The 136182-nt window shown below is 53.5% G+C and overlaps 6 protein-coding genes and 1 long non-coding RNA gene across 24 annotated transcripts; 2 read left to right on the top strand and 5 right to left on the bottom strand.

Moving 5' to 3' along the window:
* Positions 1-18534: 18534 nt before the first annotated feature.
* On the bottom strand, positions 18535-28475 carry FGD2 (FYVE, RhoGEF and PH domain containing 2). 7 transcript variants are annotated; one of them, XM_052815708.1, is made up of 18 exons: positions 28454-28475; positions 27984-28106; positions 27531-27802; positions 25149-25422; positions 24404-24484; positions 23748-23896; positions 23181-23337; positions 22913-23051; positions 22288-22346; positions 21746-21892; positions 21245-21337; positions 20863-20942; positions 20754-20784; positions 20554-20646; positions 20204-20329; positions 19854-20000; positions 19294-19437; positions 18535-19209 (listed from the first exon to the last, which is right to left on the bottom strand). In XM_052815708.1, exons 2-18 carry the CDS (start codon positions 28083-28085, stop codon positions 18979-18981), a joined length of 2325 nt encoding a protein of 774 aa, XP_052671668.1. In that variant the 5' UTR covers positions 28086-28106; positions 28454-28475; the 3' UTR covers positions 18535-18978. The 7 variants fall into 7 exon arrangements, with proteins under 7 accessions (XP_052671668.1, XP_052671669.1, XP_052671666.1 ...); XM_052815709.1 differs by having other exon boundaries at positions 27984-28103; positions 28454-28466; XM_052815706.1 differs by lacking the exon at positions 28454-28475 and having other exon boundaries at positions 27984-28250.
* A 60-nt stretch (positions 28476-28535) lies between these two features.
* Positions 28536-40330, top strand: MTCH1 (mitochondrial carrier 1). The gene is made up of 12 exons (XM_052814492.1): positions 28536-28739; positions 29514-29598; positions 30948-31054; positions 31501-31578; positions 31859-31916; positions 32365-32416; positions 33253-33312; positions 36575-36668; positions 37035-37082; positions 37276-37343; positions 38062-38137; positions 38581-40330. Exons 1-12 carry the CDS (start codon positions 28536-28538, stop codon positions 38653-38655), a joined length of 1005 nt encoding a protein of 334 aa, XP_052670452.1. The 3' UTR covers positions 38656-40330.
* A 3430-nt stretch (positions 40331-43760) lies between these two features.
* Positions 43761-66380, top strand: LOC128154258 (uncharacterized). Of its 8 annotated transcripts, none has more exons than XR_008239302.1 (4): positions 43761-44220; positions 59198-59291; positions 64317-64399; positions 65443-66380. It is a non-coding gene; the product is annotated as an uncharacterized LOC128154258 (long non-coding RNA). The 8 variants fall into 8 exon arrangements; XR_008239301.1 differs by having other exon boundaries at positions 59031-59291; XR_008239298.1 differs by lacking the exon at positions 43761-44220 and adding an exon at positions 57371-58431.
* A 5898-nt stretch (positions 66381-72278) lies between these two features.
* PI16 (peptidase inhibitor 16) lies at positions 72279-81176 on the bottom strand. The gene is given in 10 exon segments (XM_052814863.1): positions 72279-72416; positions 72419-72637; positions 73124-73411; positions 73866-73954; positions 74760-74869; positions 75422-75640; positions 78132-78241; positions 79444-79668; positions 80373-80526; positions 81092-81176. Coding segments are annotated over 8 exon segments (1140 nt in total). The 5' UTR covers positions 79523-79668; positions 80373-80526; positions 81092-81176; the 3' UTR covers positions 72279-72390.
* Positions 80775-106777, bottom strand: C19H6orf89 (chromosome 19 C6orf89 homolog). 2 transcript variants are annotated; one of them, XM_052814862.1, is made up of 8 exons: positions 106679-106777; positions 101570-101777; positions 100135-100300; positions 88524-88678; positions 88080-88201; positions 86679-86805; positions 85856-85979; positions 80775-85452 (listed from the first exon to the last, which is right to left on the bottom strand). In XM_052814862.1, the coding sequence occupies exons 2-8, from the start codon at positions 101756-101758 to the stop codon at positions 85367-85369; spliced, it is 969 nt and encodes a 322-aa protein (XP_052670822.1). In that variant the 5' UTR covers positions 101759-101777; positions 106679-106777; the 3' UTR covers positions 80775-85366. The 2 variants fall into 2 exon arrangements, with proteins under 2 accessions (XP_052670822.1, XP_052670821.1); XM_052814861.1 differs by lacking the exon at positions 106679-106777 and adding an exon at positions 105419-105496.
* Positions 106778-109806: 3029 nt separating this feature from the next.
* Positions 109807-123969, bottom strand: RAB44 (RAB44, member RAS oncogene family). Of its 4 annotated transcripts, none has more exons than XM_052815725.1 (17): positions 123720-123969; positions 122026-122251; positions 121815-121929; positions 121379-121550; positions 120929-121072; positions 120471-120561; positions 120253-120348; positions 119739-119926; positions 119295-119343; positions 118877-118971; positions 115275-118351; positions 113637-114848; positions 113061-113142; positions 112591-112705; positions 111718-111819; positions 110820-110896; positions 109807-110370 (listed from the first exon to the last, which is right to left on the bottom strand). In XM_052815725.1, exons 2-17 carry the CDS (start codon positions 122233-122235, stop codon positions 110286-110288), a joined length of 5910 nt encoding a protein of 1969 aa, XP_052671685.1. In that variant the 5' UTR covers positions 122236-122251; positions 123720-123969; the 3' UTR covers positions 109807-110285. The 4 variants fall into 4 exon arrangements, with proteins under 4 accessions (XP_052671685.1, XP_052671686.1, XP_052671684.1 ...); XM_052815726.1 differs by having other exon boundaries at positions 113637-114227; positions 116682-118351; XM_052815724.1 differs by having other exon boundaries at positions 113637-118351; positions 123715-123969.
* Positions 123970-126599: 2630 nt separating this feature from the next.
* CDKN1A (cyclin dependent kinase inhibitor 1A) lies at positions 126600-131433 on the bottom strand. Its single transcript, XM_052815531.1, has 3 exons — positions 131351-131433; positions 128591-129001; positions 126600-128072 (listed from the first exon to the last, which is right to left on the bottom strand). The coding sequence occupies exons 2-3, from the start codon at positions 128991-128993 to the stop codon at positions 128008-128010; spliced, it is 468 nt and encodes a 155-aa protein (XP_052671491.1). The 5' UTR covers positions 128994-129001; positions 131351-131433; the 3' UTR covers positions 126600-128007.
* Between the last annotated feature and the right edge of the window lie 4749 nt (positions 131434-136182).

Below are 136182 nucleotides of genomic sequence, written 5' to 3'. Positions count from 1 at the left end.
GCGCTGGGGCAGCCGGCGAGCCATGGCCACGATGGGTGTTCACGTGTTGCCCGGCCGCTTCACTGCCATCGGCTCTGCTCCTCTGCACTCATCCTGCACCCGTCCCGGCTGGGAAGAGGTGCCCGTAAGCAGTGAAGAGAACTGACCCACTCGTGTCATGTAACCTGGATGGCAATGAGATGGGATGGCTGGGGGTGGTAGGATGTGGCAAGATGCAGGGTTGTGCTGGGGGGGAGCACCCCGAGGGTCCCCAGGAGTGGATTCAAAGGGGTCAAGTTAAAAAGATGAAGGGAAATGTTTTGGGTGGGGGGAAACCTGAGCAGCAGACAGGATGGGATGTTCCCCAAAAGAGCTGCTAGGGAGACGCAACAGGAACCCTCTCGCCTCAGCGCATGGCATCGGAGGGGTCAGCACCGCTTCCCCTTGCCCCAACACAGGGAAACTGAGGCACAGAGCCGGGCAAGGCTTGGGGAGCGCTCGGGGCCAGGCCAGCAGCAGGGGTGTTTGTGGGATCCAGTTCCTCCTCGGGGTTCTGCAGAACTGGCAGAGGAGGAGGAAACCCGCAGATCACGGAGAGGCTGGTTTGCTGGCGTGAATACCCACAGGGGCTCTCTGTCACCCATGCTCGCCGGGGGGAACCCGCTGCCTCCCCCCCTGCCCGGCGCAGCTGCGGGGCCGAGGACCCCCGGCATCCGGCACGGGGGGAAGTTTGCTTTGCCAGCGGAGTTCAGGCAGAGGCCAGGGGCAGCGAGGGCTGTCGGGGTGTCCTCCGGCTGTCGCTGACCTGCGAGGAATGCTGTGAGTCACGGGGAAAGCATCCCCACGCCGCCAGCTCCTCGTCGTGCCTCCCAGCCGGCGGCACGGCGTGCTGGGGGACGGCAACTCGAGGCTTCGAGTCCTGCACCCTGGGTTTTGGGGTGAGCCGGGGGTGTGCAGTACCCCGGGACACCCCCGTTACATCCCACAGAGGTGCCCAGGGGAGACGCGGTACCCACCCGGGGCGTGAACCCAGCCGAGATGCTGGCGCTGCGGAGGTGGCCATCACCCCGGCGTCTGGGCACAGGATGGGGCGGGCAGGCCAGGCACAGTCCCCAGCTCCGGGGAGGCCAGACATGAACTCAGCCTCTCCGAGCAGGGAGAGATGACGTGATGCTGGGAGGTCACCCGGGGCCAGAAAGCCGTCCCAGCCCAGTGCTCGGGGCTCTCCCACTTGGCCACCTCCGTCCCCTCTGGCTGGTGGGAGGGAAGGGGGAGAGATGCTCCCCGAGGTGGCTCCCGCTCCCATCCTTCCCCCAGGGAAGCCGGTGTTTTCGGCTTTATCAGCTCACTGCAGCTTTGTGCCCTGCGTTGGAGAGGAGAGAAAGGTTTTTCCCAGCAGTGCCTTATGATGTGCTGAGTCCTGGATGCTGCTTTGTTTCAGGTCGTGTTGCAAAATTAAAGAGGGAAATGGCTTTTGGGGGAAGAATTGCAAATTTCTGGAAGATTATCTGAGCGCGGCACCCGCCCCTGGTGTGGGGCAGTGGGAGGTGGCACGGGATCAGGTGTGAGCATGGAGTGGGAATCTCAGGAGGAGACAAACCCCAAAACATCCCTCCGTAGGTGAGCACCCAGAGCTAGCCTGGCTGTGCCCTTGCAGCCTCCACGGCTCAATACATCCCGAACGGGGAGGAACGTGCTATGTTTTTGCAGATGTCTGAGTCCTGGGCTTCTCCTGGGCACTGGGAGGATGCTGGGAGGACACTGGCTGCAGGTGGGAACGGCTGCAGGGAGGAGCTGTGCTGCTGAGCAAGGCACCAGTGCCGGCCGCTTCCTCGAGAGCAGCTGCTGCTTTTGCTTTCGTACAATAAAACGCACCAGGTTATTGAAGGGCCAAGCGTGGGACAGCAGGAACCTGTTGCCACCTCCCGCCTGTCCCCAGCGCCAGGGCAGGAGACCCAGGAGGCGATGGGGAAGGGGAGAGCTGGGCAGCAGCTGGGTGCAGAAGGACGGTGACCTCCAGGGGTGACAGTGGCATCATGAGGGACATGCTGTCCCCTCCCAGCAGCTGGAGCTCATCTCCCTTGCCTGGAGCATCTCTGGCTCCGAGGTGCCACCCCAAGGGCCACTTCATCATCCCATCCCTCCGGTCCCACGCCACTGCTCGTCTTCCCAGGAAGAGCAAAGACCTGATGCTCTTGTGACACCTAATGGCAGTTACTGTTATCAGACCGAGCGCTCTCCCAGGAAGGCTCAGCTTGCCACGGAGCCACAGATGGAGGGATGCTCTGGTACCCAGCCCAGGCTGGTACTGCTGAGCCCGGACGGGGCTGCCAGAGGGGTTTGGGAGATGGACATAGCAGCCCTGGGAAAGACAAGCCCAGGAGCTGGCTTTTCTCCTCATTCTTTATGGAAATGCAGGCTGTGACTGTGCTGGTTGTCTGCTCGCCTCCTCCCAGGGACTTCTGAACCTGCTGGCCACCTCCAACCCCAAACCGAGTGGTGCCTGCAGAGCTGAGAACAACCGGGCAGGTGTACAGACAGGAGAAACTCCCACTTTTGCTCTTCAATCCTCCCCCCACATGAAGGGAGAGGCAGGAGCCTGCCCACAACCACAGCATCAGACATCAGAGAATCCACACCAAAGCACCATGAAGCAGCCCCGGCTCCCCAAATCCTGCTGCTGGGGGAACGCCCTGATAAACCCAGCCCCATCCCTCCGGAGGAGGACGTGTCCCCTCGCATCACGGCACCAAAACCTTCGCCGAGGTCTCGCCACAAGGTTGCATCACCCAGGTTGGAAAACTTCTGGACTGGCCCTGAATCCAGCACCGAAGGGGTCAAACCCTTTAAATTACCCGGGACCACCAACCCCAGACCCGCCAGCCTCCTGTGCTGGGACACATCCCTCATTTTCCTGTTTGCTGAGATCCCGCTGTCCGACGGCAGTTCTCCAGCTGCTTCCCAAATCCACCCGTAGGGACGGGCTCATCTTGCCACACGTGGGGACCGGACCCGCGGCCCCTCAGACCCCATCAGGGCGATGGAGGCTCCGGGACCTCCTTCCCGCTGATGGCAGAGCAGGATCCTGCCTGCCAGATGTTTTTCTTTTTTGCTTGGTGCATCCAGCTCAGCCCAGGGATCCGCATCCTAAGGGGCTGCAAGGCCCTTTGCCCCCCACCATGACCCCCGCTTCTGCCAACACAGGGCCATCGTGGGTGCAAGGAGCGTGGGTGGTGCAGGGGGAGGAGGTGGCAGACGATGGGCTTCGGAGAATTTATCTACCAGACTGCACACCATGCTCACCGCTACTTCTGTTCCTGGGAAGAGAGGTGACAGGGGACACGGGCACAGACACGAGCAGCGCCCATAGGTGGCCCCAGGCAGTGCTGCAGAAGGGATGGGGAAACTGAGGCAGGGAGCATGTACCTGGGCTACCCATGGGGGACACGGCCGGTGTCACCGCAGCTCTCTGAAGGAAACGCAGGTACCGAAGGAGGCAGCCAAGCCCAGCAGCTGACCCTGGAGCTGGGAAAGCATGGTCCTGGCTGGACCAGGCTCCGGGGGATGCAGCCCTGGGCCCTCCTCGCTGCCCCCCCGAGTTTCCAACCACCTTCAGACCATTTTCCCTTCCTGAAGTGGCTCTTTACAGGGTGGCTGGCAGAGGGGGGCACTGGCTTTAAGTGTATTTGATGGATAATTCCTCATTACTTTAATGCATTTGCAAGCTGGGATAATTGATGGATGTTTAACAGGATGCGTTTCCGACAGTCGGCTGGAGAAATGGACTCCCATTACTCCGCAAACGTTTCTTTTTACCATTGAACTCCTTTGTTTCAATTGATCCTCGCCTTTCCCATCACTCGCTGCTCATTAATAATCCCCAAAGCAGCTGCTTCTCCCCCTCCAGCTCCTCCCGGCCTCGCCGGCTCGACCTGCGATGCCAGAGGCTTTCGCAGGGGTTTGCAAACAGATCTGGGCATTGCTGCAGGTCTGTTTTAGAATAAGCAAGAATTTTTCCCCCAAAGCGTGGTCAAACCTGACTAAGAGCAGGGGAATTGCATGCCTGGGGTGTCACCTGGGTCAATCAGAGCGATGCAAGCTGCTTATCCGGAGGGGGGGGGGAGGAAATTTGGGGTGAAGTGGGGGAGGTGGCCAGTCCACTGGGCTGAGCCGAGCCCAAGGGAGAGGTCACCCTTTGGGGCTGGTATCAGCCCAAGCCAGGCCTGGAGCTGAGCCCCACTCTGCCCACAGCACTTTTATCTGCGGCTCCCTCTGCTCGAGAAGGGCAGCCCGGGGTGGGGGGGGTTATCAGCTCTGCCCGTCCCCTGGCAAGGCCCCCTTCCCCCCCAGTGAGGGGTCCCTGCGTCCCCACCCTGCCAAGCCACCCAGGGCTCTCCCACCCGCTGCGCTGCTGGCCTGGAGCAACCTGACATTTAATTCCCCTAGGGTTTCTGCAGTAAAGCCCTTGGCACGGCTGCAGCAAACAGGACTCCTTCCTCGGCCGGCGTCACCCCAGGCACGGCTGCACGCCTGCCCCAGAACTAGGGCAGCCTGAAGCCCCCCCCCCCGTGCCCCTTTTCCAGGCTGCCAGGAGGAACCAGCAGCACTGGGGGTGTCCCAAGGGGCTCTTTTCCCCATGACACTAAGCTGTTTCCATTCCCCATCCCAGTGCACCCCAAACTGAGGTGCTCCCTTGATGCTTCCCGCACACACTCATGCTAACGCTCCCGCCTGCATCCCTGCCGCAGCCCCATCCTTGGCCACTCTCACCCCCCAAACCTGGATTCGGAACTCACGCTTCCCCCCTGCCCTTTCCTCAGCAGACCTCAGGTCCTGCACGACTGTTACTCACACCCTCACTTCTCCTTTCCAGTTCCCCCCCTCGAGCTGCAGACAAACCTGCAGCCTCCTCATGAGCTTTTTTCTGCTCTCATCCCCCTTATAGCACACGGCCACGCACCTTGCCGGGGCAAAAGCCTCCACTGCCACTCACACCATTTACTTGCCGTGATCTGACCCTACCCTGCAGCATCCCTAATCCTTCCAGCCCTTTTCCCCACCTACATCTTGCCCAGGATGAAGCAGAAGAGCCTTGACGCAGGAGATGAGCAGCCACAGGCCTGGTTTAAAGCAGAATTAGAAAGAAAAAAAGCAAAGCCTAAAAAGGGGAATATCAGCTAGGGCTGCTCAGGGCTTATATAGCCCCGTGTGGGTGGGGTGAGGGGGATTGGGCCGGATCCAGGCCAGCTGGGGAGATGGGATGGGGCAGGGCTGTGAGATCCACAGCTGGGATGGAGGTGGATGGGATGGAGGGTTGGGGAGTAGGGAGCCTGGAGGAGATGTCCTCGCCTTGGGCTGCACTTGAGGGGCCCAAGGGACCAGGTCCCAGGGCATGGACTAACCTGATGGAGCCCCTGCTGCCGGGCTGTGCCAGCGAGAGCGGCAAAAACCTCAGTCCCAAATGTGTTGCTGCTGTGGCTGAAGCACGAGATTGAGCCCCACGTGCTCCCCAAAATGTGGGCTGCACCCCGCGCTCCAGAACAAATGGGTCTGAGGGATGCGGCTGGTCCCCACCAGATCCCTGTGCTGGCTGCAACCCCCCCATGCCCACTTGCACAGCCCCCTGGGGAGGGAATAACCTACATTTGGGGGGGTCTGCCTCTTGGGGTCTCACCTCGGGAGGACCTGGGGGTGAGAGAGGACCCCACAACCCATGTCCACCCTCCTCTATAGGATTAACACACTCACTGACAGTAAATAACCCTCTGAGAAGGGATGAGCTCCGTGGGCAGAGACGGATGAGACCCCTCTTGCTGCAGACAAGATGCTGAGCAGGAGCAGGAGAGAGGGGACAGCAAGGACCAGGGCTCATCACCGCTCCCATAAGGCACATCCCAGGGCAGATATTTAAACCAGGCTCGTGCCCCAGAGATGCTCCCATTGACTCTGTAGCTGCCCCACAACCACCCATGGTTGGTACCTGCCCATACGGGACATTTCCAAGCCAGAACCAGGCTTCACCCCAGGCAAACCTGGGGGGTCCCGCCGAGCTGCCAGCCGTGGCTCTGATCCTCTCCTGAACTGCAGAGCTGGTCTTAAATCATTGCGGGAAGGCTGGTAAAAGCCTCGGTGCCTTCAAGCATGAAATACAAAGCACTCACCGCCCCCTTTCAGCCTCTTCCCTGAGTGCCCGGCTCACCGCATGAAACCTTTTATATCCCCCCCCTCCCCGTTTTTCCCTGCCAGCCCCGAGAGCGCCGGCGCGCCGCCAGCCCCTCTGCGAGCAGCACAATCCCAAATTGCTCCCTGCCTTTATTATTAAAAAAAAAAAAAAAAAAGGAGGAAAACCAAGGCTGCGATTTCCTTTCTCACCTCTGAAATGGCACAGGGGGGTGAGGAGGAGGAGGGATGGGACACCAATTGCTCCCCCTTGCCCCATCCCTGGTGTTCACCCTGAACCCAAATGTGCCGAAGGGTTTGATTTTAACGGGAAGGGCTCAGGGAGGCATTTTGCAATGAGGGAGGGAGCGACTGCAGATGTGCGATGGGGATGTGGAAAGGTTCCCATTGCTTCATCGCTGGATCAGCCTCCGGCAGAGCCAGTACACCCACTGGGCACCGCGGCGAGGGGGCTGGTGGACTCTGGTGATGCTTCCCCCAAGCAGGGATTGTATCGGGATGTCGGTCCCACCGTGGTCCGATGGGGATGGAGGCAGCCAAGGGTGCTGCAGGGTGCTGGGGAGCATCATCCCCACGTTCTGGTGGCGGTGGTGGGGTGGGGACAGCTCCGTGGGGCGATGCCATGGTGGGCAGATGGGGCTGTGGGAGGGCTGGTGGCACGGGGCTGTCCCCGGGTGCCGGGGGAGGATGCAGATGGCGCGGGGTGGGATGCTGTTGTGCTGCTATCAATCAGCGGCGGCTTTACTGAGCGCGGCAGCGTCTCCAGGGTGTAAATCAGACCTGAACAAGGCTGAGGATTTCTCTGCGAGATCTGGCCTCGCCGTTGGCATTCGCTCCGGTGACAGCGTCGCGACGGGGAGACCTTGGGTCCCCGCCGGCTGCGTGAAGGGTGTGTGAGGACATCTGCGTGAGGATGCTGAGCGTGCCACTGCTCTGCTATTGGGGGAACATGGCCCGGGGGAGCCTGAACAGCAGCTCCTGGCGAGTCTGAACCCCTTTTCAGCATCTCCTCTGTTTTCCACCCTCCCATGTCCCGCTGATGGAGTCCCAGCCGAGCAGGCGTCTCCCCATCCACTGTGGCCTGCGGGTCTTTGTAGGGAGCAATAATGCACCTGCGGTTTTTGCACTGTACCGGCTCCCTTCCTGGGCTGGGGTTTCTCTGTGTAACACCAGCGTTTGCTCCCAAGCTGCCCCAAGGAGAGACCGGCATGGGGACAGGGGCTCCCTGAGGAGCCCTTGGGTGGCCAGAGGCAGTCTTGCCTCTGCAGGTGGCCTTGTCCCCATCCTGCCTGGGAGAAGCTGGGAGGTTTCCATTCCTCCCTGTTTTCCTTAGCATCCTTTCGGTGCAGCATAGCCCTGGGTAGCACAGCGTCCCCAGTCCCCACGGCAGCGAGGACAAACCCAGGAAGCTGCTTTCCTGCCCTAAGCCCCTCCTTTGGCCACTGAGACAGAGACCATTTCCATTTTCCCCTCATCAGGCAGTATTTCTCCAGCTGCAAGAATTTAAGGAATCAATTTTGACCACCTGGAGCCAGCCCTGGTCCGAGCTTGCTGCCATTTGTGCTCGAGCTTTTCCTTCCCCTGTGCTTTATTCCCCTCCCGATGCCATAGGTGCCCAGTGAGGCCAGTGCTGCCGAATTGCTTCATCTCTTTCCAAACATCGCCTGCCTGGAAGCAAGCCCAGCCCTTGAACTTGTGCTGCGCAGGTGTCCCCGTGCCGTGCCATGCCCGGTCTGAGCATCGCTGGATTCACCGCTCTTTGCCATCACGGTTTGCTCCGCAGGGTTTTACCTTCCTTCCCCTGCCACTTGTCCATTCTGCCCCAGGTTTCCCCCATCACCCCCATGCTCCCTCCTGTCTGTCCTTCAGCTGCTGCCCCAAAGCTGGGGCATTTTCCCTGCTCCCGATGAAAGCCGGCTGGATCTGCTCCTTCCCTGCCGCGGCGGCGGCTGGGGCACAGCCTTCGGCGGGGGGAGAGCGGGCGAGCTCCCTGCCTCTGCTCATGTGAGCATCTTTCATCCCTGCACAAACGTGCTCACATTTAAGGCGTAATTACTGCGTGAGTCAGCCGTTTCGGCAAACGCCCGACGGCTCCGTCCCCACGTGCCCCGATTCCTCCCCCCGTTACCCCCCCAGCCCTGGGGACGCGAGCTTGGGGCGTCACCACTAGCAGCAGCTCTTGGGCTGGGTTTTGGGGGAAGCAGGGTGGGGAATGCAGAGCATCGTGTCCCCCATGAGACGTTCAACCCCTGGGGACAGCGATGCTGGGAAAGGGGCCGTGGTCCAGCATCCACCCGATGCATCCCGGGCTGGGGCTGCCAGCGAGCGCCCGGGAGCAGGGGAGGGCTGGGCGGCTGTGATTATTCAATCTGGAGCAACCCTGACCTGCTGACAAAGGCAGAGTTATTTTTAAAAAACAACCACTCAGCGAAATTCGCCTCCGCCGCCCGTCCTGCTGCTGCTGCCCGCCGCCGGGGAGAAATCCGTCCCGGGAAACGCTGCTCTCGGATGCCTGAAACAAGGGGCAGGAGCGTGGTCCCTGCTCCACGCCCTCCTGGACCCCTTCCCCGGGTTCTGCTGGCTTTTTGGGCTGCCGAAACCTCCATGGAGCAATGGGAGCATTGCGACCTGCTTTCCTGCACTATTTCTAGCCCCACACATGCGGGGCTCAGGGGAGGGCACCCCACGTGCATCCCCCCTCCAGGGCTCCCCGAAGCATTGCCCTGCTCCCTCCACAAGCAGCAGGATGGATCCTGCCCAGCCCAGAGACCTTTTTTATGGCAGGATGATGCCCACCGCAGTGATGGCTGCAGTACCAGGACTGGACCAGCACGGCAGCGGGATCACCCGGTCCTGGTCCTTGCCCTTGCCCAGGGTGGGAGCGCAGGGTTCCCCCACCCTCGCTCTCCCCTGCTCGGTCTATGGGTCAGGAGCAGCCCCGGCCTCTGCCTGTGCTGGGAGGTTGCCCTCTCCATGCCAAGGCTGGCTGGCATCAGGGAGGGATGCTGTCAGAGGAGGGTTTGGCATTTGCAGGGGAAGAGCTAGACCCCCTCCAAATTTCCAGGGTGAGAAAGTCACCCTAAGCCATGCTCCAGCTCCAAACAAATGCTCGAGTCGAGGGGCTGGCGATGCTTCACCAGGGCAAGACCTCCATGCTCACACCTTCCAGCCCCCCTCCTTTCCATCCAAAACCACTCAAGGGGGGTTTAATGCCCAGTTATGGGGGGGGTCTGCTCCAAGATCGCCCGGCTGCTGCCCGGCGGAGGATGCGCTCCTCAGCCCCACTTGCCTTCGCTCCCCCGAGGTGGCCGCACTGCCCGGGAGCCCTTCTTCCCTTTTATTGCCATGATGTGAATTAATACCCATTTCCTGAAGCTTTTATGGTTTCCTCCCAAATGGCTCTTACATCAGGGGGATATTGGGTTACAGCAAATACCAGCAGCGAGGAACAAGCCCAGGCTCTGCCCACTCCTAAATCCACCGGTGCATTTGGGCACCGTCAGCCTCCGGTCCTGCTCCCCCCGACCAGTCCCTTCCCTGGAGCCGGATGGAAGCTCCCGGCAGCAAATGCCCCCGTTGGGATGGTGGAAAGCACCAAGGACCCTCTTGAACTTCTGCATGGAGAAAGCGGGGCTGGCTGAGCCCCTGGGATGTGGGGATTTGGGGGTGGCCCCTGGTTTTGGGGTGGTTTTGGGGTGCCTGGTTTGGCTGCCGGGGCTCCTGTCTCCATCTCGCTTGGAGCACACGCACACCTCTCGGGCTGGTTACTGTAGAAACGAAATTAGCACGGGGAGGGAATGCAATCCCAGAGCTAATTAAGGTAATTACAGCTTCACACCAGCTGCTCACGAGGTCCAAGGACCTTCTGTAACTTGTGGAGGGGATCAGCTGCTCGGGGGGACTTTGAACTCCAGCTCCCGGGGACCACGCGACTTCGGTGGCACTTGGGATGGGCTGTGTCACTTGCCACCAAGGGTGACACCGAGGCGGGGGGGACACACGGCCCCAGATGTGTCTCCCAGATGTGCTGGCCTCATTGCAGCAGTGGGGTCCAGGCTGGGTTTGCGGTCCGGGGTGGGTTTGGGGGTCCCTGGGGAGCTGATTTGGAGGGGGGGTTTGGTGCTGGGGTGCCGGTGGGAGGTGCTCCCCGAACCCAGGGCATCCTGCCAGCGGTTGCACTTTTGTCGCTTTGGCTCTTCAACTGAGGACGCGCTGACCCGGCGGGGAGGGAAACCACAGCTGGGTCAGGGTCCCCCTCCACCCCACAGGGACCGGCTGGCCGAGGCCGAAGGGTGCAGGATGGGTGCAGGGAGGTGGCAGGACCTAGGGCTGGTGGGTGTCAGGTGTGTTTAAGGGGGGACATAGGGCTGGAAAATGGGACAACTGCCCCAGGGTCGGATGAACTCACTGGAACCAGTTAGGCACACTGGGGGACAACGCAGGGACGGAGTGACCGTGGGGTCCAGCACGGGACCATCCCCAGCATCGGGGGGGGGCAGGAGCATCCCCCGGTCTCCCGCAGCCTCCCATCAGCTGGCGAAACGTTACTACCTAGCGGGTGCCTTCCCACAAAACATGTTTTTTGGAGCTGATTCCCAGCACCGGCCCGGGGCGGGAGCGGGAGCCAGGGGAATGCGGCCAAACATGTTTGCGCCGTGGCCGAAACTGCCCGGTGGCCTGGCTGCGGCGTGGAGCTGGGGACGGTGGGGGCTTCGCTGCCGGGGGACCCGGCAGGCTGGCGGGGGACCAGGGCTGGGGACAGAAAGTCCGTGTGCCACGGTGGCGTTTCAGCAGCACCGGGAGCGGGCGGTGATTCACCGCTTACCAGCACGCTGATATTTATTACCCAGCTTCGTTACGGGGCTGACATGAAATGTGGTGCAGGGAAGCGGGGGGAAATAAATACAGCGCCGGCGCGGGGGGCGGCAGCATCCCCCGTGAAATCCGATGGGTTTCCCCGTCCTCCCCGCCCCCCCCCCCGCCGCTGCTTTCTCCGGCTGGTGGATTTTGATGGAGGAAAATAAACGCTCGCAAAAATCACTCTCTCCTGGCTTGTCCCCGTTTGCCCTGTGCTTTGGCAGCTCCGCCGGGGTGGGCTGGGACACAGCGAGAACGGGAGCATGAAGGGAGGGATGGTGGGAGGGGGCTCCTCTGGGATGCTCGGCTCCAACAGGGTGATGAGACCAAACCGGGACCCCCCTCCTGCATGGCACCCCCCCCTCCTGCACCCCATTCCCTGTGGCCTTGGAGGAAGCTGGCCACGACGTGGAGCTGCCCGGAGCGCGTGGGCATGAGAACTGCCCCAGCTCGGTGCACGGATCAGAGGCAGGAGTGGGGCTCCATGGGATGGAGAGGGCTGAAGGAAGGGGGCAGATCCCCCAAGCTGGTCCCCAGAGCTCGTCCCCCACCCTGAGGAGGGTGGTGTGGAGAGAGAGAGAGGCAGTCCTGGTCTGGGACAGGATCCGATGGAGGGGGACGGATCCAAGGCAGAAAGATGGAGTTGGTGCGAAGGGCTGGATCCAGCGCAGAGGGATGGATCGGATGCGGGAGGCTGGTTCTGCTGCAGGGGGATGGAGCTGCTGCAAAGGGACGGGTCTGATGCAGAGGGATGTATCTGAGGCAGACGGATGTGACTCAGAGTGACACGAGCACAGGAGTTTGTGTCCGCCCCCCAGAACTGCCATCAGCACGGGGCTGATCCCCTCTCCCCTGGCATCGTGGGCAAACGGGCCCATAACCTCCCCTCGCCCCCCCCAGCAGAGCCCCACCTGTGCCTCAGTTTCCCGACATGGCCAAGGGGCAGAGGCTGCTCCGTCCCCATTTCCCCGCACGCCTCCATCTATCCATCCACCCCTCCAGCGGCACGGCGAGGACGGGGGCTCCGACCTCCTCCTGCAGCAGCGGGGAAGGGCCAGAGCGACGCGGGGCCAGCGTGAGCCGCCCCCCCCGGGTTATTTATAACCACCTCCAAGTGCCGGTGTGCGGCGGCAGCTCCTGGGGATATTTTTAGCCCGCTGCAGGGAATCACGGCGGCGAGCGCTCAGGAGCGGCGGGAGGGAGGGAGAGGTGCTGCAGCACGAAGCCCTGCCAGCATCCCTGCTCCAAAACCCCCCCCCCGGCCCCGCCGCCCTCCATTTTCAGGGAGGAATCCCCCCCCCCGCCTCGGATGGCTGCAGGGTCACGCCTGGCCTTGGCACCATTGCATCACTTAATGGCCTGCTGGGACCCAAGGGACCGCGTCCCCGTGCCACCCGCTGCCCTCCCCGCTCCGAAAAGCCGGACACAGGCAGAAGGGCTGCAGCCTGGCACGGAGCGCCCACCGAGGCGCGGGGCGTCGAGGGGAGGCTGGCGGCGGAGGGGCTGCTGCTGTCTTCTCGAGACGGGAAGACATTAGGCGAGCAGCACTGTCTGCATCTCTAATCGGCCTCGCTCCCGCCGGCTGCCGCCCGCTCCCCCTCCCAGTGCCGCTGCGGAGGCTGCGGGAAATCCGGGCGAGGGCACCCCCGGGTGTGCGGCTTTGCTCCCCCGCCATGGGTGCTGCCGCCCACCCCGCTGCCGTGGCCACCCTCGCACCGGCTGCGTGCCGGGTGGGTGCTCTGCACCCTGCGACATCCGCGTGGTGCTGCCACACGCACGCACCCCCGTGCACATGCGTGTGCATGCATGCACGCACGCACACAGGTGCATCACTGGCACAGCAAGGAAGGAGCACCCATCATGAGCTCGGGGGACAGCGGTGCCACCCAGGCCCTGCTGGGCGGGGAGGGACCCCTTGTGCCAGACGTCCCCCCCCCCAGCTCTGTGCACAGGGATGCCAAATGTGTTGCAGCTACACCCACTGGTGGCAACCCCCCCAAATTTTCCACACCCCAAAGCCAACTGCAGCCTGCGGGAGCTGCAGAGCACCTGCTGTTGGCTTCCCGGGCACCCCAGGATCCGGGCACCTGGGGATCTGGGCACCCACGACCAGAGCTGGGCACCCTGGGGTGCAGGGGTGGGTACCCAGCACCAGGGCTGGGGATCCAGGACCAGGGCTGGGCACCCGAGACCAGGGACAGACACCCGTCCCCGGCAGCGCCGGCGGGGCATGGGGCCGAGGTGTGAAGCGCCGCCCTCCTGTTCCAGGCAGTTTCCCAGTTTATTTTCTCCCCTATTAGATTCCAGCTGGCAGGACGGTGCCTATAAATATACATAAGGGCTCATTTACATGACGGTTTATTCGGGAGCAAATTCCACAGCTGCCTGGCAGACGGCTCGGTGCAGCGGGCGAGAGTCGTGCCCGAAAGCAGCCGTGCCTCAGTTTCCCCATCTGCAACCTGGGCCAGGGTGGGAATGGCTTTCCCTGCATTTTTGACGATCTATTCCTGGAAAGCCTAGGCTGTTATTATCAAGGCTATTTATAGCACGCTAAATGGGTTATTAATATGATTATTCGCAGTGTGGCAATGGGTAATCGCCCTGGGTGGGGATGACACCCTGCATGTGTGAGCTGCTGCATGGGGATGGTCTCAGCCCCAACCTGCCTCCAGCCCGGGGCAAAACTCACCCCAAAACCCCCGAGGGGCATCGGGCTGTGCCTGGCAGGCGATGGGGTCCCACGGCAGAGCCGGGGGCTCGCGGCTACCGAGGAGGGGTTTGGCGCTGCCGTGCTCCGGTGCTGGAGTCCAGCTCTTGTTTCGATCATGATGATTAGCTGAGTCACAGCTGGGGTGCTGCTAATTAAATGTATTTCTTAATTAACAAGATCACAGAGAAGGCCTGCCAGCCCGGCTTGGCTTTCAATCACAGCTGACAGAGGCAGCTGCGGCCACCGAGGCACCGCGTGGCCTGAGGTGTGACAAGCTTCCCAGTGCTCAGCTCTACCCCGTGGCCGCCTCCGCTGCTCTCCCGCCCCCGGAGCCCATTTCCCCATGCAGCAGCAGTGTGAGGATGAGGAGGGCTCGTGCCCGGCACCATCCAGTCCTGGGTGAGATGAGCGGGGCAGCCTCAGCCCCTGGCTGCTGCAGCCCTGGGGTGCAGCGAGCATGTTGGGGCTCAGCATAGGGCTGGGCCACCCCCTGCTCCTGCCCCGTGACTCAGGGCTGCTTCACGTCCCCCCCGTCCCTCCCCACCACCTGAGCCCTGACCGAACCTGGCTATTAATATTAATAATAACCCCCCGCAGCTGCTATTCACCGACCTCAAAGCACAACCTGAAGTAACCCTGTTCCCTAGATGGGGAAATCTCCACTCCCTGCCGGATGGGGAAACTGAGGCACGGGAACTGGGGCAGGAGCAGTGCCAGGAGCTTTCCCTGCTCTCCCATAGGGCCTGGCCTGGAAGATGGGGCAGCAAAACCATGGGGAGGTCCCCACAGCCTGATGGTAACCCATGGATGGGTGAGCCAGAGTGGGTGGAGAGGGTTTTCCTGGCTGGGGAAAAAAAAAAAAAAAAAAAAAGAAAAAATAAATAGAAATAAATAAAAGAGCCCATTCTGCCCCCCAGCCTGAGCTCTGCCCCACGGCGATGGGCTGATATCCCTGTGGGAAGCAGGGGGCTGAGCTCTCCGGAGGGATTTCGCGCGTCCTCGCCCGCCGGCGCGGGCAGGCGATGGTGCTGGGGCTTCTCCCTGGCTTTGGCAGTCTGGTCATGTCCTGCCGGGGAGAGCAGCAGGACTGAGTCACGTTCCAGCGGCAGCAGTGACTCACGGCCGCCCCAGCCTCCCAGGGAGCAGCCGGCACATTGCAGAGATTCCTGGATGGAGGCAGGAAAATAAAATTAAATAATAACAACTGCCAGCACATACCCCCCCCCCTTCCTTCCCCCAGCCTCCTGCAACACAGGCGCAAACAGCAAATTCCTGCGCCACCGGGAAACACCTCCCGCCTCGCCAGACGCTGAGATGCACGACCTGGTTCTCAATTGCATGAAACACTCTTTGCCAGCAGCCTGTGGGGCCCCCCAAAAAGGAGGTGGAAGCTGCACCCCCCCCCCCAAAGCTCCCCCAAGCCTGGGGACACCCCGGCAGCGAGGTCCTTCTAGTACAATGCAAAGTGGGGGGTGCAGCTGGGTGGGTCCTGGGGTCCCCCTCCTGCTTTGCATTGCTCCCTGGTGGGCTTGGGGGGGGGGATGCAGAGCAGGATGGGGGTACCCCAGCCCTAAGGTTGTGCGATCCTGGCTGTGGGGGTCTTTTTGGCGGGGGGAGCATCACAGATGTTTTGCATCATTTAGCATCATCTCCCATCCTTAAACCCCCCCCCCACCCAGGGGGGGGTGTCCCCAGCCTTGGGGGAGCTGGGGGTCCCATGTGTCTCTGCAGCCCCGGGCATGGCAGGGAGGGATGCACCAGGGCAGGGCTCTGCCACGGCTGCCTTCGGCCTCAGCATATCTATTATTTAAAGCGCTCGGCGGGAGCGGTGGAAACCCCCATGGGCTGCGGAGGCTGCGCGGCGGGGAGAGGCCATGCTGCTGCTGCTGCTGCAGCTCCGGCCTGCGCAGCCCCAGCACCGCGGCGCTGCGGCGAGGGCGATGCTGCTGGAACGGCTGCACGCTCAGCATCGTCGAGCAGAGCCCCTATGGGTCCCAGCCCCTATAGGGCAAGGCGCAGGGGAACACGCCTGTGGAGCCCGACACCTATAGAACCCAATAACTATAGAGCAAAAGCCCCCGCTGCGGAGGGCTGGCCCCTATGGAACCCAGCTCCTATACAATCTAACCCCAGGCGTTATAGAGCAAGAGCTACTGCCCCAGCGATGCAGTCCCCTGGAGACCAGCCCCTATAGAGCAGGAAAACCCATCTCGCATTGCAGAGTGCAGCCCCTATAGGGACCTGCAATTAGCAAGCAAGAGAATATGCCCGATAGAGCAGTCCCTGTAGAGGGGACCCTGTAGAGAAACCCACTATAGAGCCTATCCCTGTAAAACAAGAGCCCCCACCCCATAGAGCAGCCCTGCAGACTGGGGGCGTGGGGTTTTATAGGGCCCATATGGTGCCAATCCCACCCCACACCTGGGGGGGCACGTGGAATAACCAGCCCCGGGACCTGCTGAGCCCCTTTGTGGGGAGCAGGGGGAGATTGCTCCACACAGAGCCCTGCAGCGGGGTGCAGGGGGGACCACAATGCCCCCCCGACTTCTCCGTGTCCCTGCCGGCCACCTCTCCGCTCGCCCCGTGCCCTCGAACCTCTCTGCATCCCCTTTCCCGCAGCACGGATGGGGGTGCGGTACCCAGCCGGGGTTTGGGATGAGTATGGGACAACGAAGGCTCTGCAAAGCGGCGGCTGCACCGGCGCTTGTTCCCCTTTGCTGCGGGCTGGGTTTTCTCAATGAGGGGTGGCCCGGCCCCCAGCATCGCTGCGGCACGTGGGTTTCACAATGTATTTTGGTCAGTGCTTACAAGAAGAGGCCGCGGGGAGGGTTGCGGTGGGGGGGATTCCAGTAAATGGCCTTCAAGCCTTCCTCATTCTTGAGAATAGGAAACTACACGACTTCTCCACGGGGTTTCGCTTTCTGCGTGGGGAGGCAAGAGGCCAAACTGCTCCGCTTGACCATCGCTGTGACGCAGCCAGGGGATCGAAAACACACGGGAAGGGAAAAATTCATCAGTGCGTTTGCTGCACGTCTTGGGTGCAAAAATATCTTTTTTTTTCCTAGGAAAGCAGAGTGGGGGAATCACAACCCCCGCCCATTAATTAGGTCTCCCACCAGCCTGTTTTGATGATGCTCGTGGCAGCTGAGTGATGCTGTGTCCCAGCCAGCCGTCTTTGGGGACAGCACGATGCCGAGGCCGTGGCAGTAACATGCCCCGGTGCCCCATCACCCCCTCCATCCCTCGGCCGCCTCTCTTCCCCGGCAGCCCCTTTCCCGTGGCACACGTGGATGCTGCAGTGGGGCAGTGGTCCCCAAGGGCGGCTGGGGGGGCCGAGAGGGGGGTAGGTAAGAGCTGGTAAAAATAGCACCCAGGTGCCCTCTGCCCCAGAAGCGATTTCTCGTTTGGTAAACAGGAAATCTATTCTTAGGCCCATTCATGAGCCACGGGCTGACAGCAGCTTCCCGGTCCGGGCTTGTTTTGTTCCTCGCTGACACAGGGGTGACGCTGAGGCGGAAGGCCACCACGCAGAACCTTCCAGCCCTGCGGGCTTTCCCTTGTTCACTCTTTTCCCCCTGGCAGCACCCTGTGCTCCTCAGCTTTTCCAGGGGTGCTGGGGTTTCCCCTTTACACGAGGCGGTGGTGGGAGGCGAGGGCAGTTTTGGGGTGTCTCTGCAAACCCCCGTGCTGTTTGCTTCTGGGCCCGGCCCCATGCTGGGTGCATCCCAAGGGGCAATTGCTTTGGCAGAGCTCTGCCCCCAACATCTATCTCCTCTCCCCCTTCCTTGATGGTATTGCTTTAGTTGGAGGAGATAAAGCCACCACAGTTTGCCCTTTCCTGGGATGAGCTGAGCTGGGTAGATTGAGGAAGGAGGACGATGCTCACAGCTTTTTCCTGGCTCCCCAAAGTCCCCCAGAGTAGTGATGGCTGTGGTTCATCTTTGCTCCCCATCCTTTCCCCAAGCATTGTCCCCATTTGCAGTATCTGGCTCCAACTTGCTTCCTTTCCTGCTCTCCATGGATCTGTTTAGCCTGTGACGCCCTCGGGTTCTGCCCAAAGCTGCTGTGCTTTTGGCCGGTGGGCTGGAGCTGCTGCCTGATCCAGGTGCAGGCAGCAATCCCTGCCTGCTAGGGACAGCCTTCCCTGCCTGCCAGGGATAGTGGGCTCCCCCAGCTCCCTCATACCATTTCAGCCCCTCGCAGGCTCAGAAGTGGCAGTTCCTGCCTGGGCAACATTTCTGGGGAGGTAAAGAGGGTGCGGAGAGAAAAACGTGGGGCTGCAGCCTATAGTGCTGTGTGAAACGACCAGAGGTGCTCGTTATGCTGATGATGGAGAGGGGAATTCCCCCGTGTCTCCCCAGCATCACTGCCCTGCACCAGCACGGCAGCACCACCTGTGCGGACCCAGCCTTGTCCCAGAGTCTTTCCCCACCAGGAAACGAGTGACCCAGAGCGGTACAAGGGTGAAAGGTGCCTGTGGGCAGGATGGGGTGCAGGGAAAATCTGGCATGGGCAGGAGTGCAGGCTGGCATGGGGACGCAGGCTGGGGGTGTCTGTGGTTAAGGGGTACCCCCACACCATGGGATTGCAGCAGTGTGAGGCCAGGAGTGGTGACAGGCTGGGAGAGGGACACCCTAAATCCAGCACTAGGGTCCCTGAGCCGGGTGAGGGTGAGCTACAAAGCTGTGTCTCTGCAGGGTGTCAGATCCAGGCCCGTTACAGCTAAGGTGATGTGTGGCCCTGGCGACAGTTCCACGGGGCGCTCTGGAAAATACACCCCCCAAAAAAGCCCCTTGGACTGCACACGGGGGTTGCAGGTAGGATTTATCACAGCAGTCCCAATTCCACAGATGCTTTCACAAAACTGGGCATCCCCCCTGCACCATCCACTGCCGGGGCCAGGCTCGGAGGAAGGCTGAGGCATTGCTGCCCTCGGGCGGCAGCCGGCGGGACGACACAGCGGGCCGGGGCCAGGCTGGCTGCAGGGGCGCAGGCTCCCCAAAACCCTCTGGCTCTCCCTCCACCTCACGGCTCAGGTACTCCCATCGTCTCTGTCCAGTGCGGAGAGCAAGGAGGGAGGGGAAGGGGGATCCGGCTTGTCCGTATGGTGGCAAACGTGCCCCCGCCTTGCCCTTTTCGTGACCAAAAAAAACAAAACGCAGAGAGGTCAGGGATCTGCCTGAAGCCAGCCACGAACAGGATGGGCAGGGGGAGGTTTGACCCGCCAGGCAGCCCAGGAGGTGGCGATGGCCTCATTCTGCTTCGTCGCAGGAGTCCATATCCTCGCCCTCCTCCGGGTGTGTGATCCCCGCAGCGGAGCGCGCCATGGTCCTCATCCAGCGCCGCTTCAGCTCCTCGGTGTCAGCCACAAAGGTGTAGACCTGCCGGGACTGCACCAGCTGGAAGAGGTGGCGGGAGTCGCCCTGCGGCAGGTCCCTCACCTGGTAGCCCAGCAGCGGGATGGAGGTGTGGGCTCGGACGTCCTGCCAAGAGCAGAGAGAGCGGTGGGAGGCAGGGGATGGGCGCACCGGGATGTCCCTTGCAGATGGAGCTGAGCCCAGCCTTACCTGCGGGGCCGCGTAGATGTACAGCACGAGGGGATCATCCTGCGGGATCACAAACCAGCCCCGTGTGCCCCCCTTGCCGTTCTTGTCCAGCAGCTGCAGGGAACTGCACAGCAAACTCTTGCCCGATACCTCTGCGGCTCCTTTCTGCCAAAAAAGACCCCGAACAAATCCCTAAACACTCAAGGTGGGAGGCAGAAAGGGCACTGAGCGAAGGTCATTTTCTCGGGAATTCCCTGCCTGCTCCACAAAACCCCCCAAATCGGGGCAGGCGAGGGGCACTCCCGGCTGCGAGGGTCCTGCTGAGATCCCACGGCAGAAGGAAACCCGGATGCCTGGTCCCAAGGCTCAGAGCACGAGGGAGGGAGCTTAGCACATCCACCAGCCTCGCAATTAGCAGGCACCCTCTGACTGCTGCAGGTGCAACTCCCATCCCTTCTGCTGCAGGCACATGGCTGGGCTGTGACAGTCAGTCTGAGGACCAGGGCGAGTGGCAGAGCTCAGAGGAAGAGGGACAGAGGAGCAAGGCACGGGGAGGACAGGCAGAGAGGGGCAGAGCTCACCTCCAGGATGCCTTTGTGCTTCCCCTCCCGGTCCTCGAGCACCAAGTGGCCTGTCAGGAAGACGTAACATTCCTGGCACACGCGGTTCAGGCGGTTCCCGTCATACTGTAGCTCAGCCTTGTAGTCAGAGCAGCGAGCACACACCACCTACAACCACCAGACAGGGACACTGGTGAGACTGGGGCAGGGCTGGGGGATCCCAGGGGCAACTCCAAGAGGAGCTGAGGGGCAGGAGCAGCCCTGAGCCCAGGGAAAGGGGTAGAAGGTGTGGGAGAGGTACGCTCCTGCCCCAGCAGCCACCTGAGCAGGCCAGGAGAGAGGGAAGAGGGGGGGCGAACGGGGCAACTCACATATCCACAAGCTCGACAGTGGTGTCTCCGGCGCATGATAGCATTGAAGGGCTCCTTGCAGCGCATGCACATGGTCACCAGGTTGTCCCGTACCCACTGTGGAGCTCGGCGGCCCAGCTCCTCTGTCTGGGGGTGTGAGACTGCATTGCTGGGGCTGGCTAGCCGTGGTCTGGATGGTCTCAGCCCCTCTGCTCTCACACCTTCCCCTCCTCAGCCCTTCTCCCCATCCACAGCCTCCCCCCAGCTCTGTTTAGCTAGGGAAACTGAAGCACAGCAAGGTGGGCTCTCCTGAGCTGCTGCACAGTGGGGTGCTGGAGGCAGGCAAGGCATGGAGAGGGCAGGAGGGTTACCTTCAACGCAGGGGTGCCTGTCTCCAGCCCATGTACTGCTGTCTTAAAGGTCTCACTCCTCTTCTCCTTCCTGTCAATGGCATCTTGGAAGGCCTAGAGGGGAAGGCAGAGCTGGAGGGGCAGTCAGGGGGGGCTGCCCCTGACACAGGGCATCCAGCTGGGGGGAGTGAGATGTGTCACCTCTCCCAGCACTGTGGTACCTTGATCCAGGCATTCATCTCCTCCCCAGACCTGGGTACAAAAAGGGAGATGGATAAGCCACTGTCTCTCCTCCCCAAGGGTCTGCAGGACTGTCACCCTTCCCCTTACCTGGCTTGCAGTTCCAGCGTCCGCTGCTTTCCCGAGACCAGGAAGGTGTGAGGGAACTGCGCGTCGTTCAGCTCCCGCACCTGAGAGAGACCGAAGAAAGGATGTGGAGCAGCTGAACCCACCTGCAGCACACAGGGACCTTCCTCCATGATGTGGGGGACAGGGACTTCCCTCAGGCACAAGCCCTTCAGCCCCTCAAATCCTATGTGCACAAGATGACACTGCTGTTTCACAGGATCAGAGCATATCAACCAGTCCTCCTCACCCCTGGCTCCAGCTCCTCCCTCCTTTCTGAGGAAGAAGCAGCCACACTACACCCCAAAGCGGGGTGCACTTTGGAGGAACCAGGGTCTGGGAGGAGCACAAAGACAAGGTGCCTGACCTTCATGCTGTCCACGTTGATGCGGAGGTGGACCTGGAACTCAGCACCCACCTGGATGACCTTGGGCACACAGTACAGCAGCATGTTGTTGAACTGTGCAGGGGGGGAAGAGGGCTGGTTGGTGCCCAGCACCTGCGTGCTCAGAGCTAGGGGCTTCCCTGGGATCAAGGGTCCTTCACCCCCCTGGGGTTGAGCTGGTCCTTGGGAAGAATCCAGCCTAAAAAGTGACTGCTTCTGCCCCAGCCCTCTCCCACCCTACAAAGGCGAAGTGCTCTAGGAACATGGCATTTCCCAAGGGATGCTGTGCCCAGGGGATCAGCAGGTTCCCAACCACGTCCTATACAGGGTGCCCTACACTGGGCAGGTCAAACCCCCCCAGCTCTGAATTCATCACCTCTGTGTAGAGATGAACCAGCAACACCCCGGCCCGGCTGTGCTGCCCCGCTCCCCATTCCTATCTTATCTGCTCCCTGCCCTTCCCCTAGGCATCCCAGCTCCCACCAGGAACAGGTACTTCTCCGATGTGGTGTTGTTGCGGGTGGAGATTTTTTGGATCGGCCCCTCCTTGATCAGCTCATTGGAGGGGTCCACAATGTCATCCTCGAGGCCCAGCCGCTGATAGACCACCCAGAGGTTCTGCAGCCGTTCCTAGGGGAGGCAGAGGGACATGTTTCTGTGGGGAGCTGAGCAGCCACAACCTTGTCACCCCTGGGTCCCCTTCATCCCCAGCTCCCAGACCAGCTGCTGAGTACTGGGAGAGGTGGCACAGTTCTCTCACCCCAGACTGATCTCTGAGAGCAGCTCGCAGCCTTGAACAGCCGGTCACATCACAGCTGTTGTAGACATGACTTCCCCAGACTCAGGGTGATGGGGTTAGGCATCAAGAGCAGGGTCTAACCTCCTCTACTGAACCCGCAGCACTCCTGTCCCGTTCAGGGCAGGGCTGTGCTCCACTGAGTTGCACAGCAATGAGGCCATGAGGAAATCTGGCAAATCACCGTGCCGTGAGCCGCAAAGCACTGCCAGCTGGGGCAGGCACTCACCATCTCGGCAATAGCTGCGTTTGAGTGCTTGGCCACCATAAAAATCATCTCCAGGGCCTCTGCAACGAGAAGAGAAAGGGAGGAGGTTAAACACTTGCTAGGGAGCTGTGGGAGAAAACTCCTGGGTCTCTCCCTCACGGGCGGGAGACACGCGTGTGGCAGCTGCTGCCCTCCCCTGGACACAACCTGAATGGCCCTGAAACGCTGCACCAGCGTCTGGGTCCGGCCAGACTGTGCGGGGTAGCGTGCTCGGGTCCTGGGGGGACAGATAGCCGGCTCGTTTATCACTCCATCCCAGCAGGACTGGGAAATGCTGTCATCCGTAGGGGTCTGATAGCTTCCCCAGCCACTGCAGGTCTCCCTGGGGGATGCTCAGGAGGGATCATCTTTATCCCGAAACACCACCCACCTTCCCCGCTGACCTCCATAGACCCTAAAAGGGCAGATTAATCCCTCTCCCTGCTTAGAAAAGGGTTAGACTGAGAAGTTTATCCAAGGGCACAGGGCAGCTGGTGAGAGAATCTGGGTATCCTGATGCCTGTGTACAACATCGGGGGTTGTTATTTCCCCTACAAACCCACCCTGTCACTCCCCACAGCGGGGAAAGCCAGATGGAAGCCCTTACTCTCTGCATCGTCCCGGTCTGGGGACTCAGGCGGTAGTTTTCGGACATAATCTTTCAGGAGGAGTTCGTAGCGCGGGATCCTCTGCACAGGTTCCAGCATGTGGTGCTGCAGCGTTAGGTTAGCACAGGCTTTCCTCTTCTGGGGAGAGACAACACACATGGAGAGAGAAACAGTGACCAAGGCAGCTCCTGCTCTCCGCTGCTTCCCCCTTGCAGAGAAACTTTGGGGAGCACTGCTGTGGTCCCCCACTGTGCCATGGCCCATTACCTGGATGTCAGCAATGAGATCCTGGAAGGGTGGTGATTTCTCTGACCACACAGTGATGAGCTCCACAGCCTTGTCGAAGTTCTTCACATATTCACCATACATCTTGAGGAATGGTGCAAGCTTCTGGATCACATCCCCGATCCGCGGGTTGCAGCTCCTGCAGGAAGAAACCACAGACCAGCAGCTTCCTCAGTCCAGCGGGGCAGGCAGCGAGTGAGGGATGAAGCGAAGGGGCGGCTTGTGGATGGTGGAGGACAGAGGTTTTTACTGCTGCGACCTGCTACGTCCCCATACAACTTCTTGCTCTCCAGAATGGGAATGTCCCCAGCCTGCAGCCATCCTGGGCTATTCATGCCTGGGCACACACCTAAACCACCTGAGATGTCACCTCCCTTTTCCGAAGTACCCTGGTCTGGGTTGGAGTGTTTTAAGGAAGTGCTTTCCAGCACAAAGACATTTGGAGCAAAATAGGCTGAGCTCTGGTGCTGGTGGAAGACCAAATTCATCACTGCTCCCCCATTGTGGCAAAGCAACCCAGGTGTCTTGCCCACCCTTCTGGCAGCTCACCAATCCTCCATGCGCTTCTGCAGCTCTGGCAGGAAGAACTTGGCGTGGAACTGGTAGATGGAGGAGATGTTGGAGAAGATCATTTTCACCACCTCCTCTGGGACTGTCTTCCCATTTTTGGCTTCTTTCATCAGCTCTGTATAGAATACCTAGAAGAAAGAAGGGGTGAATAAAAAGGGTCAGGAAGAGGCTTGAGGATCCCATTCCTTCTCTAAGACTGGCACATCGTGCAGTGAAAATGCCTGACTCTGTGCAGAAGGGAAATGCCAGGCCCCAAGAGAGAAGCAGGGGGGATGGTAGGCTTTGCTGGGACAAAGGTGCTCCCTGGAGGTGTGGGGTGTAGGAAAGGCAAAGGCCAGACCCATTCTCTGGCCATGAAGACCAGCAGCCCGGTGTGGCTCTCATCTATATAGCTTCATTCTCTCCAAAATCTTCAGTAAACAGTCCCTGGCCTGTGCATACCCTGAACTGAGCCTGGGCACTGCCACAGGGTCCAAGCCCTGCTGAGGAGCACATGAAAATTGGTGAGTGTGGGGCTGCACCAAGGTCCTGCCTGCTTTGTCAGAGTGAAGTGGCCGAGCTATGCTGGTGGGGGCAGATGGCAGCAGGGCTATTGCTTCCCAGACTTGCATGGGCCTCTCTGCTCTCCAGCTCACCTGGTCGAGAAGGTGGAGGCGGTTGACATAAGCCTGCTCTGTCTCCAGCAGCTCCAGAGCGATTTTCTTTTCCTCTTGTTCCTGCATGGGGAGAAGGGCTCAATATCGTGGGCAGAGATGCAACCCCCACTGGCCTGAGGGGATTCAGCTCTGTTCCCCAGTGTTCACAGACCATGGCCCAGCATCAAACTGGACCTCACTTATCTGAGGGCAAGGGAAGGACCTCTACAGAGCATGCAGTGAAAACAAGGGTGAAAACAAAGCTGTTGGGAAGCCTGGCTCATGTCTTCCTGGGTCACACCTTTCTATATGCCTCCTGGAGCAATACAGGGCTAGCGATGCCGAGGAGTGGGGCAGGGTGGGGTGGGTTAACCCCATGGTCTACAATTGCATCTAGGAATTGAATGCAGTCCTGCAGAAACGTGCCTGCAGTCAGCAAAGGGCAGCACAGCCCTGGGGATGCCCTGGGATGGACATGGCTGGGCCCACCTGTACATCTGACGTCCACGGTGTAGTTACATCAGAGCTGGAACAGACATTCTCTGCTTGGATCTACCTGATTATGGGGAATTTGTGCCCAAAGCACCAGGGAAGGGGCCACTTCGCTGTCAACCTACGCACCAGCCCTTGCAGGGCAGTGACTTACTCAGGGCCAGCAGAGACCTCAGCTCTGGTCCAGCCCACGCGACTCCCCGCCTGAGCATGGGCACATGCCGGCCTCACCTGAGCCACCTCCAGAGCTTACCTTGCTGCCAAGCTCGAGGCCTGGGTCCTGCTGCCTCCTCCAGTTGCCCTCCCTGATCTTGTGTCGGAAAGAACGGAGGCATTTGAAGCTCATCCCCCGCCGACCCTGCTGCTGCTCCTCCTCCTCCTCTTCCTCTGCTTGGTGCCTGGCAGCCATCTGGGAGAGGCTCTGGCCCCGGCTGTTGGGGGACGCTGGAAGCTGTTGGGGCTGGCTGGTTGCAGGAGTAGTCTGGCCGTATGGAGGCTGCTTGTCCCTCCATGGAAAATTGCTGGCCCTGCCATGGAGGAGTCAGAGTGATCAGCTCAGCCATTCCCCCAGCACAGCGCAGCCCACTCAGGCCCAGGTTAAAGCCACCATCCTCGAGTGAAGGCGATAAGACAGAGCAGCACCCCAGTGCTGATGCTGCTTTGCTCTGCTACAACCCTGCTGATACAAACCAGGGTCTGAAAGCCCATACATCCTCCAAGGGGGCCAGGATCCAGCCCTTCTTCTCCCAGTGCATCCTGCTGATGTGGTCAGTCTCCGTCCTGCTCTAGAAAAGCACGACTGCTGTTTATCCCACCCACAGCCATTTATTTCCCAAAGTATAGCTCTGCCCTTTGCGGTGCTGGCACGGCTCTGGCTTTCTGCCTGTGGCCACCACGGAGCCAAAGCAGGGAGTCAGCAGCCTTGGGCATGAGGCTTTAAAAGCCAAATAGTCAAGAGGTGTCAGCCAAGAGGAGAGCTTGTGTAGGTGGTTTTGCAGAGGGGTAGTTTTTTGGTGGTTTTCTCTCTTCCCTTTTCTGGCAGAGACAAGGAAAACAGGTCCAGAGCAGCCATGGGGGAGAAACCTCACAGAGCACAGGCCTTTAAGATGACAAAAGTGAGTTGTCTGTCATACGACAGCTGGTTTGTGTAGTAAATTGCTCTGGGCAGCAACTGGAAAGACATCCACTGGTGGCCTACAGACAGGAGTGGGATGAGGAGGAGCGGAAAACCAGGGTGAAACTGGACATAAAACTGCACAGTTAAGGATAGATGACTTGAGGGGCAGACACTCATCTGAAGAGGATGATGGGTCCATCCCCATGCTGATGAGCATGCATCTGTGAGCTCGGGAGTGCATTCGCAGCCATGCATGCATTCCCCCAGTCCATGGGGGCTGGCATAACCCTTCACGTGACAGAGAGGCTTTATCTGTCCCTTCTGGTGCCTCCCAGACCTGTGCCAGCCTAAACGCACTGCCGAGATCCAACAGGGAACTTCTCTCTTTCTATTTGCACTGACTTGGGCTAAACCGTTTTCTGTTCCAGAAAACTCATTTCCAGGTTCCCCAGCTTCCTCCAAAAGTCATAAGTTACTTTTATTTCCTCTAAATCAAACTCACGCTTCACAATAAATGACAAACACACTGCAGCAGCGAAATGGAGGCAGATCGAACACTGCAAATGGTTCCAACGCAACAACATCACAGGCCAAATTTTGACTGTGGCACCACGGGGACAACCACGCTGCTCTGGAGCCATCCAGAGCACAAAGCCCGGAGCAAAGCACGCAGTGGAGATGCAGGTGAAGTTCCCAGAGCAGAAGGAAATCTTGTGGCTGACCATCTTTAGGAAGTGCTGCAAAACTCATCTGCCCAACCACCCAGCCTCATTAAGGCTCACTGAGAGCACCCCACTGATACAAGGGAAGGAAGATTCAGTATCCCGATTCAACAGATGGGGAAACTGAGGTACGGACCACAACGATGACTCACCCCAAACCTCAGAATTACTTCTACACCAGGGGCAAGGCAGATCCCCTTGCTCTGACCCTGGCACATGCTGTCTGAGGGTCCCAGCTCACACTCCAAGTGAAGGCACTGGTTTATGGAGCTGCTATGCAGCCCACAAAGACCTTGCTCTCGCCCTTAAAATGATGCTTTCTCTTCCCTTTCCTAGGAGCCACATCACTGCAAACAACTGGATAGTCTGAGGCTGGTGCCTGAGGCTCGGATCCTTCCAGAGGCTCAAGCGGTTAATTCCCAGCAAAGACCCCTGCCTACATAATTGCAAACCAAAATCCTTTTTCCCCAGCAGCAGGGGAAAAAACATTCATCAGCCAGGCTGACTGCAAAGGTGCTGAGTGCGGAGGGAACAAGCATGCCACAATCTAACCCTGGGCCAGGGACAGAAACCTCCAGCAAAGTCAGTCAGATCCCACTGAGGTTTTCAGACTTCTGTGCATGACCCACAGCAGGAGGAAGACACTGGGGCAGATCCAAGTGCTAAAGAATAGCAAATCACCTAGTCAGCTTCTCCACAGCCTCCAAACCACCTCCACGGTGGGTTTCCTCCTTCCAAAACCCACACCACGTGGAGCCCCAACGCACCCGCAGTGCCCAGGAGCCTCCCTCCTTACCATTGCTCTTCGAACACAGCCACCAGGTTCAACACACTCCGTTGATTATCAGCCTCTCCCTCCATGGCACTGGCTGCACCGGCTGGGAGCAGGTCCAGGGTGTAAAGGAGCTGCAGGGGCAGCTGCTGATGGCTGCGGCTCCCTTCTTCTCTCCCCCTCTCTGCTTTGAAGTGTTTCTGGGACCCAGGATGTTGTTTGGGGATGAGGATTTGCACAAGGCAAAGACCATCTGCTGTCCTTTCTGTGCTAGTGGAGCTTTTCTCTGGGTTGGCCTCAAAAGGGAAAAGGAAAGAGGAAGCGAGTCTGGTTGCAAGTAGGAGAAACACTGAGAAAACACTGGGAATTTGTTCAGTTTGGGGGGGACCTTGCCCTGTGCCCCAAACTAGCGGCATAACCAAGTCCAGAACAGCAGCAGGGCCAGCGCAAGGGTACAAGCTGGGCAGGAGGCCTGACCTGCTCAATGGGGTGTGCTGTGTCCCACCACGCGTTGGAGCCCGGGGTGCCCCTCACGGGCTGTGTGTGAGCCTGAACAATCCTGCTGCTACTAGGGGCCATGAATAGGCAGGAGGGGACCTGCTGTGAGGGATGGGAACGGGTGAGAGGCTTGCTAGCACTGCAGGCCCCACAGACGACCCCCTCGTGTGTGTCCAGCTGGAGCCAACCCCCTGAGGAGAGCCCTGGCGAAAACAAAGCGCAAGGCACGACCCCACCACGCCACATCTCCCCCTATACCCCACGGCCTCGCTGACTCCCCCCCTTCCCTGTCACGGCCCTCGGCCGACCGCGGCTGCCCCATCCCTGGCCCTGTCATGGCCGCCCCGTCCCCTCCCTCACACTGTGGCTCTATCCCCCCTCCCGCCCTTCACGCCAATGGTTCCACCCCGCCCCCCCTTCCAAGTCCTTCACGCAATGGTTCCGCCCACCCCGCCCGGCGCGGTGACGCAGCGACGCCTTTTGGGGGGGGCGGCGCAGGCGCAGCGGCGGCGGCGGCGGGGGCGGGGGGCCATGGCGGCGGCGGCGGCGCCGCTGCCCCCGGCGGCGCGGGCGCCCCCTGGCGGTGTGGCGGGGCGGGCGGCGGCGGCTCCGGGGGCGGCGGCGGAGCCGGGGGAGGCGGCCCGGGCCGAGGGCGCCGAGGGGCTGTTCGTGGTGCTGGGAGCCGGGCTGGCCGCCGCCAGCCACCCGCTGCTTTACGTCAAGCTGCTCGTCCAGGTCCGGGGCTACCGGGGGTGGTCGTGGGGGCGCACGGGGAGCCCATGTATAACGGGGGATCGGGACCCCGATATAATGAAGGGAGGGAGACCTCTGTGCGCTGGGGACCACTGTAAATACAGCCCCTCCTCCCTTATAACGGGACACGGTGGGGGCACCTGTATGACGGGGGGGCACCCCGATATAAGGAGGCAGCGAGGACCCCCATGCGGTGGGAACCCCTGTATATAACAGGGGATGAGGTCACCCTGTGTAACGGGGGTCCCTATACAACCGGGAGGATGAGGGCAGGTATCAAACGGGGACCCCTGCGTAGCAGGGAATAGGAAACCCTGTATAATGGAGGGATGAGGACCCCTCTGCAGCGGGGGGTCCTTTATAGCAGGGGCATCGGGACCCCCTCCTATGACAAGGGATGGGGATACCCTGTAGAGTGGGGGCCCCTATAAAATGGGAGGGATGAGGATACCCTCTGCAATGGGGACTCCTGTATAAGGAGGGATGGGAAACCCCTATAGAATGGGTATCCCGAGAACCCCTCTGTAAGAGGGACCCCCATAAAATGGGAGGGTTGAGGACCCCCTGTACCCTAGGGACCCCATATGTTGGGGAAGGGACTGCCCATGTCATGGCACCCCCATGTATCTGAGGGTGATGGGGGGGGACGTGGCCCTTCGGCAGCTCCCGGGACACTGAGGTCACGGCTGTGTGGCCCAGGGGCTTTGGGAATGCCGGGACAGGGGCAGGGACCTGCTCACGGGGTTTCTCTTGCAGGTCGGGCACGAGCCGCTACCTCCAACCGTTGGAAGAAATGTGCTGGGAAGGAAAGTCCTGTACCTGCCCGGCTTCTTCACCTACGGTAAGCAGATGTCCCTCCCTGCCAGAGCAAGGTCCTGCCCAAAAATGGGGCTGGGAGCTGCCGGGTAGACCAAGGCGACCTCCAGCAGCACTCCCACATCCCCTCGGGATCATCCCGAGGCTGCAGTGAGACCTAAACCACTACAACTAGTTGCAAGGCCGTCAGATTTACCTTGGGGACAAGGAGGTGGTGGCCCCAGTGTTGGTACTGCGTCCCCTTTCCGTGGCACGCTGCTCTGGGTTTGCACTGTAGTGGAGGGGGCGGTTGGGGTTTAGGTAGCGTAAGTTTGTTGGTGGAGGGTTTTGTGGTAGAGATAGCAAAGCGCCTTTCTTCACTACAAAACAGCCCTGCAATAACTTGGCCCCTTGCCCTGCTCATTTGTGTTCTAGATGGAGCCCTAAAGGGAGAGAAATACCAAGAAAAGGGAAGGTAGTATGTTTAGAGAGAAAAAAAAAGTACTATTTTTCTCTCTTTGTGGGTGGAGCAGCACGGGAGAGGCGGGTGAATACTCTGTGACCTTGGGGGTTGCTTTCACAGGGGGTTTGCTGTGGGGAAGGGGGGCGCACAGTCCTGAGAGCCAAGTTGGGCCGATCCCAAAATCAGACAGCGGTACCCATAGGGTTGGGGGGGACCCAGCCCAGGAGCAGTATGAAAGCACTGCAAACCCATCCTGGGACATGCGGGGCTGGAAACGCTCTGGTGCTGCCCTTTGGAAGATGCATTTTCCAAATATATTTGCCATGTTGGGTGATGGAGATGTGCAGAGCCTTCCTGTCTTCACTTGGGACAGCAGAGGATGGGGGTCAGGAGCAGTCGGTACCCACAAGCACATAGTGGGTTGTATTCCACCATGTTGCATCAGGGAGAACTTGGATCTGTTGGCTTTTTTTTTGCCTGGAGACCTGAGGAAGTTTGACTGGGAGAAGGTGGTGGGGCAGGAACTGAACCTGGGTTTGCGAGATCCGTATTGACCCCGAGTCCCTCCCCGGGGCGGAGGGAGGAGGTGACACCACACACCACATGAGATGATCCCTCCCTACCCTGGTTCAGTCCAAACTGCCTTGTAGCCCTTTCAGGTGAGCAAAACAATCAAAAGACAAGAAGTAGCCCAGAATACTGGAGCTATCCTTCCAGATTAGACATGACAGAGAATACTTAAGGATTCTTTGCATCCTCTGTGAAGTTTATTTAGGACTGTTATAATAAATCACTTAAGGTGGGACAGCAGAGCGGCTGCTGTGCTGTGCTGAGCTCCAGCGTGGTTTCAGCTGAACACCGGAGGTGTTTGGGGTGCTTTCCATGAGTTGGCCAGTTCCCGACTGACGGCAGCCTGGTGTTTTCTTACCCAGCCAGACACATTGTGGAAGTGGATGGGAAAAGAGGCCTCTTCCGCGGTCTTACTCCTCGCCTCATCTCAAGCACTTTATCAACCATCACCAGGGGGAGCGTGAAGAAGGTAAAGGTCAGCTTCTCTCTCCATAAATCAGCTTGCTGGGTTGGCTGGTGCTACTGCAGCAGAGCCAGGGAGGCTGCATGTGCCTGCACCCAGCCACGACTGCGCATGGAGGAATAAAGTGCACATCCCTCTCCATCTCCTAAGGGCTCGGAATAGTCCTCCAGGACAGAAGGAGATCAGTGCCCATATCCCTAAAGCTTGTTTTTTAAACAATTTTAATTTAATTTGAACAACCACTTGCCTTTTATCTTTTGTAAGCAGTTTCATGACCCCTCTCTTCCCCTGTTTTACTTTCCATCCTTCCTTATGTTCATTCTTGCCCGTTTTTCTTCTCCTCCTATCTAGAGCACAACTGCTCATGGTTTCCTCCTGTCCTCAGACATCGAGGGTTTGTGGGTCAGCATCTCCATCAGTTTTGACCATATGTTTCTTCTTTCTCCGCTCAGGCCTTTCCACTGGAAGACATGGAGCACGTTTCTAACAAGGATGATGTGAAGACCTCCCTTAGAAAAGTGGTGAAAGAGGTGAGAAGTGGATATTACGTGGAGAGTAAAGGAAGCTTAAACTGTGGGATGTGGGTGAAATTACTTAGAGAGAAGCTCTGGGTGAAATGGCTGTGGTATTTAGCAGCCATTCTGTGTCCAGCTATGAAATATTTCGTAGGAATAGAGGTTTACCACAAACAACAGATTGCAAAAGACAGACCCGAAATGGGTGTCACTACATTAGGGGAAAGGGCCTGATCTCTGGAGGTGGACCAGCACAGCTTTTCATACAGGTGTGGTTTTTTTCTCCCCTTCCCAGACATCTCATGAGATGATGATGCAGTGTGTGTCCCGGGTTGTCTCACATCCACTGCATGGTGAGTCTTGTCTCTCTGCCTGGCACCCCTCTCTGGACCAAGGATCACCCCAAACCCCCGTTTACTCGATGCGCTTCTCTATCATAAATGGCTTCGTATGAAACCGCAGAACAGATGTGGGTCTGAGTTGTTGCTTAGGGAGGCTGACGCTTGGGTTGGCCTTCGGGGACTAACCCAGCCGAGGGGCAAGGTGCTCTCTTCCCTTTCATCCAAGAGCTCCGGAGATCCTTTTGGGCTTAGGGCCAGAAGTCCTTCCCATCACTTACAGGCTAGGGGAGCACACTGGTTTCTAATGAGTCTTGCAGTAATGAGGACCACCAAGAAGAGCTGGAGGTGATGCGAGTTGAGGGAAGGGAGGGCAGAAGGGTCAGGTTGCATTTTCCTTCACATCCATTGCAACCCACACTGGATTTGTTTCTTTGTCAGCCCTGTGTTTCTTTCTTCCTAGTGATCTCTATGCGCTGTATGGTCCAGTTTGTAGGCCGGGAAGTCAAATACAGGTGAGTGGCTGCAGCTCTGAAGGGTTTGGGCACACAGAAGCCCGAGTCGAGGAGTCAGCGGTGCCAGATGTTCCCCTGCAGTGGGGGTATGGCAACCCAGGAGGTTTGGGAGACCGAAAAATGAATCTGAGCTGTGGTTAGAGGGTGGATGAGTAGGGGGTGAAGGGATGTGGGGAGACTGGGCTCTGTCCCTGTTCTGCCTTGTGCCTCTGGGGATTTTGGTGGCTGTAATGCACCTTGCTGATCACACAGTGAGTCTCCTGCCTTTTTGCTTTAGGTGTTAGTAGAAAGGAAAGTCAACAGGGAGGCAGAGTAGGTAATACGAAGCGTTGCTGCAGCCCCGCTAGTCTGCAACATTTTTCCAAGCCTTTTCCAGTAATACCTGCCTCTCTGCAGGGCAAAATGACATGTACAGCCACCTGAAAGCACGCTAGACACGACTGCACCTAACCCACAACTGCCAGCACGAGCTCCTAGGGGCAGGACAGGGTTCTTGGGCTGAGAATCGGCCTAATCAAAGCACATTATGTGCCATGGTGGCGGCACATGTACCCACTCACACAAAGCCAAGCGGAGCTCTTCTAGCTTCAGCATTTAAACAGTTGTCAGCAAGTTGAGTGTTGTCCCAGGCATTGTTGCAGACTGGCAGAGTGCAGACATGACCCTCCTTAAGGGGTTGAGGAGAAGGAGCAGAGTGGAGCTGCCTGCTGCATTGCTGGCACGGTGGCTTGGTGGGGACACTGCTGTGGCTGGTGGCTGCAGATTGCATGCGAAGCTGTGCTGGACAGAGGCAGAGCGACCCTTGCACACTTACAGCTCTTTTCCTTTCTTGGCAGCGGTGTGTTCAGCGCCATTGGCAGGATATTTAAAGAAGAAGGGATCCTGGGATTCTTTGTGTACGTGAGTTGTTGTTTAAATACTTTCTCCCGTAGTCCGAAGGCACCAATGGCTCTCCTGGCTGCTCTGCTGACCTCAGTTAGAGTCATGCTGAGCTCCCCCCATCTGAAACCTTCTCTGACCCTTGGACTCTCACATCAGATTTAATCTGTGCCTTTGACAACGCTCCAGTTTGACCATTAAGTTTACCCAAGATCTTATCTTCAATCAAACCTTCAGAGCCCAGAAAAAACCCTTTATTTTTTCTTACCTTTCTTTTTCCCTTGATGCTTCTTTGTGTTTCAGTGAAAGGCCATTTAAAGCATTTGTTTGTGCAACAGGCACCAAGATCAAGTGCAACAATGGGACCCCTTGTTGAAATAAAAGCCAGGGCCTGGGTAAGAAGCAACATTCCTCTGAAGAGCACCGTGGGTGCTTGTAATGAGCAGGTGGTTCGTGCTGGCAGCAGGTTTGCCTGTATGGCAGGACTGTGATGCTGCCCGGCTCAGCGGCGTCACTGCCTGGACCCAGAAGGAGCTGAAAAGGCACTTCCAGCCGCTTACGAAGCATGGCAAATTGATGGCGTCGCTGAAGTGGAAGTCTAGCGGACACCTTTTTGCTTGAACCCTTAATTAACACTTCTTGCCTTTTTTTCACATCTATATAAAAGCAGAACCACCTGCTGCCTCTGCTCCTGGTGGGGAGGTAACGCACTTTATTATGTCAATAATAGTAAAGGCAGCTCCAAAATTTCAGGAGGTGTTTTCAGGCCTGATGCCTTTGGCTGTGCAATCACAAAAATTTGGGCCTCCAGATGAAACATGAATGCATCAGGAAGAGGCAAGCAATCACTGGGGGTCTCACCCTGTCCTTCCCCAGAGGGAAAGGGCCAGGGATCTGCCGAGACCCAATCAGTTGGGTGTCACTGCATCTTCCTTTTGCAGCCTACAGCTTCTCTGCTGAGCTGTGCAGCCCCAAATCTCCTCCATTAAATACAGGTTCCTCTGGGATGTTCCCTGTGCATGGGGCACGGCCGGAGCATGCTGCCCGTCAGCCCTCCCTCTCCTCCACCTCCCGAGGAAATAACGTGAAAGGAGCCACCGCATTCCCTTCCTCCACATAAAATAAACACTGTTGGTAGCCTAATTAAACTTAATAGTTCACAGGAAAGGCTTTAACACAACCCAAAATGTCTCAGGAGGGCTCTGAACTTACACGTGCTCTACAACCCTGCTAGGAAATCACACTGCTGTGAGAGGAACACAAACTGCATCTGTAGGACCAAACTGCTGCTTTTCTGCTCTCAGCCCTCCTAATGCAACCTAAACACATCCACTCCCTTAAAATCATTGCGGTGCACTTATTTCTCATGGCCTTATAACCTCTACACAGCAGTAACAGCAGCATATGCTTGCTCTGGGTGTGTGCCTGGCTGGAGATAAAGACTTTTCAGGGGATGGACTTATCTCACTTCCCCTCATATCTGCAGCAGTCTCCTGCCTGCCAGCACTCCAGAAAGATGTTTCTGGGGCTCCGAAACTGCTGCACGTGGTCAGCTTGATGATGGCTTGTCCCAGCCCTGCTGTGCACTGGGGTCTCTCCTGTTGGGTCACATCACGGGCTTCACCATCTGCCTGCTGCTGTTTCAGCTTTTAATGTTTTGTCATCTTCTAAAAATATTCCTAGTCCAGATCTCCTTGGACATCTCACCAGGCATGAGAGCTGTAGCACAAATGAATTTGGATTTTTTTTGGTCCTCTTCTGCAGTACCCTCAAACCCCTAGTCTCCAGTCATCCCATAAACTCAGGCGCAGCATTTGTCGTTACTTTGATGACAAGAGAGGGAGGTATGGTATCCTTATTGCAAATGGAACAAATGAACCGATTCTCTGTCAGCAGATGAGGTTTTACTTACATGGCTGCCATGGCCCAGTCCTCTGTGCCTGGACTTTATTAAGCCTCTGTTGTATCTGCAGCAGCTCAGGAGTCTGCTTCAGACTTGACTTTGAGTTAAAGAACGGATTTTTTTACAAAGGCTGTATGCTAAATGCAAAGCAGACCATCTCTTTGGGACCAGAGAGCTTTGATTTCTTTGTACTATCTGTTTCTCTCGTATCACATCTTTTAAGCCAGCGGATCTTCTACTGAAGACTTCTGCTATGCCTAGCCCCTGAGACCTTGGCTGCATCTCCAGAGCTGCCAGGGCCTTGACAATACACAGGTTGTCTCCAAAAAGTATAAACCCTAACTCAAGCAAGCAAAGCAGGCTGGATCAGAGCATGCAGTCCCAATTGCTGCCCTGCTGCTGCAGCAGCGACCACAGCAGGAAAGTGAACGGGTTCCCTGTTCCAAAGAGGCAGTGTTGTGTTTGGGAAGAAACCAATGACTTGGACTAGTGTGCTTGGAGGTGGCTCTTTTCAGCCCAGCAAACACTTGGTGTGGCTCTCAACAGGCTCATTTTCAGAAGAACTGTCTGAACACATCTGCTGGTGAAACAGGCAGGTTTGAATCACACCTGGATCATTTTGCAGTGGAACAACTGCACAGCCAAAGCAGGAGGCCCTGCGCTCGATGCTTACGCTGGTACAACAGATGCTGCTGAAGCACTGACAAAGTTGGAAGCCCCTCTGAAACGATTTGTTAATGCTTTAGTGCCATTAACTGCAGAAGCTAGGGGTGGTCATGCTGCTGGGTGCTCCGGCCCACGTGTTGATCAGAGCCATAAGCCAAAGCAGCACATCACCCCCTGTCCTCATTCTGCCAGGTGGCAGCAGGGACTGGGAAAATCAGAGGGACTGGAGTGCTGCCCCCAGTTAATCCCACTTTGCAGTAGAGCAGGTTTTGCAGGAACAACCCCCCTCATTTTAATTTCTAAAAGGAGGGAGCTTCCACAAAGAGATAAACTTCTTATTCTGCATCCAGAAGAGCATCTGCAGAACGAGCTTAACAGAAGTCCACTTCATCAGTCTTGCCTCGGTTTTAGACCAGGAGTTGGGCCAAGAAAGGATTTGGGGTAGAACAGGGGGACTTGGCTGAGTCAGATCCCAAACTTCCTACTCTAGAGCATCCCCCGACTAGAGGAGCTGGCAGCACACGTAGGACCATGTTTGAAGGCCAGGAGAGCTCTTCCTGAAATCTCCCCTTTTCCCTTCAGTTTCTTCCAAAGTAAAGATGCATTTTGTGGAGTGGCGTTCCTCTGTGCTGGTGGAGGGAGGGCAGGGCACCTCAGAAGGCAGCTCTGGGACCCTTCTGTACCTCACGCCCCTCTTTTTGCCATTGCAGCGGTTTAGTCCCTCGCATCCTGGGGGATGTTATCTTCCTCTGGTGCTGCAACCTCTTGGCTCACTTCATCAACACCTACGCGGTGGACGATAATGTGAGTGGAAGTGCCCAATGGAGGGTTTGGGGGGCCCATACCAAGCACCTGCAGTTGCGAGGAGTTAATGGGTGGTTAATGGCTAATTTAATATAAATAGACACTGGGCTTTGGATAAAACACTGTAAAAGTGCTAAAGACGCAGCGTCTGCTCAGGGCTGTGGTTCAGCTGCAGTTCAGGGGATCAGGTTTGATAGCAAATGTCTTCCCCGATTCTCAACTGGGATGCAGTGTGGTTACTGTTGCTTTCTGCCCTATTCCCCTGCCCCACACCCATCGTCTCAGGCTCAGAGGGATGTCATGTAGTGACAGTGACAGCCTGGTCTCATCCGCCTCATCCACAACCCCTTTGGTTTCTCTCTCCAGTTCAGCCAGGCATCGGTGATCCGGAGCTACACAAAATTCGTGATGGGGGTACGTAGGCAACTGCCACGTCATTTCTCCTCTTCCTGCCATCTGTGGGGCGAGAGCTCGTGGTCTGGGGACAAAGGCTGGTCTGTACTTTATATCCAAAGATGAGGATAACTTTGCTAACATGCAAAAGCTGGAAATAGCTTTTTTTGTCATAATGAACATTAGAGAGGCTATGGGTTTTCTGTGCTTTCAGATCGCTGTGAGCATGCTGACGTACCCGTTCCTTCTCGTGGGAGATCTCATGGCAGTGAACAACTGTGGGTATGTCCGTCACACTGAGATCTAAGGCTTTCCCTTCCTTTCTTCCAGCCCCTTGTTGTCTGAATCCTCTGCTAACGATCGTAAAGCTTTCATATAGAACCGTAAACTATATGGCACCTCACAGAGTTGGCTCGTTTCCTGTCCCAGGTTGCTTATAATTTTAGACCAGAGGGCACAGACAAGAGCAGCATAAAAGCTCAAGCGGAGAGAAATAGGGAGAGTCACGGTGGTGTGGTCCAATCTGAACTAGACCGGAGGCAGCAGGGATCAAAGGGACCGTCCTGGCTCCGGGGAGCGGCACGAGGGAAAGCAAAGCTCTTAAATGCAGCGATGAGTGCAGACAGGAGCAGGACCAAGCTTGCTTTCCCAATCCCACTGCTGCAAGAAGTCTTCTGCATTCATGCTTATGGGAAGGGGACTGGATCCAAGCCGCTGGTGTAGTGTTTTCATGATATCTGCTGGCTCTTGAAGGTGTAGATGCAGCATATAGTCCCGGGCTCTTAATGTATCCAGGTAATGCTCCTTGTTTGTACACTCCAGGGGTAATTAAATTACATGATCTGTTGCATTGTAAATAATGAGCTGGTCATTTGGCCTTCAGCCCAGTGCAGACACTGTTTCTGTGTCCTTGCTTACACTTACTGCTGCTCTTGTGTTACCTGTCTGGATAATGTGACATCTGTACAGACCGTCTCAGCTATTTCTTGTTGCCATGCAGGTTGCGTGCCGGCCTCCCTCCCTACGCTCCTGCGTTTACATCCTGGATCCATTGCTGGAGGTATCTCAGTGCTCAGGTGAGGGAGTGGGGCACGCACAGGGCTTTGGGCTCACTCTGCTCCTTCCCGAGGTCTCCAGCGCTGCCCCAAAAGTGCCTATGCTGCATCCTTGACATGCTCTGTAACCCGTTTCCAGCCCTCCAGTTCCAGCACTGGTACCAGGCATGGCAGTACTGGTCTGCCCGTTACATGCCCCAAGCTTGCAGCCTGCGAACTTTTAGCCAATGCATTGCACACAGCAAAGCAAGGTGGCTCTGCCACTCTCCATCAGTCATCCCTGGGGGAAATGCCCAACTCCAGCGCCCATGGGGCTGAAGCCCTACTTTCTTCTCTGTAGCAACCCAGGGTGCTCAGGCCTGGCAGCCCTGCAAAGGGCACGAGTCAGTCCCTCCTAAACCAGCTGCAATTCCCCAGCCAGGTCTCAGCATGGCTGCCCTGACTGTGCTCTCTCTGCTCCTCAGGGGCAGCTGTTCCGCGGCTCCAGCCTGCTCTTCCGCAGAGCGCCCATGCCAGCTGCCTGCTTCCCCATCGACTGACTCCTCGGCAGGGAGCGGTGATGAACTCGGACTCCTCAAGAAACCCTAAGCTTGTTTCGATACGTGTATATTTTTTCTTTTCGATTCGAAGTCCATGGTGCCAGAACAAGACACCTCTCCAGCAAGGCCAGCAACAAGTTGGCTTCTGAAGATCTGGCTTCAGGCTCCAGCTGGACCAAAGCTCCATCCTCATGGCTGTCTCAACCGGGACGTGTAGCAGAGAGCGCAGAAGGGTATTGTCTTGTCTCTTTGGTCCACGCTGTAGCTCTGGAGTCACTGGGGAAGTCTGGGAAACCAGAAAATGTCCAGGTACTAAACGAGCCAGCCCAGAGATGCAGGGACAAAAGACTGCTTTGTTCTGCCTGAGCTGAGAAGCAACAAGAGATCCAAGGTCGCCTTGCTGGGAAGGCTATGCTGGCTGACCAGCCTCCTGCTTCATCTCTTCTGGAGAGGGCAAACGTTTGCATGGCAGGTGGCTCATCCTGGGTGAGATCAGTCCTGCGACCCATATTTAAGGTTTTGAGAGTACCTGAACACTAGGGAGCACACCACTTCCCATGGGCATGAAAGGGAAATTATAGTATCAAAACAGAAAAGGGAAACACGAGTCCCACTACAGAGAACAGCACAGTCCCAAAGAGACAGGTACGGCTCGGCTCCAGGGCAGTGCTAGGACTTGGACATGGAGAGAGCACTTGGGGAGGTATGTGAGCTGCAGATGGTAACGGCTTTGGGAAGGCTTTTTGCAGCGGGACAGGCTGTATTTAGGATACACCCAACAGAGCTGCTGGGTGTAACCTGGGCAGGCAGCCTGTACACATTTCTCAGGGGAGATGGGTCCTGGGTTGAACTGGGACAACTGCATCGCACAAGCATCTCCCAGCCAGCAGGACCACAAGCCCTGCCAGGCTCCTGCCAAACCTGAGCATCGCCACTTCACTGCTGGATGCGGAGCCAGGCTTGCAGCGCTGCGCTGCTGCGTGGCAGCATCCTGCTAATAGCTACACACAGGAGGGTTCACCTTGTAGGAGGGGCACTCAGTCCGTTGCTGTCTGGAATAAAGGAATAAACCTTGAGCTAGCCAAAGGCTCACGAGGCATTAGGGTCAAGAGCTCCTTGTGCACACGGGAGCACAACTGGCCCTTGTGTAGCAGGGCTTACCGGTGGCAGCAGGGCAGGATTTATCCTCGGCTCCCAAGATGAGGTTTTTTTTGCACCAGTCTGTGCTGTTGTGGCAGCCAGGCAGATTTCCCCCATTTTGGTTCCCCCACGAAGCAGTCATTTGCACAGAGGTGTTGCTGCACTCCCTGGGAAGGGGTTTTGGGGTCCTTGAGCAGGTTCCCATGTGCTGCTGCAGGAGCAGCTGGGGTCGCATCTCATCCTGGTCGACTGGGGACCCCGACCTGCCATTGCACAGGGGTTTTCCTCCCATCAGACGGGTTTGATCCACACCTCCCAGCCAGGGCTTGTGGGACAGTGCTGGTACTCACTGGGACCGGCGGTTCCCACCCAGCTCCGTTCGGTGTTGTGAAGTCTGTCCTGTCTGTCCTCCCTTCCTCCCATACAGTTAATGTTACATTAGCAGAAGTTAAATAATGCATGGCCCTGTTCCCTAACACCAGAGATTACTTCAAAGAGGATTTAACTATGCTCCAAAATACAGCTATAAAACAACTCTTGGGTGTTTCTTTTTTTAAAAAGTGTTAATTTTTTCTGCATAACGGGCTTCCTCACTCAGGGAAGGTTTTAGTTAAAGACAGGCACTTCCTTTAGTTTCTTCCCCAAAGCAGGGGCTACACCAGCTGTTACAAACTCAGATTCCCTCTGATCTTCCTCACCTCCATGGAAGGTCGGCAGGTTTAGGCTGAGCAAACTGCATTGGGTGCACCTGGAGTGAGGGTGGAGGCAGCAGTGGGCTTGGCTGCTTGAAACAATATACATGAAAGTAGGTATTTGGAGTTAAAACTGACCCTGAGCTCTTCTGGAAGGGATGATGGAGACCCTTTGCTGCTGTCGGGTGGGCTCAGCCACTCTATCCTCCCCTGCATGGCTCGCAGGATCCTTAGTCAGTGGCCTTTTATCACATTAGCTGGTTTCTTGCCTTACCCCAACACCAGGCATTACATCTCCCAGATCACACAATGCCTGCGCAGGAACATGTGCCTTTACCCTCAAAATTAAGGCCACCTTCTGCTGGTCACATGCCTGTAAAACCTCCTACACCCTGTGTGCAGCCTGGCTGCAGCCACTGCAATGAAAAGTGCTATTTCCTTTCCTTTGAGGAATTTACCTAAATCTGCACCAGAGCAAGCATCCTGCCAGCAATTTCTGCCCAGTTCACTGGGAGCCACAAACTTTGTTGGAAACGCAACACTTGAATATAGTTTTTGGTCAATTTAAATGAAAACCAGGTTTCAAAGCTTTCAGTGCACTGCCTAACCTTGAAGCAGGGGCTGCCAATCATAGGATGATTAAATATTTCCTTACCTCCTCCTATTTCTAACCCTGGTTCTTCTTATCCTATGCTGCATTTGAGGTGTTCCACCATGGGGACAATGTCTACACCAGGAACAGGCAAGGAGACAAACCAAACCCTGGCTGGGCACCCCCCCTCCCTTAAACTGCTGCTCCATTAGCGGGTGCTCAGCCCCGCAGCTGGTGCTCCTGTAGCACAGCTGATGGGGACAGAGCCCAGCACCCGCAGGAGAGGGGATCTGGGGTGAAACCTGCGGTCGGGAGAACAAATAAAGGGATGTAGGGGGAGGTTTGGGTCCGGCGCCTGGGATGGAGCCAGGAATTTCTCCCCCACACAGCCCCAGCACTCCCCTATCTGCCCAGGAAACAAACTTAGGTGTAAATATTGACTCTCTCCTGCACAAAACTGGGATGGGTGGAGATGGCTGTGGTTCCGTGCCCGTGCGGTTTATCAGCCCTCAGTGGAAAACAGAGATTGCCGGGACTTTGGCCTCATCTGCTCCCAGCTGCCGGGGGGAGAAGGGAGGCAGCGGCTGCAGCCGGGAGAGGGAAACTCAGGTCAAGGCTGCCCTGACTCTCTGCAGGGCCCGGATGCTCGGGTCTGGCAGGATTTGGGGAGCAACGAGGTGCTGGTGAAGCCCTTGTGCCCAGGGAAAGTCCAGCTGGGCTTGGACCAATTGCATCATCCTTCCCTTTCTCCCTGCAGAGCCGTCCTGCTAAGGACCCTTCTGTTAAAACCAAACCCCCGCCCGGCTGTGCCGCTCTCCCCGCTGCGGAGCCAGGAGGAAAGCAGCCCAGCAAACCTCTCGCAAATGACTGTACGGTGCCCGTCACCCTGGTGTCTGGCTGCCAGACCCCCCCCCAGCCAGCCCTCGCCAGTCCCGGCGGCAATGGAGGGGCCCCGCACGAGGAAGTGCCCCTGCGGCACAGCTGCCCTCGATAAGGCTGTTTGCGCCGTTCTCCTGCAGCGCCGAGCTCCAAGTAGGCAAATAATTATTTAAAAAATGTATATGTAAAATAATAACCCTCGTGAAGGAGATCCTGCCGCCGGGAAGGTGGGACTGGCTGGTGCCAGGAAATTCTCCGGGTGGGGACTTGGACTGGACCCAGGTGCTGGCGGCACGGTGGCTCTGGACCCGTCCCCTGTCTTTGCGCAGCCCCGTCCTTGCTGGGAGCGGGGTGGCCCCGTCCCCCGTGATGGCCTTCGCCCGAAGCGGGAGGTTACGGAGGAGTCGGGTCCTGCTGGATTCACCCCGCCTTGGACAAGGGAAATCCCAGCTGGAAACAAGGAGAAAAGGCCGCAAAGGGCACGGCGGGAAAGCTCGGCGCGGTGGCCTGACCTGCCACGCTGGCGGGTGGCGGCTCCGTCCATCACTCGCGGCTTGTAAAGGGAGGGGAAGAGCTGCTTTCCGCGCTCCCCCTTGCCTGATGCGGGCCCTTTTTTGGGGAGAACTCCCTCAAATCCCCCCAAGCTGAGCCACCCCGTCCCCTCCTGGGGATGGCAGTGCTCCTGGGGGGAGCCGGCGGCGTTTTATCCCACCCCGAGGAGACCCCAGGCCTTGGAGGAAAGAGGTGGCGGCACAGGCCGGCCGGGGTCGGCCGAGATGCCTTTCGCCACGGCCGCCATGGCCCCCTCACACCTCCCTCGGCACTCGCACGGCACCGGGCCCCCCCGTCCCAGGGGAGAAGCAGGAGGCCTGGCGAGCCGGGGAAGGGGGGAAAAGTCTCCCCAGCTCTTGATTTGGCTTCTCTCCCCTTGCTGCGACCTGATGGCCGGGCCGGCGTGGCGAGGGTCCGCATCGCTGCTGCAGCAGCCGTTGTCCGAGGCGCCGTCCCTTGCTGAAAACGTGTTAATTCTCTAATCTTTAGGAATGGAGTCTCTCCCTTAAAAGCCGCCTGCGCTCTGCGGCCGGGTGGCGCGGCTCTTGTCAGGCTGCCAGAGGAGGCCGGAGCAGCGTCACATGCTGCAAAGTTTTACAAGGCGAGCGAGCCGTCTGGGGAGAGGGACGGGAGAGGGGACAGACGCACGCACGCACTCGGACGCGCACACGGAGAAACCTCCTCCGGGCTCCCTCCGGCTCTGATCCCAACGTTTATTATTTTTTTTTTTTCTCTCCCTTTTTTTTTTTTTGGAAGAACAAAGACTTTGGGGTGGGTTGGCGCGTTTGTTTTTCCGGGGTTGGTGTCGGTGGATGGGGGGGGGGAAGGAGGCTGGAGGCGGAGGGGGGAGACTGCGGCTTGAATGCGAGAAAGTCCCAAATTTCGCTGGCCGAGTTGCCGAGACCGTCTCTGCGAAACTTGGAGGAGGAAAGACGGGGGGAAAAAAGGGGGGGAAAAAATAATTAAAAAATAAAATATGATGACGTCACTTGGAGCAGGGGTGCCTTCCCCGCTGCCTGTCAGATGCGCCTGAAAAGAACAGGGCAATAAAACAACAGCCGCCTCTGTCTCCCTCGTTAAACACGGCACTAATTGGATGTTAATTTCTCCTTGCTCTTCTCGCTGCTCGATTGTGAGGGCTCTGCCTGGCTCTCCCTCTCTCGCTTTCTTTCTTTCCTGTTGCAATGCTCTTGGCAGCTCCGAGGGACTCCGGACTGTGCGCTCCCCTCCCGCTCGTGGACTGGAATAATTCAGGAGCTGGGAGAATTAAAAAAGACGAGGCGCGGGGGCGAATGGTTCAGAAACGGGGCGGGCGTGATGGATTTTGAGAGCTACGCTAATCTCCCCGTTTCCCGTGCATTGTCCTGCCGACTTGGAGCTATTCTCTTCCCATTTGATTTCTCTTCCCCCCCTTTCCCTTCGCGTTGGGTTTGGGCTGCCGGGCAAAAATATATGTTTCAAAAAAAAGCATAAAAAAAAAAAGAAAAAAGGCAAAAAAAAAAAGAAAAAAGGCAAAAAAAAAAAAAAGAAAAAAGGCAAAAAAAAAAAGGCAAAAAAAAAAAAGCACGGTTCAATGACGACAAACCCCCAAACCTCCTCCCAGCTCCCCCCGTCTCGCCGCGCTGCCTAACCCCTGCGTGGAAACAGGCGTTTTAGGGAGCCGGAGCAGGAAGTTGTTGTTCTCTGTCTTGCCCAGGTCATCCTTAAAGGGTATGTGTGCAAGAGCGGTGGGCGCGTGGGGCTCGGCGGGCGCCCGGCGGCGATCGGCCGCCCCCCGCTTTGCCCCCCGGCCGACGAGGCGGGCGAGCGGCGGAGGGGGAGCGGGGGCCCGGGTGGTGTTTTGGGGGACGCGAGAGGGGCCCAAGGGACAGGATGGGTGGGGGAGCAGAGGGGAGGGAGCGGGAGGCGGAGGTGGGGGGAGAGAGCGAGAGCCGGGGAGTAAAGTCCTACCTGGGATCGGTGCCAACTTCCTGCAAAGGGTTACAGACCCGCGGCTTTGAGAGCCCACCAGAGGCGAGTGCGCTCTTGTCACGGTTCCAAGGCGAGATGAAGGCAGCGGGAACAGGTACAGCAGATGCCGAGTGGCCTCGTTTGCCCGCCGAGCGGGGCTTTGGCTCGATTTAAACCTCGCCGACGGGGAGGCTTCGGTGCTCCCGCCGGCGGGGGCCTCGCCATCCCCGCACGAGGCCGGCGGGGCCGGCGGGTGCCAAGGGTGGGGCGCGTGGGCCGGCGGCGGGGGGGGGGCGCGTGCATGGCAAGGGGGGGGCCTCCTCCGCTCGTTCGCCTTCTCGCCGTTTGGATTAACATGCGGAAGATGCGCCTGTCACTTTGCTTACTGTCAGCGCCGGCTCGGGGATGGGTGACGGCTTTGTTCGGCGCAGCCGGGGGAGCCGTGCCAACTCGGACTTGGCAGGCGAAGCCGGGTGGGCAGGGAGAGGGGGACGAGGGAGCGGGAGCGGCTGCCGGGGCGGCTGCGGAGGGACGTGGCCGCAGGCCCGCGTCTGAGCGCGGCGGCTTTCTGGCGGCGTGCGCCTCCCTCTCCCTCCCTCTCTCCCGCGCTCGCCTGCGCCCAGGCTGGTGCAGACAAAATGAAAACGTGTTTTGTTTTGTTTTTTTGGCATCTCCCCAGCAGCGCTACCAACGCCGGCCGCCCCCCCCTTCTCTCCGGTCCCTTCCCCAACCCGCCGCGACTCCCCTTTTACAATGGGCACGACCCAGGTGCTAGGGCAGCTGAAAAAAGAAAAAAGGCCAAAAATACCCCTTGGCACCCAAACCACCCCCAATCCGCCCCCCCCTTGGCGGCGACTGCTCCCAACCTTCCTCCATGGCGGGTGGGTTGTTGTTTGTATATATATATTTTTTGGTCCTTTTTTTTTTCTCCCCCCCCCCATCGGATCCCTCTCGTGTTGGGTGTGTGCGTTCCTATTCAAGGACCCGCCGCCTCCTGTCGTGCTAAAACCAGGAAGGAGGGAGCCCAGGGCTCATTTCTGCCTGGACGCTGGGGCGGCGGGCGAGGGAGCCGGCGACGGAGGGCGCGAGGAGGGAGGAGGGCGAAGGGCAGGCGGGAAAAGGAGCCCAGGGAGGCAGAAAAAAAAAAATCCACCTCCCCAGGCCTTTTGTTTAACATGCAACGATGCAAAGGAAGGTCTTGGCTTTTTTTTTTTTCCTCCCCTTGTCCTTCCCCCCCCCCCCCGTGCTTGAGCCTGGTGGGGCGTTTTCGAGCCCAACGGGGCAACTTTCCGGAGCAGGCGGTGTCAGAGGTTGATTTTTTGGGAGGTGGCGGGCTCGTCCCGCAGGCGTGCGGCTCCGAGTGCAGGAATTCCTGCCAGCTCGCCTTTGTGCCAGCCTCCGTTGGCCTTGGGTGTCTCGTTCGGATGGAGCCTGGCATCCAGGCACCGCCCATTTCTTGGCGTTGAGCTGCGAGGAGAAGGAAAGGGGAGAGAGCGAGCGAGAGAAGGGAAAAAAAAAAGCTGTCTCACTCAAACTGGCCTTTCTCGGAAAAGGATCCTTCCCCGATGATTGTCCGGATAAGCGGAGCTAAATCCAGCCACCACTCAACAACAAAACCACTCTCTTCCACGGTGCGTCTCTCTTGCTGCCTTGGTACGAAATCGAACCTCACTCTTAATTTTGGGTTGGTTTTTTTTCGTTCGTGCGGTTGGGTTTTTTTGCCTTTGATTTGAAATAACGTTTTGTTCCTCCAGTTGCTCAGTCGCTTTGTTGTTGCTGTAACCTCCCTTCTCCCCGAAACCCCTTCCCGTCGAGTCCTCCGGCCCTTGGTGTTAAAACATCCGACTTTAAAATCGGTCTCCTATAGAGAGGGATGTATAGCAGATAGACAGGTCCCTACATGCAGTGTTTGGAGCAGGACTGGAGGGTGATTTCTCTCCCTGCCTTCACCCCGCCACCCGGGATGTCCCCGAGAGCCACCCGGGGCTGGGTGCGTGTCGCGCGGGTGCTTCTTTAGTTCCCCACTGGGCACCGCCGAGGGGGGAAAAAAATATGTCGAATCATGTCGGATTTGCAATTCAACATGGCAGCCGCAGCTAACGTGGTGGGAGCTCCTACTGCCGAGCAGACCGGCGGGCACGCGTGCTCCCGGCCGGCCGTGCCAGCGCAGGGTGGGGGCACGGGAAGGGTGGAAGGAGGGAGAGGGAGGACAGGAGGGAGGGAGGACGCCCAGGCGAGGTCAGAGGAGGAGGATAATTTTATTTCATTTTGGGGGGGTGAATTACACCAGGAGCGATTCGGGAAGGAGGGAACTCAAGCGGTCTGGTTTTGTCAGCGTTAACTGTTTAGAAGCTGGCTTGTTTTTCACGCTGGCACGGCGTGCCAGGGCGGGCAGCAGAGCTGGGGAGATGCCCGGGAGCGGGGCGGAAGGCTCTGCCGGCCCCGCTGGGCGAAGCTGGCTGAGGGAACGCTCCGGCAGCGGCTGGCGGCTGCTTTTCCCGGAGCGATGGCGGCCTTTAGGCTTTGGAGAAGGACTGAGCCGGGTGCTCCTGGGAGGAAGCTGTTTTGCGAAGGCATCGGGACGATTGATGGGGCCGCTTGCGGGCGCCCAGTGCCTCCTGCCTCGTGGAGGTTCGCGCCTCTCCCCTCGCACCCAAGTGAAATTTGGCACCGCCGTGCCGAAGCTCTCCAGGTCTGCCTGGCCGTAACTGAGCCTGGGGCTTTGGCCCCAACGTGTGTGAATCTGCCCTCTTTCTGTCAAACTTAATTTAGGCCCGTTTGGGACGCAACAAAAGCAGCTTGTTTGCAGGGCAGGGTCCTCCTTCTCGGCTGCCGCACACTTCGCAGGCGTTCGGGAGCCATGAAAGCTACCCCTCCTCCTTCACCAATTTTTTTCTCCTCCTTCCCCCCCTGCCTGGCTTCCCCCCTCCTCCCTTCTCTGAAAAAATCCCTCTTTCAGTGAGTGACGCATGGCCCTACAGTAAACTGGCCACAAAGCACCCGAACACCCTGGCCCCGCTTTGCCTCCGTGACCCACCAGTCTGCGCTGGCTGTCTCGGCCGTGCTTCCAGGACACCCCTTGCCTGTCCCTTGCCTCCCAGAGATGCTGTCCCTGGTGTTGCGCATCTTCCCAGCCCAACAGAGAGCTGCGTGGCCTCATGCAGCCCGGTTTGGCAGCCAAGATGCTGGGGTCCGGCTCTGAACCTTGCTGCTCGCTGGTGTGCTGTTCAGCACAGCCGTAGGTAGGTTTCACAATACCCCGCAGTTGGTTTGGAAGCTGAAACTCCCGTGTTGTGGGAGCTGGGGGCAGTCAGTTATTCGTGGGGGTCTGACCCCCAAAATGTGTTGGGCTGCCCTCTTCAAGAGAATGTGTTTACACACCGGTTTACATCCAGACCCTGAGAAGGCAGCACAAGTGTTTTGCTCATCAGTCCAGCTTTCTCCTTGCAGATTATTTATACAGACGGGCTGGGGTGAAACCAGACCTTTCCCAATTTGCTCCCAATCCCTATTGCTTCCCTGGGAAAAGCTAGTGGAGGGCAGATATAAAAAAACCCGCTGAAGCTCCAGTGGGCTTTGCAGTGGGCAGCCTGAGAGGAGAGAAAGTCTGAACTCAAGCAAGACACTTCTGACGTGTCCTAAGCAAAACATCTGGCACCCCTGGAAGAACCATCCAGCCAAGGGACGCAGCTGTTTTATTCCACACAGCTCACAGCAAAATAGGGCTTGTGCTTCCAGAACATGGCTCAGCAAAAAGGACGAATTCTTGAAACTGGGAGTTGGATCTTTCTGCTGTTTATTGCCTTTGAATCCCAAGTTTGCTCTCAGGCTGCTCTGGTGCGAGCTCTGCTCCATCTCCAGGCAGGAGACCAGGAGATTTTCTCCAAGGCTCGAGCCTCATTCAGCTGCTATAACCCCCCGGCAGTCAGCAGAGCCACTCTGGATTTATACTGACATTCCTGAGAGCAGGATTGGGCCTCCAGGTTTGTCGAGGGTGGCTCTGGGAAATTTCCTTTCCTTAAAAGGGCCAGGTTTGGCCAAGGCAGAGTTTGGATTGTGATTTCCTTTTTTCTTTTTCCTTTTTTTAAAAAAAAAAAAAAAAAAGCAAAACTCAGAGGAAAACTTGCATTGGTGAAAATTGCCTGATTTACAGTTGCAGAAAGGCTGTGCTCTGTGTCTCCACAGGCCAGACCTGAGTGGACCAGCTTCCCCTATGCTGGACCATCCATGTAATCAGCTTCACCACTCCAGTGACCACTTCTGGTGGGGAAAGAGGGGGTAAAAGGCAGGGAGACTGAATGTGGTCTTTGCAGGCTCTGTCCTCAGCCTTTCCACTAATTATTCCAATGGATTTGGGGGCACAAGTTTGACGGGATCCTTGTAGAAACACATCCAAGGGAGAGCTGATGCTAGCAGCTTCATGCACCAAAGAGAACATAGCGTATCCAGGGGTACCCAGATCTGATTCACCCTCCGTACCACCCCACGGCTGATCCTCAGAAGAACCAACATAATTTATTTTCCTTCCTGCAGTTTTTTTCTCTCCTTGCCACCTCTTTCATTTCTTAATTTCCCTCCCCTTTTTTCTGTAGTACCAGTTTGTTATTGTGGAGTTGCTCATAGCTACTGTTTATCTTTGATGTTACTTGGCTGCTGCGAAAGGTGAGGTCTGGGAGGACAAAGCGAGGCGGCTGGTTTGTTATTGTAGGGTTGCTCATGGGCACTGAGCTGTGCTGTCTGGCTTTGCAGTTGGAAAGCCCATGAGATACGTACGGCTAATGCACACTGGGTTTGGCATGCTAGGGTCACTCACGAGATAGATAGTCCTGGCCACAGAAAATGTAAGAGAAGTAGCAGCCCAGCAAAGGGCACAACCAACATGCTGCATAAAGTGAGGTCCGTGGAGTCTGAGAGGTAGGTATTATATTATTGCGATGATGACAACCAACGATCACCCTGTATGTAACACCCTGCAGTTTTGGGAAGTCCGTAGCCAGGCTGTGGGGCAGTGGCTTTGCAAGCACCTCTCCCGCTCATTCCCACCGGTGCTGTTCTGTCCTGTGGCTGCTGCCAGCACATCAGTGTCACTGTCCTGCTGGGCTTGGGGACCGAGGACGAGGCCAGGGGAGACGGCCGTGCATTCCAGGGCAGCCCCGGCCCATGCAGGACCAGGCAGGAGGTTTCTCCTCACCTGCAAGACCATGACAAGCATTGTGCTTCTTCCTCCTCTTCCCAGCTTGAGGGGTCTGCAGGGCAGCCACAGGCACCTTTGACTTGGTCGACTGTTCAGTCAGGATCTTCAGGGTCTGGTTTAAACTCGTGGTATGGCACGTGCTGATGTTTTAGTGCTAGGCATGGGGACCTGAAGCAGCTTTGGCTAGGCAGGGAGGTTCTGGGAGTAACACCAAGAATTCAGGGAGCAGTTCTCCTCTCCTTTGGTCTTGGCTTGCTCGGCGCTGGGCACTGGCTCTGCCAAGGGGAATGGAGGTTGCAGGGGCAGCACGTGGCATCCTGGCATGTGGAGACAGGACGGCTTGGGAGCAGGCAGCAGGATGGGAGCAGGCTAATTTGCTAGCACTGAGCTTGACAACACAAGCCTGAGGGCTAGGAATGGAGGCACCCTGGGCATGCAAGGAAAGAGGGTCCTAAAAAGCCCAACTCGGAGCAACAGCTTGGGTTATAACATTTTTCAAGCAGGCTGCACTCCTCATGCGGAGACATGACTCCACAAAAAGTCAGGGCGAGGATGATACCACCGTGATCAACAGCTTGAATTTCTGCACATCTGCTCCCAGGGCTCCTGGTTGTGGGAGAAGGGTTGGGCCAAGACTCTGGGAGCTGAGCAGCCACACAGGGAGAACGTCTGGGACCATCCCTCCAGCCATGCTGCCTTGGGAGCTCCTCACTGCGGTTGAAGAGAGCTGGGATGGATACAAAGGGACATGGATAAAAGGGTCTAGGAGGGTTTTGCTCCTTTCTCCAAGCTGGCACTGTGCAGGCGATGAAACCCAACCACTCGGCGTGTTTCCATCTCCCAGGAATAAAGATAAGGTCTCCAACATCACCTCCCAGTTCAGTCTGGCCAGTCATCCTACAGCCTGCTGGGGAAACGCCTCTTCTGTTTTAAATCTGCAAAAGCTTCTTTGCTCCCTGGCTCCATCAGCCGTGTGCTGTTCAACGCGCACCGGACTCCACCCCAGAAGCAGCTGCATCTCAGCAGAGCCGTGGAGGCTCACAATATGTCAAACCCCAACACAGTCTTTGTTGCACAACTTGTTCTCGTTAGTCCTGAAATCTTCCCAGCTGTTCAGAGAGGCAGCGGCAAAAGAAGAGTCCGGCAACAAGCTCCCGAAGTCGGGAAACTTGAGCCGGCGGAGCCTGGCTGTGCTGGAGTTGACAGCCAGGATAGGCCCCTGACCTGGGGCTGGATCCAGCCATGCCTGAGCAGTGTGGGAGTTCCCATCTGGATCTCAGCTTTGCAGTCTGGGCCCTCCCCTGCCCAGGGGATTAGCCGAGATGTGGTTCCCAGGGCGGGGGAAGGGGCTAATGAACAGAGACAGGATAACGAAGCAGGTAAGGGCTTCCTGTCCTTTAGGGCTCAGGAGGAAATCCTGCAGCTGGTGTATCTGGATACGATTAGTGTCCATTTCTCTCTGTGTAATCAACCCATCTGTTCATCCTTGCGCATCAACAGCGCACGCCCCGTTGCAGGCAGATGCCCCCCGGGCACTGTTTTTATCTGTGTCTGCCACGGCCACTCCAGGCAGGCTGAGAACAAGGCTTGCTCTGAGCCGTGGATGCCGTGACGGCGTCTGTTCCCTCTCCCCGCCGGGCTCAGCAGTGTAGGTCAGGCCAGAAGGAGCCCCAGGAGAGCTGCAGCCAACAAACCAGCGATGATTGCTGCAAATAGCAGGACCAAGCCCAGGAAAAGCTGCTGCTTTGGAGGGAGGGCGGGCATCTTCTCCAAAGGGCTTTGAACTTTTGTTCAAAGTGATCTTTGTAACACACTGATAAGCTCAGCTTTCCAGACACTGCCTGGTCATCCGAGCTCAGCTTTACTGCAAGCAGGTAAAGGTGGATTATGTTCAGCTGCCAGGCTTGTAAAGTCTTGTTCATCACGTGGGATCCTGAGTACGGGTTATACGGTCCCCACGTGGTTGCGGAAGGGACTGGGCTTTCAGTCCTGCTCTGTAAGAATGCTGGTTAAATTTGGTAGGTGCTGGTGCAGGATCCCAAGGATTTGTTCCACCTTCTTTTCCTTGGCAATCTTGTCCAAGTATGCAAAAAACACGTGGCAGCTCTGCACTGGCTTGCAAATGCCAGGCCAACGTGCTGGCTTGGGCTGAAATGAAGTCAAAGGAGGAGCTGGTGTATGGATCAATGCTTTTTCATAATGCAGTGGCTCAAGCTTGCATCGTCCTTTAGGGTCTTCTGAAAGGTCAAGCTTGGTGACAGAGTCAGGACAAAATCTAAGGGTTATAATTCCCAGTCCTGGTGTCCTGTATACTCAAACTGTGTCAACCTGCACTTATATTGGCTCTTATTTGTGTCACATTTGGTCGTTGGAGTGTCTTGAGGGATCCATTATGCTAAGTGCTGTCCCCGTACAGAAGATAAAGACAGTCCCTACCCAGAGCAGTTTATATACTCAGCCCAGATCTCTCCTGTGTGTAGTGTTAAGTGATCCAGGCACCTGAGCTTCTGCCATTTCCAGAGTGCCAAAATGTCATTACCAGCCAGAAACAATTTGAGGTATGTGTCACAGATTAAACATTTCATTTGCTTTCGGGGGTACTTGTTGCTTAACTTCTAAATGCAACCTGTCTTCAGCCCCTATTATATTGCTCTGGACTGCTCTTTGGGTCCTAAATCTTCTGATTTTTGTTTGGTTTGGAATGCACTGATTTACCACTAAGAAATAAATGAAAAGCAAAAGAAAACAGCAGTACTTGTTTGCATAGGCCCTACATTGTTCTGTGTTCTGCTGCTACTGAAACAGAGGCGATAAATCCTACTCCCTGGACAGAGAGAGGTTTTTGGGTGGTGGCTGTGTGCAAACAAGGCCAGGGAAGATAAACAAGCAGAAAAATACTGTCTTTAGGAAATGACAGTTGAGGATGGCCAATCAACTGATGGGTCAAAGCCAACACAACAGCATCAATTAGCAAAGACATATTGATATTATTTCTCCAAGGCATTTTTGCATCAACAAAGAGGGAAGAGAGATGGATCTGTGTTATGGTATCTGTGGTCAAACTTGGCTGCAATTAGGAATCTGTATAGTTTCTGTGTTGGAAAAGGGGAGTTTTGTAAAGAACTCTGCCTGTAGAAAATGTGTCCACAGTTCCAGAAGGGCTCAGCCAAAAGGGTGATGAAAATCTGTCTGTTGGTGTCATCGTCAGAACGGGTGGAGGTGGGAACATTTGCTAATCTTGCTTATTTTAGGGGGCCTGCTTTCAGCGGCAGTTCAGTTCTGAAAATGCAGCTCTGAAAACTCAGCCCTTAAGAGTCTAATACAATACACGCTTCAGACTAGACTAGAAAGAAAGATGCATTTTTCAGACTGTAGGTTCTTGCCTGCCTAATTATGATTTTCAGCTTCTTAAGATTAGGCCTTTGCATTGTATAAATGTGACACAGAAGAAGTGACTGTGACATTGCCTTGCATTTTCTTTTCCAGCTGGGGAGGAACCCAGCTAAACCTGCAGAGTTTCAGAGCTTGCAGAACTGTAGTGGAAGAAGAATTTAGTCTCACCCTTGGAAATCAAACTTGACCTCAGTTCCCTGAGCGATCACAACCGTCACAATTCATCTTCCATCCAGCCCACACAGGATGGCCTAGGGACAATCTCACTCTTAAGGGGTAACTTTTGGCACCCTGATGAAGTGCAGGCTCTAGATGGATTGCTGCATTCATGCCCGAGTAAGACAAACAACCTCCACCAGCTCCGGAGGTTACATCTTTGTTGGAACCTTTCAGAACTAGGTTACAGCCTCCGCTGTGGGCTGTGACTTCACTGCTCAGTTGCCTCTGTAGTCACAGAAGGTGCTTGAAACTGCATGAAATGGCCTTGGGATGAGCTCAGGACTGGCTAAAGTCTGAAACGGTTTGGCTTGTGGGATTCATTGCAGCTGCCGCTCCAAATCCACTTTGGGATGGGTCCCAGTGATGTGGAAACTGAAGCCACCCCTCACTTTAATAGGCAGAGTGCTCTCTACCACCATCCATCTTCTGGAAGAGAGAGGAGTAGCTGCCCTGGGTACACGCAGTCCTCCAGGGCAAGGTGGGATATGGGTCACAAACAGAGCACGGGGCATGTACCAAAAAGACTAGCAATGTCACAAACCCTAGCTTGGATTTCTCCACTTCCTTGGTCTGGAGCCCCAGAGCTGTGTTTGTGAGAAGAAGAAAGTCAGCTGCATCTTCAGCCTTGATGGGAGAAGCAGGAAGGGAAGAGCTTGGATGGACACTGTCCATTTGTAATTCAGATGTGCTGTGGCAACAGTATGAATAATGCAGATAAGTTCATTTCTTTTCTCTCTGGCTGAGGACAAGGTCTCCCAGTTGATAAGAACTGGGAGCCCACCCTTGTTAAAGCCAGTATTAGACTTAGACCTTCATGAGATCTACTGCCTCAAGCAATCCCATTATTCAAAGCACATTCAGTTAATTAGTACATTAACTAATTAACCTTCTCAGCATTCCAGGTAGGGAGTATCTATCTCCCAAAGGAGGAAACAGAGGCAAAGTGACTCACTAAGACTGGATGCAGGAGCTCAGCAATGCAGCTCTTAAGTCTGTTTTTTCCTTCCCAAATGATTTTGTTGCTGCTGCTGCTACTGCTGCCTTATGTTCCCCTGAGACAGAAATGGAGGTGTCCTAAAGACTCCCAAGAGAGTGCTCAGGCCTGGTGGGGAAAGGTGCTGCAGGACAAACCTGGAGAAGAAAAGAATCCATTCAAATATACCCAGAGAAGACAGTTTAGTTCACCCACATCCTTGCCCCAACTAAGGGCAAAAGCTAATGCCATTTCTCCCCATTCACAAGGAAAGTATTTCTCATCAGCAAATGAATAAAATCCCTTTGCTTCTTACTCACATTTTCATCCATTCAAAATCTCATGAACCAGAAGCAAAAAAGCTAGTGCAGGGAGGAGAGAGCATGTGAGAGATGATGGTGGGGCTATGTTTGTATGGGCTCACTGGGATGCGAATAGACCAGAAGGATGACCTGAAGGGACTCCAGCAAACAGCCAGAGGGGAAGCTTTGATGCTGAGGAAGTCCACCAACTCAAACACATGATCATGAGCAGCTGATTTCCACAGCTTTACAATGTGGTAGGAAAGAACAGAGCTAAAGCACAAGGATTGAGTTCTTTGGCTTGCAAGACCCATGACAGCATCACAGACCCTTTCTCACGAGTCCTGATCACAAACAGATCAGAAATGGAAGTCTTGTTCTCCCCACCCAGCTCTGATCTGAAGTCAGACAGCATGCTTTGCCCTACCTACTATCAAATGACAATCCTTGGCAGCAAGTATATGTGTGTAGAAGAATGAGAACCAACTCCGGCATTCAATGATTTGTCCCTGAGGAAGAGAGTCTCCTGGGGCTTAAGTATGGGCCCATGTGCCTTACTGATCCTTTGCTCCTGGCTTTCAACTGGCTTTTGCCCAGGCAGTAAGCCCTTCACAACACTGGAAGCTTGAACAGCAATGTCAAGGGTGTGCCCTGAATGAGACCTCTGGTGAGGCCACAGCAGCAGCATCTGAAAGCACCAAGAGCAAGTGGCCTGTCCTGTAGAGAAGGGACTCCTTTCATGACCACATCTTAATCTACCAAGAGTTTACTAAGCCCACAGCAGCCCACATTGGAGGCTACAAAAACATCCCCCTGCTCAGCAACTTCTCCCTTGTGAGTACAATTAAAATCCTGGAGCTTTACAAAGGACATCTCCCTCTCCTAACACAAACCATCTGTGCTCTCTCAGTAACCCAGGCCCACAAAACCTGTGCATTTGTGATCCCTTTCCTTTGCTTATGCAGTCAGATACCTTCCCCTCCATGCTAGTAAGCCTCCCAAGCACACAGCCAGCCCCTCTTGTTTATTCTTAAGTTCATATTCCCATCTTTCACCCCATGCACACCCCCCCCCCATTTGACTAAGATGCATTGAATAAGCAACTAGTGCTGAGGAGCTATATGCAATTTTGTGTGGGCTGTTAATATCTTCACTATGCCAGCCCCATGCATGTCCCTTAATCCCCTATTGCTCCACCTCAGGACCTGCCAGGAAGGTGCTGCCTAGCTGATTTAGGGCCCCTGTTATTGGGAAAGGCAAAACACCCTGTCTTGCAAATTTATCTCGTCCTGCCTTGTTCATAGTAAGTTTTCGCTTAGAACAAGGATAAAAATAAAGTTCCTCAGTTAGTCAGGGTTTTTCTAGAAGAGACTATTGGTGCCAGAGCATCTGAAACTATTTCTCAATTCCTAGCTTCAAACTGACATCCTGCATGTGGCCATTTTTTGATCTATAGCTATAGGCATCTAGAGCCCTTTGGTCTTTATTCTGCAAGCTGCCTTGATGTTTTTCCTGGAAGAGTATTGCACAAGAAATGCAATATTCTTTCAGTGCAAAGGCTAGGTTTTTCAAGTGAGCCTTGCCTTCCCAAATCCTATGAAAATAAACCTGACTTGGATCTCTCAAATACCTTCAAAATTCCCAAACTACAAGGTTAATATGAAGTGCACAAACCTCCCTCTGAGGTCATATAGCTCCCCACCAAGCCCATATGAGAAGTTAGGATGAGCAGGCACTTGATAGAGTTTGTTACAGGTGATGCTTATTTTAAGGGACATTTTAATAAGACTAATCAATCACAGCCAATTACTAAGCAATAAATTCATAACAATTTTCACCTGGAGATCTTAGGTTACTCTGCAGAAAGTTGGTGAGGATCAGATAGTGAGGAATAGTGGTTATTAAAAAAATCTTAAAATGTTAGGTTTCTTTGCAGTATAATTCAAGATGTTGGCATTATGTTTCTGCTCTGAGTTACTCTGCAGAGAAATTGCCCTCCCCACTGACTAGATAAAGCTTAGCAGGTCCAGCCTCCAGTGCTTAAATTTATCGCACATGAATATGCCACAAAGTGCCTTGTCCAATTAAGAACCTTCCTTATAGGATTTTCCTACAAGATCTGTAACGGCTTCGAAACTGTACTAGCTTTTGGCATTTCCACTTCCCTGCATCCTTAAGAGATAGGGCTTGTAACTGGGAACTCTTACCCGTCCTAAATCCTGGGAATAGTCCTGATTTTCACCTCTTGTCTCACCTACAGAAACAGAAAGCCCAGGAGGTGTTTGATTTGTGTGCTCCTAAGGGTCTTCCCATGGCGGGTACTCTCACACAAGGTCATGAGGTGCTTGCCTTGCTCTAAAAACCTCGTGTCTGGTTTTGGTCAGGACTTGAAGGGACTTAACCTCCGTGGTGGAGGGTGGGATTCATCTATGCAGCTTGTTGGCTTTTTCAGTAAGGCTGATAACTAGGAGCTCAGCCCTGTGCTTTAGGGAGAAAAGCGTCGAGTGAAATGCTTCTCTGCTCCCTCAGGCTGTAGGCGTGCTGTCTGGATGGGCAGTTTTGGTGTTGGTCCGTGCAAGGGCAGGAAGACAGATGAAAGTCATGGAGCTCGCGAAGCGCTTTGCAGATGTGAGGTACTGCTGGTAAGAGCCAGCCGGTCACTGGGCAGGCAGGGCCGCCTGCAAGCCCCGCTGCCTGCAGCGCGGCTCAGCCCCATCCTGTGCTGCTCGCACAGCCTTTCGCTCCTGCCGGCGTGCTCGGAGGGACAGGGACAGTCCTGCGCCCCGCGTTATGGGCAGGTACCAGGCAGCTGCCCGCACTGTCCCCTGGCGTGCTTTGAGAGCAGAGAGGCGTCGTTGCAGGCCAGCCCGGCCCCTGCACAGGCCTCGGCCATGTGGCACTGTTTCTGAGGCAGGCTCGTCCGGACAGAAGCGAGCGAGGAAACCTTGGATCGCTCCTCCCTGGGTCTCCTCGCCGCAGGTGCCGTTAGGATCCGGATTGTAGAGGCCACGCTGCCGCCGAGCCGCCGTCCCCAAGGCCCCCCCGCCTGCTCCGGGTTCCTCTCCCCCTCCCCACGGGTGTTATTTACACCGTTTCCTGCCCAGGGAAGTTCAGGAGTTTGACGTTACCGGGTTGGTTTCCGCTCTCCTGCCTGGCTCCCATCGGGAGCTCTCGCAGAGCCCGAGCCCTGCGGTGCCAGCGGTGGCCGGGTAGGAGCCTGCCCGTGCCAGCGGGCAGATGGAGGTGCCAGCCAGGCCCAGGGAAGGAAGCGTAACCCCTGTCAGGCCGGACAACTCAAGCTCAACCGGCCTGGGAGGGCTGGAAAAGCTGACCCCATGTCCATCCCTCCGCATCGGTCCTGCTGCGGGGCTGGACGGGGCAGCTCAGACCCAGTGGGAGGAAGGGAGGACGCGCCCGGGCATCGCTGCAGAGCTTTTGGGTTCCTGCCGAATCGACGCCCTCCCCTCTCCCCCCCCCCATCCTTCCCGTGTGCTCCCGCCTGGCCTGCGTCTCTCCTCCCTTCCCTTCTCCCTCCCATCCCGCAGCAAACAAAATGGCTGCTGCATGGCCATTTTGTTTTCCGTCTGGAAGGGGGAAGCCAGGACGCTGGGACTTGGCTCTTTTTTGGAGGCTGCGGCCATGTTCGAGCCCAACTCTCCCGTCTCTACGTGGCACCGGCTGTAGCAAGAGAGAGAGAAAAAAAAAAAAAAGAAAAAAAAAAAAGGACCTTTTGGAACGAGACCAAAGTCAGAGGCAGAGAGTGGGTAGTTTTGGCGTATGTTGAGCACTGAAAATGCCTGGAATTGCCAAACTGAGCTTTTGTATTAGCAGCGTAAGGCTACTCGGTGCATGCAGAGTCGCGGGGCTGCACGGTATAGCCGGACGGAAAGGTTTGTTCGCTATATTCAATAAAACAGCCCTCCTTTCTTCTGTATTTATAAAGTACCAGAGAGCACTGTTGTCTAATTTGTTTTTGGACAGGCGGATGGTTTTACACATCGGCTTGGTATGATTAGAGCCGGTCATTGCCGGACGGTAGCATTTTAACCTGTTGTGTGTCCTCTTGTTTTTGGTGAATATGAGATCTGACCTTTCCACTGATCTGGCAGTGCCTGGATTTAGCTGATGTGATCCGGAGGATTTTTTTTTAGGGATTTTTGATTTGTTTATTGCCTTCTTGCCTTGAAAGTTTTCATCTCAGGAATACAAAATCTTAATTTAAATATTAAAAGAAATAGCTGTTCTTGGGTTTTTAAGCCCTTGCTTTTCTTACGAGGATGGAGCTGTACTGTGATAACAAGCTGTTTACTGCACCAGTGTGTGTATCCTGCACACGTTAAGGTGTGATACACGACAGAGACGCCATCAACAGTAACATGCCTTGAAAGTTTAAGGGAACTTGGTGGCGTTACCATACAATTTTGCGCAGAAGCATGGCAAAAATACCAGAACATGCGCCAAATAAAAGCGATTTTTTTTTTTTTTTAAGTGATTCTGCGTTTCCTTCAGTAGCCTGGATGTCTTGGAGTTAGTAGTCACGTCTCTTCGTTCACGGACGCTCGGAGGAGCAGATCTCTGTCCAGTTGCATGGGGGGGGGTGGATCGGGATCTGATAAGGCATCGGTGTTGGGGTGATCGTCCTACCTTTCCTTGAAGGACTGCCCGGACATCTGGAGAGAAGCAGACACTTTCAGAGAGGAGCTGGGAAGGAGAGCAGAAAGAGGTGAAATCGCTTTTCTTGCACAGAAAGGTATTTGCCTCTATATCTGCTTGGCTTGCTTACAAACGGACAATGTAGAGAATTGCACGGGCAATGGTGGTCCCGGAGCCGAGGCTGCATGTGTGGGTGCTGGGCGGGCAGTTCGCATTGCAAATTAAATGTTTTGGTCCAAATCTATGGTAGGGGTGGACGTTACCTGCGCACCTTTCGTGAGCAGCTTTTGAACTAAACATCAAGAAGGAAAACAGTATTATGGAAGAGTTTTATAGAGTATTACAGGAAAGGATCTTCTTTCTTTAGATTTTTTGAGTTAACCTATAGAATTGAGTATGGAGCAGGTAAAAATAAACCAAAAAGATATTTTTTCTCTTATATCTCTTGATTTTTAGTATTTTGGAGAAATTACTCTATGAAATATCAATAGCGCCTCTTTTACTTTTATGACAAAAATTCTGGGATTTTTTTTCCTTCAGGAGAGTGTAAATTATATGCTAATTTACAAGGAAAAATACATGAACATTTAGAAAAAACCCTTACCTTTGTGGCCACCTTTAATAATGGATTTATAAAAGATAAGTCGTGTAACAATCAGGTTATAGATGCATATATTATAGATAACAATACCAGATTCATTAATGATGATCCGGATGTTTATAAACATCTGACAGGACTCAAAACAACCCCTAACAGATGAGTAGCTATTTATTAAGATACCTGCTAATTGTTTAATAATAAACAAATGCTACAACAACATTGATATGAAATACTACCCATGTCATTAAAAGAGCTTTGAGGAAAGCATTGCTGAGACATGGGGGCTGTTGCAGGAATGAACTTTAAATATTTTTACTTCCATTTCCCTTTCCCTATTTGCAGCACCTTTGATTAACTCTTTTGAAGCGTGATATTTTAATATCGACTCCAGGATCGGCTGTCTGGGAAGACGGTTGGCCTTGCTTTTCTGAGAGGTTCGCCTGGCCTGTGAGAAGTTAAAAGCAACTTGTCCTCATGGCTAGTTTGGCAAATGTCATTTTTTTGCTTTCCAGTGGAACAGGGTGCGTTCAAGATGGTTTTTTGGGCCGTCTGCTGCTTTTTCTGTGAGCGGGTTCCTTGCTGCTGGCCAGTAGAGTCATGTAGCTGTGAATGGTGCTGTATGTGGATGCACGCCCTGGCAACGTTGGGGAGCTATTGAAAACCTTCCCCGTCTCTTTTTGTTTTTGCTTATTTGGGGTTTGGTTTTTGTTTGTTGTTTTTTTTTTTTTTGGCCTGTTTGCTTTTTATTTTTCCACTCCAGCAACGCAGCGAGGTGAGGACATGAAGTCACTACCGGCTTCCCTACAGGCAAAGCTAAGGAAACAAAATGGCCGACGGTCAGCCATTTTGTGCCAACACAGCCGGCTGGCTGCATGCAGGCTTCACGTTGGTCGGGGCTGGTTCTGCCCCAGTCCAGCCCGTGCTCCAGGAGGCTGAAAAGCCTCTCAGAGACACGGGGCCCTGATTTCCCACTGAGAAGTCCTGCCTGTCCCTGGCACATTTTGGCACCGACGCGCGGGACTGCGGCTATACAAAGGCTGAAAGCAGTGTCTGCTTTTAAAGGAGCAACTTTGTTGTTTTATGGTTTCCTCCTCCCTCCTCCCCCCTCCTCCATTTCATTCAGTGCTCCTTAATAAACCAGATCAGCTCCTCAAAGCTTCGGAGCCTTTCCAGCTACTCTCCGAGGCAGGCTCCGTGCCTCCCTGTTTTAAAGGCAAAGACTTGGCCATGCTCGGGCATCTTTGCTCTGCAGATGCTTCAAAATTTGGGGGGGGACACCCGCTTGGGTTGTCTGCTGGGGGTCTGATCGGCTGGTTACCACGAGCCGCCCCGAGCCCTGCTAACTGAAGAACAGTTGTAGGTCATCTCTCCCTCCCAAAAATGAGTCTGAAAGCTGGACTGGAAATGCCATTTTTTTGCCAGCCTGGAGGATCTTGCTGTGAAGAAACACATTAATCTTTTACCTGCCAATTTCTCACCCCTCCAAGCACCTCTAGAGAGCAGGACTCTGCTGTGGCATGCTCTGAGCATGGGGACCTTCCTGCAGTCTCTCACGGAGGCTGACCAAGCTTTTACATAAAAATCAAGTTTGGCTAGTTTTGAAGGACTGCTATGAGTCTGGGAAGGGAAAATTGCAGTGCTACTACCTTTAGGTCTGCACAGAAAATGGTGTTTTTGAAAGAGGTCAAGTTCTTAGCAGTCAAGTATCCAAAAATCTTCAAAAGCTGGGCTTAAATAACTTAGAAGGCAGTGAGAGGCTTTGGGGTATAGACTTCTGACTCCTACAGACCCTGTTGGCTATTTTATCTAGGATTTTGCATAGCTACATCGCATTCAGGCACTTGTAAATGTAATGCTTCAGCAGCGATATGCTAGAAGGGAAGGCTTCGTGTCTGGAAAGCAGAGCAGAGCTGGAATGCAGCTCACTTTGGCAATTGCCATGGGATTTTTGCTGAAAATCTTGGTAGATACGCAGTTTGCATATATCTTATGGCTGCATGGATATATGACTTATTCATAATGCCTCTTTGTGAAACTCCAGCGAGGTTTTACCACTGAGCTGTTATCCAGTATGTGTGTGATCTTCTCTCTCCCAGGATCTATGATTCTCCTGCAGATATTAAAATGGAACATCACTTTTCCCCTCTCTGTCAAAGATAGTCGGGAGAGGTGGATGATGACCTGCCCTAACCTGGTTAGTCTGGCCCAGGCAAACCATTGCCCTGGCAATGCGACCAGAGACTGGAGCAGGACTTCCCAAGGCTGGTTCCAGTGTCAGCTTTACCATGGACTTGCTGTGTGGCCTTTGGCAAATCTGGTCACCTCTCTGCTTCTCCTTCTTTTCTCATCTTTTGTCTTGATATTTAGACCACAAGCCATCCAGGAGAGGGGCTTGCTGTGGTTGCAATTTGTATAGCGCCTAGCACAAACAAGTGTGACAGTGATACTAAGGGTAGAATGGTCATAGTGATCCTTACCGGGCACAGTATTTCTAAATACTCCTGTTTGACTCCTTTCTTCATGGATCCTGGCAAGATCAGGGTTGCAGAGTCAGCAGCTGGGTATTCCCAAAACCTATACTCATTAAGACAATTATTATAATTAAATCTCCTGTTTTCAGGATTACTTACAGAAGTCAGAAGGGATTTTTTTTTTCTCTCCCTGTATAATTAGATCTGTGTGAACTAGGAGTTATTTAATGTAATTTCCCACCCACAGTTTGATATTGGCCCAAACGCCTATTCTCTGCAATGGTATCAAGAGTGACCTTTCAAATACCTCTTAAATATATCTTGCTTATATGCTTAAAATCATATAAGCCATAAGACTGGGAAACAGGAAAAATTGTTCCTCTAGGTTGGTTGCCAAGAGTCTCTTCAGAGCAGATGAGCGTCCTCTGCTATAGGTATCACCTGATGCGATCATCTGGGCCACCCACTTCCCCAGTCCCCTACCATTGCAGCGACTGCTGGCTTTCTTGCCACCGTGATCCCTTCTGGTTGATGCCTGTGGCACTATCTTAATTTTTGGGAAGCTGAAACACTTTAGTTTAAAATAATACTTCTGCCTCTGAGGAGGCAGAGTGACCTGTGACAGACTGGATGGACCTTTGCGCCTGATTGTAACCTCGGTGAAGCTCTGGCTGGTGTTGCATGTGCTAAGGAGGGATGTGCAACCTCTGTGCATCAGTTTCTATGCCAATAAAAGAGGAAGAATATTATTTCCCATCAGAAGGCTGTTTGGGATGCAAGGTGCTTGGCACTGTGGATAGGCTGGGTACTTAAATGCTATAGAAATCAGTCCTGCAACATTGATTTTTTGACATTGTTTATACCCTGTCACACTAGGAGAGGCCTGGGCCAGATGGTCTGGCACAGTAGGTCATCCCTTGTGAAGGCCGAGTTTGTCAAAGGAAATTAAGAGAATTGCCTGGACTGTGTTGAATGCCAGTGAGAAGGACTTCTGGACAGCTCTGCAAAGGAACAGGGACACTTTCCAAACCTTGCTGCAAAGATATCCTTGTACCCCAGGCCATCCTAAACTCTCACCTCAAGGATCCCAGCTACAGTAGTTCACCAAACCTTTGGGAACCTCGCTTATTTAGGCTGTTGCCTGTTAGCTGTGGAAGCACAAAGCATTAGGCAGCCTTTGTCCCTTTGGGGACTTCTGCCTTAGCCGCTGCCTCTCCCACCATAACGCTCAGCAGATGTTTGGGGAGGCTGGGGACACTCCTGCTGAACTCTCAAGGGAAGTCCTCCTTTGGGTCTCTGCTGTGCTGCACACGCAGCCTGCTTAATGCACTACTGGTGGCTCCCTTTTTGTTACGTCTTTCTTTAATCTTCAAGGGGAATTCTTTCTCATTGCAAAAGAACCTCACACGTTTCTTTTAAACTACCAACTTAATACCTTGCATCTGTATTTGGGTGTACAGAGAACGAAAAATTCTCAGAAGGTGAGCCAAGGGCTTGGGGGGAAGCCAGTCTGTCTCAGATCCATGCTAATATTGCCTGGCTGTGCTATAGCATTAAAGGGACACCAAGCCTGCATGTTGCACTCATTTGTTTAGGAAATGAGATCTGCCTTGATGTACTCGATACCATTACATTTGCAGCCTAAAAGCTTCCTTGTACTCAGTTATTTCTAATCTGCTCAATTCCCTGGAGTGCATAGCAGCTAAATTGATGGATTCTCTTATCTGGTCTGGCAGGTTTGTTCTAGATATGCTGTGTGTTCAAGAGGTGATGTCAGCCTGGCTGCATGTTACTCGGCATTATTGCAGTTTCACGAGAGCCGTGCTATCTGCATGTATGGCCCTGGGTTCAAAGGGGAGGGCTGCTGCTTCCATAAGCCCTTGGGTGCATAAAGTTTGCAGACGGCATGATTGCCAAGGATTAAGTATAGTCCAAGTGGACTGAAGGAGGTGTAAAGAAGGAAAGGATGCTCCAGGACAAGGTTGGGTATGAGACTCCTTTTCCCTAACATCATGAAGTCTGATGAATTTTCATGCATTTCTCTTCACAGGAGGCACAGAGCAGCTGATGACGGGATAAGGATCATCTCATTGCCTTAGACTGCCATGGTCGCAAGCTGTCCTTGAGGCTGAGGTAGTAGATTGAATAGTTGTGGAGTCCTATCCTCCCTTTGAGCTAACTATACAATCTACTGTCTTTCCTAAGGAGACAGTCAGGTCTTCAGTTCTCTTCATCTACTTCTACTCCAACCATGGAGGCAGGTGGTGCAAGTAATGCAAAGCCAGCAATACGGCCATGAATCAGGCTAGACCTCTGTACTGCTCTGTGGAGGTGAGGTAGTAGGTTGTATAGTTTGGTGGGAGGGATTTTATCCCATTTCAGGTGATAACTATACAGTCTATTGCCTTCCTTAAAGAGCAGCAAAACCACTGGAGGACTGGCTCAGCCACAGAGCTCCTGAGGCATCACTTCTTTCTGTTGAGGATCCCAAAACACAGCAATGGCATTGTTGAACAACTCAGTGGGTCTTCTCTTATAGCATTCAGGATTGCATTCTTCCAGGGACTGCTCTGTGCTTCAGTCATATGAGCACGGAGCCACCTACTTACAGAAAATCTACCTCTCTTACATTGGTGCAAGAGAAACAATGAAATGAGTTAGTGCATCAGCTCTTGGTGTTCAATCCTATTCTTTTTTTGCAGGTGATGGGCTCAAGTTGTAAAGGGTTTAAATGTGCTGTTCTTTTCTGCTCTGTCCTCAAGTCTGGAGGGGAGTAGATACTTTGGTACAAAGAGGATAGATCTGAGCTTGCGATTTAAGTTTGTTGCACCCAGTTCTGAAGTTTGGGTTAAGAACTAGATCCAAGAGCAAGCTTAGTCTGTGGACTCAAAGCCCTGGGAGTTGATCAGATTTGGCTGGTTGGCCCCTGCTCAGGAAGTGCATTCTGTTTTGGACAAGTTCCCAGCTCTCCCACAGTATAGAGTTAGAGGGTGGTTCTTTCTGATTTGATAATCCATATCAAACTAACTCACTTATATGCAAACTCTGGCGAGGAGACTAGAGGTCCTGTGTATTTACATAGAATAAGCCGATGATTTAGACTAACAGCCTGTCCTAGAGGGGAGACAGGTAAGGAAGAGATGAGAGCAAGTCCTAATCTTTCTGGCTTCTCCCAGGCAGGTAGCACTGTCATCTGACAACAGACATATGAGAAGACAGCATGCTTCAGAGCTCTGGCACTCGACAAGGCACAGGGAATCGTTGTTTCTTCTCTTTCTTAGGAGCAGATGGGACTATATCTCTGCCATATTCCAAAATAAGTAGGATCAAGAACGTGAGTGGAGCTGTAACACGATCAGGGCTGCATCAGGTCTTCAAGACTGAAGGACATCATCTCAGGCCATTATCACTGCCATCTCACTGTCAGGGAAACGCATGAGATCCGAGATATCGGGTAGTGAGGGCAAGCAGAGGACACCTTCTCAGATGAATTGGGAGGAAGAGAGCTGCAAAAAGAAGTTGGAGCCCTCAAATTTCACTCTGAGCAAACACACAGGGAGACCCAGACGTGACTGCTTGGGCCATGGGACTCCTCAAAATGAAGCAGCTTGTTTAAGGCTCCTCTGCTTCTCGGGATGGGGTGTAGCTGCAGTGAGGCTGGGACGTGACTTCCTCAGGCTGGGCAACAGCTGGTGGGTGGGGATGCCGCAGTGTCTAGTGGCGAAGGAATGCAATCTTCTCTCCATAAATCTGGCTCTTCAGCAGTCCTGGCGACTTGCTGTGCAAAACTACAGCTTGGTCCTCTTAGATGCATTATTATCCTCTAGCTGCTTGCTGAGGGGCAGGGCTCCTACCCGCAAATTGCTTGGAAGGTACCAAAATAGCACCATGAGCATGGGAACAGAGCGGCACATCCACTTCATATTTAAGAGGTATCCCCTAGAAAAGAACTAATCCTGTGTGTCCCAAATGAAATCAGTTCAGTCCCCCTCCCTTGCATTGATGTTAATGCAGAGAATCTCAAGCAGTGAAACTGTGTGAGCTGGAAGTCATGAATAAAATATTACTGGAGATATTCTCTTGTGAAAATAAACTTGTTTTGACTTTTTTAAAACAGTGTATTTTTTACTGCCTTGAAGTGAGTTTGGCTGGTGAATTGGGATCTCTAGAGGGGTGGCCAGCGTTCCTGACTATGTGTCACTGACCAAATTCTCCATTTGACAAAAATCCTGAGCATGAAAGGGAAGCCACAGCCAGGACATGATGAGGATGTGGGGCAGATTGGGTTGGCTGAGCAGCTGAGACCATCTGTTTTGGCTGTCAGTAGGTGCTTTCCTGGGCCAACCCGAATCCTATTGCGAAGCCCTAACCTACTTCCTCACCCTCAGTCAGCTCAAGGGCTGCAGGTTGGGCTTCTCTCTGCCTTGGATAGTCCTCACTATAAGTATGTTTATAACTCTGATACCAGCAACAGGAGAACAGAAGGACTTCCAGGCTCCACTAACCCATCATCTTGTCTCCAGTAAATCACAACTAGGGCTCAGAAACCTGCCAAGACAATATTTACTTTCCCTAATACCTCCTGGTATATGGGAAAGGGCAGCCTCTGCCCAGGAGGAGAGTTAGCAGGCTGTCCGAGCTTCTAACTATGCATATTTGGGACACCCAGCTAACTCGCTGGCCAGGATGCCCAGGCACGTCTTAGCAGGGCAGCCGCACCGTGGCAGCAATACCATCACTGGCTGCAATGGCAAGGGGGGCAGGAGCCTTCTTTTAGCAAAAAGCAGCCAGGAAACAAGAAGGAGAAAGGTGGGTCCCCACTGGCACCCCCAGGGACATTGCGGGGTGGGAGTGCTTTCAGCTCAATTACTCAGAGGGAATATTTGGCAGCGAGGTGGACCTACCAGCATCACAGCCCCAGTTGCAAATCCCCCAGGATGGTGTACATCCTTGCCCCGACCCTTCCGACTAACCATGTTCAGGGGAGCTTCAGGAGCATGAAGCTAAGTGACCCCTCACTCAACCTGCAGCAGGCACATCCCTCTCCCTGCTGGGAAAGATGACCCTGCGTTGTGAGAGGGAACTAAGCAGATGGGGTTGATGCAACAGCCAAGCCTCATAAACACCACAAAACCCCATGGTTTTAATCCAACTGACTACAGCTGATGGTTAAATGCCTCCTCCTCCTCCCACCACACACAGCTATGGGGTTGCCAGGACTCAGCAACGTCTTTGCCAGGGTCTTGGCTCCTTTGCCCTCTAGGAGTTGCCTGCTGCGTCACCTTGATGCCAGAGCATTCTTCGTGCTAACCCCAGAAATGGAATGGAAATGTTGCAAAAATCTCCCTTGAATGTTTTGTGTCCTCCCCTGTGCGCCACACCATACCCTGCCCTTGCCATGTGGTCACCTTCTCTCCTTCCCTAATCCCCCTAATTTAGGATTAAACCAAACCAACCCAAATGCCCATGCTGGCAGGGCTCAGCCACACTGGCCTGGGCACAGGGGGAAGAGGAAAGGGGATTTGCTTTCTGGTTTTGAATTTTCGTTACAAGGAACTCTATAAATAGGTCCTTGCACAACTGCGTGTCTCCAGAAGTCAAAACCTTAAGGAAAACAAAAGTCAACAGTTTTTACAGGGTTCGCTAGCCCCCAAACCACGATAAAATATTTAAATCTTAGAATTATTTTGATGGGCTTCTGCTAATGCTGTTAATCAGCAGCACTGTTGCTCCCAGCTCCATGATGGCTCTCAGCAGGGTGAAGGATCCAGCATTGCAAAAAATCAGGTGTTAACCAAATGCTCCGATTTTGCTGGGAGGAGAAATGCTTTTCCGCTCTTTTTATTGTTTATAGGGAATTAATGCTACATTCTCCTTCACCCAGATGCAAAAACAGTCACGGTCTTGAAATGCTCTCCCAGCTCCATCCCTGCCTGAACCCTCACCCCTTACAACAGCCGAACAGCAGCCGCTCCAGCTCTATTTCAATCATCTGTCCCTAACCCAAGGCTGGCTTTTTTTCTCCGAAAACAACTCGGCAGCAGGAGCTCAGCCTGCAACGAGAGCGTACAGCAGCCACAGCACCTGGGCGGGAGGTTATTTTTAATCTGATTCTTAACTACATCTGATGCTTGTGATTAAATAAAGCACTGAACTCTCTGTAGGGTTCTGCGTAGCGAGTTCAGAGCTGCCCAGTTCTCTGCAGTGTCTCTCCCACTGCCATCTGCCGGTCACCATTTAGCAGGGCTAGCGGGGACCGTGACCTAAAAAAACCCCACAGGCAGCTGGTTTCCTGTAAGAGACCTGGTCCTGCTGGGCTCCTGCTGCAGGATTTCAGGGAGAAGGGAAACGCAGAGCAGCCTCGCAGCCTCGCCAAGCAAAGCAGGGGCAGAAGGATGGGGAAAAGGAAAAAGCAAAGGTCCGATCCCAGCATTGCTCCTGTGCTGTGAGTTTATGCCTCGTGAGGCCCTTTCCCCACATGCTGCTCGCAGCTGGGTGATGTTCTGCAGTGAAAATGCTGCAGAAACATGGGATCTGGGGACACGCTATTGTATTTAACTTCTTTCTTTGCTGCAAAGATGAAAAAGTGTGTGTTTGGGGGGTGGGAGAGGCTGGCTGCTGAGCTTCTCGAAAGAGGGAACCAGAAGCGCTCCAGCCGCAGTTTTGATGTCTTTTTTTGGTCCAAGCTCTCTTCCTCTTGCTTTCCTTGCCCAAAAATTCCTGGTGGGGACACATTTTTGCTTTGCACTCAGCTGGGTGCTCGGGGAGCATTCCCTACGTCATCCTCAATCTCCTCCTTCTGCTGCTTTTACACAGGCTTAAAAATATTAAGTTGCAACCTTGCAAAAACCAGCACCCAGATGCTTTTGGAAAGCCAATAAAAACCTTCAGCACCCCCAGGAGCCACATCGTCTTTTAGCAATTCTACCTAAGCACACAATCAAGAGCATTTTACAGATATAATAAGCAGGCCCCTGGCCTCCAGATCCCCCAGCAAGACACCGCACGCCCCACAACAGACTTTCACAACAGGATTTATTCAGTGCATGCTCTGGGGATGCACAGGACACAGCATTACGGGGGAGGACACAAATATTGGCCTTAAGGTCATTCTCCACCTCATCTGTTTAAGAAATCAAAGGATGCAACAACCAGAGAAGGGACTGTATCTCCTAGTCCCTTCCACCGGTCTGCAAAGCTTGTCACATATTTAAGACACCTTACTGGGAATCCTCAGGTGAAGGGAGCAGAGACATGGGGGAATAAAACACACAGTGTCCCAGACAGCGAAAGTGGTCCTGCAACAAGTCCTGGAACCACCGGTAACCTCTAACATAATTTGTTTGGCTCTCTTGAGCTCAAATGGTACCAGCACACGTGATGACTTGTTTCTCCAGGACCAGGTTCCACCACACGCAAAATATACGTCAACTGGGATCTGTATCTAAATTCAAATATACTTAAGTTATGCAAAGAAGGAAGCCATGCAGAAGAAAGCTGTATGAAGGAGCCGGTAACTCCTCTTCAGCGCTGAAGGTTTTTCTTCTGTGCATGCACACAGGTGCAGGCACACGCGTAAAATAAAGTCATGGCAATGGACTAACTGTGGAATGGGTACATGCAACAGAGAGCAGAAGAGAGGAAGGAGGCAAGTGTTGCAGAGGTGTGAGGAGGAGAAAAGAGTACATCTGGGTAGTACTGGCCATAGCTATACCAGAAACAGGAAGGAAATAGAAATCCTCTCCTGTGGACAAAAAAAAAAAAAAAAAAAAGCCATTCTTTTCGGACAAGAAGGGAAGAGATGACATTTCTTCAAAATTGAGACAAAAAGACACATTAGGAGGGGAAAAGAGCATTTTTGTTGGAAACTCATCCTGACAAACACCAAACCCAACCACCATGTCTCGTCTACAGACAAACACCAAAACCAACGACCATGTCTCATCGCCACTTGGGTTTCCAAGTCATTCTGCTTTCCCTGGGGACATGGTGCGGCGGGGCCTGCCAGCCACACAGGTGGGTGGGAGAGCTCATCACTTCCAGTTTGGAAATGGACCAGAAGCCCAGGCTGGCTGGGAAGAAAGGAGAAAGGTCCAAGGTCACCAGCATTATGGCAGACACCCTCCTGCCCTTGGGTCTCTCAGGAAGGGGACCAAGTTCCCATGGGACCGCCAGCTGCCCCTGGCTCATCGGGGCTGGAGCAGATAAGGCAGCATAAGAAGAGAGTGTGTCAACCTGAATTGTCCATGGTGTCTCCCAAGCCTACCAGGGTTGTGGAACAACCAATGCTGAAGAAAGCCTTGGTGACTGGTGCAGGGACAGCTGAGAAAGACCATTCAAAGCAGAAGGCCCACCAGGATGACACTGGGTAGGAGGAAGAGTGAAAGCCCCAGGCAGGTACTGGGGGCTCCAGCCGTGGGCTGATCCATGCTTGTCTGGTCTGAGTTTGTCTCCGGTTCTTCAGTGTCCGGGGAACCTGCTGGCAGAAGAGAAGAAAACCTGGAGTTACTGCGGAAGATCTGGACAAAAGAGAAACTCCCACTCATGCAGATCCAAGACACCACAAGGTGCGAGGCAGCGGTGCACCGATCCAGCGAAGGCATGACACAGCTGGTGAGTTAGTGGGGAGCAGGCTGTAAACAAAACCATGCTTCACGAATGAGACATCCAACCAGCCCCTTTCAGTGTTAGAGGAAAGAGTGAGGAAAAGGGTTGGTGCCACATACGAGAGGAGGATCCAGAGGACCAGTCTGATACTGGTTCCTCCCAAGCGCTCTCCATGCTGCTTGGGGATCACTGAACATCTGTGTGTCCATGCCAGGACAGACTCCACAATTACCTTACCTGAGAGGGAGGTCTGGAAAGCAGGGCTCTGCCCTTTTTTTTCTTTGGAAGATGATGTTAAGCGCAAGAAGGTAGGCTCTTCAGGGCTGAAAACCACTGACTTTGAGGGGGTTATGAGCTCAGCTTTATTGAAACCTAACTTGATCTCTGGAACAATTTGGCTAAGGGATGGAGGTGGACTGGAAAAGGCTGATTTCTCTTTCCCATCCTCTTTCACACCTTTCTTTGTTTCTGGGACTGATTTGAGGCTGAAGGTTGTGCCCATGCTTCCTAATAAGGCCGGATCCTCTGTAGTTAAGGGGCTAACGGGCCCTCCAGTGTCTATCTCTACTTCTGGAGATACTGTGTAATCCACATCTAACGTGGGCTCAAAGGAAAGAGTTAGCCCAGTTGCCTCAGTAGGATTGGGTCTTTCTGTTTCAGTGGATTCTGGCTTTGTGGTTGTGGCAGTTTTCGGTTGTGTCTTTGCTGTTGTGGTAGGTGCTGGTGTTGTAGTGGTGAGTTTTGGCTTTGCTGATGTTGCAGCAGCAGGTGTTGGCTTGGCTGTAGCGGTGGTAGATGTTGGTGTGGTGGGTGTTGGCTTGGCTGTAGCTGTGGCAGGTTTTGGCTTAGCCACAGTTGTGGTGGGTTTTGGTGTGGTGGGTGGTGGCTTGGCCATAGTGGTGGTTGTGGTGGGTTTTGGTGTGGCGGGTTTTGGCTTGGCCATAGTTGTGGTGGGTTTTGGTGTGGTGGGTGCTAGCTTGGCTGTTGTGCTGGTTGCGGTGCGTGTTGACTTGGTGGTAGTGGTGGTTGTGGTGGGTTTTGGTGTGGTGGGTGGTGGCTTGGCTGTAGTGGTGGTTGTGGTGGGTTTTGGTGTGGCGGGTTTTGGCTTGGCCATAGTTGTGGTGGGTTTTGGTGTGGTGGGTACTAGCTTGGCTGTTGTGCTGGTTGCGGTGCGTGTTGACTTGGTGGTAGTGGTGGTTGTGGTGGGTTTTGGTGGGGTGGGTGTTGGCTTGGCTGTGGTGGTGGTTGTGGTAAGTTTTGGTGTGGTGGGTGTTGGCTTGGCGGTAGTGGTTGTGGTGAGTTTTGGTGTGGTGGGTGGTGGCTTGGCGGTAGTGGTTGTGGTGAGTTTTGGTGTGGTGGGTGGTGGCTTGGCGGTAGTGGTTGTGGTGAGTTTTGGTGTGGTGGGTGGTGGCTTGGCTGTAGTAGTGGTTGTGGTGGGTGTTGGCTTGGCAGTAGTGGTGGTTGTGGTGGGTTTTGGTGTCGTGGTTTTTAGCATGGTGGGCTTTGGCCTGGCAGTACTAGTGCTGGGTGCTGGCATGGTAGGTTTTGGCTTGGCCATGGCTGTGGTAGCTGCTGGTGTTGCGGGTTTTAGCTTGGCTGGGGTTTTCATTGGAAGTGTGGTGGCAGGTTTTGGCTTGGCTGTCATTGTGATGGGTGCTAGTGTTGCAGGTTTTGGCTTGGCTGTGGTTGGGAGCACGGCTGTAGGTGGTGGCTTGGCTGTGGTTGTGGTCGGGAGAGTGGTTGTGGGTGGTTTGGCTGTGGTTGGGAGCATGGTTGTGGGTGGTTTGGCTGTGGTTGGGAGCATGGTTGTGGGTGGTTTGGCTGTGGTTGGGAGCATGGTTGTGGGTGGTTTGGCTGTGGTTGTGGTTGGGAGCATGGTTGTGGGTGGTGGCTTAGCTGTGGTTGTGGTTGGGAGTGTGGTTGTGGGTGGTTTGGCTGTGGTTGGGAGCATGGTTGTGGGTGGTTTGGCTGTGGTTGGGAGCATGGTTGTGGGTGGTTTGGCTGTGGTTGTGGTCGGGAGCATGGTTGTGGGTGGTGGCTTAGCTGTGGTTGTGGTTGGGAGTGTGGTTGTGGGTGGTTTGGCTGTGGTTGGGAGTGGTTTGGCTGTGGTTGTGGTCGGGAGCATGGTTGTGGGTGGTGGCTTAGCTGTGGTTGTGGCTGGGAGCGTGGTTGTGGGTGGTGGCTTGGCTGTGGTTGGGAGTGTGGTTGTGGGTTTTGGCTTGGCTGTGGCTGTGGTTGGGAGCGTGGTTGTGGTTGGGAGCGTGGTTGTGGGTGGTGGCTTGGCTGTGGTTGTGGTTGGAAGTGTGGTTGTGGGTCTTGGCTTGGCTGTGGTAGGCACTGGTGGTGTGGGTTCTGGTTTGGCTGTAGTTTTGGTGGGCGCTGGTGTTGTGGGTTCTGGTTTGGCTGTAGTTTTGGTGGGCACTGGTGTTGTGGGTTCTGGTTTGGCTGTGGTTGTGGGTTTTGGCATGGTTGTGGTTGGGGTGGATGGGCTTGCCTTTGCTGTCACAGGGGCTGGAGTGGTCTCTTCTACAGTGGGTTCTGGTAAGAGATGAAAAGTGCCATGGGTTAGGGCTAGGGTCAGCTGACCTCAACAGATCCCCTGCATTGAGCAGGGCCAGCAGAAATCAGCTGCGGGGTGAAGCAGCAGCTGACCCCTCTCAGGTCACTCTGGGCCGTCCCCCACTCTGGGGTTCCCAACCTGGAGACATCTCATCTCCCTCACACCACCTCCTGCCCCTCAGGATTGGGGCATCCTCATGGGGCAACAATTGCTGGCTAAGGGGGTACAAAGTCCTTGTCCAATCCTCCTCATCTTGAGGCAGCTGACCTGTTTTAGGGGCTGCCATTGCACCTGATGTCTCATGGTCCAGCCCTGGAACTGCTGGTCCAGGGCTTCCTGATAGCTCCAGGAGGGTTCAGAGCCTGGACTTCAGCCCAGGGGTCTGAGTCCCAATAGCCCGTCAAGGAACACGCGCCGCTTTGCTTCACTTACCACACAAGGAGTTGACACAGACTCTGCCCTCGGGACACTGCGAACATGAGGGTCCTTCCCTGTATGGCTTTCGGCCTTTCATATTACCCCTGGAAGCAGAAGATGCCAAGAAAAACAAGGCGTGAGGAGAGGGGGAGACACCCATCCCAAAGAGGGGGTCTGATTCAACTGGAATATCCCAGCCAAGGCAAAACTCAGCATTAATGTAAAAAACAGGTCTTGGTCTCCTGCCACAGACTGTCGGTGCCGTTTACTCAACGGCCTGACCCCAAGGCTGCTAAAACCAGAGGAGACAGCTCCATGGACCAGATCCTTCACCACCCCTTAGAATAGAGCAGTCAATGGGCATTTGGATACGTGATTTTTGTCTCCCTTCTGCTCAAGACCCCTATAAATGTCTGCAGTGACCAGTCACTCTTGTTGGTCTCACCAGCTCCAAGCAAGTAGTCCCCAAGGCTAGTCCCAGGGCTTTGCAAGTGAGCACCCACCTCTCCTCCCACATCCAACCCTTCCTGCTGGTGCAAACGTGCTTCTCCACCCCAGGCAACCGCTGCTGCCATCGGGGAAGAACCAGGCACAGAGAAGGGAGCTGCCATTCGTAGCCTCAGCTACCGCGACATCAGCCTTGGGCAGCTCTCAGAGGGGAGGTCCCTCCCCGGGTCTGTGCCAGGAGCTGAACCAGACCTCAGCAGTCGCAATCACGGGCAAGGATCACCAGACAACCCTTCCTTCCTTTGTGACCAACCCAAGATAAGAAAGGCCTTTCTTGGAATCGCTTTGCTGTTATTTCTGAACAAGACCAAATCCTGCTCTGCTATAGGGACCGAAGGAAGGAAATTTCCAGCACAGAAACCCCATCAAGATGCACCAAGCCATGCGAGGCATGGGACTTACGGTGGGTAATAGTTGCAAACAAGCAGGTACATGTCCTCTGTTTCGATTCCTTCAATCTTCTCGCAAAACTTTGCCCCACAACCGATCTGATGCGTGCTTGCCCAGACCACCTAAGGCAAAGACCAGGGCTGAAAGTGAGGTGACAGGGGGAAGGCAGATGCCCAGATTCCATATCCCCACATTGCTTTAGCATTCAGGATGCTGCCCCTTGCCCCTGTCTGGGCCACCTTGCCAGCCTAGGGCTGCAGCCCACATATGTAAGTGCCACAGCTTTCTTCCCATATAGTCCATCCAGGTAGAGCATCACCATCTCTGCTTTGGTCCTGGAACCCTTCATCCATCCATCCATCCTCATATTTACCACCACCATCTCTGCTCGTCCTTGCTCCCACCCAAGCTGTGAAGAAACACTCAGTCCTCCTATCTCTGGCTAAGACAAGCTGGCACCCAGCTCTGCTGAGTAGCCAAACAGGGCTGCAGAGCTTGTTTAAGAAAGGTCTTCTCCAAAAGGCTGGTCATGGCTGGCACCATGCCCAGGTCCCCCGTATCATTGTGATTCCTACCTGGTTCCCCATCCCTTTGCAAATACTTTGGGAGGAGCTGGGGCTCTGGTACAGCTCCTTTCTCAACAGCCCCATCCCTCCACCCCAGCAGCCTGGTACCTGGGTGTAATGGCCACACATCTGGCCAGGCACACACGTGGAAGCTGTCAAGTTGTAGTATTTCTCCTCCCCATTCCAGTCTTCCACGGCGAATTCTAGGTCCAGAGTTGGGGCCATAGCGAAGAGGTTTTCCCCCCGTCGGCCCCTCTCCTTGTTGTGGTCCCAGATGCACTTCTCTGCGTAGGCTTGAGCAAAGGCCTCCAGCTCTGTGTCCCAGCTCTGAAAGGAGCTCAGCATCAGCATACAGAGAGGGACGCTGGGCTCTCTGACGTACACAAGCACACATACCAAGGAACCCTGGGCTCTCTGGCCACAATATCTCCATTCATGAGTAAAATTCAAATCACTGTTCAACAAAGTCCTCGGAAGAGGGGAGCTCCATAGCAAGTCCCAGCACAAACCAGACCTTAGCTTATAGGTCAAACAGGGGAAGGTCAGTGCATCAGCACAACTCTCACAACCTTGCCCGGAGCATCTCTAACATCATCATGGAGCATCCTCAACTCAGTGTGGAGAAAACGTGAAGTCGGATGGAGGAAGGGAAGAAACTCACCCCGGGTCACGCAGAAGGGGGCCTGGGGACATCCCTCGTTGACCAGGGTGGGGATGAGAGGAGAGCGGGACACATCTCCCCCAGCAGCTGCACAGAGCCTGGGAGCACACGCTCCTGGGAAACCTCATCTGTTCGCCTGGATCTGAGACGTGGCCGGCCGGCTGCCTGCCAGAGCCCCCTCCAGAGCAGCAGCGGTCCCGCCGCCAGCTGAGCCCACCGGCCCATGGTCCCCCACCAGCCACACTGATATGCAGGAGGAGGAGGAGGAGAGGTTTTCTTGCAGGAGGCATACAAGGACTCCTGCGCCGCAGCTGTTTGGACCGTCCTTGAGCCATTTGATGGAGACAGCAGCTTTGCTTTTGCAGCAGGCTGGAAGGCAGCCCAGCAAACAGCGGGTCCTAAGGGGGGACCTACCCGGCCGGAGCCAGGGCTGGATCTGAAGGGGGACAGGGCATGGCCCTGATGCAGGGCACGTCACCATTGGGGTGTCGAGGGGATGTGGACAGGCCCCTGAGCAGCAGCACTGGGGGACTAGGGGGAAGGAAACACTGAAATAGCTGGTTGACTTCCCACCATGGCCCCAAGCCAGGCTGAGAGTGATGGCTGGAAACCCAGTTTGGGGAGTGCACGCTGCTCTCTCTCTGGCACAGAGCTGGGCTCTATAAAAAGGGACTCGCACCTGCAGGATTTGCCTCATTAAAAAAGAAAAGTGGCTTTAGGCTATGTATCCCCCCCCATCACCTAACTATTTCCACAGCAACCAGATCCGTATCCCAAACAGAAGCGCAGGGTGACCTCAGGTGGGCACGCTGCCACGGCAGCAGGTGAACTCCGAGACGAGGACAGCCCAAGCAAACGTCCCGGGAGGGAGGCGAGGACAGAGCTCTCATGGAAAAGGGCTGCTGTAAGCTAAACATTTGTTGTGCTTCAACAAAAAAAAGCCTTTAGCTCTGGACTGCGAGCAGGTCCTGTACATTTAAGCAGAAATAAAGCAACTCTGCAAAGAGGAGTATCTCAAAGCACACGATCTGCAATCAAAGCTTCAGCTGGGAGCAGCAGTCACTGGTTCAGAATTGCTGCCGACTTAAGGACCCTGCGAGACTGTTTCCCTCAGGCTTTCTCTAAGACTTTGGCTCCAAAGCCCTTATTCTCTGAATTTTCTGTGTCTTGCTCTGGTGGGTGTCTGTGGGATCATGGTGCTTAGGGTTCTGGCTCTGTCCCCTTTGAGTCTGAAGTCACTAGTCAGACCTCCTATACCTGAACATAGCTTTTTGTCTCATTTGCCCAGTAAGCTACCATTTATCATCCCACGAAGGTTTAATTCAGTGTGCGCAACTTTGGGGCCAGACAGAGAAGTCTCCTCCAAGCACATTGTGACCGAAAGAGGAAAGCACTCCAACTATCCATGATAAACAGTTGTCCTCCTCCTCCAAGCGCGTTGCAAACAGTGAGAAAAATCACATGTGGTGCAATATAAAATGTGATAGCCAAATTTTAATCAAATCAAGGGTCTAAATAAAACAAAAAGCAGCACCAGCTCAAGAGCTTGTTTTTGCTCCCACTGCAGCCACATGTGACGGTGGGCACTTGACTCAGTTTCCCCAAACAAAATGGGGGATCCCTCACCTCCAGGACAGCCATACACAAGTCATGGTGGGGATTAGCAGAGTGATGGAAAGCCCAAATAACTGAATGACCTGGTGGACATGTTTGAAGTTGACATTCCCTCCTATAGATAAAAGCCCATTCACCTGCAAAGGCAAATAAAATGCACCCGGCGATGCCCCACGCAGCAGGATTCCCCCTCCAGCCCGGGGCACTTGCTCATGGCAATGTCTCACCTGCCTTTCCTCCCCATCACAAGGAGCTCCAGCGGGCCCTCATGTGAGTGAGAGCTGCATCGCTCTCACGCAGAGCATCAGGGGACTCAGATCACACTTAGGAACTTCCAGAAATGATCAAAGACAACTCTCTCAGTGAAAGGAAACTCATCTCTTTAGAGGCAATTTAGGGAACCCCTCCGTTGATACCTAGTTGAAGCCCTACACAAGAATTGCTCTGCCTCCCCTAAAGAAAACCCCTATCCCTCCTAGCATTAAGATCGAGGCTTGCACTACACAAACACCCTGACATTCCCCTGCAATCAAAGCCACTTACCATCTTCAGCATATCCATAGCAGGAGGAGAGACCTGGGAGCGGTATTTATTATGCTCATCCAAGATTATCTTCTTTTCTTTATCAGTCAGGGACCAGCTCAGCTCCAGTACTGTGAGCAACAGGAAAACAGGAGGAAGACCTGAGCTCAGCATCATGCAGCCAGCTTCTGCTCTTAGCAGCCCACGGCTCTGGCAGTCAGATTTAAAGCACCTCCCAAAAGCAAGGAACACCCAACAGCTTGAAGATTGGGGAGGAAACGTATTTCTTTATTAGAGCAGAGTTTCGGAGCCACGCGGTACACACCCATCTCACATATCGGCCTTGATGGAGAAGCAGCAGTGCGGCTGGTGCCAACGAGCACACAGGGTCCACTCCCCGAGACAGACCCTGTGCCTGAATCGTAATCCCTGGATTGACATTTTCATCAAAGTCTCTGCTGCTCCAAACCTCAGACATCCCCTTAACCCTCAAGTTATGGGTCCTTTCTTCTACCTCCCGTCCCTTTTCTCCTAAACTATAATAATAATCCCTAAGCAACCAGCAAAGCCCTGTTTTACAGAAAGGGCTGTCCCTGGAACGCAGCTGTGTCTAGAAACGAAGGCAACAAGATGCAAGTGCTGAGAACAGTTTGCAGTGCAGCAACTTCCCAGCCAGGAGTCAGAGCCCACCTCGTCCAGCCTTGTGTCTGTGCACTGGCTGTGTTGGGGGGAAAGCAGTGTGCAGCTGAGGATCGGCCCCCCCAGGGCTCCCCCAGCCTGCTGGGGGGTGGCGGTGGTGTAAGCAGAGGGTTGATGCCCCTTCCCTGTGCCATCAGGAGAAGGGTGAGCAGGAGAGGAAGAACGGGCTATAGAACTGAAATTGCCCGAAAAAGGGGAGTTGAGAGTCTATAGCTGCCTTCAGGGCTGGCTAGAATAACCAGCCATTAGCTCTGCAGGGACAGGCTGCGCTCCCTCCCCAGGCAGACACCTGGGGGGCTCAACATCAGGTGTCCCGAATCGCACCGCCACAGAGACAGTCTGGCAGAGACCCTCCAGCCTGCCTCCAGCCTCTTCCTCCCCATCTGTGATTGTGCAACCACCCCGGCCCTGCTCCAGGAGCTGCCTTTGGGGATCACAGGCTATTAGAAAGGATCAGCGGGTGGGCAGCTCTGGCTAGCAGAGCCAAGTTAATCACACGGTGTTGGCTCTGCCTCCCCCCTCCTGGCTCCCCAGGCAATGCTTTGCCATTTGCCCTTTTGCTTTGGACCACACTGATCACCTCTCACCACAATAGCTCTCATACTGCCCCTGCAAACTTACCTCTGCATATTACCTTCTCCTTCATCAGGTCCAGGGTCTACCGTGCTCTCAATAGTCCAAAAATTTCTGCAAGCAGGGTCTGAGGCTAACATCTCAACAGGCTATCTTCAACTCATCTGGTCAAACCAGAGGTTCCCATTTATTGCTAAGGTGAACTGCACGACAGGAATCTGGGTCAAGGCAAACCCGTCTCCATCATGAGACACCTCAAAAGCTCTGCTGCTGCATCTCCAGAGACCTGGAGAAACAACTAGAAAGGATCAACACTGGCTCCAACTCCTGTGGGCCAGCTTGCTGGGGCCTGGCTTACAAGGAGCAAGGCAGCACTGAGAAGACCCCAACGCACATACTGGTCTCTGCAAACATGATGCAGAGATGAAGGGCCAAGTTCCACGTAGCCCCCGGCACTAAAGCATCCTGACTAAGCTTGCAGGAGATAGCAGAGCAACAAGTATTAAGGAAAATGGGACACACAGGGCTCGTGGGGGGGAAAAGAGCCCTAGAGGAGTCACCCTCAGGGCACATGGCTCATGGGGAAACGTGAGTAACAGCTGATGCATTTGGCAAGGTAAGGCACGGCTGCTGGCAAAGGGGGTGCAGGGCCATTTCTCAACTCCCCAACCTGCCCCAACAGCTCTTTCTAGAGCCAACGTCTGAAGCATCAAGATTAACACCACAAGGTCCAAGCCCCACCCTGGAGCCGACAAGCTCGTGTCCAGCCGGCATTAGGTAAGCACATGAGGAATGCAGCTTTACTTCTGCTCACTCAAGGAACAGCCTGTCCAGCGCATCCCTGAGGAGCCAGCAGCCTCAGCACAGGAGACAGGAGCCGCACGCCAACACCTGATGGGGTGTGCAGGGTCTGGCTCGAGGCCGGTGGGCTCCAGAAAGGCACAACTCTGCGCTGCAGAAGCAACCAAGGCTGGTTTTCTACTGACTCACATTTTGAGGGTCTTCAGCGCGGCTTCTCTGGTGTTTAACAAGGCTAACGCATTGTCTGGGTAGTAGCGGGATCTTTTTCTCCTCTACTGGCCTGTTTTTATGAATGCTGGAGGAGCTTATCGTCTTCTACCCCTCAAAGGTTAGCTGAAATAATCTGAATTGTGAAGGAAGGACAAAGTTTGTTATCAGGAAGAAAGGAAGGCAGAGCTGTTGCATCAACGTTGTTTAGGGAACCAGGCTAAAACTGTCAAAACATTTTCCAAAGTGTTTTGACATTTTCCAAACAAGAGTGTTCTGACTTTTCACTTAAAATGACACTTCCACTTAGAAAAAGGGTTAAATAACCCCTCAATGGCTGACATGCAACATGACAAGAAAATAAATCAGGAAAAGGGGAAAAGGTGCATTAACACTTGTATTTAATTGCAAAAAGTAAAAACTTTTTTATTATTCTTACATACAAATCTAATTTATTTACACACTTTACAGGCTTTTTCCAAGTATTTACAAAGTTTGCAATATATTAAATTATGACCATCCATAAAATTCTGCATTAAGTGCATATTTACATTCTTTTTTTTTGTCCACCACTGAATTTATAGTGTTCAGCATTGAAACAGTCTTTATGCATATATAGCTTTACTTCCCAGCACCCCTGAGCCTCTATAACATGCCTCCCCTCCCCACAGACAAAGAGATAATGCTAAAAATAAAATCACCTGTCATTTGTTTGAATCTCCAAAGCAAAGGGGAAGACCAGCATCTCCCTTGTTTAACTCAGCAGGACAGTAAATCTATCCTTTATAAGAAGGAGTTTCCTGAAGAGGAGAATATGTAGTTCTACATATAAAATTTATGAAGAGGAGAAAGTTTGGTTTGCCGGAAGCAAAAGCTCTTTGTGCACCCACTGCAAGGCCCACCGAAATGGCCTCACCCCAGAAAGTGTTCGGTTCTCTTGGGGACCACAGGGCTAAATGCAGACCACTAAGCCTGGGATTGGGCAGATCCTGCAAACTTCCCTCCCTGGAGCAGCATTCCCAATGTGAACATGGGGGTTCAAAGGCAGGAGAATCACCTTTCTGAGATGCTGGCGTTCATAGAGCTCACATCTCAAGTAACAAGATGCTCTCCTGCTCCCCACCTCGTCTCGCTCAGGGTGTTCCCACGCTGCATGTGGGATTTCCTGTGAAAGGGCGTGCAAGGCTTGCTGCTAGAAATCTGGGGAAGCCAGCCACGAGAGAAGGGAGGTGCTTTGATCCAGCCCAGCAAAACCAGCTTTTCTGCCAGACCATTACAACAAGACAGCTAGCGGGAGAAGCTAAAGGCCCAAGACTCCTGGGAAATCCAACCCTGGAAAGCTCTCCAGGGCACTGCAAAGGGAGTTTGAGGCTGGGAGCTGTAGAGCTGCCTCAGGGAATCGTGTGTGCAATGCCAGTGGGGAGGAAAAAAAAAAAAAAAAGAAAAGAATCAATAGAAACAGGCAGCTTGGCTCCCTTAGGGGATGCTGATTTCCTGGTACTGAAGTAAATAATAATACTCCTTTCTCCTCCTTTCAGTTACCCTGAGTTCAGGGCTGACTGAGAGCAACGGTCAATGACCCCTGCCTTTTGGAAACCAGCTTTGAACCATGATCCTCCTGCCAAGCTGACGGGTGACAGCCCATCTTTCTAGCCTGACAAGTAGAAAGATGACCCCTCTGCATCTCTGCCCACTGGGCACCTGGGTAGCACCGACTTCTGCGCCTCGCTGGTGGGATTTCAGAGCAGCTTTGCAGCCTCCGAGACATTGGGTGAGTGGGAGTCCATCTCCCAGCTCACAGGCAAAGAGCTCTGAAGCATGCAAATAGTTTTTAAAATAAATGAGATGCATGCATTGACTGGGCACCCCTCCGAGCTGGCCAGGGCAGGGAGTGGGAGATTGTCCGAACCAGCACATACCCTTGGATATGCACAAGTGCCAAAGTGAAGCTAGAGGCGAGGAAGAGCATGATGGGGGACACACCCTCTGCAACTCATCTGATCAGGTCTGTTGCCACGATGCCTCAATAGCTGAGAAAATAGCCACGTTCCCCCCAATTCAGCCTCAGCAGATCACTAGGAGCTACCAGGCTCTCTAGGGAAGTCGCAGCCTTTGCAAAGGTTCTGTGAAGCCAGAGCCCCAGATGAGGAAGATGACCAGGATGCGCTTGCAGCCATTTGGCCAAGGCATCAACACCTCCTTTTGGCCATCTTAGTTTTGCCATTTTGGCCTCATGTCCTAGTCTTCCATCCTGGCTCCTTGCCCGCGTTGTGATGCAGAAGGCGTTAGCACTACTTCTCTGGCAGTGGAAGACAGGAGCTGCTCTAGAAGCCGTGCTACAGGCTGGGGCTCCGCACTCAACAGCGGCTAGGGCCAAAAATCAGCTCTTTATCAGCCAGAGAATTGCCCTCCTGTTTTAGTTTAGCAGCTAATTCCTTACAGCTTTTGGAAGAGGAAGAGAAAATATATTGGAAGTTTAAAAACAAATGATGTAAACTCCAAAGGGAGCAAGGTTGGGACATATGCAATGTATCGCCTAGACACAGATCTGGAAACTTATGCAGAGACCATAAAGTGCACTTGGAAAGCTGATCTGCAGTCCAGATTCACCATCTTCTGTCCAACCAGCTGCAACTCTTTGAGGAGTGGAGAAGCAATACGTGAGAGCACTTTTGCTAAATAGGCACAAACCTGCCCTAGAGCCCCCCCTTTTCCCCCAAGTCTAAACAGCAACTGTAAACAGATCCATTTTCTCTGCTTCTTCCCAAAGGAGCCAGACAGCCACAATGGCTTAAGCGTGACTCACAAAATACAGGCATTTCACAGACGCTTGAGAATTGTCTCCGCAGCTCTTTTACAAGTTACATTCAAGGACACTTAGAATTAACAGCATCACCAAACCACCTGCAATCTCAACAATAATGGGTCCAGCAGGTTCTCTCCCCATGCATCTCTAACCAAATGCTTTACGGAAATGGATCAGGTACAAAACCAGTTAAGAGGTGAAATAACCTTGTCAGCCTTTGCATTTGACTTGAGAAGCTGCCAAAGTGTAAATAGCAACAGTCACTAACGAGGCCCTAATTCTGCCATCACCAAACTCCCAAATTTCCATGAACTAAGACTCAGGCTTTAAGAGGAGGGAGAGGGGTGGTGTGTGTGTCTTGGCATGTACAAGATTGCATGTAGTGTCACAAGTGTAAAACACACCCCAAACATTAACAATACTAACAGAAGTCTTATTAATCCAATTCCCTTTAATATTTTGTTAGAAATTAGTCCTTTTCTGTCCTGAGAGAGTCAGGCTCTCCCCCTTTGGTTCTACTAGATCTGGTGGATGTTGGTCCAGTGTCAAGGGCCATGCATACAGACTGACACAGGTGCTAGGGTCGTTCTTATTTGTTTACAGGAGAAAAACAAGGGTTATGCACAGAAACGTTTGTAGTGTCAAGGCCTTAGACTAAATTCTTTGGAGCAGGAACTGTCCTCTGCCTTATCCTTGTACAGGAGCTAGACGTGGTCATCCCACTTGGCAGCTTTTGTTAGACCCTAATAAGATTAGTACAACGTTTGCTCCCATTCTCCTGGTCTTGCTCAAAAACAAAGGCTGGACAGACATTTTTCCAATCTGTCATTTTACACGTACCTAAAATATTTACAGAGGAAAAGGCTCTCGCTCCTGAGAACAGAGTTAACTTGCTTTCAAACAAAACCCCTCCCAATTCCATATTAACAAGTGTGAGAGTATGTCCTGAACCCCAGCCCTGGCCTATGAGTTCAGCCTGACACATCTGTAAATGATCTTCAACAGCAGGATCAGACCCAAAGGATCAGACTTGGAAGGGACCGCAGCATCCGCAGCCTGCAAACACTGAAACCGAGCCTCTCTCAGGGCATTGGATAAAGCAGTGCTCAAGCAACAGGAAGCATGCGAAGGCAGCTTGGAAAGGACTCAGGAAAAACCAACGTTCATTCTGAAGACAGAGTTCCAGGTCTGGAAGGAGTCAATGCAAAAAATGCCAGGGATGAGGAAGCTTTCAGGTGTTCCTGTAGGTACCCTGGGCCAGGAACACAGGCAGCACCTCTCAAAGCAAGGAATATTTGAAAACTGTCGTGCAGCCCTGGTGTCTTAGGTGCACAATCAGAAGATGAAACTTGGACGGAGCTGCTCTGCACCGAGCCCCATCTCCATCCACAACTACTGCACTCTCAGCACCATCGCCACTAAAACTTGCATTGGTACTTTTGTAGGAAAGGAGGTGGAGAAAAAAAGCACAGTTACTATTTGACTCACAACTTCCTAATAGAGAACCATAGAAGAGTGATCACAAGACACAAAGAAGAGGCCTGAACAGATTCTTTTGGTACAAGAACAATGCAGTGGGTGCGGGTCTCTGCCCTAGGCAGCAAGGCTCATCTCAGCCCTGGAGCACAGAGCCAAGACTGGCTTTGCAGGGCACACTACTGAGGCACACAGCTATGTATGTGATGGAGAGATGGGGTGGAGTTGGGACACATCACCAATTCATTCCCTTTATAGAGCTGGCCTGACAAGACAGGCTCAAAGCCTCCTCCTCAGGAGGAATGTACACAGAAATGTCACACACCCCCTCCACTCCCAAACCCCCCAGGAAGTTTCAGAAGTGCCATAATCCACAAAGGACACAAGGTGAATCTCATCCTGAGAAATCCCTTTGTTGCTCCTGGAAAAAACCCTTTGCTGCAAACCCAGGGCTTACCTGAGGGGACAGGGAAGGTCATAAATAGCTTGAGCTTCTCCCAAAATACATTTGAGGAAAGGCAAAGAATTACCTCAAGGGTCAGGAAAACAGTCATTTTTAAACACTGTAAACATGCAGGGTGGCAAAGCTGCCTGCCCCAGTTAGCCCAGCTCTATCTCTTTCAAGACGCTGCCTTGGCTTCAAAGCTGAAAGTCTTCTTGTCCTGGAAATAGCCGTTTTCCCACCCCACCGTCCTTAGCTAGCAGCTCCATCACAAACAACCGCTGGCTCTGTCCCTTTGGCCATGAAGCTCATCATCCAGTAATCTGCGCTGACATAACCTTTGGAAGATGCAATGAAGAGGCCATATTAGATGAATCCATACTTAATGACTGCTCACATTTCCCACGAAGTGATGCTGGTATGCAGAAGTTCTTTGGAAAGACCCTGCCCTCAATGACACGCTGCGTTTGTAACACCCAGCAGAGCATTGTGTCTTGTGTAGCCCATACTGCTCAGTTTTTATACTGAGCATCTCATGGCATCCTGTTTGTGTTCAGGCCACAAACTCCCAGTCCAGAATGATCACTCCTCTGTACTGCGACAAGCAGGCACACACCAGTTTGGAGGTGGTAATGGCACACACCACCTTCTCAGGTGTCAGACAGAAAAGATCCAGCTGGAAGCAGTCTCCTGACCCCAGGGGATCTCCCAGACCCTGCATGCTACAGCACCGGTACTCACCCAAATCTCCAGCTTCCAGCTCCACCTTGAACGTCTCACAGTGTCCTCTGCACTTGTCCAGAGGTACAACAGTCAGGGTGAGCTGTCCGCTTCCAACAGCAAAGAGGCTGTGCAAACTGTAGCTCTAGGATGAGAGGAGAATATTTCAAAGCCTTGCTAGTTTTTCTTGAGTCTGTCTGATCAAACAAGGGGCAAGTCACTGCCCTGCAGCAAGGTGAGACAGCACAAACCACAGGTTTGCTGCTTCCCCCAGTTACCAGTATATCATAGCTGAGGTCAGCTGCATGCAAGGGTCCTCCTCCCCTCTTCTGTCCAAGGCAATGCAGGCCCTCCACACCCACAAAGCCCGCAAGAAAACGGAGGAGGAGATCAGGCTAGAAGCCTGAATTGTCACTATCTTCAGTGAAACGTCTCCATGGCAGGTATCTCAGAATGTGTGAGACTTACTGCCAAGAACAGCTCCTAAAAAATGCAATTCTTAAATGAATTCTGCCCAACCGGGCACAAAAAGACCATCCCCTCACCGGACTACAGAGCAAGGGCAGGATATAAATGTGAAAGGAGCTGGGACACCCCACAGGCATCTCTTAACGGCTGAGGGAGATGGGCACAATGTATCACTTGCGCAAAACTGGACACAACTTCTGGGTGGTACAGCAACCTTGAGATGCCACATTACACAGGGATGGACAGAACTGATACAACCCTAAACCCTTGTCAGAATTGTATCAGCTGAAGACGTCCTGCAAATCCCCCAAAGACTTGGAGCTTCTGGAGGACAACTCAAAGATAGGGGATAATGTCTCTGGGGTGAATTTCTCACCTTATTCCCCAAATCTGGATGGCGGATGAGGAAGCAGCTCTCCAGGGACACTGTCTTGGGGAAGGACAGCAAAGAGGAAGTGGGGAAAAATTCCTGCAGAATCCGAGTTTTATTCACAGATTTGTTCCTAAACAAAACAATCCATATTAAAGAAATATCACACAATGATAATGCTTGTATTTAAAAGGCTACTTCCAAGATCAAAACTCTTCACAAATATTCATGCTTGATAAACAGCCTGCTGATAGACTAGCGCCTAGGAGCTAGGAGCAAAATTCGACCTCTCAGCTTCTAAACCTGTGCTCCTTCATATCTTCCTCTTAGTACCTGCAGCAGGACCATGTAAACAGGGAACAAACAGATCATTGTGGATGCCTAAAGTTAATTTCCTTCCCCTCTTCCCTTAAAATAATCTGAGTCATTGATCAGATCCATTAATTACAAAAGATGCAGAGAGGTGGCATTATAGACAACCATAACTGAAACCACATGGCAAGGCAGGGGGGAATCCAAGTCTATTCTCTAGGCCAGGGAATGTAACTGGAAAAGGCAGGGTGGGGCTTGTTATTTTTACATCTCTGTCTAGTGGCTTGACATGATTAATACTTCTGTACCCTGATCATCTGTCTACCAGCACTGGGGTCAAAAGATCCCATCTAAGCATTAGCCAAAGCACAGACTCCACCATGCCCTTCCCCAAGTCTGCTTGGACACTGCTCCTTTGCTCGTACGAACGTGCCAGGGAGCCTGCTCCACACCAGGTGGCACCTTCCGACATTACTTGTCACTCTTCTCCACAGGAAAAGACTTGGCTAACACACTGGGTTGCTCTGCAACCTTAGAGAGCTCTGAATTGTTCAAATGTCTTGTAGCCACACTAAAGGCTTTAGCGCAGTTAACAGAGGGCCAGGATTAGGGTAGGACATTTTTCCTGCATGAGACCAGACACAAATTGCAGGATCCCTTAGCTTTCTGTTAATTCTCAGTGTTTTGCAAAAGTCATGGCACCTCTTCTCAGTCAACACTAATGGTGGAGGCTTTCCACTGAGCAAACAGAGAGAGATGATTAGAAATGTAAACCAGTTGCCTCAGGTGATCAGACCACAGCCCAGATAATTAACGTATGGCCTGAAGAACACGACTGAGCAATCATTGGGATATTTTTGTCTTGTAAGGGGAGCAATGTGTCCCAGCCACAACACTCCATTTTTAGTGCAAAAGTCTTCTGCTTAGATCAAATCAGTGCCAGCAGGCAGACAGAAACCTGTAACCTACTCCTGTTCCCCTTCCCTCCAGTTAAAGTGCAACTTACAAGCTCCTAGTAATTCACATCAGCAAAAAGCCTGGGCACCCCTGCAGAAGGGATGTATACATCTATCACATGTTTTGTTTTTGACTCACCAGGGAAAGAAAAATGGGCAGCTCCACAATTCAGCTGAATTTTCTTCTATTATAACCTCTGCCAGGTCTGGATCCTGGGACTGAAAATGCTTCAGTTCTTCATAGGAGAGATGCTGCCCTGTCTTAAACAACACAAAACAAAGATAAAAGCTGTGCACCTGCGGTTCTTCCCCTCTCCTATTTCCATCCCACCAAAGAACATCCAAAAGTAACAGCCACCTAGACTGCTAAGTTTCCAACCATAATTAGTCAGAGGAACAACTTTCTAAGGATGCAGTGAGCTCCTCAGCCCCTGACATCTTTAAACTGGGCCTCAGTGTCTTCTTAGATATACGTTCTACCTCAGCAGTTTGAGTTTGTGTTGAAAATACTGGGCAGGGGTCTTTGGCTGGTGCTATTCAAGAGTTTGGACTAATCATCCAGCCTTACATATCCATGCATTACCTTGATTAGAAAAGGCTGAGACCTCTGGAGCTTTTCTGATAGTTCTCCAAAGTCTGTCACTATCTGAAGGCTTTTCACAGCAGAACAGACTGTGCAGTTTGCGGGAAGCATAGACGTGTTCTGTCTGCAACCTGCTGCCCACCAGTCCTGGCATTCTTGGAAAGAAACAAGAGAAACATGTTTAATAAGACCAAAAACGAAACAGAAAGGAGATAGACTTGATGATAAACTCATTATCCCTAACATGAAACACTGAGATTTCTTACAGCTTCCGATGGCTGTAAGTTACTCAAAAAGAGCAAGCTTCACTGGGCCGGGAACTCATCACAGAACGTTTCCAGCACAGGCTGAAGATTTTGGAGATACAGCTTGGGGTTGTGAGAAATGGGAGAGCTTTATGGAAATTCCGCTTCTCTGTATATATGAAGCATACAGGCTAAGTCACCCTTTCATTATCAACAGAAGGATGGCAACCACCATAAATAGTGCAATTAAATTGAAACAAGTCCACAAGCAAAAGATCAATCCAAACATGTCATCAAGGAGACACCCAGAAGACAAAAAAAAGATCCAGGTTTAAAAGAGTAACTCTAACATGGTTAGCACTGGTGCCATGAACCCTGCTAAGACATCTCTGAAATCACTACCCCTCCCTTTACCTCTGTGTTAATTAAGAAATACTCTGTCCTGGGCAAAGTTTGCCCAGTCTTTGATGTGCAGAAGATGCTGGGGAATGCAGGATTTCACGAAGATGTGCTGCTGCTGTTTTCATTCATCCCATGCATTGACTTGAAGATGAAATGGGGAGAAAAGTCCCAGCATAAGGAACCCCTGGACCACAGCTATATCCATTTTAAATTTCAGAAATCGTTGTTACACCACAATCATCTGAAGTGGCCTACAGTGAACACTGCATAAGTTACATCTTCAAAAATTCAATATTTTATTTGAAACCATTACTTGATGCCTATATCCTGCCTCCCTCCTCCAACTTAACAGCCCTCCCAGCACAAAAAAGTAAGTAAACATTAACAGAAGAGACATGTTGCACCACTGAATGAACAGGACAAGAGCCAATAACGCTGAATGCCCCATGTATTTCTATGCTAAAGGATCTGCAGGAGCAGCCACCACACTAAAAGAACGTGGGTCTAATCTTGTGACAGCCCTGGTTCTGCAGAATTAATCCAACAGGGAGATGTTTAACTCAGGCAGTGGCAGCAAACCCACCCAAGCACCTCATCTATCAGGGTGAGTTAGAAAAAACCCAAGGTCTGGGACACATCTCACATGAAACATCCAAAGATCTGTCCTCATGACAGGCCCACCTGTCCTGTCCGGTGCCAGCACATGTCAAAACAGCTTATGTCTCCTGGACATTGCTGCAGGCCACCCACTTGGGAAACAGAGTGGATGGGAAAGGGGAGGAAGAAGAGACAGTAAAGCCTGTCTGAAAAACAAAGTTGGGAAACAAGGATGCACAGCAGCTTTTCAGGGTGAAAAAAAGACCACGCACACCCTGCCTGTTACTGCCATCGTGATTTCCAGCCACACTCATGCTCCTGCACATGGGTAATAACTGCTGAACAGCACTTAATAGGAAAGCTCTTGTTTTATTTTTCCCTCCAACACTTGCAACAGGCAACGAGGAATATTACAGAGGATTTAGGTTCATTGGGACATAACAACAAGGAGCAGATTGGGATTAATTTTGTTTTTTTCTTTCTGAATATTTCCAGTCAACTCCCAAATGCTGCATTTCCCACCCTACTGCTGGGATATGGACTAAAAGGGATCAGGATATAATCCCTAGTCTATCTGGAAGACGCATCTACACTGCTTTCAGGGAAAGGGGTAAAAAGGCAAAAGAAAGTGTAAAATCCTTATTGCAAGCAGAAGTCCCACTCCCATGAGAAACTGCTCCAACGTACTTTCCCTCCCTGCTCACAAGAGAAAAAAGAAAATCTTTGTTCCGCTGCCTGTAGAAAGCTTCAATTTTACAACAACAAAAAAACTCAACTCACAAAAAACAGCTGGTCAGTGACAGGAAACAAAAGGCTGAAAGATCTCACCAGAGGAAAGGCAGTCACCATGAACAGAACAAGAAAACATATCTTATGGTCTCTCATCATACAGGGAGTAGCAATACTATAATTTCCCTCTGGGCAAAACTTAGAAACCTCATCCCAGACCATTAAGCACAGTTGTCCCAAAATTTTCTCTCTGGGCTCAGGGCAGTACCCCACATAACGAGATGCTAATCAGCTTGACAGTATAGAGCTTGATTCCTCTTTTGAGTGAGGGTGGGATATTTGCATTCTCAACTGCTCAATTCAGGAGGTTATTTCTTTTCCCCATGAATAACCCAAGCGGAGCACAGTTGAGATGCATTTCAAATGCCGCAAGTGGGGTTGTGAGACCTTTTTTTTTTTTTGGTAATTAATCTTTTAGATTTATTGTTGAGGGTGTTAGTCTGTGCACCAGCATGTGTGTGACTGGCATGACAAGTACAGGCGGCAAGAAGCGCCTGCCCTTCCCAGGGAGGGAGGGAGAAGAGACCATGCACAGAGGAGAGGGCATGCAACTGCACACTGGGGACCACAGCAGGAGTTTTACTGAGGATGCTTGTTCTCTCTTTCGATTACCCTCCCTGCATTCCTTTTACATTATCACCCTACCCAGACACCCTGGAGGATTATTTTGGGTTAAGTCGAGTGCGCTCTCTGTGCGCACGCACAGTCTGCTCAGAGATTGAAATGAAAGATGCACTCTTCATCCCCAGTGCAACTGTCACATGCAGCTGTCACACGATGGTCCCATCCACTCGCATTCAAATGTTAAAGTGCTGGGCGTGTGCAATTATCCCTGTGCAGTTGAGTGCAGGAAAGCAGCTGTAGTATTGACACGTACAACTATCCATTATGCGACAGAAACGCGGGCCAGTCCCAACTAACCTCCCCTCCACGCTTGTGCTTTCTCACCCCTCTTTGAGGAGCAGCCTTTAGTTTGTTAAGCAGAACCTCAGTTCCCCATCGGTCACATCCACCTAATATTTGCTTTAATGCTTTATGAGCTCTCCAGAACAAGAGCTGTCTTCTCTCCTGTGTCAGGATAGTTCCTAGCAGAGCCAGGGTTGGGAACTTCCAGCTGCTAACACTGGAGATAACAAGAGATGATAACTTTCCTTAAAGCATGTCTATGATTAATGCTAGAAGGAGTTTATGACTGTACTTTCCACTATGCAGAAAAATAATTTTCAACTTACAATCACTTTGAGTACTCCGCCCTTCTTGGCCATTTTCAGAGAGGATCTCCCAAGTTTTTTTGCTGTCCCCAGAACTACAGAGGGGTGTGTGCACACAACCCCAGAGATGCTGGGTGTGGACAATCAGATTGGAAGCTAAGAGGTTACTGAGAAGACCTGGCCCTGCTTCTGCCCGTTGCAGTGAAGCAATAAAACTTATGGAAACTTGCCCACATAGATCTGAGAGCAGGATCTCGGCAACAGCCCTGGTCTCTTTAGGGACCATATGGAGAGCGAAACAGTCTGCCGCTGCAGCAGGTTCAAAGGGAAGCCCATAGCAGGGGGACCTTTTGCTCCTGCAAGACACACAGAGCCAAGGGCTGCTCCTGACCCTAACGAAGCGTTGAAAACATTAAAACCTCCTGCTTGTAGAACTGCAGGTGCTGAGGCAGCTTGCTGGGTCCCCACCAAGCTGGTTTACTCTGCAGCACTCAGGACTGCACGGCTGAAGAAATCTCCTGCAGGCAAGTGACAGGGAAGTCTGGTCCTGGGGAAGGGGGACTCCCCCAGGGCTTCACAATCCCCCAGGTCTTCTGTCCTTACGGGTTGTCGCTACCATCACCCACGATAACTAGAAGAAAGCTCCGCAGAGGGCTGTCTAATGCACTGAGCAGCTCCACAATCTGCAAAGGTTGGTTCCAAATCCCTGATTCCTCTGAGGATGACACTATTCCCCAGTCCCACCACATACCTCACTAGGGATCAGTGCTAGGAGTATTCACGCAACTTCAGCAAGCCTAGGATGAACTCGCGGCTCTCAAGAAAGACTGGCCTGTGCACTGAATATTCACAAGACATTTCTCTGTCCTTTCTTGTAGGTCCATTGTACAAGCCTGGCTGTTCCATCAACACCCACAACACTTTTGGACTGTCCCTCACAGGATCCAACGTACCATCAAAACCTAAAAAAATACTTGTAATCAGGGTAGGTCAGCAGGTAAACCTCAGGGCTCTCAAAAACCATGACCAACTCTACACTGCCCAATTCAAAGGTAAGCTCAGGATGGGGGTGGACTCACCCAGGCCCGACCCAGTGACTCATTTATGGCACTGCACCGACAGCCACAACCTTCTTGTTCCTACGTGCTAGATCCAACAATGAGAAGATGCTGATCTCCACTTTTACAATGTCTCCCCACAGCTGCACATTTGTAAAAGTCGGGGAATTTTTCAAGGTGGATCTGAAGAGACGCTTCAAAGGAAAGGATTAAGACCTCAGCCTACGCTCCGCTGTCTGTGACCACACTTTCCCTTCAGCCAAAGGGACCTTTACAGACATGCACCTGACAGCCCGTGGGATACTTACCTGCTCTGTTCATTTTCATAGCAAAAGCCCAACTACAAGCTGATTCTTACGGTTGACACAGGGCAGAGCTTTTCAAGAGACATTCAATCCTACCTCTAAGATTCCCAGTGACAAACAGGCCACAAGATCCTCAGTGCTCTGATGTCCAATTACCTTCACCACAGAAGGGCTGCAGCTCTCCCTCCAGTTGGAAATATCTAGCTTCCAGATGCTGGGATTTTACAGTCCTGTTTTCCATTATTTTAAGGACAGGGATTTGCAAAGTCTAGCCCTTAACCTTAAAGCGAAGTTGCAGCTCATAACCTACTGTTATTGCTTTGACAGCCAAAGAATATGCAGGCCAGGTTATTCTTGCTCCTGAGATATGACTAGCCACTTGCCGCGTTGGGACCACTGCAGATTTACAGATACTATACTCCTCAAGTAAATAGCTTGTTACTTTGTCGTGCTATGTCATTGCAGCAGGACATACTATATGCTTATCACCACGCGCCCCTTCCCAGATTTTATAGAAAGATGAAACAGTATTTTAAAAACTCAAAGCAATTTAGACATCAATTCGTGATCACAATCTATGACATGAGTAAATGTCATTATTCTTACTTTACAGACGTAGAAATTAAGAGCTCTGTGTGGCACAGTTCAGAGGAGACATTCAGAGCGCTTTGTTGCAAAAGCAACGTTTCCCAAGCTCCATCTTGCTGAAATTTTTCACTAGGCTAAAAATTAATTTGATTGTTTATGTCATGTCAAAGTCAGGCTAAACTGATGGGTGCTTGAGTAAGTCAGACAGGAATCATAAGGAGTGCTTATTAATTACAGTGTGGAAGTCCTCCTTAAGGAATGCATCACAGTGGGGCTTTAAATATATACTACAAAGAGGGTCCCTGTTCAGCACAAGATCCTCACCTCTTTCTCTTACTGCCCTTTCTTGTAGCTCTGTATGCCAGCAGCAGAAAGTACCTCCCAGTCCTGGTTCATAGCATTTTTAGGAACAGCTAGTAACAAAATAACAGCTACAAATAAACCCATCGAGAAACCCTTATTTTTGTTCTGGGTAAAGAGTCAACAACTCCAAGAACACTCATTCATCTCGCTAATGGGTAACGGCTGGTCAAACAACCGAAGGATGATTAGTCAATCTCTAGCAAAGCACAAAAATTATTTTGATCCAACCAGACATTGTGAAATCAAGTCTGCTCAGCCTAGCCCAAGAGGAACTCACAGTCCACTGGGGCAAAAGAGCATTATTTCCAGGAGAAACCTGCACCTACTAATCTAGAAAACTGAAGGCAGAGACCAAGCTGTCAGAAAAGCCTCCAAAGTCCACTTCAGCCTGCACCTCTGGTTACTTGCCCTAGAAGACAGCTTGTGCTGCTCTGGCAGCGTCTGCATGAGCAATCTGGCTCGGAGGAACAGCACGCTTTTGAAGCAAATCCCTCCCAGTTGCTGCCGCTTGCCCGACGGTGGCTTCAGTTTGTAAAAGGTTTGACATGTCCATGTCACTAGTGCAAACAGGGCTCTGCTAGGCTGCTAAATACCTCTGCAACAGGCCACATATGGCACACTCTTTCCAGGGAAGTAAACCCAAAGCAAGAACTCACTTGTTCTGCAACTGAGGAAACAAGAAATTCTGGAGGCATCAAAATATAGAAGCAAAAGGAAGAGTTTTTCATGTTCCGGATTACCGCAATGATTTGGAGTTTGTTTACTGTCAGCAAATCCAAATAAACAGTCCACTGGCTGAATGGAGGCCCAAAGTAACACAGTATATGAAAACAGCTTGGCACCACCCTGCACTGCAAAGTCAGCCCTTTTTTTCCCCCCTTTGAACAAGCCAACACACACATCTGTTGGTCACTCTCAGGTTATAAAAGGGTTGTTTATACACACACACAAAAGATCAGATAAACTGGCAGCTGTACAGCGATGGAGCCCTGCACAGTGATGCAACCCACATCATGCTCACACCCACCTCAAAATGCTCCAGCCGCCGGAGCAGGTGCATGAGAATATGCACGAACACAAGAGCGAGCCAGCTTGACTTTGCTTTGGGAAAAAAAAGTGAGATGCTTTGTGAGCAAGAGGAGAAGGCCATGCTGAAGGCAGCAAGAAGTTAGGAAACAGATCCTGCTTTACCTCCCAAGCAGCCTTGTTGTGCAACCCTTTCATTCAGAGTGGGCCCATGTTTCTTGGGCTCATGCATCGCTGAACCCAGCAGGTCAGATGCAGCGTGGGCTGCAAAACCCATGGGGAAAGGCTGGCTGAATACCTGGGTGCTTAGCCCACATTGCACTCAAAAAGCAGAAAGTCCACTCTCCCTCATTTAAGACAGGCATGCTGGATGCTCCCTTTCTGCACAGAGCTGCCCCAATGATAAACACACTTCAGGGCTACAATAAGAGGGGAGGAGAGGAGTGTGAGAAGTGGAGAGAAACGTGTCTGTGGCTGGCCCATCGCAGGCTGCCTGCAAAGGGTTAAGATCAGAAGGAAGCCAGGACCTGGCCAGGTGCCAAGGCAAGCCTCCAGCTAAATTGAAGGTGGCCAGCCAAGAGGCAGAGGCTGCTGTCCTCTCCCAGTAACCCAGACTGCTGTGACCCATCCCCACAAATAGCTCTCACAACCAGCAGGCGCCTTGGGACATGGCAGTGACAGGCCATTTGCAAGGTGTTGCTTAAACACAGCTCCTCCAGCAGGGTTCCTTTCTCTAAAATAGATTATGTATAAAACCCATAAACATCATTTTAGCCCTACTGGTCTAGGCAAAAGGGAGTATTTAACACAAGGAGTCTTCTCCAAGCTGGGGGTAACTTGCACAGGATCCCTTTTCCAACACTGAGCTACATGGGTGCTTGTGTCTGATTTTAGGTGTGCTGAGCAGCCACTGATCCAGTTGATTTTAAGCTGTGTAGGATGTACATGGTCAGGACCGGGTCTCATTATTAGAAGCAAAGCTGGATTTTCCTTGAGGTCATTACAAACCCCTATCAGCACAACGTGCAAATTGTCGTGTTCTTGGACGAGAGCCTGCTCGCCACTGGCCGACCTGCTCTGCTGAGGTTTTTGAACTGCAAGGACTGAACTTACCATGGACAGACACACAAGTTAACGTATGAGCAACTTAACGCTCTGCTCATCACGTTCATTGCTCTATGTGGCTAGCGGGGAACAGTTATCAACCAGCTGACATCAAAATTCATATTTAGACATTAACAAAGCTAGAAGGATGTCACACAGTTGCGAAGGGAAGAACCACTGAAAAACAGGTAGAGTGATCACCATTATGGTTTTAAAACTTCGGTTAAAAAAAAAAGAAAAAAAAAAAGAAAAAAACCCTTTTCATTTGGCTCCAATAACTACAGACTTAGCTCATTATATTACTTCCTAATGCTTGCAGGGGAGAGGGAAGTACTCATATCCCTACTTTGCAGCAGAGAACTGAAACACAGAGCGTATGACTTGTCCATCCCAGCCTATGTCAGAGAAGACAAATGAATCCAGATTACATAGGCCCTACTTTCTCCTTGGAACAGCACTAGAAAGCCTTGAGTTAACCCACATGCCCACCCAAAATCCACTGTGTTCCTTATAGCAGGTACAGTCCAGAGGTCTGCAAACCCATCACCTCCCTCAGGGCTACACAAAGTGCTGATCACAGCTAACAGCTGCACGCTGCAGCAGTGAGAGGTGTTTCCCCCAGCCTGGAGCAGGCAGTGTGACCCAGCACTGGGGCTTTCACAAGCTCAGTGTAAACACGAGCTCAGGAAGAGCAAATGCAAACCACATTTCCGCAGAACTTTTCCCCAGCTGAAGGGACCTTGGTTCCTAGCCCTGGGAAAACAGCTGAAAAAGAGGCACAGATGCCAAACCCAGGGGTCTAAGAGTCAGCTTTGTAGAAACAAAGGGTGGGAACATTAGTTTTAATATGGGAATTGATCCGGGGGAGAAAGCCGGCAAGCAACAGAGCAGAGACAGGCAAAAAGGAAATTTACTTTGGACCTAATCCTACAAACTTAACGCAAGAGAGCGCTTTGCGGACACTGCCTCCTCACCTCGGCCACTCAAAGGTCCACCCGCAGCCACCGACAGACAGGCAGCCCTTGTCATCCCCAGCACGGCTCTTTGGGTGGAAGGGATGAGGATGAAGGTGAGAACAAAGGCAGGTCACCCTGAGCCAGAGCGAGAGGGGAGCTGTATCCTGCACCCCTGCTCCTCCCAAAGCATCACCACCACTCTGACACGGGGCTCTGGCTCTCAGGGAAAACCAGGCATCCAAGTTCCTCTTGTTCTGCAACACAAACGTGGCTGCTCAGCCCACATCTACCAGGGGACTGGGCTCCAACCTTCACTCCTGGAGACAGGAAAGCTGCCCCAAGCCCACTACTCCCTGAGCAGGCTCAGGAGGGACAGCACGGCCGCAGACCGCAGCCTCACACAGGTAGGCTGCCCCTGCCTGCCCAGGTGGCTTCAGGCCCGGAAGAAGCAAACCGGACCACCCATGCGCCCACGCTCACCACGGCCGGGCTCCGTCCGCACCACGTTGGGCGGCGCGGCCGGGGAAGTCTGCCAGCACTGCCGGTGGGCCAAGGCAGCCTCCAAACTGCTAACAGGTGGCTTTCAACAAGAACAGCCCGAGCTGGATTTGAACTGGTGCCCAAGCACAGCAAGCTCCAAGTTTCATCCTCAGCCCCCTCAAAATTTTCATCTACCAGGATCTACATAGAGAAAGGAAGAGGAGCCTGTGCATTGAGTCCCTTCATTAGTGGTTTTCTCTGCTGCTCAGTCTCCTTGCACAGCACCTTCTCCTATGCAAGCATGCACTGGAGAATGCCAGACCTGCTTGCAAGACCTTCCAGCCTAGTGCTCACATCAACAAACAGGACATCAAGATGTAGCTTTACCCCCTCCCTTCAGCAGACCACAAGGCCAAAATTACAAGGCCAAAATTAAGGGCAAGATGTTGCATCATGCACAAGGCAGGGCTGAAAGAGAGCTCAGGAGACCACTCAGCCCCACACCATGAAACTCTCTCATCTGGATCCCCACCAGATGGCTTTACCACGGTCCACTCAGCAGCAGGCTGCGAAGTTGACACCAGTGCTGTTGTGACAGCCCCTGTGGCCACAGCTGCCCGCCGGGAAGCCAGGACATGAGGGATTCCCACAGGAACCCAGCCAAGGTTCAGGCTGGGTGCTGGACTCTCCCATTCAAATAGCCAGGGTCTAGTCCAGTTCCTTTTGCTGAGGCAGGATCAAAGTCACTCCAGCCATCCCTAGCGAATCTAATAATTGGGACATGCTGTGGCTTCCACCACAACCTAATACCGTTGGAAAAACAGACCGGGAACTGCCTCATCCCCTCTGTACTTCCCCTCCTTTCCCCAGAGCTGGCTTGCTGCCCACCCCATTGCTCATCACTTCAGAAGATTTCCGGGACTCATGGAGGCATGAGGGATTTTATATGCATTTAAACAACCACCTCGCATCCTTCCTCTCCATCCATCCTTCCCTTTTCCCCTGCTCCTTTGCATGTTTCCTGATCTCCTTCCTATTCAGCTGGTGTTCCCATCAGTAGCCCAGACTTGCTCCTGCTCTTATTTATCTTCACAGCGAGATACTCATTATTTCAGGCAGCCCTTGTCCTATAAACCTTTTGCTGTCCCAAGGAATCTCCCTGGGCTCTCCCCATCCAAGGGGACCCTGCGGCATCTTAAGGAAGAACCTGTCAACTTTCTGAACAAAATTTCACTGAACAAATATGAGCATTAAAATCCCTGTTGGTTTCCTTCTCCACACAGAAGCAGAGGGGTGTGCACAGACTCATGTCAATGCTGAAATGCATTAGACAGGCAGGCTACTAATGTCAAGTGGCTATCAGAGCCATCTCCTCGCCTTTGTTTTTTCCTCCCTGCAAGAGATCCCAGTGTTTAAGGAAAGAGATGAACAATGGGGGATACCCCGTCCCACCCATACGAACCCGAATCAACAGAAATCCCACGTGTCAGCGGAAGAGAGGGAGACACACAGAGAAAATGCAGAACAGCGCTGGCATTTCAGACAGCCCTTTTTAGTTACGGCAGGAAGGTCAGAGCCAGAACAGACAAGTCCAACACAATGAGCTGCCGAAGCTAAATATAAACCCATCGAGGGCATGGATACAGGAGTTTGTTTTTACAGTGAGCCGACAGACGATCAACATTGTGCCACATCCCTGCTCAAAATAATTCACAGCTTTATCATTACTGACAGTCTTTGTATTTTATCAAAGAGGCAGAGCCCATGCTTACACCCATTTGCCAGTCTAAGTCAGTGGAAATGATTAACCGAGAATGACAAATACTCAAACTTTTCCATTTCTATTATGACAGTCTAGGAAAATCTATTATGTTCCTCTCCCATAATGGGACCACCTCATTAGAGAGCCACTTATCTAGCTTCCTCACACACACGTTACCCTTAACAAAATGTTAACTGCTATAAACACCATAGCTCTCAAGCCCACAGTCCTTTCCCAACATGCCACTTGGCAAAAACTACTTTTCCTTAAACCCGGGTCGCATGTTGAGGTTTCTATACTTTGCTCACAGATCAAGATTTGGTTGACACAACTGTTTTTGCCTGCTTACTCAGAAAAAATAAAAGTTGACATTTACCCAGCATAGCTATCTTAGTATGATTCTCAGAACTGCAAAGATTTTTAGAGGAAGGGGAACTCTTGTGGAAGAAAAAACCCGAGGTGTTAAAAGCAAGGAAAAGAGAATGTGCAAGAACAAAATTATGAAGTTAGAGATAAAATAGGCTTCAGCCCCAATGAATGGAAGGGAAAGAGCCCTAGCTAGAATTCAGGATGCTATTTTTAAGTACAGTGGTAGGAAAAGAGAAAACCAGGGTGCCATGCCAGTAACACATTTGTTATTTGGTGCCCAGGAAGACACTCAAATGATTTGCATGGCTGGTATTTAACGATAGGCTTATGCTACAGCAGAGAAATAATTTCCTTACTCTCGAGCATGTACTTCTTGGCAATGGGCAGAGAAAGCAGCCGGATGTGACCGATGAGGGAGCCCCAGGCATGGGCTCTGGAGAGCGGAGCTTCAGGCGGCAGCGGGCTGTATGGCTGGATCACGAAGTAAACAGTCAGCAAGACCAATCCCAGGGTGAGCAGGCCCTGTGAGAGCAAACAGGCAGATAATTAATTATACTGCAGTGAGCCGATATGTTTTCAGAACAGTACACACCTTCTGGCTGGTATCAAAGGGTTGTGGCTGTGCACTGCAAGATGAACACTCAAATTCTTGCTGTGGCTCCTTGTTCAACTGCAATGCTATTTACATACACAGAGTTGTCACTCAGTTTTATTGTCAGGGCTGTCCAAGGATTAAATTAAGCAGCCTTCAAACCCAAGCCACACAACTCTGTTCATATATTTTAGCACTGCAAATATTCCAGCACCAGAGCAATGAGGATCATCCACAAATAGTTTCAATTCCTCCCACCTAATCAAATAAAAGCTTGCACTTCTGCCATACCTCTTACACAAGGTTTCAAGGCTTTTTGCAAACATCCGTCAAGCCTCGAAACACTTTGGCAGAGCTGGCACCAGCTCCCTCCTCCATACCAGAATCCCAAATAAGCCTTAAAGAGATGACATGACGCATTTCTCCCCCTGGCCAAAGTCAAAGTGAATCAACAGCAAAAACAAGAACAGAAGCTGAAAGTTCAAATTTCCAGTTTCCTGTTCTCCTGCCTCATTTTACAGCTTTTTATAGGACGTGAAGAAGAAAGCTTGGATTTTTTTCTAAATAGAAGCCATCATGATGATTTTGTAAAGATGACACTAAAATATTACTGAGTATTATGCCAGTGGGAAGTTTTTCATCTTTGTAGCAAACATCTCGAACCTACCTAACAATAGCATCCTTTCATCGACTTTGCAAAACTTTTTACGGCGTCTTTTACTTAAGGGTCTCAAAACATTTTTCTAGCATCAAGCATCACGACAACAGGTTTATTTTATAGACCAGAAGGGAATAAAGACAGGTGGAAGCTTGTGACAGGGTCAGAAACAGAACCTGCATTTCTTCATTATTCAACCCTTTAAGAATCTCCTTCCTTCGTCACATTTCCACTGAGGTTGCTGACACTGGGAATGTTTGCCTGAAGAATCAATACAAGTCTCATTCTTTAATAATTTAAGGAGAGGAAGGTGTTGACACGTTAAACTTTCAACACACACAAGCAATTTCAAACCTCAGTCAGCTGTCTTCTGTTTTCAGATCAGCTTGTGGGACAAAGGAAGGAAGCTACACTTCACAGCTTTTTAAATAAGGAACTCAGAAAAAATCATCAAGAAAATGCAATGGGAAATAAAAGGCTCAGGTGCAAAAGGGAAACTCTGACCCTCAAACAGTCTGTGCACACACAAAAGACGTCTTACCTTGTAGAGAGCCACTAAGATTGGGTACCGCGGAGGTCCCCTTTGGGGTTCATTTCTTTCCAAGAGCTGCTTGATGAATTTCTCAATGGCTTTTTCTGACATCCCACACTGGTGGCCAGTCTGCCTCACTAGATCAATTGTCTCTGATAGCTTGTCATAAATGCTGAGCTCATTGGCCGAAAGCTCCATGGCCTCCGATGAAAAATCCCTGTGGGGAGATTCAGTATGTTAACAGAAAGCATACTCCAGCCATACAGCTCAACACCAGCGTGTGCAGAGAGAACACAGGAACATCACAATGTCTAGGCAAGCAGGAAGGCTTCTCTGGAGCAAACCTGTTTGCAGCCAAAGGCACAACATTTAGCTGCAGTCCTAATAGTCTCTGCTGGTTCAATATCTCTTGGAGACAGAAAGAAGCCGTGAAATTTCCTGACAAGAGAGGAACCAGCTGAGATTCGCAGCTTATGTAAATGAACAAAGCTTCCCAGAAATCAGTGAAACTCCATTTATTCATCTATTCCAAATGAATCCATCCCATAAAGCGATTGCTTACCAAGTACAACAGCCAGCAATACAAAGCTGATCATCACACACAGTAGCCAAGCTAAGCTCTCCTGCACTATAATTTTAGTTGCTTATTTTAATGTAGATTTGTTTTCATTAAATCCCCTGTCAGCAATAGGAACAGGACAGAGAAATAAGCAGTATGTGTGGGGCAAAGTCCAACAGTTTACAATTTGTTTAAATTTTCGCAACCTAATGTCCAGGCCAACTGATTATTGAGTAACAGTAATGTGATAGCAGCATGCTCTGCAGGCAACAAAAGCTCCTGCGTTCCTCTGAAAGTTTGCCTGCAGGTCATTCACACACAGAAATGCCATATAACTAAATACTGCAGCAAGAATTGCATTGTGAACGCGAGACAGAGACAAAATGGCATTTTACAGCAAATTATTTCCCACCACGAAATTTCAACGGGGAAGCTTGTAAGAACACACCTATGAGCGATCAACATTAAGATGCCAGAAAAAAGAAATGTGTTCCTCTACCACTCCCCCTGTCTGCCACAAAGGCAGAGCCTCGCGATACCAAGAGCAGCAGATGGGCTGAAGAAAAGATGCAAAGAAATTGCTGGACGAGCTAATAGCTGCCAGCGTGAGAATCCCATTGTCAGAGGCATTTTGCCTCGGAAAAACACTGCTGGGGAAAAGGGAGCATCTGTGAGGTCTTGCTTTGCTTCTTGTTTCTGAGCTGGGACAACTCGAAACCTGGATCAAACTGGGACAACCAAACTTTCTCGGGAGACAAGAGTTTAGCAATGCAATACCCTAAAAGCACAGACTGAGGACCATCACGTAAAAACACTAGAAGCATGACCAATACATCCAGCTCACAGCGGAAAATGGAAATTGGGCCTCTGTCTCCCTTTTGCTCCAAGTACCACCTGACACCAGGAACCAGCTCGTGAATCCTGTGTGCTGCTTCACCCAATTCACCACCTTGCTCCGTGAAGTCTGTCGCTGTACTGCAAGAATTGTGTAACTATTTACATGGGTCTTCTCTGCACACACCTCACAGCACAGCCTGCATTTTAAAAGCACAGATCTGTTTTGCTCACTTGAGAACAAGCTGACAAGCACTGCATAACATGCTACCTAAACTTAAGACTTGCTCTGCTCTAACTCATTCGGGTTGCTCCCACAGGACAAATCAGCCAAAAATGTATGTATGTATATATATCAAGAAATAAGATTCTCTTGTTAGGCAGCCAAACTTGAAACCTGATTTGCCTTAAAGAACTGGCCAACAGCTTTCTCTCTAAACCATGGGCTCCTACAAGTCAGAACTCAAGCAATGGCATTTTTAATATCTTTTTTTTTCTGCAATCCTAGGGCGTAGGTTCAGGAAAAAACCCACTTTTCAACAGGACTACCAGCTTCAGCAATTGCTCCTCTCCCCCCAAGATCAACCCCCTGTTCTGCTCTTGCACATTTGTTTATGTGGTCACATGGTGAATCAGATGAGGAAAATTATCTGGCTGAAAAATAGCCCCTATTTGTTTGGTCAGCAGCTGCCTAAGCATCCAACTCAAGCAGTTAATGTCAGATGTTACATTAACATTAGTGTCAAATTTCGAGGCACAGCCTTAGAAACACCAAAAGAGTAAAATGCCAAATTAAAACCTAACCCTGAGCACAGAATGAGAACATGCTGCACTACATTGCCAGGTTAATTAGCTCCTAGCCCTGTTCTACTGACATTCCTTGTGTTCCATGCAAATATTTGTCCCAAATCTTACCACCTGAGCAGCCCCATGGGCTAGCAAAGCTGCCACAAAGCAGGTTTGATCAATAATATCTCATTATGGATCGTAAGGTCTCCAAGGCAGGGACCTTTTCTTCTCATCTGTAAAGCACCTGGCATGCACTTGACTCTATAAAAACAATGCATTGCTTTACTAACTCTTTCATTTATGTAATACCCTGATTCATATAACAAGCAAGAGCCAGCACATCTGAAGGATATTAAATACTTCCCCCCCCCCCCCCCCGCAGCTTTTATGATTACTCTAGTTGCCTTGACACTGCAACTGGTGCACTAAATGGTCTGAAAGGTTATCTAGCTTCCTCTGGCTCCTGTGTGCCAAAGCTTTCACCTGTGAAGCTCTCCAATGCCAAATTCCAGCAGATTCAGCAAGCTTCCCCTGCTTGCAGGATCTGCCTGGAACCACTTAAAACAATTATCGCTACAGAAATGCTGTCAAACATGGTGATTTCCCCCTTTCCAAACAGCAGAAGCATCCTACTATGATAAAACGCCGAGATACATCCCAGTTCTCCCTCCTCTACATTTGTATTCAACTCTGAGCAAACACCTTTGTAGGCAGCCCCTGCAAGTCACAGACATTAAAAACCCAATGCAGCTCCTTGACAAACTCAAGAGTAACCCAAGTCCTCAGCTAGGAAGTAAGGCATTATGCTCCCACATTGTTTTGAGAACAGATGAGGCCTTAAAAAACAAATAACAACCCATTATTTCCCTTCCTATCGCCACAATACAACCGACAAAATAATAACAACAGACTACTGTACCCGCTTCGCCATCACACGCACATATTGAGCAAGTCTTATCCCTTGCAAACAGCAACCCCTCAGAAACAGGCCTTTTAAACTAGGGAACCCATATGTTACTGCTATTTTTTTTATGAACTCCACCACCCTGGCAGGAATAAGCAGCTCTCTCCGCAAACGTAAATAGCGACGGCTCTCGGCCTGAAGGGTTTCCACCCAAGTGCCCAGTTCTACCCGCAAACCCGGCAGGGTGTTCGGAGCCAGGCTTTTGAAAGCTAAATATTTAGAGAGAAACACTGTCGGAGGAGTCTTTAAAAGGGAAAGCTTGCTCGCCTTGCTGCTGAACCTGAAACAGCGATATAAATACAAATACATTCTCCTCTGCTTTAACACCGTTTATGCTGCTTTCCTCGGCCCTGCTCAGGGGGGGTCAGGTCCCAGCCCTGGGCTAAAAACCCTCCGGAGAGGGGCCTGCACCCCACCACAGGCCGGCGGCATCGCCCTCATTTGTCTCTGAGGCAGAGGAGCTCCAGCCAGGATTATTTTTTTTTTTTTTAATCAATAAAATGAAGCAGAAAACAGCCCCCACCCCCCTCAGCTGGGCGCCTGGCGAGGGCCTCGCTGAGGCCCGGGGAACCCCGCCAGCCCCGCGGAGCACGCACCCCCCCCCCCCCCCCCCCCAGGCCCGGGCCCACCGTGAGGGGCCGAGGCCCGGCCCGGTCCTCCTACCCCCCCCCCAGTCCCAGCCCCGTCCCCCCTCAACCGCCCCCGGCCTCACCCCGGCACCGCCCGGCGGCTGCCCCGCTCCGCCGCCCGGCTCCGGGCTCCTCCCGCCCGCGATGGAGGCGGGACGCGGGGGGCCGAGGGGCCGGGCCGGGCCGCCCCGCCGCTTCCTGCTTCCGCCGTGGCCCGGCCCAGCCTGGGGCGGCCCCCGGCACCCCCCGGCAGGCGGAACAGCCCCCGGTGTTCCTGAGACCCCCCCCAGCATCCAAATCCCCCCCCCGAGGGTTGAGACCCCCCCAACACCCACCGGAGCCCAGAGTCCCCCTGAGACTCCCAGCACCCATTTGATCCCAGAACGCGGAGAGCCCCCCCCCGTACCCCTAAGACAACCCGCCTGAGTCCATGACTACCTTCAACCCACCCCCCCGCCCCAGCGCCTGCCTGAAGCCCCAGCACCTTCAGACACCTCCCCCCCCGGGAACACTAAGACTCCCCCCCCAGCACCAACCTGTGCCCCCAGCACCCACCTGCCTGACCCCCCCCCCCAAAACCCTCAGGCCTCCCCAGGAACCCTAAGACACCCACCACACCCCCCAGCATCCACCTGAGCCCCCGAACAGCTTGAGACCCCCCCAGCACCTGCCTGACCCATTATCCACAGACACCCCCCCCAACAATGACCCGAGCCCCCAGCACCCTCAGACACCCCCACGCTATCCCTAAGACCCCCCCCAGCATCTACCTGAGCCCCCAGCACCTTAAGACACCCCCAACACCCACCTGAACCCCCAGCACCCTCAGACACTCCACCCCTGTAACCTTAAGAGATGCCCCCCAGTACCTGCCTGAGCCCACAGCACCCCCGAGGCACCCCCCCAGCACCCCCCGGAAACCACAGCACCCTCAAATTCTTTGATAGCCAGATCCCACAGCATCCATGAGACCCCTTCCCCACCCCCAAGCACTCCCTAAGTCTCCAGCATCCCCCCCCAGCACCCACCTATCACCCCCTACACCCCCCCATCAGCCCCATTTACCTCCTCCAGCTCTGCTGAGCTGCATTTGTGCTCCCCACCAAGTCCCATCCAGTGCCTCCCTTGAATCCCACTTACCCCCAGCCTCGTGGGGACGCGGGTGCCCATTCCCACAGCTCAAGTGACAAGCAGTGACCACGCATGGGGTGTTAACCCCCTAAAAAGCGTGGGAAAGGCTTCCAGGAGTAAAGGGCTAGGAGATGGAGCAAGTGGACATCCCCAGAGCCACCCCCAGCATGAAAAGCTCAGAAGAAAGCAGGAGCAAAGGGTCTCAACCTCACCCAGCTCTCAGACACAGGCAATTAAATGCATTTTCAGAGTCAGCTGTTGGTTGCGGCTGTGGCAGGCATTTTTGGTAGCTCCCTGGTTCCTTTTCAGCGTTGTTTAAGTTCTCGGCCTCAACAACTTCCTGCAGCGATGAATTCTGCAGTTTAATTAAACATTGTGAGAAAAAGTACTTCCTCTTATCAGGTTTGAATTTCCTGCCCTGTCAATCCCAGCGCGGGAAGCGGGACGGTCTCCGCATCCCGATTTTACTGCCTTTTGAGGGGAACGGGGTGAAACTCTGGGGGATGCTGCTGGGCGAGACCCAAGACCCAGCGGCTGGGGCACTGAAAGCTTTGGCCGATGATTTGTTCCAACTTGCCAGGAGCTCACCCGGGTTCTCTGCTTTCAAGGTAGATGCATCAAAACCAGACGGTGGTAAACGCCTGCTGGCTTTGGGCTGGTATCTAAGATCTTCTGCAATCTTGGCTTGGCTGGAGCAGCTCCGCTAATTCTCACGGAGCGCCCTGAGGAATTACAAACGGCTCGAAGGGAAACAACCTGTTTTTAAAAAAATTCCTGTGGTCCAAACAAATATGTGTTTCCCTGTTGCTATTAATATCTCAGACCTTGATCCTCCTCCAAATACTTGTGCGCGTGTTTAACAACTTGCAAATGAGTGGTCCCTTTGATTCTGGAGTGGGAGTGTTTGCTGGGATCATGAATTATTAAAGGTGAAAGATGCTTTCCAATGCAACACGCTGACCATGTTTTCCAACACACTTTATTGCCTTCCTGGTGTTTCTCTCAACCTGGCAATGAAAAATTCATTTCCAAGTCCAGAGGGGAGGTTTGAAGCGCAGTAACGCTTGGTTTATGCAACACCTTTGGGTCCAAACTCAATCCTTCTTTCTAGGCGTGATTTCTAGTGGAATAAGACAGACATTTCTTTCTGTCTGCTGTTCTGGGAAGCCTTTTCTTTTGCAGATCTCTCTTTTGGGCCATGTTCAAGCTCCCCAGTCTTTCTTTGCAGCAGCAATATTGCAGTTTGAAGGTATTGCTGAATTTGCTGCCATCTAATGGGAGAATTTAGCCTCGGCGACCTCAACTCTTTATTTTGCCAGCAAAAAAACCCGTTTTCTTGCACAATCCTGCTGCCACTTGGCAAAGCAGCATCTTTCGCACATAATCCCAGCAAATTTAGGCACAGGGAAAAGCTGATCTGATGGCTGGCAGCTGGGCAGTTCTGCACGGGGTCACGCAGTCGGGAACCATTGTGGACCCAGTAAAAAGAACCTTTTTGGGTTGATCAACCTGAAATGGTGGTGCTTTTATCGTAGACCAGACTTGCAAAGTATGCTTGGATTTATATTATTTTACGATAAAAGAGCAAAGCAGAAATAGTGAAGGTGAGTCCAAACAAAACCAAAAAAGCCATTTTTAGGTATCCCAGACACCAAATCCAGGCACCTTTCCAAACTGAGCCACATAAACTCTTCCTGAGGAGCTGTGGTCTTCAGGCAGCTCCTACCGCTCCATCAGTAAAAATATTTTATAATGAAATACAGTAAAGAGGAATTGACATGGAATGGGAATATAAACATATTGCATTAAGAAAATTAAGTCTCTTAACAATAGAGCCAAGGGAGAATGGCTTGTGGCAGTGGGCAGGCTGGGGGAAGACACTCAGGGGATGGGAGCTTTAGTGGTACAGAGCTGCTGGAGCACTGAGATGGGGTGTGCGGAGGAGAGAACTCATCTCTAAAAGACTCGGAAATTCCTGTGTCACTGCAAAGTTGTACCCTACCTGGTGAAGCTCATAACCCCTGATTTTATTGAGCATGAGCTTGGTCCATCAGTGGTCTCTATTCATCTCCATTTGCAAATGAACATCATTTCCAGCAAGTGCTTTTGGGTATCACACAGAGCTGGCCCCTTTAAAGGGGTAATTCTGTGAGCAGCAGAACCAAGAAAGTCTGCTCTTGCCGGGCTCTGTGCGTTACAGGTCTCTCCCCTGGAGATTTGACATTGTCTGATAAAGACTAAACTTAAACTGCAATTTTTCCATCAATGGGGATGTTGATTAGCTTCAGTTACTCAGGCCTTTATTCATTCAGGAGTAGCAACGTCTCATAGCTTTGCAAATCAGTCAGGGACTGCTAAAAACTGTTTGAAGCAGGGAAAGAGAAAACTGGTACATGTACATGGGCATCTGGAGCTCTTAAGCCTTGTTTCTTTGGAAAGCTGAGTTGTAACAGAGTCAGAAACATGCAGAATTATATACTTTTTTTTTTTTAAATATATAGTGTTATTAGAAAACCAACTCTTGTTGTCACTATATTTTTGTAAAGCAGAAACTGGCTACTATTATGCTTTGCCATAATATACATATAAATAATAATGGCAACAAAAAGCAAATCCATCTGAGCAGAATTATTTCCCCAAAATCTGCATGTAAGCACAGTCTTTGAATACAGCTGTTGAACTGCTGGGGCATGAGGCAACACATGAATATATAAAAATACTAACATATAACATTCATATTCTTATTTATTTAGTCTGTATGTCCTTCTCTGCAAAAATAGAGTTCTCTGCAAAAATACAGTTCTCTGCATCAAGCTGTAAAAAGAAAAAAACCCTTGAAATTGTGACATGTGCTTGTTTAGATTTTTCACACTGCCTTTTAAAACTGATTCAGTATTTCATAAAGAAGCCGTCTCAGTTGCAGGAGGGCAGGGTGCAGCAGCTTGCTCTTCCCTGCCCATCCTGAGAGTTGCTGCAATAGTGCAAAAATCTGCTCTGGGAGCAATGCAATGAAAAGAGGTCTTGCAAGCATTTATCTGATCATATATCCCACCACCCCAGTGCTCTTTCTATTATCCTGGACGTGCTGTTGGGGCTTTTGAATTTATTTTGAACAAAGTTTTTAGCAGTTTTCTGTCAAGACCCATTACTGCTCACTGGCACAATAAACCAGGAAAGAGGAAAAACTAGCTTACCTTGCCTAATTGGAAAGACTTACAAAGTGCATTTAGGATATATTGCATATTTCATTGTTCCAGATCAAATCCGATCAGATTGCAAAGCCAGAGCAAAAGTCCAGATCAAATCCGATCAGATTGCAAAGCCAGAGCAAAAGTCCAGATCAAATCCGATCAGATTGCAAAGCCAGAGCAAAAGTCACCACTGCATGGCAGCACCGATGGCCCTAACCCCCCCTTGTTTTATACACTGGTCTTCGGGTGACTCCTGGTATTCATTTCTTTTATCCCAAGACACGGTTTTGCTCCCTGCTGTTTGCAGTATAGTTCCAGCATCTCAGATCCAGCTGCATTCCTTTCCTGCCTCTTTCCTTAGTCTGTTCTTTGTCTCCAAAAGAAAGTGGCAAAGTTTCCCAACAAGTATTTTGGAGGGCTTATGTGCTCTGGGATAATGGCAGGAGATGAGCGGGGAAGGGGCCGGGTGGCAGCCAGCTCCTCTGCAGCAGCTTTTGCTCTCAGCATCTGAGGGAGATCAGGCAAGGCAGACACATGGGGAGCAGAGATGGTGTCTGAGGGCTATTTTTATGCTTTTCTGGCTGTTGCTGCAGTTTCAGATCATGGAGGCAGGGGGGTCTGTCCATCACTAGCAGCAGCCCTTTTTCTTCTGGGGTGGCTTTGGTACCTCTGCTGCTTTATTTTTCAATTCATCTTCACGAACTTTGAGCAACCTGGGAGAAAGGGAAGCAAATTAGCCAGGTATTTCCTCCATATTTTGCATTGCTATGCTATTTGCCTTGACAAGCATCAGTAAAGGAGGCTCAGCATGGCTGAAAGGAGTTAGGAGCCTTCCAGCTCAGGCCAATTTGAGAACCATGGGCTCTGCTAAAAATGCCAACCTAAATCAAGTCACAGACAGAATTTATTTCAGTCAACCCAGGGAGAAATCAGCAGCATCCTGAGAAGGGTTTTGTTAATCTCCTTGCAATGCTGACTACTCAGGAGACATTTTACCTTATCTCTGGCTCATCCCAGTGTGCACATGCTGCTCTGAGTTTTCCCTGACATTTGGGCACATGGAGTCTCAAGTGACAGTTACACACCAGCATTTGGAGTTAAAAAAGCACAAGGAAGCCCATTAAATTCAGGACAGCTGGCAAAATCCAAGCACATGCCTCACCTGATTAAGCTGACCATGGATTCCAAGACATTGTGGCCCGAGGCAGCACTGCATTCGTAAAACATGAGCTGATGCTCCTGGAAGACAGTGAGCCCAAATAGAAATGTAATATTCTTGCATTGGAGTAGCTTAATGTGGGAGTAAATAGCCACGGGACAGTCACGGCCAAGGGGAAACAGGAGGGACTCAAGGAAACAAATAAGTCAGTAAGCTATTTACTGGAATACAAGTGTGAAATCCAGGTTGTCTGGTAGCTACAACACCAACTTTTAATACCAAGGAAAAGGCTGACACTGCAGACAGAACAAGATGCGATGCCCTCTGGTTAATGGAGCGAATACGGAGACGTAACTAGATGTTCCCAGGTCTTTTGTGCCTGCCAGTGACTAGTTTGGGAAAAAAAGCATCTAACCCCTTATACTGCTGTCTCCATTTGTAAAACTGCTCAATGGATACTGGCCCAAATCCCATAAACTTTGAAATTAAGTCAGTAAAGGTAAGATTCTTCTCACCTAATTTTTATTAGCCATCTACATTTGAAGAGATTAATTGTACTTTAAACATTTCAGTCTCTTTAAAATAGGATAGAGCTTGGTGGTTTTATTATTTATAGGATGCTGGGAAGACATGTGACACTTCACAGCAAAGATAAAGAGAGCTGAAAATGTTTTAATTTATAGCTCCAGTTTCATAAACTGTTTTACTGGGGCAGCAAGGGGAAAGCAAGGCAGGGAAAGGTGGAAGATGGGTTCAGAGATCACTTTGCCAGCCACCAATGCACAAAAGGTAAGTTAAGGGCTTTCACCTTTCTTCAGGTCCTCAGGCTGGTGGCATCCATCCTTAGCTGTCCTTGCCCAACTTGGGTGGACAGCACGCTTTAGCAGGGCCGTGCACCTACCTTGGCCAAGCGTTCCCCCTCCTCTGTAGGGACCTTTCTGTCTTCAGCACAGTCGGTTTTGTTCCCAAGAAGCAGAATAGCAACTCCGTCTTCTGCTCCTTCCTGGGTGATTAAAGAGGGGAGGATCAGGAGCGTGTCTGAATCTCCCTTGAATCACAGCCAGCCACACTGTCTAGGCACATCCTGGAGCACTGGGAAGGATGCCCACAGATTTGGGCTGATAACAAAACCTTAAATTCTTAAACAAGTTTAACAGCATTTAAGAATGGGATTTTTTTCCCCTTAAATCATCTGTCCTGGTCTATTAACAGGGCAGAGCACTGGATGAATTAGCCTTGTAGTGAATTCACTGTGTGTTCAACTTCAGGAACCATCCAGGAGATGCTCTGGCTGACATCTACAGGCACTGAGCAAGGTGACGTCCTATTTTGTTCCAGTGTTTTTAAACGCTGACTTTGTACTTGACTGGAAATTTCTGACAAGAAGTTTTTAATAAGACACAAGTTGCCTCCCATTTCCCAGGACTCAAAGTAGACTATTCTTGATTTAAAAGCATTATCAAAATCACTTTCAACATTTTCCATTCCTCTTTTTGATTTTAAAAAAGTTGATCATTATCATAATGATGCTATCAACAAATTACCCCAGGAAACACTGCAAAAATGTGAAAATTTTCAGTATCTGAATTTAAATCCTCCAAGAAAAATTGTTTTCTAACCCAAGCAAAGCAGAATGCCCTTTACAAAGGGCTTCGTCACCCCCAGATGTCCATCCTTAACCAGTGGCAGAGGTCAGGTGGGGAAATGCTGAGCTCGGATTCACTGCCAGTTCCAAGACCTCGGGGTCAGAATGAGGTTTTCCTACTTCACCCACCTGGATGCAGCTCAGCCAGTACCGCACATCCGAGAAGGAGTACTCCGATGTGATATCGTACATCAGCACAACGCCATCCGCCTTCCGGAAGAACTGCTTGGTCATACTGTGGTACCTGTGTACATTTTAAATGGTCACCAATAAGGTCTAAGGAGCTTTTGCCTAGGAGCGATCTGAAATCCCAGTGGGAAAGCTGGAAACACATGTCTACAAAAAAGGCAAAACCCAGATTTTGCTCCTATCCTAATCACAGAGGTCATACAAACAGCCCGAGTGCTTATTTTTATCTTAATTACTTCCTTTATTATTCTTTATCAGATCACACACTGTACAGAGTCCCTTCTTAAACAACCCCTCCTTTGCTTAGCAAAGCCAAGAACATTCCTTTCCACTAAACTACCAGAAAAAAAAAAAAAAAAGAAAACCACAGGTTGCTCTCCTTAGGCAGACAGCACAGCACAGCACCTCACCTTTCTTGACCGGCCGAGTCCCACAGGCGGAGAGCAAAGCGCTTGTTGTCCACGATGAGGTTTTTGACCTGATAATCCAGTCCTAGGAGACAAAAAAAAGAGATATTTTGATACTGTAGAGTTCATCCTTGTGACAGAGGATGGATGGAGAAAGCACATGGTGCCGGTGTGGTCTGAGGCTGTGGCTCCAGTGCGCTGGTCTTAAGTGAACCTCCAGCTTTTAGATCTTTGATGGCTGGATTTTGGGAAGGTCTCTAGTCTCATGACGAGTAAAACCAGGTTGGTTAAAAGAGAATAATATAGCTGAAAGGCAAAGCAGGAAAGAAAGCACCAGGGCCATTACTATTGGTGCCCCTAGCGAGGACAAGGAGGACCAGCATTGCCTGCTCAGGAGCATCCAGGCATGCGAAGTCGGTGGTCCTATTTGGTCCTTGGTGACAGGTTGTATAGCACGTGGTGTGAGCTGTAATGTGCATGTAATAATCACCAGAAGCTTGTGGGGTGGAGGAAAGGGGATTGTGAAGGTCGCCCAAGCAGGTGCAGAGCCGTGCTGGAGAGGAGCTGGAGGAGACCTACCTACTGTGGCAGTGAGGTGCGGGTTGAAGGTGTCGGCGTGCAGCCGGTACAGGAATGATGTTTTGCCCACGTGGGAGTCCCCGACGAACAGCACGTTGTAGAGGTGGTCTGGCTCCAGGGAGGCTTCAGGAGAACCCCTTGGGGCAGGTCCTCCCCCATCTGCAGTCACAGCCCCTGGCTTTCCTGGGCTGGGCTCACCTTTCTGGCTCGTTTTCCACCCAACTTCTTGCTTCTTCTCCCATTGATCAACATTAAGGTCTTCACTCTGTTCTCCCAAGTGTTGCTTTTGAGGCTGCATGCTGCTGTTGTCTGCATCCCTCAGTGAGCTGTCTCCAAGGACCATCCCCAGCTGGTCATCCCCAGCATCTTCCTCCTGTTGGACCCTCATGTGAAGGGTTGATGCTGGTGGCATCTCTTGTTTTGGAGGTTCAGCAGGTCCGGTAGCTACCTGCTCTGTTTCCATCACATGCAGTGGCTTCTCCTTCAGCTGCTGGGAAGCAGTGTGAAGCCTCACCTTATCTGCCTGTGCCAAGACCTGCTTCTGAAGCTCGCTTTGGACTGCCTGTCCCGAAGTGCCTAGCCGCCGCACATCTGGAATAAGAACATCCTTCTGCATCATCGTTTCCAGCTTTAGTGTGCTGATTTGTAATGGCTCCTCGAAGACCAGGGAGGCCAGCTCAAACGCACCATCATCACGGCCCTGCTTTAGCCCTAGACCCTGAGTTTCAACTAAACTCACCCCCACCTCCAGCCTCTCTCCCTGTACCACCTCCAGACCTTGAGCTCCATCCAGAAGCCTCCCATCTGCAGCAGCTCTCTCTCCCTGTGGTAATTCCAGTGTCTGGGTGTCCTCCAGGATCTGCCCATGAGGACCAGTGAGTGCTCCCAGCTTTACTTCCAGACCAGGACCCTCAGCAGCAGCGGCACACTCAGGATGGGAAGCAGCCTCAAGTGGAGGGGACACACGTGCACCAGCAGCTCCCTCCCACGTGTCTGCGGCGTGAGCTGCACGCAGACCTGCCTCCAAACCAGGAGGCTGGCTCTGCTCGCCTTCCCACATCCCAGTTGCACCCAAGCGTGCCAGATCTGCCTCTGTGCTCCCTGCTGAGGTTGGTTTGAGCTCCTCTGCCTCTGTAAGCAGCTGCACATTTGCATCAGTTCTCTGAATCTCCAATGCGTCCAGGATCACAGCCTCCTCAGGGGGCTGCACGCCTGCACCAGCCCCTTCTCCCTGCAGATCAAGCACAGGCTCGTGTGGCAGCCTGTGCTTGTCCTGCCCTTGTTCCCCATCCTCAGCCTCCTCCAGGAGATGTACAGCTGCATGGTCTCCCCCTCCCTGGGGGGGTTCTGGGCTGGCACCCTCATGCAGTTGTGTGTCTGTCCAGGAGTCCTCTGCCTCCACCATTTCCACTAACTCTGGTTTATCAACCTGATCCAGGGGTTGCACATCTGGAGCCAAGCTCCCTCCCTGCTCTGTCCCAAGGGAGCCAGCCTCACTCAGGGGCTGCAGATCTGTCTCACTGCTCCCTCCTGGGGTCAATCTGAGCTCATCCACCTCTGCAAGCAGCTGCATGATGGCATCAGTGCTCTGGTCCTCCAGCAAGTCCAGGCTTTCAGCCAACTCCCACAGTTGCACACCGGCACCAGCCCCCTCTCCCTGCCCAACTCCTGCTCCTTGCGGATCAAGCACAGGCTCATGTGGCAGCCCCTGCTCCCCCAGCCCTTGTCCCCCATCCTCAGCCTCATCCCCAAGCTGCACGGCTCTTCTGCCCTTCCTGCCCCATGGGGCTTCTAGGCCAAGACCCTCATGCAGCTGTGTGTCTGTCCAGGAGTCCTCTGCCTCCAATTCCACTAACTCTGGTTTATCAACCCGGTCCAGGGGATGCACATCTGGAGCCATGCTCCCTCCTTGCTCTGTCCCCAGGGAGCCGGCCTCTCCCAGGGGCTGCAGATCTGTCTCACTGCTCCCTCCTGGGGTCAATCTGAGCTCATCCACCTCTGCAAGCAGCTGCATGTTTGCATCACTGCTTTGAACCTCCAGTGTGTCCAGGATTACAGCCTCCTCAGGGGGCTGCACACCTGCACCAGCCCCTTCTCCACGCCCGACTCCTGCTCCCTGCGGATCAAGCACAGGCTCATGTGGCAGCCCCTGCTCCCCCTGCCCTTGTTCCCCATCCTCAGCCTCATCCCCAAGCTGCATGGCTGCACGGTCCCCCCCTCCCTGGGGGGTTTCTGGGCTGGCACCCCCAAGAAGCTGCATCTCTGCCCAGGAGTCCTCTGCCTCCACCATTACCACTAACTCTGGTGTATCAACCTGATCCAGGGGTTGCACATCTGGAGCCACACTCCCTCCCTGCTCTGTCCCCGGGGACCTAACCTCACTTGGCAGCTGCAGATCTGTCTCACTGCTCCCTCCTGGGGTCAATCTGAGCTCATCCACCTCTGCAAGCAGCTGCATGATGGCATCAGTGCTCTGGTCCTCCAGCAAGTCCAGGCTTTCAGCCGACTCCCACAGTTGCACACCTGCACCAGCCCCTTCTCCACGCCCGACTCCTGCTCCCTGCGGATCAAGCACAGGCTCATGTGGCAGCCCCTGCTCCCCCAGCATTTGTTCCCCATCCTCAGCCTCATCCCCAAGCTGCATGGCTGCACGGTCCCCCCCTCCCTGGGGGGTTTCTGGGCTGGCACCCCCAAGAAGCTGCGTCTCTGCCCAGGAGTCCTCTGCCTCCACCATTTCCACTAACGCTGGTGTATCAACCTGATCCAGGGGTTGCACATCTGGAGCCACGCTCCCTCCCTGCTCTGTCCCCGGGGACCTAACCTCACTTGGCAGCTGCAGATCTGTCTCACTGCTCCCTCCTGGGGTCAATCTGAGCTTGTCCACCTCTGCAAGCAGCTGCACATTGGCATCAGAGCTCTGAACCTCCAGCATGTCCAACATTACAGCCTCCTCAGGGGACTGCACACCAGCAGCAGCCCCCTCTCCCTGCCTGATCGTCACTCCATGGGGGTAAAGCAAAGCCTCTTGTGGCAGCCCACACTCACCGTGTCCTTGTTCCCCATCCTCAGCCTCCTCCAGGAGATGTACAGCTGCACGGTCGCCCCCTCCCTGGAGGGTTTCTGGGCTGGCACCTCCATGCAGCTGCATGTCTGCCTGGGAGTCCTCTGTCTCCACCATTTCCAGTGCCTGAGCCTTAACTGGGAACAGCCCACCCAGATCTGGGCTCCCTGCAGGTGTTTCTGCTGGGGAAGGACCCTCACCATGCACTGCAGCAGCACCCATTTCCTCCCCCAGCCCTAACTCTGGTTTATCATCCTCCTCCAGTGGTTGCACACCTGGAGCTACGCTCCCTCCCTGCTCCGTCCCCAGACAGCCGGCCTCTCTCAGGGGCTGCAGAGCTACCTTCACCTCTGCAAGCAGCTGCCTGTTGGCATCGTTGCTCTGGGCCTCCAGCGGTTGCACATCTGTTCCCGCTCCACCTTCCTGCATGTCGGCGGGTGGCACAGCCGCCGGCAGCGGCACCTCTGCACCCACGCTCCCTCCCCATCCTGCCTCTCCACTCGCAGACTCACCCTGCGGTTGCGGTTCTGCCTCCCTGGGTTGTGTTACCTCCACCTCCCCTTCCCCGGCCCTGGCTCTGCTGCTCCCTCCATGCTGAGCTGGGGCTGGCAGCTCGTCAGCATCTAAGGTTTCCCCCTGGGGCTGCACCTCTGCACTGACATGCTCTTCGTCCAGCATCCCGGGGCCAGGAGCCACTGTCACCTCGGGGAGGACACCGTCCTTCTGGGCTGCTCCCATTCGTGCCTCAACCTGGGATGGTGGCTCTGGCTCCAGGTGCTCTCCTGGCTTTATTTCAAGTTTCTCTGAGAGCCCCGATGGCAGGTCAGCCTCTTCCCCCAGACCCATGTCCAGGGGCTGTGGATGCTCTCCTGGAGCCACAGCTGGGCCAAGCCCATCTGTAGCAAGCTGCCATCCCGCTGCTAGTCCTGCCTCCCCAGGCTCAGGTGGCCCCAGTCCTGTCTCCAGATTTTCTCCCTGGCTTAATGCCACTTCCTCAGCTTCTCCTGGGGGCTGTACCTTTTCCCAACCTATTTTTTCCTGCATCCATCCTTCTCCCTCCACCTCCATCAGTGCCTGCTCTCCTGCCTCTGTGCTCTCTCCCGGTGCTTCTTGCAGATGCTGAGCCGCCTTTAGCATCAGCTCCTTCACACCAGCGCCCTTTCCCTGCAGGAATAACATCCTCCGTGCATCCTCTGGGCTCTCTCCCTGCTCTGCCCCCGGCTCCTGAGCCCTGCGGTGCCTGGCTCCCACGGACGCACCAGCCTGTGTCGTGTCCGGAGCACAAAGCTCAGCTGCGGCTGGTCCCTCTTTCAGGTCTCCTTCAAACGGCTCGTGAGTGACGTGGCCGGGGAGGGTCTCTTGCAGGACCCCGGGGGTTGTGCCATGGGCTGTGGCTGCCTCCGGCCCCGTTTGGGGCTCAGCATCATCCTGGGGGTGACAGGCAGCGTCTCCCGGCACAGGGGGTGTACCCGGTGCCTGTGGCTTCAGCTGTTTGCTCAGAGCCGCTATTGCATCATTCATCTCTCTTAGCAAAGAGCTTTGGTTAGAAAAGCGTTCCTCTTTGAGAAATTCTGGGAAGGGGTCCTCTTCCACGGAGCTCGCTCTTGGCGGGGCTCCCAAAAGGCTTATTTCTGCTGGCAGCATCTCCCAAACCCTGGAAAGGGCAGAAAATGGGGGGAGGTCAGTCCAGTTTCCAGGTCAGGCTGCAGCTCCCTCCCAGCCGCTTGGGCTGGCACTGGGGGGGTCCACTCCTCCACCACCTCGCCCTGTCCCTCTCCAAACCCGACTTCCATTTACCCTCTGAGTGTACTGGAGGTTCACACAGGTAGTGATGGGGACAGGGGAAAGGGGGATGCACACCCAAGGAGACAGACCAGGGGCCGTATCCTGCCCAGCAAGCAAGCATGCTTCTTCCCAGGCTCTGTGTTCACATTATCGGAGATGAAAAGACAACTCTTGGCCAGGTACGGTGAGTGCCTGAGCCAAGGGAGTGATGCAGGATGGCAAGCCAGGCTAAGCAATCTGATCTCCAGGATGAGATGAGTGGGTGGAAAAAGAGCATTAAAAGGAGTTAATGTCACGTTTTGCCTGGAGAGGGTGGAGGACTTGGTGCTTAGCACTGGCTCGCAGATATCAAGGGCACCAGCTGAAGCAGCAGCTGTGACCGAGGACCTCTTACACTTGGTGGGTGCTCTTGACTTTGGGCTCGCCACTCTGGGACCCCAGCCTGGTCCGCATCTCGGAGCGGTACTTCTCACTCTTCTCCGGACTCATCTGCAGTAAACAGGGTGGGAAGAGGAGAGAGAAAAGTGCTTGGTGAAGGAGCATATCCACCTGAAATGATGCCGAGCTCTCTGGCAGAGAGACGTATCCACCCAAAATCTTGGGGGTATCAGAAGTAACATGCTGCTACCCCCCCCTTCCCAAGCATCTGTATGGCACCATGCGAACCCAGTTGAGAAAGCTTTCAGGGGAGACATTGCCTCTGCTGCAGAAGCATCCTGTGCTTTTGGGGTCCCCAGCAGTCCCAAACTGAACAGCACAAGGCCCTGGAGCACGGACACCCCATCCCATCCCCACACACCCAGCTGCAGTACCTGTGGGGACAGGGGCATCTCGCTGGGCAGCTCTGCAGCCACTCCGTCTCTGCAAACACAGAGCACAGGGGTCAAAATGGCAATTGCATCCTCTTCACCGCATCCATCCCTGCCCCAGGGTAGTCCCCAGCCCTGGAGGCAGCGATGGGCTGGAGCAGGACAGCAAAACCCACAACCCTTGGATCAGTCCTTGTTGGGTCTTTCTGGGTGAAGGACATCCCCATCTCTGCTAGCACTGCCCTACAGGGACATGTTCAGTGCATGGTGCTGATAATCCTGGCTTTTTTTCTGATGCATTTCACACCAAGCCGTGATCAATTAACCGTGGAGACCACTGAAGCACAGCAATGGCCGAGACCTATCAAACTCATTCCCCATCCACTGCAAGCCCCAGGAGGAAACCTCGTAGGTGCAGAGGGAGATGCCGGTCTCTCAGCTACTCACCCGGGCTCCTCCACGTTCTCCCAAGCCACCGCAGCCCTCGCTGTCTGCAGGCGCCCGTGGGTCTGCTGGAGCTGCTGGTGGAGGTGCTGCAGGCGGTCCTCCAGCACCCGGTTGCTCTCCTCCAGCTGCCGGTTTTCAGTGCTGGTGGCTTGCTGCATGCTGCGGAGGCTGCGGCACCGCGTCTCCAGCTGCGGGATGGCAGCCAGGACACTCACACCCCGCCAGGACCCTCATGCAAACAAATTATGGGTAACCATCTCCTCTAGACCCGGGGATGAATTTTTCCCCCTGAAGGTGGTGGGCGGGAAACTCAACTTGGGTCCTCTGGGGATGGAGGGGAGCATGGGGATGGGGGTGGCAAAGGTGGTGGTGATGGAGGTCCTTATGCGACAACCCACATCAAAGGCTGGTGGGGAAAGACCAGGATCAGCTGTATAACACCCTGTTGCTGCTATGGGCACAGCCCAGAGACCCCGTACGTACGATGGGGGGCTGGGGCTTGGGGCCAGCTCACCTCCATCTGCGCCGTGACCAAGCGCTGCACCTCCCTCTCGCTGGCATCCAGCGCTCGCTGCAGCTCCATTCCGTGTTGGTGGCTCCGGGCCACGCTCTGGGATAGCAACAAGGATGTTAGCACCCACTCACCCATCTGGGAGCTGCCGCAGGGGTTTGGGGGTGCTGGGTCTCCTCCCAGGGTGGATGGCAAGGGGGGAGGAGTAGCTGGTGACCCACCTGCTGCTCCAGCCACTGCTGCTCCTGCTGAATCTGCTGCTCCAGGGCCTCACAGAGCTGCTGCACCTCCTTGTCATGCTCAGCCACACGCCTGCCGGAGATAGCACGGCCAGAGGGGTGGTCAGACCCTGCTGCAGTGGGTGCAGGTCCCTGGGACCCCACATTGCCCATGGGACCTGCAGGCTGCAGCTGGGTCAGCCCGGAGGGGTTCACCCAGCAAGGACGTGTCCAGCAGTCTGAGTCCGGCACTTTGCCATCCCATGTGTGACTGTAGAGGGAGCCCGGCCCCAAACGTCGGCTCCCAGTGAAACCGCTGTTCCATCCACTGATGGAGATGCTGAAAGCACCCAGGTTTCTCCCTTCTTGGGTGCATCTCCACGGCTGGGGTGAGCAGGGGGTCCCATCCCTGTCCCCATCCTTCCCATCCCGTCCCTCTCCACTGCCCTGGGGTGACTCACTTGTTCAGGGTCGCCTTCAAAGCCTCCTTCTTGCTCCTGGCTTCTTGGATGCGGTGCCTCATCTTGGCCAGAAAGTCCTCCAGGTTGCCCAGGAGCTGGGGTTCGTCCTCCCGGAGCTTCACCCAGAGCTGCCAGATCTCCTGTCTGCAGGGAGAGGGGTGTTTCGTGGTGAGCATCCCCCCAAAGCCAGGCCAGCTATGGGATCCCAGGTCATTTAGCTCACACCGTTCAGGACACATGGTCCTGGGGGACAGATGAGCATTGGGGTGACCGCGATCCTGTCCCCTGCTCCTGCGCTTGGGGCAAAGGCACCTCCAAGCCATTTCTGTGCTCACTGCCTGCACGGGGACCAAATGAGGGGAATACCCTGCCCTGTCCCAAGCCTTTCCCCCTAGGGCAGCTCAGCCCCATCCTGCAGGACACCCATGGGTGCTAAACAGGGTGGCTTACTCTTCAGAGACGTTGTCCGTGCCCAGCTGCTCCATGAAGGCAGCAAAGTGTCTCTGCTCCTCGCTGTCCGCCCCATCCAACGCTGGGCTGGGGAGGACCAAGCGGACCCTCCGGGATGCCGTTTTCCGCCGGCGGTGGTTCCTGGTAGCTTTTTGGGAGCTCAGGAACTGCCCTGCCAACAGATACCCCAAACCCTCAGTGCCCGGCCGGGGTGACAGCAAAGCCCAGACCCCGCCACTTCCCACCCCATGGCTTCAACAAGCCGCTTCAGCACAACAGGACCCCTCACCATGCCAGCCATAGGCTGAGACCCGGGCATGGGGACACTTTTTGGGCCATCATGTGCCGCCCAGCAAGGGAAGTGTTCCAGGTTCCCCCGCCGCGGCCATGTCCAGGATCAGCCCAGGCTGCTTGGAGGCAGCATGCTGGCACTTACAGACCCCAGCAGTGAACTCCTCGGTGCTTAACTGCCCGGTGCCGGCAGCATCCAGCCCATCAAAGATGAGCTCCAGCTCCTCTGTGCTGCATGGGAAATCTTCCTCCTGCAATTTCTAAGAACAAAGCAAATCAGGGGAAACACCTACCCATCATCCAGGCTCCAGCCACTGCGGCAGCATTTGACACGAGAAGATCTCCCCATCCCTTACCTGCATGTCTGAGCGGGTGACGAACCCCGCCTGGTCCTTGCCCTGCTTCCTGAAGAAGTCCTGCATTCTCTGCACCATTTCGGATGCCCACGGCGGCTCCTCGCTGGGGCCGGGAGCTGCTGCCGGTGTCTCACCGGAGCCCTCCTGCAGCTGCCTTCGCCGGCTGGAGCCCATACGCCGGCCCTTGGTGGCCGCCCGGCGCTCCGCCATGGCTCGCGGCTCAGTCCTGTTGAGGGGGAAAACAGCGGGTGCTGAGCCTCAGCCAGCTCTCTCCTTGCCGGAGACCTTTGCTCCGGCGTGATGGGAGATGGCGGAGCGGGACCGAGCTGGACATTCATTTTGGCTGGTGTAAAGGGCCCCCGGGTTTGGCAATAGGAAGGGAGGCACTTATCTCTGATTGCACGGCGTAAACAGAGCCTCGACCCACAGCGAGCATCAGCCATCCCCACCAGCTTCAAGCCCAGCACCCGCTGGGTGAGCGGCTTCTCCTGCCACTGGCCAAGCACCCATCCCAAATCTGCCCGTGCTCTGCCCCGGCTGTGGAGGATGCACAGGGCACCGGCACAGCTCGAGGGTCACCGGGGAGGTGACACAGCCGAGAGGTGACACCGGCAAAGGACCGGCCAAGGTGATGCTGAAGATCTGGGCAAAATGTGGTGGCTCCACCTGCTTTCTTGGAACTCAGCAGCAGCTTTTAAAATTCCTCCCCCAGCTTTCACAGCCGTGAGTCACCTCCGGGGAGAGCTGTGTGAGACCTCGGGGAGGTTTTCATCATGCCTGCACGCTCGCCCCAGCTTGTGGGGTCTGAGCTTGGGACCCCCCCCCCTCCCACTCCCCTCTCCCCATCCTGGATGGGTGGCAACATCACCAGCAGCCACTGCGCCATCACCGTGAGGGGCTGTTCTCTGCACGAGAAAGCTGAAAAAATGAGCGGAGGAAACCATGGCCACAGAGAGCGGCTGATGGAGAGCGAGGGCCGTGCTTGAGGCATCTGATGGCCACAGCCTGGCTTTCTGTTCCTGGCCCAGGGACCCCCCCTAGCTACTCCAGCCCTCTGCCCCTTTCCTTTTGCAACATGAACAGCGATTCTGCTAAATCCTGGGGTTCACCAGAAACGTGGGAACAGGCCCCCAAAACATCCCCATGCCCTTGAAGCACAACACCTGCAACCACTATCCAGTAGCAATACGTGGACACGAGGGGGTTCTGAGGAGTCACTGGAGCCCCACAGGACACCCAGCAAGCCAGGGACAGAAACCAGGTGCCTTTATGGTGGTCCCAGCCTCTAAGACAGTGGAAGCGGGAGCTCTGGGGGGGGGCAGATGGGGTTGGTTAAGGCATTGAAAAGCCCCCAGCTACCTGCCCCAGCCTCAGGGGCTGAGCTGAGCCCACCACACAAAGGAGGTGCAGAACAAGAAGGGGGGCTGGGATGGGAACCACGCACCTCCCAGTCCCGGCTGAGCAGGGACCCCCCCGCCACAGCATCACTGACTCCCGGCGACCTGCCTCCCCTCCAAAACACCCCACGATGCTCCCAGCCATCAGAAAAGGGCCCCCAGCCGCAGTCCCCCCACTGGCAGCCAGAAAAAGCCTCCCGAGCTCACCGACAGTGAGAAAACCCCCTTATTTTCCTTGCTTTTCTATTTTTTAAGGTGACGCATGAGCTATCCCCAGAGCAGCAAAGCTTACCTTACCTGCGTGCCCAGAGGGACCCTCAGTTTTGGGGTGCACAGGACAGAGAGGGTCCCCAGGCCGGGAGGGATGCTGGTCCCGTGCTGAAGGTGTTTGACCTGCCAGGCGCCCGAGCTCTCATTTTCTCTCTTACCCAAGGCGGCTTTCCGTTTGTGGGTTACACTCAACTGCCGGTGCTCACATGTTTCCTGTTTGCCGCGTTGCAAGCAGGGTGCCAGAAGGGCCCATCCGGAGGGTCACCGTCCCCCCAAGCTCCCCCCAGATCCCAAAGCAAGGGCACTGCCGGTGTCATCGGGAACCACAGCAGAAGTCCCCATCCTTTCCTTGTTCGCGATAGTCCAGTCAATACTGGAAGGTGTTTGGGGCAGGAGAAAAGCATCAGAGAAACAGTAAACGTTATTTTAAGAGTCTGAATAGCCCAAACTACAAGACTATATATAACCCACAGATTATAACATCCTACCAGAGACAAAAACCCACAACCCCTGCCGCGGAAGGTCTTTGGCCCCAGAATTTGGAGATCTCCCCCACTGTGCTACTCACACTGATGTTTTTTTTTCAAGGGTCCTGCCTGAATTATGAAACCAGCTTTAAAGCCAGCACCAAACCCACTGACTGCCTGCAGTCTGCACCCACTCTGGTTTGCAAGGGAACAGGGGAATTAGATGGGTTACATGCATTTTTGCTCCATTTTAACTGCAAAATGGGAAGAGATCCCAAGCAAGGGAAAACACTATTATCTTTAAGTTATAACTAGAATTAACATCCACTGGCTCACAGCACAGGTCTGAGCCCAGGCACTGCCTGTCTCTCCCCACCCAAGCTGGTTAAATCACTTGCAGGGAACCGGCTGCGCAGGTGCCTTTCCCCATCACACCCACCCAGTCATAGCCCAGCCCTGCTCGTTTGCCATTTAACCTAAGGAAGCAGCAGCCAGCTCAGGTGCAATCACTCCACTTGGACATTTGTAGACCAATTCAAGGCTCAACTGTTTTTTTCTCCGCTCTCCAAGCAAAGCTGGTGTCTGTTACCCCAGACTGAAGCAACCCCATGGCCAGGCTGGGGTGCTCAGCTTACAAAAACCACCTCTGAGCTCAGGTTTGTCACAGCTTCTTACAATCCTTGGGGCTGTTCGCCTGCTGCAGAAAGACGACTGAATTTTGGCTTTGTTTTCCCTGAGGATGCTTTTTTGGGGAAAACCCTAGATATCCCTGGGAGAGTGCATTGATTCACACCCTCTGCCCAGCAAGACTCCAGAGCCCTGCCAGCAGCCTGCGCTGGGGTTAGCACCAGCCACGGGAGGGTAGGATCAAGCCCTGCAGCACCAATGGCCCTTTCCAGCCCCGAGGAGATGCCAGGCAGGTCTCGATGAAAAGGGATTGAATATAGTGGGGAAAGGAGGGGAAGCTCCTGACCCTCCTCCCAGTCCTACTCAGCTGTTGTGGGATCCTGGCATCCTCCATCCTTGCTGAGGCTGGGATGGGAGAGCAGCAAAACACAACCTGGACTGAAAGTGCAAGGTTTTCATCTGTTCCTCAGCTGCTGGAAGCCCATCACCATTTTGTGTCCCCAAAGCTGGGGGGACACAGTCCTCCCGCACCCAGGAGAGGTGGTGTGGGGCTGGGGTCTGCCAGGGGGGTGCAAAACTCAAGCCCAGGTGCCAAGCTCCCTCTTGCACGGCAGACCCAGCCCCTGGCTGTCCTCAGAGCCCCACAAACAGGGACAAGGGGGTATTTGCTGATTTATTTCTTGCTTCCTCCATTACCACCACTCCTGACAAACAGGAGGTGACAGCAGAGGGGAGCAGCTGGCAGCAGCCAAGGGGGCTGGAAGGACTGATGTAAGGGGAAAGATTAAAAGGGCTGTATCTGTAGGGCTTGATTCAGCAGCAGCTAAAAGGCTGCATGATAGTGCTCTGCAAGCATTTCAAGGGGCATCAGCACACACAGGTGTCACCCAACACTACGGGGACAGGCAGAAGCTTTAGGGATCCTCAGCTGAACACCACCACGAGGTTGTTGTTACCATCAAAACTTTATTTTCACCTGGATCCTCTGCAAATCAGGTCATTTATCACATTAACCATAACTTCAGCTCACAGTCCACATACAAGTCTTGCTCAGTCCTCAGAGGAAGCAGCCAGGCATCCCTGGCTCCCAGGGGATCTCAGCCCTGGCATCCAGCAGGTCCAGTCTCAGCCCCACACCTGGGACTTGCTGCAGCGTGTTTTCATCAGCAGTGCCACCATGTGCTCTTATATGTCCCCATCCCCACAGCATGGGTCACCCTTATTGGCCTGGGCACCCAGGAACCCTTTAAAGGAGAAGGGAAGACATGACCAGCTTGCCCATGGCCAATAGCCACTTGCCACATAAGATAGTGTGCTGGGGGGTAGTAGAGGACCAGGGTCACAGCGGGAAGGGGGAATGATGTGGGCAGCAGATGCCCACAGTGAGATCCCACACAGATGGCAGTGGCTTCTGCTGGGGACACAGTGGCAGCACCAATCCTGCACCCCGGTCCACAGCAGACGGCTGTCCCAAGGGAGCAGAGTTAAGCACAGGGGTTGTGGTGAGGTTTTGCCCCTCTCAGCCCTTGCACAGCTCCCCATCGCCCTGCTTTGACAGCTCATGCTGCAGAGGAGTCACCCAGGGCTGCACAGCCCCTTCCCCCAGCCAGCTCAGCTGAAAGCACAGCCGGGTTTGTGCTGCAGCTGCCTCTGCTCCCAGCCAGCCCAAAGGTAGCCCCCAAGTGAGTGCTGCACCCCCAGAGTGACCCCCAAGCCTCCAGAGCCCCAGCAGGGACCCAGACCAGAGCAGTCTCCTGCCCACAGCCAGGCCCTGCTCCCAGCACAATTATTTCCATTAACCCAGAGACACCAGTTCCCTTACACAAGACAAGTGTTTATTCAGAGTTAACATTTACAGACAATCAGGTATTTCCCCTTCCCCTTCCCCCCACATAGACTTAATAGCATTTTTTTTTTTATAAATAAACATTTAGTGCTGGGAGCTTGCCAGCTTCACTGACAGCAAAGTGCATCGTGGTGCAAGGCGGGAGGTTGACCCCATCCCTTTTCTGCCTGGGACCATCTTGCACCGGTTTCCAGAGTCCAAATCCAGCAGAGCAGGAGATGAACCCCATGAAAGTGCTGAGACCTGACAGCATCGAGTCCCTCAAGAGCAGAGACTCATCCTTCAGAGCTGGGACCAAGCAGCCTTTGCTCTGGAACATCCTTTGGTCCCAGAGGTGACCGAAGCCGCTTGCTCTGCAGAGCCAAGTGAGGGTCCTCTCCCCCCCCAGCCCCAAAGGGGAAAAAGTCCAGGAAAAAAAAAAAGCTACGATTTCATCTTTCAGTGTCATCCTTGCTGGTGAGCAGGATTCCTTCCCTAGAGCAGTCCAACAGAGCCAGAGCAGGCAGCTCCCCAGCCTGGTGTCAGTGTTGAAGGAGGCAGGAACATGGGGGCAAACAGCACCACTCAACAAGCCAACCAGGTAAGAAAGTGGGGTTTTAGGTCAGCAGAGTCCAGGGGACCCCAAAGCCTCCCAGGCAGCATTGGTCCCACAATGAGCTCAGCACTGGGGACCTCCAACGGGTTTGTCACCATCTGCAACCCATCTCTGATGGGTGACAGCACCGGTGAGTCACCCCAAGGAAGGGCTGTCCGGGAAACAGCGTTTCCTCTCCCAAGCAGCCATGGGAAGGAGCAGCCCCCGTGTCACTCTGCTTCCATGCATGGACAAGGGCTTGTCACCACTGGGTCCATCCTGCTGGGAAGAGGGCCACCAGCATGTGCCAGCAACCGGTGTGTCCTCAGGGCCAGGCTGTCCCAGGGCTCTACAATCCATATCAGTGACCCTTTCTTAAGGATATCTGGTGCCACCAGGTGGCTGGGACACAAGTGTCCTCCACGGCCAGCCATCGGGCAGGGGAAGGACCACAGCAGGATGGCGCAAGGGTGATGCTTGACCCCACCACCACAGGGCAGAGGACGCATTCTTTCTTCTCTGCAGGCAGGGCAATGCCTTAGTCCCACCAGGCCCATTTCAGTCCTCCTCCATCCCCTCCGTGGGGCTATAAGCCTCAACGTGGGCTACTCCTATACATTGCACACAGTGAAGGTCCCTCAGGACCCCAGAGCTACTCATAAATACGAAACTACAGACTCTACATTGCTTCATACAGACAGCTTACACAGTACAGGGTGGGGGAAAAGAGCCATGGACACCCCCAGGGCACATCAGCATCAGCAGCTGTCCCCGATGGCAGAGGAGCCGAACGCCACCATGTCACAGCTTGGGCTTGTCAGGCTTGGGCTTGTCAGGGACAATCCTCCGCTTGGAGCTGTAGAAGTCTGGAGGGCAGAAAGAGAGGGTTGGAAAGTGCCTCCAGCCTGTTGGGAGCAGTGGGGCAGGAAGAGGGAGGTGTCCCCAGGGAAGCACCCCAAAACCCATCCCAGGTGGGCTCCATCTTAGAGCCACCCACCCAAAGTTCCTGGAGAGAAGAGCCTGGAGATCTCCACCATCAATTCTGTTTGGTCTCACCTGCATTTCCACTCCAGGCCCTGATCCTAGAGGACAGGCTCAGGCCATGGGAACAGAAGGTGATGAACTATTCTGGGGCATCTTCAGCTATAAAACCCACAAGCCCAACGTAAGCCCCTGCCTAACCCCCAGCAACCAAAAGGCACCCAGTTTGCAGCCTTTTCCCCCTTGGAAGATGGGCTCTGGATGCACGGAGGGTGGTCCCCTCCCCAGGAGCCAGGCAGGGCTCTCGCATCCGAGTCCCCTCCATCTGTCCCTACCAGAAGAGCCATGACACCAACAATGCCACCAAGCACACATGGAGTGACACCGAGCCTCCAGCACTCACCTTTGATGGTGGTCTGCCCACGTTTCAAGCTCTGCGGGGAACCAGCCCTGTAAACCTCCGAGTTCTGCTGAGACCCCTCCGAGCAAATCCTGCCAAGATGGTCCTTGGGGGGGACCTTGTGGACCAAGGAACTCCTGCTCTCACTGCTGGTGGCCTTGACCAGGCTGTCGACCTCCTGGCGTGGCTGCTCAGCCAGGAAGACCCTCTCCCACTTGAAGTGTCCTTCCAAGGGAGTCTCTGTCTCAAAGTTGAAGTTCCAGCGCTGCTGAGCTTCTTCCAGTTGTTGCCTCAACAGGTCCTCAAAGTCATTCTGGAGCTGCTGGTGGTCCACAGGGCCAAAGAGGTTCCTGCACACCTTGCTGCTGCATGGCATCTGCGCAGCCCTGCTCTGAGACAGGGGCATTGTGGCACCTGGGAGGAAAGCAGAGCAAGTTACTGGGATGTTGGGCAAGCCACGAGCAAGCCCAAGGGCCAGCACATTTGCTACCAGAGCAAAGCACATGGTAGCCAAGGTGGGACAAGCTGGGTTGGGCTCTGCAATGAGGCAGCCTGGAGGGGACCTCCATCTGCTAACATTCATCCTGGACTCAGACATTTGGTATTTTAGTGGTGTCTTGGGCAGAGGCTTGAGCCTGACTGAGGTCAAACACAGCCTGCTGTGATGCAGAAGGATGGGGAAGGTGCAAATGTTGATGTTCCCCATTCCTCCTCCAGCAGGTAAAGCCCTGCCAGAGCAAAGCATCCGGGACCTCGATGCTGCCACCGGTTCCATCCACAACCCTGCTGCGTTCCCACTTCCACACAGGCACAAGACAAGTTGGCACATTGGCAAGTGAAGCAACAGGATGTTTTTCTGGCCAGTTTCTTCATCTCAAGAACCCAGGCCCAATGGCAAGAAAGCCTTTTAAGCAACCGTAAGAATATGCCACAAGCTTGACCACTTAACCACCCCCGTTATCTGCAAGAAGCTGTTGGGTAACCAGAGACAAGACCCTGTTTGTTTGTTTTTTTTCAAATCGGTGCCAAAAGCCTTGACCTTCACAGTAAATGGCAAAGCCTTTCCTTCCAAGCAGTCCTCCCCCTTACACATGCATGGGGCTAATGGATCCCTCGCACCGCCCACAGTTATGAGCAACCTCATTATCAGAGCAAAGCAAACAACACTCTGGGATTCAACAGCTTTTGGAGCTAAGGCTTGACCCTGCTTGGATAGCTGTGCTCATTAAATCTGCTTTAAAAAAAGATTCACAGAAATAAAATCCATGTGTGCAAGACAGCTTTCTCATTGCCCACCCAAACTGGGGCCCCCAAAGCCAGGACCACAACAGACCCCCAGGCTTGCACCTCCAAACATCCCCAGGGATGGGGTGTTCAGCCTCCCACAGGGAAGCTTTCTGCCCAAATTCAGCACCCCCAGCCCCTCCAGGTCACCTGCACCACATTACCAGGCATGCCACCAGCACAGCATGCCAGCGGGTAGCTGGAGAGCCTCCAGCCCGGGGGCTGGGGAGACCCTGCTCCGTCCTCAGGGCCACCCCAAAGCTCTACCCTGCTCCCAACACAGACTGACCATCCTCAAGTAAAAATAGAAATCCAGCTTCCTATCTCCTGGCAGTCAGAGTACATAAACAGGGTGACCTCATTGCGAGGCAAGTCCCAGCATGTCCAGGCAAGCCCTGGCAGGTAGCAGGCAGGGGACATGTTTCGACACCCTGACCGGACACCCTCCAGCCTTCCCTGCCTGTGTCAGGCACCGATCTCCCCATCCTCAGGGCACCCCCATGGCCCAGGTACCACCCCAGAGCCCCCACACCTCGAGATAACAGCTTCACCCCGACTCATGATTGCAGATTGTCAGAGCCACCAAATAGGGAAGGACCAGGGCCAGGTCACCGTCCCCTCCCATGGGGCTGGCGTTGCTTTTAGCAGCTTCTCCAAAGCTTCAAGGCTTCCCGCAACCCAGCTGGAGAACCCCAAGACTTGAGCAAAGAGGCGATGCAGGTGCACGGTTGCGTTAAAACCTCACCCAGCCGGGCCCGGAGCCGAAGGCGCTCCCAGGGACACACACAACACACACGCACCCTCGCCAGCCCCACAGGCACCTGCGACACCCGGGACCAGTTACACCAGTCGGAGGAAGGCTTAGGGAGCAGGAGAGGCCGGGCAGCACCCACGCCCGGGGGCGGATGGAGCCGACAACCGATGTCACCCCACACCAGGTGCCTCCCCGGGGGAAGGCGCAGAGAACGCCCCGCTCATGACACCGATGAGCCCGTGGGTCTTTCCAGCCGCGGGGAGGGGGTTACTCCGGAGCCCTCAGGGAAAGGTGTCCGCATCCCAACCCCCGAGCGGCCTCCCCCGCCCAGCCCCGCGGGACGGCGGACACGCAGGGATGCTCCGCGGCCGCGCCCCGCACCGCGCCCCGCCGCCGCCGGGGGGCGAGCGCAGCCCGGACCGGGGCTCCGCGCCCGTCCCCGAAACGGGGGGCGGCGGCTCCGGGGGGCTCCCCCCACCCCCCCCCGGCCCCAGCCACCGGCCCCGGCCCCGCTCCCTCCCCCGCGCAGGGGACGCGACCACCGGGGCGGAGCCGCCGCTCGGTCCCGGTCCCGCTCCGGCGCTTTCCCCGCTCCCCCCCCCCCCCCCCCCCGAGCCGGGCACCGGCACCGTGCGTCCGTCTGTCCCCCCCCGCCGCCAAAATCCGGTGACACCCCCCGCGGGCAGGGAAGGGCCAGAACCACCGGCCGCCCCCGCCGCACTCACCGTGGCGTCGCGTCTCCCGGTGCCCGTTGCGTCTCGCCGCGCTTTATACCGGAGCGGGGCGGGGCCTCGCCGCTGCTCACCGCGTCGCCCGGGATTTCCCTCCCGCCCCCGCCCCGCCCCGCCCCGGGACCGGCCCGGCCCCCCCCGGGGAGCTGAGTCGGTCCTGGCACGGCTCCTCCCCCCCCGCTCCGCTCCGCATCCCGGTCCCCGTTCCCGGGAGTGCACCCGGTCACCGGGTGTGGGGACCCCCATCCTAGGGGGGTGCGGGGATCCTGCATGAGGGGATACAGGGACCCCTTTCCGAGGGGGTGCAGGGACTCCCCCCCTCCCATCGGGGATGCAGAGACCCCCACCCATCAGGGGGGACAGGGACCCCCTTCCTAGGGGGGTGCAGGGACCCCCCCCCCCGTTAGGGGATGGAGGGACGTCCCCATCAGGGGACGCAGGCACCCCCTTCCTAGGGGTGCAGGGATCCCCCCCACGAGGGGACACAGGGGTGCCCCCTCCCCATCGGGAGACACAGGATCCTTAGAGAGCAGCGCTTCAGCTGGCTGGCGGGGGGGGGTATGCTCCACATCCCACCCAGGCTTTCCTGCCCAGCGGGTCACTAGTGCAGAGGATTTCAGTGAGAAAAGGGGGATAACGGATTAAGGAAGGGGCGACTCTCTCTGCCCTTGGGGTGCCCACCTCAGATCCACGCCGGGATGATGCTCCCCTGGTCCCCAGGCACTGCCCGACCCCCTCCTGGGCCACCCTGGCCTCTCCTGACGGATTTTCTCCTGGGGGCCCCGCTCTGCTCTGTCAGCTGAACCCCCCCGGCACCCGGCTGCGGCGTTTTGGGAAGGATCTGCTGGTCTTGAGTCCTGCAGGCTCCTGGGCAGGGATGAGGAGGAAGAACAAGTCCGTGCATGTTCTGCAGGAACCTGTGGGGAGGATTCAGAGGGATTTATGGCTTATCTGGAAAATGCATCCAAGTCCACAGGCAGGAAAGGTCTGAGCCCAGGCCAGCTTCCGCTGGGGTTAAACTGCAAGGCCGGAGGGCACCCGTCCCCTGTGCTGCAGACAGAGCGGGGTCAGCGGGTCTGACTCTGCCCCGCGGTGCGAGAGCTGATGCCCTCAGAGTCAGCTTACCCGGGTGCACGGAGAGGGGGGGGGCCGTATTCTGCAGCACCCTCCCGGCGTGGCATAAGCTACCCAGGCGCCTTGGGCATCACGACTCGGGCAGCAAGGGTGCAAACGCAGCGTATTCCTGCGGGGCACGAGAAGGTGAAAGCACACTTCCAAGGGACAAAGACCAAGTTAAAGGGGTCTCTTGGGAGTGGCAGGCACCCCCGAGGGCCCCTGGAGCCGGCGGGTGCTGGGGTGCTGAGCAAGACCTTCGGCGTGCAAAACACCCGTGTATTTCCTGGCTGGACCAGCAGCTTCCCACCGGCCTGAGCAGCTGGAGAATATGTTTGGGCATGTTTGGCTGAAGGCTGCCACACGCTGCAGCAGCATTTGCCATTGCCGGTCCCCCCTCTGCGGCGCTGGGCCATGACGTTTGGGTCATCGGCAGCTGCTCGCCCCCTCGGCTGCCTCCAAGCTGGCACGGTTGGATGGGAGGAAAGGTGAAAGGAGGATGGGGAATGTGAAAGCATCCTAAATTAATAATACACGCTGCAGAAAACCCATCCTGGCAAAGCTGCGGATGCTCCCAAATTCCGCCTGTCTTTCCGTTCATAAATACGCAGGGAGAGGAATGGGTGAGCTGGAACAGCCTTTCCTCACAGGGAAGCTGTCACTAATGTTTCCATGTGGGAATGATTTTTGCTCCTGGTTGCAAAGAGCAGGTTTTAGAGCCGCACTGCGGAGGGTTGGATGCGTCGCTGTGCAGTAGCGGATTGTTTCCTCGCCAACCGCCAGCTCTGCTCCACCTGCAGTTTGTTGGTTCGCTCCTTCTGGATGCGAAGAAGACGCGATCGGCACTGAAGGGAAGCCCAACACCGTTCCAGCTGCAGCTGGGATACAGCTGTGGGCATCCTCCCCCGGTCAGCGCAGCCTCCAGCTGCCAGCCAGGGCTCTCAGATGAAGCAGCATTTACTGACAGGATGCTTACTGCTTAAACCAGCAATTTTTTTTTTTTTTTTTCATAAAAGCCCCCCTGAATACACAAAAGGGAATGTGACCATCAAAACCGGCAGCTTTTTAAATTAGCGCCCAAAGTGGCAGAGGAAGGAGTGGTCTCGCTTGTGCAACCCACAGCAAATGCTGATGCAAGAGCGAGGGATTAAAAAAACAGTGTGACGCGAGATAACCGATCAGCCTGGCTGATGCGAATATTCCCAGTTACACAGGGAATCCATTCCAGGGCAAAACCAGCCAGAAAATAAATTCAACATAGATTTTGCCTTAGGAAAATAACTCTGTAATTATATCTGTGATTTTTTTGGTGGGCTGGGGTCCCCTCCCTGCACCCCAGGATGATGGGGGTGGGCAGGTTTCTGGCTGTTGCGAACTCCGCTCTTGCTCCCCTTCCTCATGCCCCCACGTCAGGAGCTGGGGACCTCTGGCTGCACGGCAGCACCGGCATCAGAGGAGACCTCAGCAAAGCGGGTTACTGGAAATGGGAAGTGGGGAGACGAATGGCGTCAGGGTCTGGGTCAGAGAGTCCATGGTCAAGTCTGCAGTGGCATTGCTAGAAAAAAAGGGGAAAAAAAAAAGTGTGATTAATACAGAAGGCGGTACAGGAACTTTAAAAAAAAAAAATCCCAAAGGTGACTCATGATGTTCAGCCCCAACAAGACGTAGTAGGAGGAGGTCAGAGGCGCGGTGCTGGGGACCAAGATCAGTGTGTTTCCTTCTCACCATTTATAGCCACTGAGTGGGAGCTGTCAGCTCTCCTGTCCCAGGCTCGCCCTTCCCGAGGGGTGTCCCAAACCCCCACCTGGAAGGGGTGTGATCCTGGGAGAATCCGTCCTTGTAATTTGCTTGAAAAACCCATCCTGATGCCTGGAAGCAAAAGGAGCATATTAAAAGGATGCATATTTCATAACCTTCAAAGTAACCTTCTTCCCAGCACCAGGGGCACCTAAATACCAAGTGATGCTCGCTGCCTTGGCCAGGGACCCTTGGGAGCATTTCCTTCCCGGGGGGATCTCCCCAGGTGGGTCCCGCAGACGCCAAGGGGAGGGGAAGCCACTGCAGACACAGATGCAAATACATTATTCACAGTGGGCAGAGTTGGTACGTGACTCAGCCCATCCTCAGCGCTGGCACAGCCAGGGTTTCGTCAAGGGAATGTGCCCAGGCACATCGCCTCTGACACCAAGTTTCATCCTCTCTGGGGACTTGGGGAGCAGCACCCCTAAAAGCCAAGGGGATGTGGGTGGGAGCTTCGGCATGGAGCAGGGGAATGGTTCGTCAGGTGAAGAAATCAGGGTTTGAATGCCCCAGCCTTGGGTGAGATGGAGAAGAATGGGGAAACGTGGCTTTGTGGAACCACATAAGGTAATCCTGTCCCCAAAGGGAAGAACCCAACATTGCACCAAGGAAGGATCTCAGCCCGTTTGATGGGAATCACACGCTGAGATCCAACCCATGCTCATAACAACTGTTTTAAATGCACATGAACACCTACATGTAAGGATTTTATAAAGGCTGACTACAAAATGTCATTAATATATAAGCATGTGATTGACCTGGAAATGTTTTCCCAGACAGAAGCCTGCCAGCGCCGACCACAGAAACGAAGCGATCCGTGTGGTGCCTCACCCAGCCCTCCCCAGCAGCGAGGAAGGTTTGGAGATTTGGTGGTCAAAGGTGTACGTGAAGTGGTTTTTGGTGGGGGGGGCTGGAATGTAATATTCCTGTTAGATCAACCAATGTAGCGGGAAGAAACAGAAAAGGGTTAGGCAGATGAGCATCCTTCAGGTCTTTTGGGATAGAGTTGGCAATGACAGACCAGGGCACACTGTGTTATTTTTCAAGGTGGGATAAACGTAAGCTCTGCAAAAAACCTGAATTTCTGCCCAGGGAAACAACCTGAGAATGGGGGAATTAAGATGGGACCTCTACCCCAGCATGGAGAGCAGGGACGAGCACACGGGCTTTGGGGTTCAGTCCTGCAAAAACACATCATCCTACACCCCAAAGGTCTGACCAGGGCTGACTCTTTCCCTCCTCAAACACCTTTTACTTGCAAGAACACCCCAGGCAGGTGTGAAATCGCTCAGCTCAGGAAAGCAGATTGACAGGCAACTAACTCTAGGTGTAAGAGGCTCTGCTGAGGACAAAGCCCTGAAACAAAGCCCCGCCTATTCAGGCAGTAAAAACGCTCTTCAGCAAGATTCAAATCTCCAAGATTTTTTTGTTTTCTTTTTATTATCTCTACTAACAACCTTTTTTCTTTTAAGTGGGAAACGTGAAGGCTCTTAATGAAACACTCACGCTCCAGCAAAAGTCTAAATGAACCCAGTGTTCGGCTGAATGGCGTTTATATCCCAGCGAAGACTGTTTTCCCATCAGCTCTTTGAAGTGCCCAATTAAGTGATTTTATACTAATAGGATTTTCCCAGGAAAGAAAGACAAGAATGACAAAACGCTGAATGCTTGATTAACTCTGCCCCTAAAAGAACTCAGATCGTGTTAATTGACTGTTTCCCTGCCATATACAGCCCTTGTTTGCTCCATTTATGAAGGCATTTTGATGAGACACCGGACCCAGCAGAGTGGAAATAGAGTCCCACCAAGCACAAATGGGGGATGAGACAGTCCCTAAAACAAGGCCTTTGCTTACTGGAAATATTCCTGGATGCGGGAGCCAGGCTATGAATCGGTTGCTTCATTCGGCCCCT

Source organism: Harpia harpyja, chromosome 19 (assembly GCF_026419915.1).
Source record: "Harpia harpyja isolate bHarHar1 chromosome 19, bHarHar1 primary haplotype, whole genome shotgun sequence".
Lineage (NCBI taxonomy): Eukaryota > Metazoa > Chordata > Aves > Accipitriformes > Accipitridae > Harpia > Harpia harpyja.
The sequence above is the reverse complement of the archived record's forward strand: the minus strand, read 5'-3'. Positions and strand labels throughout refer to the sequence as shown.

Excerpts from the sequence above, each read along its gene's own strand:
- FGD2 (XM_052815706.1), bottom strand. The coding sequence starts at position 28,250 with ATGTGGCGTGGTGGGGTCGTGCCTTGCGCTTTGTTTTCGCCAGGGCTC. Across the intron at positions 20,001-20,203 it reads ACTGTCGAGCTTGTGGATAT|GTGGTGTGTGCTCGCTGCTC; the intron begins GTGAGTTGCCCC and ends TGGTGGTTGTAG. Across the intron at positions 19,438-19,853 it reads AGCACAAAGGCATCCTGGAG|AAAGGAGCCGCAGAGGTATC; the intron begins GTGAGCTCTGCC and ends CTTTTTTGGCAG.
- MTCH1 (XM_052814492.1), top strand. The coding sequence starts at position 28,536 with ATGGCGGCGGCGGCGGCGCCGCTGCCCCCGGCGGCGCGGGCGCCCCCT. Across the intron at positions 31,055-31,500 it reads CCAGGGGGAGCGTGAAGAAG|GCCTTTCCACTGGAAGACAT; the intron begins GTAAAGGTCAGC and ends TTCTCCGCTCAG. Across the intron at positions 33,313-36,574 it reads GGGATCCTGGGATTCTTTGT|CGGTTTAGTCCCTCGCATCC; the intron begins GTACGTGAGTTG and ends TTGCCATTGCAG.
- C19H6orf89 (XM_052814862.1), bottom strand. The coding sequence starts at position 101,758 with ATGGAGCTTTCGGCCAATGAGCTCAGCATTTATGACAAGCTATCAGAG. Across the intron at positions 88,679-100,134 it reads CAAGAAGTACATGCTCGAGA|AATGCCAGGACTGGTGGGCA; the intron begins GTAAGGAAATTA and ends TTTCTTTCCAAG. Across the intron at positions 86,806-88,079 it reads TGCCCATTTTTCTTTCCCTG|GAACAAATCTGTGAATAAAA; the intron begins GTGAGTCAAAAA and ends TGTTTTGTTTAG.
- RAB44 (XM_052815724.1), bottom strand. The coding sequence starts at position 122,235 with ATGGCGGAGCGCCGGGCGGCCACCAAGGGCCGGCGTATGGGCTCCAGC. Across the intron at positions 121,551-121,814 it reads GGAGTTCACTGCTGGGGTCT|GGCAGTTCCTGAGCTCCCAA; the intron begins GTAAGTGCCAGC and ends ATCTGTTGGCAG. Across the intron at positions 110,371-110,819 it reads TCCATGGTCAGCTTAATCAG|GTTGCTCAAAGTTCGTGAAG; the intron begins GTGAGGCATGTG and ends CCTTTCTCCCAG.
- CDKN1A (XM_052815531.1), bottom strand. The coding sequence starts at position 128,993 with ATGCCCCTGTCTCAGAGCAGGGCTGCGCAGATGCCATGCAGCAGCAAG. Across the intron at positions 128,073-128,590 it reads TGGGCAGACCACCATCAAAG|ACTTCTACAGCTCCAAGCGG; the intron begins GTGAGTGCTGGA and ends TCTGCCCTCCAG.